Raw genomic sequence first — 144,179 nt, forward strand, 5'->3', positions numbered from 1 at the left:
TTTTATTTAAAATTAAAAATTCCGTATTTTTAAATATCGTTTTTAATGCGTACAAGTAATATTATTATATAAAATACGATGGATTGTGTATGTATATATAAAATAATTTCACAATGTATTATACATTGAATTAGGCAGATGGCAGAGTGAAGCAGCACAAAATGGGCAGAGAAAAATTTATAAACAATAGTGTTTGCTTGGGACAATGGAGAATCCAACATTCTCTGAGTTTGGCCATTCAGTAAAAGTCCCAAAACCCATCTTTTTAATTGGTTTTCCTTTTGAATGAATTGAGAATGTGAGGATCTCAAGAGAGAGTTGCAGATGGGGTGGCTCGAGATTGATGATGATACAGGATTTGGTCACCCACCATTTCTATATTCTTTGCATTATCGTAACGTGAAAATGGGAATAATTTATGCCAAAATCTACTCAATCTTGGATTGTAAATATAACGATAATTCAAAACATGATATAATAATTTAATATTATTTAAAATTTTAATATAAATTATATATAAATTTTTGTGTAAAATATAACATAATGTAAAATTTTTAATATTTATATAATATAAACATGCGAGTAATTAAATTTAATTATTAAAAAAAAAGTGAATTGTTAGGGTTTTTTGTATATATTATTATTATTATTTGCTTTATTGCTTTATTGAAGATTCCAACAAATCCAGCATCAGCTAACGATCACATACCCTTTCTTTCTTTTCCTTTTTACCTTGAGCAGACAGTCATTCCCTCATAACATTATTCAAAAAGAGCTAAGCTTTTAAAAGCAAAAGCTGCCACCCATTCCACCATAGAAAAGAAAGCTGCCACCCCCTCTTTACAATAATTTGATCATAAATTCGTGTCAATTTCAAACGCACTTCTCGCGCGTGCTTTTCATTGAATCATATTTCAAAAAATAAATGATAATTTTTATTTAAGGTTCTCAAAATTCAATGATAATCAATAAAATTTAAAATAGAGTATTTAAAAGATTTTGCTAAAGAATATAACTGAAAAAAAATTTAATCTCAGCTCAAAAAATTTCTTCAATATTCTTAAATTTGATCCAACAAAATTTTCAAATTAATACGAATAAAAAAATAATATAACACACAAGATTTTTTAAAATTAAATTGATTTCACTTTGAATTTTAAAAATTAAATTAAAAAATTTATAATTTGAATAATTTGAATCTCAAATCCCAAAGATCTAAATTTGATAGAATTTAAATTTTATTTAACCTAAATAATCCAATTCAAAATGATTTAATCTAAATTTAATAAAAAAAATTTCATAATCACTTCTACGTAAAAGTATTTTTAATGTTACTCAATTAAAAAAATATATTTTTAATGTGTTAAAACTATTATATAAATTATTACATTTAATATAAAAATATTATTATAAATAATAATGGAATCTTTAATGCTTTCACAAAATTTATTTTAAAACATAAAATAGTTGTTTCGTATTATTTATTTTTATTTAACTTTCAAAAAAAATTAAACTATTTTTTTTATTTACGATCATTTTATATGTATATGTTTAATTTTTTTAACATAAAGTTGATGTCTAGTAATTTTAATATAAAAAATTGTAAAAATAAAAGTATGAAGTGCTAAAAAGCAAGAGCTTTATGCTTTATTTAATAATCTCATTTAATAGTTTTAATTTATGTCGGTTTTGTGCTTTTCTTTCCGTGATAGACGGCGGCTTAACTGGCGCGTGGAGAAAAAATTTACTGAAAAAAGAAAAATGTGAAATGCTGGGATGACAATAATGGGAAGATTTTAAAATGGTCTTCGATAATTATAAATAAATATATTCAGATTATGGCTAGTAAAAATTATAGCAAAATCGTTTATACATATTCGATTTGGTGCGGGTATTTATTTAAAATTTAATTTAATTGGTTAATGTAATTATTTATAAAAGATAATATTTAATTATATATTATATATAATATTATATTATAATATATATGATAAAATTTATTTATATGAATATTAAGTGGACAATTTATATTATTGACACGAAAAATTATTTTAAATAATTTTATTCAATTAATTATTTAATTTTTAAATTTTTTTTCAAAATATATAAATTTTATCCTAATTTAAATCTGAAAAAATATATATTATACCTCACTCTTACTCATATATATATATATATAAAATTTTAAATTTAAATAATTTTTAAAAATTAAATCTTTAAATCTTAATAATCGTAAAAAATCATACATTATTTAAATCAATATTAATATAATTTTAAATAAATAAAATTTTATGTTAAATCACTGTTATTTACTAATTTTTTTTACTTTTATTTTTATGATTTAAAATAAAAAAAATATTTTTTATCTCAATTTAAAATTACACATATATCTAAATCTAAAATTGTACTTCTCTTTTATCATAATTTAAAATTAAATTTGGATAAATTTTATTTTTTAAAATTTAAAATTTTTTAAAATTAAATAATTATCAAATATATATTTATGATTTCTTCTCACAGTCAATATAAAATTAAAGTTTAGCATGATAAAATTTTAAATTCAAACATAAAAAAATCTTTTGTGGTATATCACATGTGTAGATCTTAGCTTTCATACTAAAAATAATATATACTTTTAAGAGTGCGTGTAATTATGAATAAGGAAGTGACTTTCTCATTGAGATTTATATATAATTTTATTTTCATAATTTAAAATTTTCATAATGCTTATTTAGATTCTTTCATAATAATCTATATATAAATGGCTATTGTAATTTTCAACTATAAATTACAGATGATTAGGAATATTTTTATTTATCTACATATAATATAAAAATTAATATAAATTAAAATTTTAAATTATGAAAAATATAATAAAAAATTTCATGCATGGCATGGGTAAAAAAGAAAAAAGTAAATTTATAATTTTTTGTTTTAATACTTATAATCTCATGACTTATTCTCTTGTAGCTTTTTTATGTAAAAAAATTTTTAAAATTAAAAATTTTTATATTCATTTTAGATTTTAACTATAAACTTATCAAACATTTAAACTTATCATTTCATAATTTTCTCTTTTTTTAATATTTTATAAATACTTTTATACAAAAAAAAAGTCATAATTTGAAGATAAAAAAATTATAAATATTACAATTTAAATTTCAAATCTATTAAATATAACATTTTATAATAATTTTATAAATCATTTTTCTGAATAAATATAAATTCGAATATGGGTTTTTAAATGGATATTCAAAAAATAAAAACTTTTGAATAATTAATTGATATCACTAAAAGATTTTAAATAAATTATAAATAATTAGAATATACTTTTAAACAATTTTGTATATGCTATAAATATCTTAATATTAGATAGTACTATTTAAAAAAAAAAATCCAAAACTCAACTATGCAAGAAAAACTATAACGTTATTCCGTCTCCAAATACAATACGCAAAATAACAAAAATTATATGCAAATCTTTTCTTTTTATTTTGTTTTTTTAAGCACAACAAATGCCGTTATTTGAAGCTGTGATTTTTTTTTTTTCTTTAGAACAAAAATTTAATGATATTGCTAAAAAATTTCGAGCATAACACCACAAAGGGAAATACATATAAGAAATAATAGAATTTTTCGAAGATTTCTTTCATACAATCATTTCAAGAAATAAATATATTAGTAACATTGTAGAACTTATATGATAAATAATCATTGAATTATAACATATATTAATAGTTAATAATGTAATATAGGCTCTATTTTCTTCGTAAAAAATAATTTTTGAAAAATGATTCACAAATACTTGATTAATAAATGACAAATAATTTATTAATTAATGAAAAATGAGATAATTTTTTCAAAAATTATCTTTTTATTTTCAAAAGGGAAGAACGATTTAAAAAAAAAAAACTATTTATTAGTAAAATTACTTATCAATGTGCTTGAATATAATTTTACTTAAGTTGGACTTTATACATAATTTTTTGAACTCAAACTTAATTGCCCGACTCAAAATATTATTATATTAATAAAAAGTAATTTATTTAATTTTACTTAAAAATTAAAATATTAATATTAAAAATATTTTAATATTTTAGTTTTAAATATTTTTATAATTTTACTAAAGTAAGGCTTTGAATATAATGTTTTAAATTTGAACTTGATTTGATTAGACTTAAAATATTAGCATTAAAAGTCTTTTGAAATTTCAATTTTAAATATTTTTATTTTATATATATTATTAAACATAAATATTTTTAATATTTTCATAATAAATAATTTTACATTTTATTTATAATGGTATTTATATTACTATTTTAATAATAAATATAAATAAAAAAGATTTTTGTTATGATTTAATAATAGATGCTTTCAATATAAAATATAAATATTTTATTAGTATAAATATTTTAATAATAAATATTACTATTTTAATATTAATAAAATAATATTTTAAGAATAGTGATACTATTTTAAATATTTTAAAATATTAATATAAAGAATAATAAATAATTTTATTTAAGTATTTTTATATTAATACAATATTTTAATATTAAATATTTTATTAAAATATAATTAGTCTTAAATATTAATAATTTTAATAATAAATAATTTTAATATATTTTAATAATAAATAATTTTTAATATTTTAATAGTTATATTAATATTATCTGATAAAAAACAAATTTTCTAAAATCTAACGAAATAACAAAAAATATTTTTTTATTAATTTATTCAAACAACAAAAAATTTTATTTTTATTTTAAAATATAAATATTTTTCAAAAAATATTTTTTAAAAATTAATTTCTGCAAAATAAACGAGGATCATAGTTTTGTCATATTAGTCATATGACCATATATAATGCTTCTGTTACAAGCTCCATACATGATTATATCATGCTTGATTCACAATCACCTAAAAAAATTCTTTGGACAAATTAAAAGCAAATAATTTATTTTATACACAAACCAGACTCCAAGGAAACCTAGGCCCGGGGGTAGGGACGCAAAGGACTCCAATCCTGCAAGATGTCCGATCATACATTTAGAAAAAAGAGATATAATAATTTATGTACTTATTTTATATTAAATATTTGTGAATCATAAAAACTTATATTGATACGTTTAATATGAATTTTTTTTTAAAAAAAAATTTATATATAAATTTTTTAAAATTTTAAATCATATTAAATTTTTTTTTTTTTGGTATTATGTTATTATATTTAAAATGATCATGTTTACAAAAATGCAAAAAAAAAAAAAAAAAAAACACAATAGTCCATCACAAGAAAAGAACATGAAACTTTTTTATTAGAAAATGACAAAATTATCCAGAGATTAAGGGCCAAAACCACAAGGAACATCAAGACATAATTGTCTCTTTCGTTTCATCACTTCTCTCTCAATCCCCACAAACAAAATCCATTCACCACGGTAGATGTTGAATCCATATAATATTAATCCTAAGATAAAGTTTTAACCTTTCATTTGTCTTCATTCCTTTGTCTTTTCTCCTATTTTTGTCTACGCCATTTATAAAGTTTTTGGGGGCATTGGATGCTTGTTCATAACACGTGGCATCTTTTGGTTGGATGGGATTTTGAGGAATATTGTCAGCTAAACTTTGCCTTATTGAAAAGGATTTTTAAGATCACAAGTTCACATCCAAAGCAAAGGATATAAATATACATAAATTAGGGCATGCAATGAGAATAATGGTACCAGGTTCTGATAACACTATCTATTGTTTATCTACCATTTCCCATTGCATGATAAGGAGCATTATATATCCATCACAATGAACATTTTTTTTGTAATTTTTTTTTCCTTTCTAGTTAAAAAAATAGACTAATCGAATTCGATTTTTTTTTTTAATAAACAATTACTTGCATCTATCTATCAACCAAATGATCATATGCACATCGTAATGGTATTAATAATTATTAAATTTTTTAAAATAATCGTATTAATATTTTATCTTCGTATTATATTTAAAAATATTAAATTTAAAATTTGATTATTAAAAGCAAAATTACGAGAAAATCGAATTAACTCTTGTAGCGTATGTACATAGCTTAAAATCATATATAACCTCACAAAAATAGCAAAAGCAAAGAGAAAGCAATAGAAAGCAAGAGAGTCAAGTACTAGTGGACCATGAGATTTATGAGCAAGATCACTAGTAAGGATGGCAAAATGAGTAGCAAATAATTACTCTTCACCTATTTTGAATAGTGGGAAGGGTTCAACTTCTACATTTACCTTTGAACAATTGAAGTACGAAACCACATGATATTTGCCTTGTCAAAGCTTTGTTAAGACACCGTCAAGACCCCATTTGTCTCCATTTGAACTTCCTTTCACTAAGATTAGACATTATAATAAGAATACGAAAATTATGGTTGATATAATAAAAATACATTTATTTTTATTTTTATTAAATTTATAATTTATATTAAAATTTTTTATCACTTTTATATATATTTTATATTATTATATTATATTTTAATATCGTATTTAAAAGTATCAAATTGATATTTAATATTTATATTTTGACAGCTAACTTTTGACATTTACCACCATTGTCATTCTATAAAAACTTTTTATTTCTTTTTCATTTTGAGAACTGAGCCACTACTTCATCATGAACCCTACTGTTTGTGCAATAATGTTGCACCAAGGGATCCAATGGCTGATGATCCCAAAGTCCATTAGATCATTAAAGGGATAATAAATTGTTTAATTGGTGAATTAATCAAAATGTTACAAAAACATCTTAATAATCTTTGGACATTCTTCATAATAATAGTAATAATAAAGGTTTTAGAAATGCTTTCAAGGGGACAATGGGCATCATTTGGGTTGGCTGCAAGTGGAGAGCTACTGGCCCTCCATTAAAGTTCAAATGACTTCAAACTTTATTGATCAAAAGAGATATTACTATATTTTTACCTATTCAAAAAGAGAAAAGAAAAGTGGGGAATGGGGGGATCGATCCAATGCTTTTTTTTAAGTAATTATAATAACAAAGTTAAATGTGTTATCACAACTGTTTTCACATGCACAATATCTGCAATTTACTGGTAACAACCGTTGTGAATGATCTTAATAAAGTACACTGAGAAATAATTGATTAAAAAACTGCCAAACTGAAGTAACTTAATTAGTTGGATATTCTTGATAATTCGTATTTGTATTGTATCTGTTTCATGTAAAATGCTTATAAAATATAAAAATTATCATATCATAATTTATGTACAATTCAAATCGACATGTGAAATACGAAATACATTTTTAAATTTGTGCAAATCATTTTTAGCAGTACATCTATAATTGCCAAGTTTACTTGAGATACGAAGAAAATTTTTTTTGAATCATAGCTTAATTATCCATGTGGCCTCTTGATTAATTTCTTACATCCCAATTTACAAATCCATCATCATGGAGCTGACCATGATCAATATATATTTGATGAAATTAACCTAACTTATAGAACAAAATTATTGACTAGATTTAAATCAATTTGATTAAAAAAATTTTGAAATCACATGTATGTTTATTAATACCTAGCTGCTTAAGATCTTAATTAGATCTAAGAAACCAAGATCATTGATCGTTATTTCTTCTCTAAATTATATAAATCAAAGGAAATAATTTTAGTGGCTTTAGATATTGACCCACATTCAAAATGACAAAGATTTGTGATAGACAGGAAAGTAAAAGTCGATTTCAAAGTGTTCATAAGATTAAAGACAGTGATTGTACCAAAATGGAGCTTTGTTTGAGGGAACATGAGGGACCCATGTTTCCAACTTTGTGATGGATCAGAAACAGCTAAGCCTAAGCCCCCCCAATGAACCATTACAAGAGCTTTAAATCTGCACTCTTTCAGTCTTCCTACAAAATTATTTGGCCTTTGGTCCATGCATTCCTCTTTTACATCCTTTTAACTGCTAAACTATCATATCTTTTGCCTTTTCTTTTTCTCCCCCCTTTTCTTCCTTTTTCATGGGTGGATAATTTGCCTCCCACCATAAGTTTTTTAATGAAGCACATTTTTTCTAAAGCTCTTGGGGTATTGGGTTGCTTAAACTTTGAGAAAAGCGACAGAAGATGATATAACAAATGAAATCTTATTCACCTATAAGGGTTAGTTAAGTTGATCAATGGATGAATTCTCTTTCTATGTTAACTAAAGAAATATTTTTTATAAATCTGAATCTTAACTAATTAATTCATGCAATCACTCTTAAAAAATGATATTTATCAAATTTGAGATTTATATTTTAATACTTGTAATCTCTTTTCTTGTTCGAGGCTATGGTCTCTTTTAATAAAAAAAATATTTTTGTGAGAAGGATATTAAAAAAAAAAATCCCAAATATACTTGATACTAGGAGTGAGAAAAAAATTAAGAAAATCAATTCGAAATTATAGTATTTAATTCGGTTCAAATCGATTTTTTTCTTATTTAATTAGATCAAATTCGTATATTAAATATATATATATTAAGTTTGTATTGAATTTTAGATCAGAATGTGAAAAATTAAAAAAAAATTGAAACAAATTATATATTTTATTAGTTTATATTTTTTTTTAATTTTTATAAAATAAAAGTAATTATTTTATATAAAAATCTATTTAAATATATTAAAATTCATATTAATATAAAAAAATAAATTTTAAAAATCAATAAATCGAACTAAATCGATAGAATTCAATTTGAATGAAATTGATTTCAAGAGAATATTAATTCGGATTTTGATCGGATTTTAAAAATTTATAATATTATACATTATCCCAAAAAATCAAATTAAATCTGATCTAATCTAAATCATTATTACTCCTATTTGATACCGAAAAATACGCTCTTAAAATATCTTACAATTGGATTAGGTCTTGGAGACATTTATGATAGTATTAACATAAAAAAGAAAAAAAGCTAATTCTAATTGTTATTAAAATTATAATAAATTCTTAAGGTTAAAGAAAATATTCAAAGCTTTAGATCGACAAAGTACATGATTAGCTATTTTTCCATGTTCCTAAAATGCTAAGAATACATGAGATATGAAGGGAGGGATTTCTTTTCGAATATAAGGCTTTTGGCCATCTCACATTATTTCATATAAAAACTGTATTCCATTAGGTTCCATTTTGATTTTCACAAAGAGTTTTAAATCAAATTATTATATGGTTTTCTAAAAGTAAACAAAAAAAAAAAAAAAAAACAATGTATTGGTGCGGAATTTTCATATCTTGGTTATTTATTATCAGTTATTATGTTAATTTGCTGTTTACATTTTGCATGACAGAGATATTATACCTTTCATATGGGACAATTATTGGTTTTCATATAATTAAGGAGCATTTTGACTTGAAGGTTAAGCATTCAGAAGCGGCTTAAATTTAACAAATAGTTGCAAGGAGTGAAGAATAGCACGTGGAGCAGTTTTCACTTATGATAGACAATGTGGAGGCAAAGAAGAAGATGATTCCAATAGATGGAATGATGACTCGGATAGGATAGGATCGAATTTGATTTAATTTGATTTTTTTTATAGTGTATAAAATTATAAATTTTTAAAATTTGATTTAAATTTAATCAAAATTTATAGGTTAGGTTCAATAGTTTTTTAAATTTAAATTTACTATTTTTATATATTATTTTAATATAATTTTTAATATATTTAAATGGATTTAGGTATAAAATAATTATTTTTATTTTATAAAAATTTAAAAAATTAATAAAAATTAATAAAAATATATAATTTTTTTAATTTTTTTACTTTTTAATTCAAAATTTGAATTTAACCTAATATATACATTTATTATTTGAACTTAATCCGAATCAAATAAAAAAAATCGATTCAAATCAAACTAAATACTATAATTTCAAATCAATTTTTATTTTTTTTTTTATTTTTTTCTCCCTTAAGTCGCGATTATAATTAGGAGATAGTTAAAATTTCAGTTTTCTTTTCTTCAATTTTGCTTGTATAAAATATGAGTTAGAACGATGTAAAATTAAAAAACTATACACAGAATTCAAGTACGTTTATCTTACAGTTTTACTGCAATTCGTCTTGTCTTTCAATGCATTTAGCTAACTTTTACAGCTTTACCTTTCATGCACATAAGAATAGTTTTAATTCTTTGTGTCGTTTATTTCCACTCTTACCGGAGGTATTTAAAGTGAGAATCAGATAATTATAGTGTCATGAATCGAAATTTAAATTTTTAAGTTTACGTGATTTTAAGATATGAAAATAGATCTTTTTGCATATCAGATCAACCTAACATAATAAATAACATACGAACACTCAAGACTGTCGAACTTGACAGCCTAAAATGCTACAGAACAAAATGATACAGTAAATGCTTGAAGAAAGACTAACAAAAAAAACATCATAAAGGTAAGGCAAGAGTAAAAATTTTAGTACTCAATGGTTCTGGTGTGCCCTTTTGTTCTACAATGTTCTAAGCAGCAAAGCCCTGCAACTTTGAGTATCCGTATACTGCAAGGCTAATCTGGGATGCAAAAGAATTCATTCGTTTATTTTAGAACCGCATAAGCCTAAGCTTAAGTTTCGCCCCTGATAATAATATTTTTTTTAAAAACCATCCATCATATGTATATACAATATTTGTTAAAATAAATGAAAAAAAAATCTCTTTTTTGAAAAAAAAATTTCATATTGCATAATAAATATTAGCATTTATTTTAAGCCGGTCCAAATTCATTTAAAAAGATAAACTAATTGCTAAATATTACTTGTCAAACATTTTGACTGAGTTGATATTGAATCCAAAGTTTACCAATATATTACTAATGAACTCTAGTTAATTTTATCTTATTTATTAATTTATTAACCCAAGTTATCTAAAAAACCATTATCCAAAAAATTATATTCTAATGACAAAATTCAATATAATTAAAACTCTTTTTCTATCTACAAAATTAATCTTATTATTTAAATTTAAAATTATGATAAAATAAAAATTAATTTAAAATGACAATTTAAAATTTTAATGAACAAAAATATATGTTTTGGTCAGTTCAAAAATTTCTCCACATCCATAATTTTTTATATAATTATATAGATTATTATTTATGTGTATAGCTCCATTATATCTAAATTGATTCAACACATATCCAATTAACATGAGCATAGAGGTCTGATCCTCTAAATATACAAAAAAAAAAAAAAAAATTAACATGTATAAGACACGAGTATAATGTCCGACACTAACCTTGCAATATTGTTGTCTAACATAGATTATTGTTAATATTTTTTATATTTGAAACTGTTAGATTTAATCTCTAATTACTTGAATTAAAAGTTCATTATTTTATTAATCGAATATATGAGCGTAGGCTATTATTAACATTTTAATTAATTGTCTTTACTCGATTTAAGATAAGGTTATCTAAACATGGAGACACACCAATTGTTAACCACATGTCTAGTTTTGTATATTATGTGGGCACACTAAGACCTACAATGGCAGAAATTTTCCATCCATGGTCCCCTCTCTCTTCTGTTGCTTGTTCATCATAGTGGCAGTGATAGTAGAAGTAATAGCTACTAATCATCACAACATGATGGCAATTTTGTCGTAATGTTTGTAAGAACATAACTTGTTCTTTGGTCCTCACCCTTCATTCATCAGAAAGACACACAATTCACTTCAATTTGAAGATATATACAGAAACACAAGGCTAAAAGGGAAGTTGCTGGTATTTGAGATTAAGAAATTTCGAGTGAACTATAGCAATAAAAACAGCCCCAGGATGGCAATAAACATATTCATATGTCATGTTCAGTCACACTCACCGCGTTTTGCTCATTCACAAGTCTTATTCACTTAATCTGTTTACCAGATTGGTGACCCCATTCTTGGCTGAAAAAGGCTGTTTTGCATTAAATTCAATTTCATGGAAATGCAGAGCCATTGTTGATTCAACGACCATTGCAACCTTGCACAAAGAAACTAAAGCAAGATAGTTTTCAGGTTATCCTGAATAAACCAAGTCTGAGATTCAAAATCAGACTACAAGATTGTTACCAATGGCAAATCCAGGATAAAACTGTTGACAGATTTATTAATTGTCTGAAAGGATGTCCATGGATACCCTACTTCAAAGGGAGGATCCGCCATTGTAACTAGTTTAGCAAAAATTTTAAGTTATGCGTGAGAAATAAGGGTTGGATTCATGTTTTTCCAGGAAATGATGCTCATTTGGTCCCTCGAGCATCTTGAAAAGAGAATTGGAGTAATGAAATCAGGGCATTGTTGGGCTGCATGGATAAGATAACTTCACATTGGCATGCGATCCTACAAACGTCTCTTTTTCACTCTTTTTCCTGATGGCATTCTGCTAAAAGCCTGCAGTTTTTTCAACCATTTCAGAAACATAGTGTGAAACCCAACTCAACTCCAATAGCAAATGTATGGGTAGAAACAAAAATTTCTAGCTCTGGTCCCCAAACTCAATTATTCAAAAACCAGTAGCTACTTTGGAACACCACGTGTCATTCTAAAATTTGTTGCTTCCATTGGCAAAATGTAAATCAAATCATGTTGATTTAAGCCTCACTTTTCCCATGACTAAATCTTATCACCTTAAATTCATATCAAACTAATTAACTTTTTGCAATCTGCTAAATATATCAGAAGCTTAAAGACCATTGAATTTGACAATCCAACAACTAACCGTCCTTCGCATGCAGCAAGTTGCCGTGGAAAAGTTTGAGCCTGACCTGAAACACAAGCAAAACAGCCACTCCAAGAGCATCTCCACAAATCAACAGCAGTGCTCTTGCTCCAACTCCCTTCCTTAAATATATATATATATATATATAGATATAGATATAGATATTTGCAAGCCCACCCAATTATGGGGCAAACTTTGCATGCTTGGGTATGTAACTCAGCCCTTGAACAATTATTTTTTATACTCACAATAATAAAAACAACATTAAGATGTTTAGAAGTCTACACGAATATTTATCATTTGATGTTGTATGTAATAGTAGTAATAATAGTTACATTAATACAGCTTTTAACTCAAAACCCCATTATAAGCACTAAAATTATATCAGCTTGTATATATATTCATACCCAAACCTTATTACATCCAAGAATTTGAAGCACCAAATCAGAAGAAAAAAAAAAGGAATTAGAAAAGCCACAACAGAATAAACTTAATATGTTCCAAAACTTTTCCCAAACTTAACAAATTTGTAAGTGTTATATTTGATGCACTATCAGTTAGATGTTATACATCCATTGGACATGTGGCAATTTGTAATTGGATAAAAAATTATCCCCTTCTACACATGCATCATCATAACTTGTTGAACAAAATGATAAGAACAATAAGAATGGAAGACATATAGGAAATGCATTAAAGAAATAAGTGGAAGAGCAACTCCTGACAACTACATTATAAGAGCTCTCCTCTTTGTTCATGGGAAAAACTAAAAGAGCATTTTATAAATGCTCCAACAAAACACTAAATATTAAACAAGAAAAGAAAGCATCTAAATGAAAATGGATAGACGACAAGACAGGTTCTTGATCACTTTCAGCTTCTGTCAGCTTCATTTGTTCATGCCAGTTGCATCCTTCACAGCTTCTTTAGCTCCCTGTGCCTTGTCCATCATCTGCTGCCTAGTCTGTCAATTAATTAATATATAACAACAGATTTTAATTAATTCATGTTACTTTCAAAACCAAAAGGAAACAAAAATCGATGATCTTGGATTTAGTTTTTTCTAACCTCTTGCATTGATTCCTTTGCAGATTGGGCAGCATTGGCAGCCCTGTCCATCATGCTGCTACCCTTTTCCTGAAATAAACATAAGAAAATGCACCCTTATACCTGTAAGTAGATAAGTCTACTTGGATCGGCCCGAAGAGGGATGTACCAGAAAAGCTCACGAACCCTTTCCTGCCAAATAAAAAAAAAAAATTATAATTCAATGAAAAACTTACCTGAGCGTGGCCCTTGGCCTCACCAGCCTGGTAGCTTATGCTCTGAGAAGAGTTATCAGACATATTTGGTGCTTGTATTTGGAATCTAAAAGCTGTAAAATTAGAGATTAGAGAGGTAGGTACTGTTATGATGTGCTGCACATTAATTGTGAAGATATGCTTCCAATTTATAGTTTGGAAAACCATTTAATTTATTGACATGTATAGAGGAAGGCAATTTCAGAGGAGATCTCTCGGCCTTTTGACCAGGCACTTTGAATCCAAATGCTGTTTTGGTGGTTGAGACCTTTGACACATTCTTGCCATTGGTGCTCATGAATTAGGGCTGATGACACTCACTATGGTTTTTCAAAAACAGTTTTTTGTTAATCAGCATTATTTCGTTTTTAGGTATCAAACCAAATAGACATAAGGCTTTGTTTGGTAGAATCGATAAAAAAATATAAAAATAAAAGGCTAGAATGAGTGAAAAATGAAAAGATAAAAAATATAGTAAACTTGGTTGAAAAGATGAAAAAAAAAATGAAAAGAAAATTACTTTTTCTTTAATATATTTATCCATTTAATACATTATTTTCACTTTCAAGAAAATACAATATATTAATTATATAATTTTTCTTGCAAATATCATCTTAATAAGGTCAATAGGTATTGATTAACATTTTCATTACTAATATGATTTATATTACATATTTTTTTAAAAAATAATTTAGAGTTATATTAATTTATATTATTATTATGTGGCAAAATTTTCATATTCAATAATTTTAATTAATATAATTTAAGATATATTTGATACATAAAATTATGATAAGATAGAATAAGATGATATTATTAATAGGATTAGAATAAATAATATTATCTTATCTTATATTTCATGTGCGTTAATATTATGATAAAATAATTTATTTATTGATCAAAATTATTTTTTCTCAAAATTTATACAATTTAAATTATTGATTTAATTTTTAAATGTATAAAAAAACATGTAAGTTCAATCTCATGAATTAAAAAATATATAAAGTCATATTTGATGCATAAGATAATAGATATGATAGAATAATAATCATTTTATATTATATTTAGTTTGTATCTAAAAAAATAAAATGATAATCGTCCTATATAATATTTTATATAATTATTACTCCTATTGTATTACTAACTATATATAATTTCAATATTATTTAAATGATATTATATTTTGCAATATGATTAAATTTTAATAAATAGTATTACAATTAAATAGTACTAAATAAAAGCATTTAACATTATGCAAACAATACTTAATCAAAATAATATTATCTAATACACTGAAAAATCAGCTGCAATGCATGCATTTTTTTTCAATGATTCCAAATATATATAGTATAATTCTCACCTTTTCTATTTATTTTTCATAAATTTGTATGAGTTAGCAACTCGTATTATACCATTTGTTTTTTTTTTTTTATATTTTAATTTTTTAATTAGATAAATTTTATAACAAAATAAGATAATTGATAAAAATAATAAAATAATTAGTATCTGATAAATTTCAATCTATCTCGATTTGATATGAATGTTTTTGTAAAAAAATGGACATCAAATCGAGTCAAATTGGGTTTTTAGAAAAGTAAAGAGGTGTAAAATGTGAATTTAGGGTGCTTTGTTTTGAGTTATCTCGTAAAGGTATATATTTTATTATTAATTTAATTTTATATTTATATTTATATACATGTATTATATTAATAAAATTATTATTATTAGATTTTTTTTTTTGTTTTTCCTTTTTTTTCTTTTTCATTTTACTTTTTATTAGATAAATTTAGTGAGAAAAAAAAGGCCAATTGAGATATTCAAGTGTCACTTTTATTTAATTTTTTTATTTTTTTAATTAGATAAATTTTATAAAAAATAATATAAAAATTATTTTGAATTCAACGTTGTTGGATTTTATTGGGGTTGGGCTGAGCCGAGCCCAATGGTCATTAATTGAGTTCCTAATCAAGCCTAGAATTTATTTACCAAAATTTATGGTTCTTAAAACTTATGTAAGCATGCTCATACGTTTATATTACAAAAATTATCACATTCACTTGTAGTAATGGAGTCTTTGAAATTTGTTATCAAGATGGTAACACTAATGTGAGCTGTTAATAGAATATTAAAATTTTAATTTTAATGATCAAAGTTTAAATTATGATAATTTTAAATATGAATTATTTATATTATCTTACATTATACATGCACATATAATAATACATATAAAGCAAGTAGTAAAAAGCTAAAAACTATATGATAAAATGTCGAAATTATTACAGTGAATTGAGGGTTAGATAATAGGAAGTCTTTATAATGATTAAAAAATATGACTTATTACCAAATTACAATAGCATCATCTCACTATAATAATTTTGTACGAAACATTTATGAAGTAAGAAAAGGTCAAATTTTATTATTAAAAAATGAATTAATTGATAGTAGAATAGAAAAATAACTTAAAAGATTAAAATAGGTTAAAATGAGTCATATATCCCTATATTTTTTTATTTTTAAAAATTTAATCTCTATAATATTATTTAAAAAATTTTGGTCATTGTAATATTATTTTTAAGAAATTTAGTCCAAATAGTATTATTTCTTAAAGAATTTAATTCTTGTGCATTGTCAACAATTGAACTGAAATCTTTAAAAAATAATATTATAAGGACAAATTTTTTTTACATAATATTAAAGGGATTAAATTCTTAAAAATTGAAGAAAATAAAGATGGATGGCATATTTTGACCATTAAAAGTAGTAATTTCATAACCAAATAAATTATTTTTTAAGTTAACGTAAAATTGTATTTTCCAAACCAAAGCAATGCACAAATGACATCACAAATTAATCCTTCATATATGCCTCACAGACATTTTAATAAAATTACTAAAAATTTTAACTACTTCCAAAAATATAATCTAGATATATATAATTTTTGTTAAACAAGATACTTCAACTTTTAATATTTGAAGTTACCTTCATAAATAAAATCTCACTTAAAATTCTACAACTAATTAACTCACTTTGATATTTTAATTTTCATCAGAGTATAATTTTCTTTTGCTTGTTGATATTGGCATCAATACATAAAATTTTTTGTCAAACAATATGCGTGTGCAAATACATGTGTAAGTGTGTGTAAAAATAAAAAAAGTTAAATATTTAAATTAAATTCATATATATATATATATATATATATAGATACGTATATTGTACACTGTCTGCTTTCCTCTCGAGTAAGTTTACTTTTAAGTTTTCTTGAATTTTTTACCTATATTTTAAATAATAAAAATATTAGTCTGTAATTTATCATATGAACAACACGTTATGGTACTTGATAGTTCATACATACAATCTAACTTGTAAGCATGTAAAATTACAGAGAGAATTACAAACTTTAAAAATAAAAACATGGGATTTTATTTTATTTTGGTTTTATCATATTTTTGAGATAGCATGAAGGAAAAAGACCCAAAGCTGTGTATTTATTTTTCAGCAGTCATAAACATCCCATAATTACGCTGAAAGTTGATCCATCGGTACTCAAATGGAACTGCTGAAACCTTTATTGTAAGCATATTCTACAAGGGAATCGAGCTCATCATTGGTGCAGTCGATCAAATTGTCCTTATTTTTATCAGCAACGTCCATGGCCTCTTCAACTTGCTTGTTTGGCATTAGTGCACCTAGATGTTCAAAAGCATCCTTGAGCTGGTTCCTGTTGAGGCTGCCTTGCTTCGAGTAAGCTCGAAAAACTTGTTCCAATTTGTTTTTCTGATCCTTGTTATCCTTTGTGGCTTGCATTGGGGTTTTTGAGGTTTATGACAGAGTGATAATAGAGAGCAGGCTTGCCTAGCTTGGTTGGTTTGTTTTTCTTTTGCAACGCAATTTGTTTATATAGACCCAAAACTCGAATACGATTCTGTTGAAGTGTAGGGGAATAAAACATTTTTTGGTGGTGGCTTTTAAAAATTGATTTCAATCAATAAATTTTTATAATGAATACTTCAAATATATATATATATATATATATATATGTATTCGAAGAGGATTGGTACGAATAAAAATATTAATGTTAATTTCTTCTTTTCTTCTGGCTTCAAATTAACCACAGATTGGAAAATGCTAAATAGCAGCCTCCACTATCTTGTGTCCATTTTCTATTGTTTCATTTGTTTTAGCCCTCAATTTGCAGTTTTTAGTTGCTTTTTTTTTCTGGTTGCCTGATTAAATGATGCATTTTGGTCCATTTGAGAATTTGACAGATCTCGTGAGTTGTAGGAAGTACTTTGCTTGTAAATTGTGATAATTATTGTGTATGAATGTTAAGTTATCCAAAAATAAATAAATTTAGTATTAGGACTTTCTTTCTTTAATTGTTTGCTATAAGTGATTCTGGAGCAAACTACTGTTAACTAATTATTTGCATTGTACCGCTTCCAGGAATGGTGGCTTTAGTGGGTTAAAACTGTGTACATGTTTCTCTCTCTGCTGTTCTTAATCTGGGTAGGATAGAACTAAGTTTGGGCTCTTTCAATTCCTTTGCACCTTTTTTCCCTTATACTGTAATATTTTCTCAACCACCCTTTTGCAAGGGGAAAGCTGTAGTGAAGATTATGTGCTGAAGTTAGTAGCTGTGAGTTGTAGTTTGAATTGTGCTACAATAAAGTCTTAACTGTCTGAAATCTAAAGATTTGTATTTACTTCATTTTGTCTTTTTACTTTATAATTTCTAGGAGATTATAGCAGGGGAAAAAACCACTAGATTTTCTGCATCATGCTGTTAAAAATGAAGAACTCAAAACCTTTGCCTAAACAAAGCTATCTTGATTGATACAGCTGTTGGTTAATATTTGTTATCTCTACTAAAAAGAATTTGTTACCATACTGTATAACTTCTTGTTGTGCGTTTGGAACTTCTTTTGTTAATGTTCCAGAAAAGTGAGACGTCTAAAGATACAGTTTGTTCAAGATTTAATTTTGCCATGGCTTACTTATAGAATATGCTGATCATTTTAATTATGCAAAATACTGAATCAGGATGTGCAGGGGACATCTAGAATTGGGGATGAACAATTTGTGGACTGTGATCTGAAAATTGTGAGTGTTTTTTGTCCAACGTTTTACTTATCTATATGCTTGAGCTTAGAAGAGCCTGCTTGTTAGCATGCAAGAAACAAGGATTAGCCATATGTTTTAGTAGAGTAGCAATTTTTACTCTAATAGCTTGTATCACCTTAACTTTTCTCTTCAGTTTATTGCTAAACTTTGCCATCTGGATTTTATTAACTGCTAACTGATTGTTTGTAATATTCATTCTTTTTTCAAACATAGAAGGTTTTAAAGAATGAAGCCAATAGCTCTAGAGGCATTTCAGGGTCCCAGCATTCTATTCAGTAAGCCAAGCTGATGTTTGTTACTTCTGGATTTGAGGTATTGTACTCTAATATGGCCTTAAATGCGTAACTTATTACTGTACATGGAATGCAGGACTGTGGATAAAGCCACTTCAGATTTGGAGATGAGATTAGTGGCTGCTAGGGCAGAATGCGAGACAATTATGAAAGTCCCTCTGATATCTGAGGACTTGAAGAATGTTGAATCAACTTTAAAAAGAAAATATTTTATGGCTATAGGAATCAATACTGCTTTTGGTAGTCGTAAGCAGAGAGATACAGTGCATGCAACTTGGATGCCTCAAGGTGAATTAACTGTTTTCATGGAATTATTTAGTTTAATGGTTCTTTTTTTTTTACTCTGATCTTCCTCTTGATATATGATAAATGGAATCTTACTATAAATGTCCCAGCCAAGAAGTGAAAAAAATTGGTGGAAGAGAAAGGTGTCATCATACACTTCGTTATAGGTTGCAGGTAATTTCCACCTTTTCTGCCCATACTGTCTAATCCTTCTAAAATACTTTGCTATTTGCTATACTTTCTCCAGCAACTGCATGTAAAAGCTTCTTGCTTAACGTTGCCAATTAACTTGAGTCTGATTGTTTTATCTTCACAAAAATTGCAAGTTCCAATGATTCTTTGGTGAAGAACTCTCATGTGTTGGTTAACTGTTTGAGCGCAAAGTAGGAAGTAGAAAACTGAATTATTTGGTTGGCCTTTTCTGCAGTTCAACATCAGGTGGAATTCTTGATAAAGCCATTGAAGCCAAGGAAAGGGTGCATGGAGATTTTCTGAGATTGGTAATACTTCTGTTCTGTCCCATTCTTTCTGTTGTTATTTGTGGTTACTTTTATCCAGTAATCTTAATGTATTTGTAAGTGTGAATAGACCATAGAAAAATATTTAACGGGCCTTGTTCATAATAAAAGCAGCAATACATTGAGGGCTACCTGGAGTAGTCAGCCAAGACAAAAACTTATTTTGTCACTGCTGTTTCCTTGTGGGATGTGGAATTTTATGTCAAAGTTGATGATGATGTTCATGTAAATCTAGGTAAACAAAACTTTGTTCTTTCATTTTGCATGTGTAGAAATCTTTGTACATAACGTAATTCCTTTGTGAATATGCCTTAATTTCCTTTTTAGAATGAGATGAATTTATTATCCGAGTTTTATTAGGAATATGATGATGATAATAGTTTTAAAAGAACTAAAAACCTTTTGCTTTTATCTGTTCATGAGAAAACTGAAAGTAATCATGTTAATATAAAAATGCTCAGAAAGTGAAGTTGAAAGAAGGAAATGTGGCTTCGAAGATGAATATGGGATAAAAATGTGGCAACTGGCAAGTGTACATTAACTACCTGGAACAGAAATAATGACTAATGTCATCAACTTGCTAAATTCCTGTAAACACTGTTGGTTGGTGCCATAAGGGAAATGCATTTACAATTTTTTAGTGATTCCATGTCACTGGATTTAGTTGATAAACATTTTAGTTATCACATTTCAATTTAAAGGCAAGAGCTTGCATGCTGTCTAGAAGGTTAAGACAACTTTTTTCAATCAAAGTTATTAGATCTATGATAAATTGCTTAGCTACTACCTTGAATAAAATTAATTCACTCCTTATTGAGTTTATATGCTTTAAATACACTGCAGCAACACTTGGCATGATTTTAGCTGGACAAAGAAAGAAACCTAGAGTTTATATCAGCTGCATGAAGTCTGGTAGTCTGGTCCTGTTCTTGCTCGAAAGCAAGCAGAGTGCTGTGCTTACTAAATTAGCTTATATTAAGATATTGGCAATATTTGGTTATTCTTATTTATATGCTCTTTATTTAATAGGGAAGTGAAATAACATGAACCTGAGTACTGGAAATTTGGTGAAGTTGGAAACAAATATTTTCAACATGCTGCAGGGCAGCTGAATGCTATAGCGAAGGAATTGGCCACTTACATATCAATAAATCAGTGAGTTCATACTTTTCTTTTCTCTTTGGTTTGATTTCAACCCAGTTATATTTGATATGTTGATGCGTGCACTTCAACTAAGAGGAAGCTAGTCTATCCCATTACTGAACTAGCAACTAAAACAAAGAAGCTTTAGTTCCAGTTGCATGTGTCAAGCTGTAGAATCATGGGCTTCCACATGTTCAATTCCAAAGTTCTAATCTCAGATGCTTCAAGAAGTGTCAAAACTTTGTTATTGCCTCTAGTGATAATAATTATGCTCTATCTGAGGAATGTACTGCATAAATATGCTAATGAAGATGTTTCATTGGGATCTTGGTTTATCAGTTTAGATGTGGAGCATGTGGATGATAGGCTTAAGCAAGTTGTAAAAAAATTTCATTAAGATTAATTTGTCCAAGTACAGAATCAGGCTTAAGCAAGTTGTAATGGAACAATTCTGCTTTCAGGTAACCACTGTATTTCCTGGCTATTGTTTTCTTTTCCTTTATATTTTCTTTTCAAAAAAAAGAATTATTTGTTTGAAATTTTCAGTCATTTTGTTGTATAGAAAGTACAAAAATTTTTACTTATATGTTTTTAATGGAAATAATGAAGGATTAACTTGGATCAGTAAATTTAGTAAAAGGAACTTCAAATCAGGGTAACATGGTAATGTTACTATCATGAGCAAGCTGCCTTTTTCTATGAAAAAAAAAGAACGAATAAGAAATCACGTTAAACTTATAACCTGTCAGTTGAATGAATGAACCGATAACCGAGCATGCTAGGCTGATATCTGTGGTATGGTTATGAATTATCAAAACTATATTCGGCCCTGACCAAGTTTGTTTGGTTGGTTTCTTGTTGGATCAGAACTGATGGTTCATCTATTCCTAAAAGGCTAAGTATATACTGCTTGAGTTTTTCTTGGATTGTCAATATCAACTTTTTTGATGAAGAAGTATATTTTACAGGTCTTTGGTCCTCCTTTCTTCTGTCTTTGTAGTTTGCTTCAGAAAAGCGGCTTTTCTCTTTGGTCTTTTAATTTTCAAGTAAGTCTTCATGGTGCAGGTAATGCTGTATCTTAAATTGATGGATCGGTAGGTTGAGTGGATTATGTTGTTTTTGTACCAGGTTCCTGAGTCAACACACTATAGTATGGTATTCTACCTTGTGACAAGGGAATTAGTACCCGGATCCCATTTGCCACGGTTTGTTGATGATGATGATGAATTCCGCAATAAAGGCTGAAGCGTATTCCATCAGTGCCAAAGGTGTCTATCTTTCTTTGCTGTGTTTTGTTTAATGCTTAAATCAGTACATTTGAGACTGTTGGAAGCACTCTTCATTGTAATTGTGCCTCCATAATTCTTGTCATCTGTTGTTTATTAGTCTACCAAGTCCATATCACACACTTGATGTCATGGTAGTAGAGAGGAGCTATGAATCCCACGTCGACTGTGTACTAGAGTTGATCTTGGGATATAAGAGTTCACACCCCTTCAACTTGTGAGGCGCCTTTTGTGGGATAAAACTATGAGCCAAACAGGACAAAACGGACAATACCTCACAAGTTAGTATGGACCGTTACATTTTGTATCAAAGTTGGCTCTGGGGGTACTAGCGATATGCCACCGAGGATGACGGGCCTCTGTTAGAGTGGGAGAGGATGTCATGGTCCTAGAGAGTCCTTACTTCAACAAATGAAGCACATCTGGAGGTACTAGCGATATGCCACCGAGGACGATGAGCCTCTGTTAGAGTGGGAGAGTAAGTCATGGTCCTAGAGAGTCCTTACTTCAACAAATGAAGCACAAACCTCTTCGGCGAGTCGGTTTGCCATTTCCATAAAGGATATAATTGACAACTCGAAGTTGCATATTATCCTTTTCCCGAAACGGATCATGGGGGAAGAGTGTTGCTAAATTTCTACCGTCAAATATTTATATGAGTCATATGAGGTTACAGGTCGAACCAAAACAAAATACTTTTTTGGTAGGTGTGATCCGTTGGACATAGATCCAATTTTTCAATTTTTTTGATTCCTTAGAGTTTGTTTTGCCCGTTCCTGGTGGTATCAAGATGCCACTGTGTCGAGATATCTTATCTGTTTCTCTGGGAAAATGGATATTCCCAGAAAAAAATTTCAGTTCTAAGTGCCATGAATCCCAAATTAACTGTGCTAGAGTTGATCTTGCGATATAAGAGTTCACACTCCTTCAACTTATGAAGTGCCTTTTGTGGGATAAAAAAATAAGGTCAGCGGGTTAAAGCGGACAATACCTCACAAATTAATGTAGACCGTGACACTTGTCACCGCATAAACAATCAGTAATGCATGAATTGGTAGGTAAATGAAATTTGTAGCTGAAAAATTGTCCATTTATCAATGATTGCTCTTTTTGAACTGACAAATATTCGGAAAAGCTCCTGTGCTTTAGGGAGACTAAATTAATGCTGTAAATCTTATTGATTATCTGTACAGCCCTCTTGAAATTGGGCAACATGCTATCTAGACTCTCATTAGCAATTGCTGAACAGGATAGTGGAAATTCTGCTCGAGCATTTTAAGAAGGATTGGTTTTCATTATACTACAAGAAGAATGGAGCGTTAGTTTTCACATATTAGATTCTCTGCAGGTTCACAGTTATGTTCTCGAAAATTTTCTCAAAGTCCTTTTGTTTGGGGCATGTGATGGTCAAAAAGAGTATAAGGGCATGTCAAGTCGGTCTGACATGTTCAGTGTCACATTAATTCGGTATTATTTTTATTGTCTCCCGATGATCTCCCATAACTTATCTATAAATATGAATGTCCAGGCATCATTAAGTCAAGTTGATTCTATTCTATTTCTCTCCTTTTTACTTTCTTTTTTATCTGAATTTTTTTGACTTGTGCGTCAAAATGCAATCGCAGAAAACACATCATGCCTTTGCCTCTAATCGCTCTTTTCTTCTCTTTTGCCTTTCCAAGAACACCCGAGATCGGGGCTTGGCACCAACACCTTTGATTTCCTTTTATGTACCCAAGCTTGAATATATGCATTTTAAGGCATAACAAGGTGAATTGGTCATATTACATTGGTTTTTGCTGTTTTAAAGTTAAAGACAGTTCCCAACCCAGCCACAGTGAATTTGCCTTTGATATGATCCTTTAAAGCATGTATAAGAAATCGGTCAGCCATGTTTCTACCATAGCTGCCTCAAATTACAGTTTTGCATATATTGTATTATGAAGTAGACCATTTCTTATACAGGTTCCTTTTATCTGCAAAAATTATCCTGCCAATACTTTGATTCAAGTAGAGATCCTTATGATTGATATGGGTTTACTCGTTCATTTCCCTCCATAGGTTGATATTGACATAAGTTCTACTGTTGCTAACGGAGATTTGGGGCTTGTCATTGGTGTAATTACGACATTGTGGTTGACATGGCTTTCCTTGTACAAGTAAACGTCAGTCTTCCCAAACTCGTTATCTGGGAAAATTACTTGCCTTGTTTCTATTTATATTTTAACTTTTTCTTTTATCTATTTTGTAACTATTTTTATTATTGTATATTGAAAGTACTTGTTTATTTAATTTGCGTGTATCATCAAATGTTTGTACAAAATTTGTAACATATATATATATATATATTTTTGTATTTTTTTAATAAAATTCATAAACAATTTTGTAAAATATTTTACATTTTTTTATAAATAAAATGGAGCATTTATAATCATTTCATCTTTTTTAGTAATTTCCTTTATTTAAAAAAAAAAAACACATACTACATGTATAATAGTAAGATAAAAGGTCAAAAACAAAAGATAATAAACACAATGAAAATTATTATAACACACATAGCACAATTTATTCTCCAGTTCCATCTGGCATTGGCACTTAATATCCCAAATATAGCAGCATACAAGAAACTTAAAAGCATGGCTATATATATTATATGCCTCTTCTCACCACATAACCCCACAACATTTATTCAAGAAAAACAACAGAAACAAATATAAAAACTAAACATAATTTCAGTTGAACATCCTCCTCCTTCTCCTCCTTACTTTCAACAATTGAATGTTGCACTCAGATTCACCTTCTAATGTCAAGTATCCAAATCTATAGAGCACTCAAATTGTATGGCACAGGCCAAAACCTTTCAACTTGCTCATCCTTCTCATCCTCACTCCAGCAGCATTGTAGAATCGACCTAGGAGACACACACACATCAGCACCAACAAAGCTGTAGTAAATCACTCTTTTTCCTGATGACATTCTGCTAAAAGCCTGTAGTTTTTTCAACCATTTCAGAAACATAGTGTGAAACCCAACTCAACTCCAATAGCAAATGTATAGGTAGAAACAAAAATTTCTAGCTCTGGTCCCCAAACTCAATTATTCAAAAATCAGTAGCTACTTTGGAACACCACGTGTCATTCTAAAATTTGTTGCTTCCATTGGCAAAATGTAAATCAAATCATGTTGATTTAAGCCTCACTTTTCCCATGACTAAATCTTATCACATTAAATTCATATCAAACTAATTAACTTTTTGCAATCTGCTAAATATATCAGAAGCTTAAAGACCATTGAATTCGACAATCTAACAACTAATCGTCCTTCGCATGCAGCAAGTTGCCCTGCAAAAGTTTGAGCCTGACCTGAAACACAAGCAAAACAGCCACTCCAAGAGCATCTCCACAAATTAACAGCAGTGCTCTTGCTCCAACTCCCTTCCTTAAATATATATATATATATATATATATATATATAGATAGATAGATAGATAGATATTTGCAAGCCCACCCAATTATGGGGCAAACTTTGCATGCTTGGGTATGTAACTCAGCCCTTGAACAATTATTTTTTATACTCACAATAATAAAAACAACATTAAGATGTTTAGAAGTCTACATGAATTTATATCATTTGATGTTGTATGTAATAGTGGTAATAATACTTACATTAATACAGCTTTTAACTCAAAACCCCATTATAAGCACTAAAATTATATCAGCTTGCATATATATTCATACCCAAACCTTATTATATCCAAGAATTTGAAGCACCAAATAAGAAGAAAAAAAAAAGGAATTAGAAAAGCCACGACAGAATTTCGTAATGGTTTTGGGACTGTCAGACATAAATAGAGTTTTAAAATCGAGAAAAATAAAAGGGGAGTCGTCACCAATCTTTGTTAGGGTGTGATTATCCACCAAAAAGTTTATCTTTTTAATAAAACTGTAAAAACAGATTTAAAGTTTATCAAAAAGATAAATTTCAGTCTACAAAAAATCAGGTTGGGTCTAAGAGTCGGTTATGTGAGGGGAAAGATTAGCACCCCACAACGCCCATAAATTGATATCATTTAATTACGTGCTATTTTAGGTGTTGGATAAAAATGATTTTAATTTGAAATTTAACACTAATTCCCTTTATTTGAAAAAATAAAATTTTGCTAAAAATTTTATTTTAGAACTATTGAGAAAATCTTTAAGTTAAAGAATTATCTTAAAATTCTCCAACATCTAGGTAGAATTTAAAATAACTTTTTTTTGCTTAAGATTTAACACAATAATCCTTAAAATGAAATAACACTCTTTATAAAAAATTATTGGTGACTCTCCAACATCTAGGCAGAGCTTAGGTGCGACTGTTTATATTTAAGATCCTAATTTTATTATACTTTTTATTTATTAATCTTATTATTAATGCGAATTAAGAAATCGTGTGAAAAGACTTAACGAAATAAAATTTTCTAAATAACCCATCATCTAGGCGACATTCGGGAACAAATTGCTTCAAATGAAATTTTCACACGTGTCCCTATGATTTTTAGGAGGTTTTGAGTAAGGGCTTGAGCAGAGGTTTTGAAGGTTTAGTTTTAAAGTTTAGAGGATTTTAAGGCTTGAATTTTAGGATATGGAAGGTTTAGGGTTTTGATTTTAGAGTTTGGAGATTTTAGGGTTTGGGTTTTGTGGTTTGGGATTTTGATTTAAGGTTTTGGATTTTAGGGATTTTGGATTTTGAGGTTTGGATTTTAGGGTTTCGGATTTTAAGGATTTGGATTCTGGGGTTTGGATTTTAGGGGTTTTGAATTTTAAGGGTTTGGATTTAGAGGATATTAGATTTTAGGGGTTTCAGATTTTAGGATTTTGCATTTTAAGGGGATTTTGGATTTTAGGGGTTTTGGATTTTAAGGGTTTTAGAAACCTAAGATTTTGAAAATTAAGAATTAGTGTTTAAGGTTTCGTTTTTAAGAAAATACGAACATCTCTAAAAATTTTTAACATCTAGACGAATTTTCGAAGCATGTTCGATTTTAATGATTTTTGAAAATTAATTAAAAATTTCTTATATTTCTTTTTATGAAAATTTATTAATAATAATTTTTCAATATCTAGGCGAAATTATTTTTTAAAAAAATATTTTTTAATTCCTTTCAACATCTAGGCAATGAAAATAATAATAAAAATAAATATTTTTTTAAACATTTTTAATATATATTTTTAATCGTTTGCATTTTTATTATTATTAAAACAATGAGACATTTATTCTAACAAATTTAAAAATTTATCATGTAAGAATAAATAAAACTAACTCAAAATAACATAAAAAAATTAAAAAAAAATTTTTTTTTACCTGAACCAAATCGGTCAACACTGGTCTAGGTCGATTTGATCGGTTCGACGGTTTGATCAGTGGTTCGAGTGATCCAACGGTTCAGATTGATTTACTGGCGGTTCGTCTGAACTGGTTCAAGATTGGCTGAAGCGGATTGTTGGGTCGAGTTACGTGGATCTCGGATCGGATCCGGGTCAATACGCGGATCCTCCTTAGCCTGAAACGACGTCGTTTTGGCCCTATGCTCAAAACGACGTCGTTTTGCTTTTAATGTTTTCTATAAAAGTCATTTTTTATCTCATTTTTATTTTAGAGGGGAAAAAAGGGGAGAGAGGGGCTTTGGGGAGAGGTCCGACCATCTCATCGTCCGGTCGTCGGAGCACCGCGTCGACCGTCGCTTGGTCCACCGTCACCGGTGGTCGAAAACTTAAAAGTGACCACGAAGCTGCTTTCGACGCGATCTTTCCAGATTCGATCTCCTCTTCGTCGAAAATAGCTCTGATCGATGTAGATCGGGGTTCAAAGTTTTCTGTTCTTCTCTTTTTTCTTTTTTTTTGTTTTATTTTGTTGAAACAAGACTGACGTGATTTTTTTTTTTTTGCTTTTGCAGGTAGCTTTGGCATTGGGTTCCTCCCTGTGGGGAGGACTGTGTGTGTCTTTTTGTTTCTATTTTTTTGTTCGTATTTTTTTGGTTGGTATGAATTCTGTTTGAGGTTGTTAAAGGGAGAGTTTGGCTTGGTGTTTGAGCTTGAAACGAGAAGGTGCTAAAGGTAGTATGTCTGGAGGTTTTTCAGAGGGGTTCCGAGAGCTTTTTGGAAAGAAAAGGTCCGAGAGTTGTTTTGAGAGGTGGTCCGAGAGTTGTTTTGAGAGGGGTCCGAGATTTTAAAGAACTCCAAGGTGGTTGTAGGGTGGCTATAGGTGGCTGTAAGCTGGTGAGCATGGGTAGACAAGGAGCTGGTCAGAGGGCTGTAGGGTGGTTGGTCGGGAGTGGCAGCAATGCCAGCCACCCTACTTTCTATTTTTATTTTTTTTTATTTTTTTATATTTTTATATAATTAATAATTATTTTTTTAAAATATTATTATTATTATTATTAAAATTAAAACAGTAGACCCGAATAAAATCGATGTCTACAATTGCCCCTCTTTGTACATTACTGAGAATCAAGAATATGACAAAGACAAAGACAAAGACAACGATTTTGTTCGAAAGTAAATCATGATTTTTTTTATTTTTTTTAAAACACAAAACGATTGGGATGATACCGCAAGTCAAAAAATAATGAATTGATCGAGATAACATCGCGAATTGAATTTATGCCTGGAGGTCTTACAAATCATTCTCGGAGGTCTTAAAGAATCGACTGGGATAACATCGTAAGTTAAAAAATATAAAATCGATCGGGATAATACTGCGAATCAAAATTATGCCCGGAGGTCTTAGAAATCATGTTCGAAGGTCTTACAGAATTGACTGAGATAACACCACAAGTCAAAAGATAAAGAATCGATCGGGATAACCCCGCGAATCGAATTTATGCTTGGAAGTCTTAAAAGTTGTGCCCGAAGATCTTAGAAATCATACCCGAAAGTCTTACAAAATCGACTGGGATAACATCGTAAGTTGAAAAATAAAGAATCGATCAAGATGACATTACGAATCAAATTTATACCCGGAGGTTTTAGACATCATGTTCGAAGGTCTTACAGAATCATGTCCGGAGGTCTTACAAAATCGACTAGGATAATACCACAATTCAAAAGATAAAAAATCGATTGGGATAACATCGCGAATAAAAATTATGCCCAGAGGTCTTAGAAATTTATGCTCGAAGGTCTTAAAAATCATGTTCGGAGATCTTATAGAATCAACTGGGATAACACCACAAGTCGAAAGATAAAGAATTGATCGGGATAACATCGCGAATCGAATTTATGCGCAGAGGTCTTAGAAATCATGCTCGGAGGTCTTACAGAATCATGCCCGGAGGTCTTACAGAATCGACTGGGATAACACCACAAGTTGAAAGATAAAGAATCGATCGGGATAACACCGTAAATCAAATTTATGTCCCAAGGTCTTGAAAGTTATACCCGGAGGTCTTAGAGATTATGCTCGAAGATCTTAAAAGTTGTACCCGAAGGTCTTAAAGATTATGCCCGGAGGTCTTACAAATCTCAAAATTTTTGAATGCTCCTCATGATCAGAGGCAATGAAACTTTAAAAATTTGAAAATTTTTTAATCTTGAAAGTCATGCGCAGAGGCTTTTGGAGATTATGCTCGAAGGTCTTATAAATCTCAAAATCTTTGAATGCTCCTCATAATTAGAAGTAATGAAACTTTAAAAATTTCAAAATCTTTTAAAACATGGCTTTCGCCTTATCAAAAATTTTTGAGACTCTAAAGATCTTTTCTGATAAAGGTTCCATCTAAACAGAGGCTTTGAAATCTTGATTAAAATTGGTTCCTCTTAAACAGAGACTTTGAAATCTTGATTGAGAACGGTTCTTCCTAAACAGAGACTTTAAAACTTTAAAAACATGCCCTTTTTCTTTCTTTTTCTTTGTTTTTAATACTTACAAAGTTGATAAATGCAAACATGATACAAATGTCTATTCTCATCAAATGATGCTAATGGAAATATCAATGCAAATGTAAATGCCAATGTAAGAATGCAAATGCTCAATACATTTGACTTTTTCATAATGCAAATGACAATATCCTTTTCATGTAGATGCCCCTACAAATACCTTTTCTTAGGATGCAGATATCATGATGTAGATGCAAATTCTTCTTATGGTGTGAATACAAATGTCTTATACAAATGCCAATGCAAGTGATGCAAATATGAATGCCTTTCTTGTGATACAGATGCAAGTGATGCAAATGCAAAGACTCTTCTTGCCCTCTTTTTTTTTTTTGAAAAGTTTCTGTTTAAATTTTCATTGTTTCATTTTTACCCAAAAAATGATCTTAGTATTATGTACAAAATACTCAAATAATCTCTGAAATATTTTTTTAAAAATGATCAAAAATTACCCCACATAAAATATCTTTGCAATTGAATGAAAAAAAAAACTAAAATTCAAGACTTTTGAATCCCTTAAAAATTGATGATTACTATTTGAAAGGCTCATGAGTGAGGTAATTGACAATTTAATTTTTTTTATTGGTGACATATCTTATGTAAAGCTCGACGAGGGTTGCAAGGATTTCTCTTAGGCTCTCAAAAGAGATAATTTTTTTTTAAAACACTTTTTTTATTGAAAATGTGATACTCCAATGTAAGTCAAAACTAGCCATTACTTTTCAAACAAGATTTGAAAAGAAGGTAGGGTTGGCCTTTTTTTTTTTTAAGGAAGGTCTTTAATAGGTACTGGTCCTTTAAAAGGTTTTGTATCGAGACCTTTTATTTTGGATAGAACCTTGAAACTTTGAAATTCATTATGAGGCCTCAAAAATTACTTTAGCTCTAAACTGCCCTTTTGGGGTTTTCACCTTAGAGCTATATTTTTTTTTATCGATGAAGAATTTAACAAGTATATATAAATTCAAGGATATTGCTCTTCAATCCAAGTATCTATATTTGATCAAAATGGGCTTTTCAGGGTGTGTAATGTAGGCCGAGGTTAAGGGTTCTGAAAGAATGGATAAATAGGCTCAAAATATGTTATTCAGGGTAATTAGGCCAATGATCTTGAGGAACATTCTCTGACTTTCTTCCTTTGCTTTTTCTTTTTGAAACATTTGGCTTTAATTTTAGCAACTTTATTCACCCCCTTTTTTTGGCCTTGAATTCTCATTTTCAAGGTACATATTTTTTTTTATTTGGTTTTTTTTCGAATTCTAATTAAAGCTTCAGATTCTTATCTCTAAGGTTTCTTTGTTTTGCTTTAGGAATACTTAACTTCATCTTTGGCTGTTCACTTTTTTGAATCTTGAAATTTTAATTGAAGCCTTGTTCACTTTTTACCCCAGACTTTTACCTTCGAAGGACAAGTTAGATGCTTTTAATATTGAATACTTTTCTTGAAGTTAATCTTGAATGTATCCTAATTTTACCCCCTAATGTAGAAAATGATCCTTGACTAGGGTTTATTTTGAAAAAAAAAATTTAATAGACTCAAATGGGTAGCAAATGGATAATTTTTATGTACGAAAAGGATAGAGAAAGATGGTCTTTCATCATTTCAAACATGATCATTTGGCTAGAAGAGCAAATCATTGAATATGTCCCTTTTGTTTATTTTTTTCTCTTTTTTTTTTACTTTTTTTTGTTTTATTTTTTTATGCCCCGTCCTTTTTTACTCAAGGTTCTAATGACAATCAAGTCGTATAGGATCGATCACATAGCTCAAAAAGGCTCTTTGAGCTTAAAAATTTTTTTGGTATTTTTTTGGTGAAAGGAAGAGAAAATGTATAAAGGTATGAAACAAATTGTCTTAGGCAAAAAGGAATTCTTTTTTTTTCTTTTTCTCAATGTGCCTTAAGACATTGAACAAAGGTTATTTAAGAAAAAGGCTCAAGCATTTTTGTATCTATAGTCATAGCAAAATTTTGACACACATTGACTTATCAATTGAAAAATTTGAAAGAGTATCTGATTTTTAAAATTCAAAATAAACTTTCAAAATTAATCTCTATTGTTCTTTGCCCAAGAAAATATTATCGACCCTTTAAGGTTTGAATTCAAACACACATTTCCTGAAATGTTATGGTTGATGAGTCTAATTATTTGAGTGATTAGGGTCGTGAAAGTATTTAAAAAGGTGTGAAAGTATTTGATGAGCTTTTTTCTAATAGTAATCACCATTTCTTTTAAGAATCTTTTTATCTTTACTGCAAAATAAAACTTTTTTTTTTTTTAAAGTTACTTATGTGAGACTTTTATTCAAACAAATGCATAAAGAGAAAATTTCATGAAAAAGATCCAAAGTATTCAATTCTTCCAAAATAAGTTAAATAACTCATTGAGACACAATGCACATGTCTTACATACATAGTAAAAAAAAAGAATCATCCTATCCTGATTTTCAAAACTTGACACCTCCCTCTTCATCTCAACTTCTCACATTTGACAATTGAATGGAGTCAACAACTTTTATTGTTCTATTACCTCTGGAGTCAAAATATCATTCTTGATAAGATCTTCAACTTTTTCTTTCAACTGCCTACGTTTTTCAGTTGAGTGGCCAATTATCCCCATGTGATAATCACACTTATCTTTAGGATTGTAACTCCTTGTTGATAGATTTAGTGTTATTTTCAGAGGCACAGGAGTGAGATATTGACCTTCTATTAGTAAAGGTAAAAGGTAAAAAATAGGGATGGATAATTTTTCTTGATCATTCCTTGGTCTCTTTCAATTTTTTATCGATCGGATAGTGGATTCAAATGTAGAAACAAGATCATGAATAACCATTTGAGGATGGAAATTTGCTTGAAAGCCCAAATGCTAGCTTGGTTGACAAAGATATGGGTTTTGAGAGATATGGCTTATGGCAGGGTGATGGGTTTGAAAAGTAGGGTAAGGATCGTATGGGATAAAGCTATTAGGTAGATGCCCCTCCATTATGACTGCTTGCACTTTTTTTTTATTCTGTTTTGATGTACTTTCCTCTTCAACATTTATCGCATCTTTTAACTTAATCCTACCACTCTTGATTGTATTTTTTATAATTTTATCAGAAATTACCATGTCCGAAAAGTTTTTAGAGATATTCCTAATCATTCTTTCATAATAAAGAGTGTCCAAAGAATTGACAAATAAAACAGTAATTTTTTTCTGACATGGATGTTGTACTTGAACTGCTATGTCTCTTCATCTATGTGCATATTCTTTGAATGTTTCAGTTGATCTTTTCTTTATGTTCTGTAAGGATAACCTATCTGGCACCACATCTTCAACATGCTTGTATTGTGCTAGGAAGGCCCTAGCTAATTCATTTCAAGAGTGAATCTTACTTCGGTCTAACTGAACATATCATCTTGCTGCAGGTCCAGTGAGACTATCTTGAAAGTAATGGATCAATAATTTATCATCATGAGTGTAGCCTGTCATCTTTCGACAATATATGATGATGTGTGTTAAAGGACATTTCGTTCTATCATACCTCTCGAAACTTGAGGCTTTGAATTTTAATGAGATAACAAGATCAGGTACTAGACTAAGTTCACTGACGCCAACATTCTTGTACACATCATGGCTTTCAATTACTTTTAATCTCTCTTTCAACAGATCATACTTATCTTTCATCACTATATATTCTGATGGATCTAGCACCCTTTTCAATTTCTTCAATTCTTTATGATTATCCACATTAGGCAGAGTAGTGAAATCGTGAGGAGTATGCCCAGGATTGACATTTGTCTAAATTGATGGTAACTTGGCAAAATGGCCAATATAAGGTTGATGAGTTATTGGAGGTGCTTGTGATACATGGGGATCTTGAACATATGTGAACCCAGATGGATAATAGTGTCTCAACAGCTGTTTCCTCTTTTGTCCTATGCGTCGTAACAACTCTTTTTTTTTTGTCAATTCCACTATCATCTATTTTAATTCTGTCAGTTGTCTGTTCATGTTTTGTTGCATTCTCGTAACTTTTCATTGATCTCTCTTTGGGCCTTTTCTACTCTGTCCATTTGACTGACATCTTTATTTTTCATGATTCTGGTACTAACTCAAGTGCTATAAGTGTGCAGACTCAACTAACCTCGTTTTCCAGGATAGCTATCCTTGAACCTTTTATTAATCATCAAAAGTTAAAAATGCACAACAAAAATTTTATTATTAAAAATCTTTTGGCTTTGAAGGTTTAACAAAAGCATATTCACAATCATCATCTTTTATCTTTAACTAGCATGAAAAATAATAAATTTAAACACATGATGTATGATGTGCAAGCCAAATTTTATTATTATTAAGAATGGAGAAACTCGAGTTCCATCATATATTCTGACTGAATTATCTAAAGACATTCTTTCCTCTTCGAGTTCAATGAAAGTATATTCATAACCGTCACTCTTTTTTACTGGCTCTAATTATTAAAGGTGGACAGAGGTATCAATTCATAACAATTCAAGCTAAAAGAAGTTTTCATTCCTTCCAAAAGTATCAAGTTTACACATCATAAACCATTCTAGGGTTGGGGCCAAAAAGTGCCAAACCTGGTCCCACTTCTCTTTGTCTTACCTAAAAAAATAGTTGACTATGATTACTAGAGAGGATAACTCTTTGCTTAAAAAACTTTTTATTCATCATCCTGATCAACTTTACTGATACCTGCAGCACTGCCTACCATTTTAATATGGATCAAAGAAGGGTTTTCATGAATAACTAGCTTCATCTTGGCATCAAAACTCAGATATCTGACTTTCATCAATCTCTACACCCTATGTTTCAAAGCTGTGTAATCTTTCAGAGAATGACCCATAACATCAAAATGGTATTCATATTAGGCATCAAGGTTATACTATTTAGGAAAAAGTGGTTTGCGAGGTTCAGCAGGGATAGGGGCAATGAGGTAGTTCCTTAGGAGCAGCGGGTATAACTCTGTGTGGGATATATGTATTGGATCAATAGGGGCTTTTCCTTTAGTGTTACTAGAGTTTTTTTATCCTATGATTGGTTTGCTTTACTGAGAAGGTGTTGGTGTAGTTGGTCTCGAGGTGAATTAAAAAACTCTGGCTTGAAGATTGGGCTGATAAAGTGGTAATTGGATAGCATGCTGAACAAGCGATTGTGAAATGTGAGGTGAGGGACGTGAATTCAAGTATGAAATTTTTGAAGGTTGTATAACACTTGGGGGCTTAATTCTAGGTGTTTGGAAAGGAGGTTGGAAGTAGTCATAAGAAGGATTTAAGTATGGGTTAGGACTTGAAATGGTTGGTGATGGTTGTTTGAAGCCAGGTGACTCCGTATTAGCAATCAAACTCTTGAGCTCAGTCATTTGAATGGCTAGTTCACCCATTCCTCTCTTGAGTTCGCTCAAACTTCGATCACTGTTCAAATTATCCAATGCCTTAATATGCTCTTAAAGAGTGCTAGAATTAAAAGAAGCCGATTGATCTTGACTTGATGGGATCGAAAGTGACAACGATCCTTAAGGAGGAACAAACTCAACTCAACAACTACTTTTAACTATTTCTATCAATTGAGGCATTTGTTGTTTCATTTTTCGAAGTTCGAGCCATAACTCCTCTTGATTTAACTTCAAAGCATTAATCCTTACTTCCAATTGATCCCTTATTTCTATCACTCTAGTTTCCACCAAGACAAACATTTTATTTTGGGACTTAGACTAAAAATTTTAGACTTTACCCTTATTGAATGAATATCACAAAAACAAAGACACACAAAGTATGTTTATGAATACATGAATATGAGAATGTCACGAAATGCATATATATTTATGACAATGGATTTTTATATGTATAAAGACCCAAATAAAAATTTTCGTCAACCATGAATGTGTATGCAAAAAATACAATGTTATGTTGTAAGAATGTGGGATATGAAATGCAATGTATGTTTCATACGACCCTATTATTCATGAATCTATATGCATGAAATGCAATGACATATTTACGTAAATGATGAGATGTATTCCTTTGACTAATGCAGCATACTTGTATGGAATGCATGAACCTATCAAGTGCTTATTATATTTTTATATGAAATGTAATACTTGTGTTATGTCATCCTAATGAACTGACACTACCTTTAAACATGTAATGAGATGAAATGTGCGCACTACTTATTAAGACACGTATGGTAGGCATGTATCATTTATCAACAAGTGTATAACATGGGATGCATGCATTGTCCATTGATGTGGATGGGATGGAATGCTCATATTATCCTACCATGATGCGCATGGGATGGGATGCATGTATCATTTCATCATGATGCAAGAAATGCGAAAGATGAAGTAAAATATAAAATTTTTTATTTTGAAAAGGAAAAATGAAATAAATAAGGCTTGAAAATTAGCTTTATTCGGCCAATAAACAAAGAATTCAAAAAAAATCTTTAATCTTTGAAAATGTTCTTTTACCTTTTTTTTCAATGATTGACCTAAAATAAATACCACATATTCAAATATAATACACATAATCAAAGAAAAAAATAATAAAATAAAATAAGACTTAAGAATTCAAAACAAACAAGTAAGAGAAATAACCATACGACAAAATAATATAACGTACAATGTCTTAATTTTTGGTAATTTTTTAAAAAGATGGCATGGCTCTATCCTAGGTAGGCTTCCTATGGCTCACGATATGCTAGGTTAGGATTTATATGTCTAAAGGTTCCCAGACTATTCCTCACATCATTGCCTATTATAGACTAGTAAGGTTCCCCGATCCTCGCCTATTATGGGTTATTAACGAAAAATGTTCAATCTGAGTGGAAGTATTTTGCTAGTAAATACGGAGGTTATCACCTCACGAAAGCGTAGCTACTTTACTTCCTCCTAAAAAGGATAGAGCCCGGGTATAGAGCTCATGCATGCGAGTGAATATGCAAAGTGTGTGCAAGGTAATGTATTAATCAAAATAACATGAATAAATCATAACCAAAAACAAAATCAAATTGAAGTAATAACTAACCCATAATTTATTTTATTTATTAACATGGATGTTTTCAAAAAATAAAATTAAAGAAATTAAATTAAATATCAAATAAAATCAATTAAATCCAACAATTATCGATAGCGCATAATTAAAATTTTGGCCTGTCTCTCAAACAAATCCCCAGTGGAGTCGCCAAGCTGTCGTAACGGTTTTGGGACCGTCAAACATAAAGAGAGTTTTAAAATCGAGAAAAATAAAAGGAAAGTTGCCACCAATCTTTGTTAGGGTGTGATTGGCCACCAAAAAGTTTATCTTTTTAATAAAACTATAAAAATAAGTTTAAAGTTTATCAAAAAGATAAATTTCAGTCTACGAAAAACTAGGTTAAGTTCGAGAGTCGATTACGTGAGGGGAAGGATTAGCACCCCTACAATGCCCATAAATTGGTGCCATTTAGTTACGCGCTATTTTCGATGTTGGATAAAAATGATTTTAATTTGAAATTTAACACTAATTCCCTTCATTTGAAAAAATAAAATTTTGCTAAAAATTTTATTTTAGAACTATTGAGAAAATCTTTAAGTTAAAGAATTATCTTAAAATTCTCCAACATCTAGGTAGAATTTAAAATAACTTTTTTTTGCTTAAGATTTAACACAATAATCCTTAAAATGAAATAACACTCTTTATAAAAAATTATTGGTGACTCTCCAACATCTAGGCAGAGCTTAGGTGCGACTGTTTATATTTAAGATCTCAATTTTATTATACTTTTTATTTATTAATCTTATTATTAATGCTAATTAAGAAATCGTGTGAAAAGACTTAACGAAATAAAATTTTCTAAATACCCCATCATCTAGGCGGGCATTCGGGAACAAATTGCTTCAAATGAAATTTTCACACGTGTCCTTAAGATTTTTAAGAGGTTTTGAGTAATGGCTTGAGTAGAGGTTTTGAAGGTTTGGTTTTAAGGTTTAGAGGCTTTTAAGGCTTGAATTTTAGGATATGAAAGGTTTAGGGTTTTGATTTTAGAGTTTGGAGATTTTAGGGTATGAGTTTTGTGGTTTGGGGTTTTGATTTAAGGTTTTGGATTTTAGGGATTTTGGATTTTGAGGTTTGGATTTTAGGGGTTTCGAATTTTTTGGGATTTGAATTTTGGGGTTTGGATTTTAGGAGTTTCGAAATTTAGGGGTTTGGATTTAGAGGATTTTAGATTTTAGGGGTTTCGAATTTTATGATTTTGGATTTTAAAGGGATTTTGGATTTTAAGGGTTTTAGAAACCTAGGATTTTGAAAATTAAGAATTAGTGTTTAAGGTTTCGTTTTTAAGAAAATACGAACATTTCTAAAAATCTCTAACATCTAGGTAAATTTTCGAAGCAAGTTCGATTTTAATGATTTTTTAAAATTAATTAAAATTTTCTTATGTTTCTTTTTATGAAAATTTATTAATAATAATTCCTCAACATCTAAGCGAAATTATTTTTTAAAAAAATATTTTTTTATTCCCTTCAACATCTAGGCAGGAAAAATAATAATAAAAATAAATATTTTTTTTGAACATTTTTAATATATATTTTTAATTGTTTTCATTTTTATTATTATTAAAACAATGAGACATTTATTCTAACAAATTTAAAAATTTATCATGCAAGAATAAATAAAACAAACTCAAAATAACATAAACAATAACATAAATAAATTAAAAAAAAAATTTTTTTACTTAAATCGGATCGGTCAACGGTCTGGGCAACGCTGGTATGGGCTGATCTGACAGGTTCGGTGATTCGATCAGTGGTTCGGATGATCTAGCGATTCAAATCGATTCACTGACGATTCGTCTAAACCGGTTCAAGGCTGGCTGAAGCGGGTCGTCGGGTCGGGTTGCACGGATCTCAGGTCAGATCCGGATCAACGCACGGATCCTCCTTGGCCTGAAACGGTGTCGTTTTGGCCCTATGCTCAAAACGACGTCGTTTTGCTTTTAATGTTTTCTACAAACGTCAAATTTTTTTAGCTCATTTCTGTTTCAGAGGGGGAAAAAAAGGGGGAGAGAGGGGCTTTGGGGAAAGGTCCGGTCGTCTTGCCGTCTGGCAGTCGAAGCACCGCGTCGGTCGCCGTCAGTGGCCGAAAACTTCAAAAGTGACTAGGAAGCTACTTTCGAAGCAATCTTTCTAGATCTAGTCTCCTCTTCATCTGAAATGGCCTTAATCGATATAGATCAAGGTTCAAAGTTTTCTATTCTTCTTTTTTTTCTTTTTTTTTTTGTTTTGTTTTGTTGAAACAAGACTGACGTGGTTGTTTTTTTTTTGCTTTTGCAGGTAGCTTTGGCGTTGGGTTCCTCCCTGTGGGGAGGACTCTGTGTGTCTTTTTGTTTCTATTTTTCTGTTCGTATTTTTTTGGTTGGTATGAGTTCTATTGAAGTTGCTAAAGAGAAAGTTTGGCTTGGTGTTTAAGCTCGAAACAAGAGGGTGTTGAGGGTAGTATATCTGAAGGTTTTCCAGAGGGGTTTCGAGAGCTTTTAGGAAAGGAGTGGTGTTTTGAGAGGGGGTCCGAGATTTTAAAGAACTCCAAGGTAGCTGTAGGGTGGTTGTAGGTGGCTATAGGCTGGTGAGCGTAGATAGACAGGGGGCTGATCAGAGGGCTGTAAGGTGGTTGATCGGGGGCAGTAGCAGCGCCAATTACCCTATTTTTTGTTTTTTTATTTTTTATATTTTTTTTGTTTTTTTATATTTTTATATAATTAATAATTATTTTTTAAAAATATTATTAAATTAATATTATTATTATTATTAAAATTAAAATAGTAGACCCGAAGAAAATCGATGTTTATACAGAACAAACTTAATATGTTCCAAAACTTTTCCCAAACTTAACAAATTTGGAAGTGTTATATTTGATGCACTACCAGTTAGATGTTCTACATCCATTGGACATGTGGCAATTTGTAATTGGATAAAAAATTATCTCCTTCTACACATGCATCATCATAACTTGTTGAACAAAATGATAAGAACAATAAGAATGAAAGACATATAGGAAATGCATTAAAGAAATAAGTGGAAGAGCAACTCCTGACAACTACATTATAAGAGCTCTCCTCTTTGTTCATGGGCAAAACTAAAAGAGCATTTTATAAATGCTCCAACAAAACACTAAATATTAAACAAGAAAAGAAAGCATCTAAATGAAAATGGATAGACGACAAGACAGGTTCTTGATCACTTTCAACTTCTGTCAGCTTCATTTGTTCATGCCAGTTGCATCCTTCACAGCTTCTTTAGCTCCCTGTGCCTTGTCCATCATCTGCTGCCTAGTCTGCCAATTAATTAATATATAACAACAGATTTTAATTAATTCATGTTACTTTCAAAACCAAAAGGAAACAAAAATCGATGATCTTGGATTTAGTTTTTTCTAACCTCTTGCATTGATTCCTTTGCAGATTGGGCAGCATTGGCAGCCCTGTCCATCATGCTGCTACCCTTTTCCTGAAATAAACATAAGAAAATGCACCCTTATACCTGTAAGTAGATAAGTCTACTTGGATCCGCCCGAAGAGGGATGTACCAGAAAAGCTCACGAACCCTTTCCTGCCAAATAAAAAAAAAAAATTATAATTCAATGAAAAACTTACCTGAGCGTGGCCCTTGGCCTCACCAGCCTGGTAGCTTATGCTCTGAGAAGAGTTATCAGACATATTTGGTGCTTGTATTTGGAATCTAAAAGCTGTAAAATTAGAGATTAGAGAGGTAGGTACTGTTATGATGTGCTGCACATTAATTGTGAAGATATGCTTCCAATTTATAGTTTGGAAAACCATTTAATTTATTGACATGTATAGAGGAAGGCAATTTCAGAGGAGATCTCTCGGCCTTTTGACCAGGCACTTTGAATCCAAATGCTGTTTTGGTGGTTGAGACCTTTGACACATTCTTGCCATTGGTGCTCATGAATTAGGGCTGATGACACTCACTATGGTTTTTCAAAAACAGCTTTTTGTTAATCAGCATTATTTCTTTTTTAGTTATCAAACCAAATAGACATAAGGCTTTGTTTCGTAGAATCGATAAAAAAAATATAAAAATAAAAGGCTAGAATGAGTGAAAAATGAAAAGATAAAAAATATAGTAAACTTGGTTGAAAAGATGAGAAAAAAAATGAAAAGAAAATTACTTTTTCTTTAATATATTTATCCATTTAATACATTATTTTCACTTTCAAGAAAATACAATATATTAATTATATAATTTTCTTGCAAATATCATCTTAATAAGGTCAATAGGTATTGATTAACATTTTCATTACTAATATGATTTATATTACATATTTTTTTAAAAAAATAATATAGAGTTATATTAATTTATATTATTGTTATATGGCAAATTTTTCATATTAAATAATTTTAATTAATATCATTTAAGATATATTTGATACATAAAATTATGATATGATAGAATAAGATGATATTATGAATAGGATTAGAATAAATAATATTATCTTATCTTATATTTCATGTGCATTAATATTATGATAAAATAATTTATTTATTGATCAAAATTATTTTTTCTCAAAGTTTATACAATTTAAATTATTGATTTAATTTTTAAATGTATAAAAAAACATGTAAGTTCAATCTCATGAATTAAAAAATATGTAAAGTCATATTTGATACATAAGATGATAGATAGGATAGAATGATAATCATTTTATATTATATTTAGTTTGTATCTAAAAAAAATAAAATGATAATCATCTTATATAATATTTTATATAATTATTACTCCTATTGTATTACTAACTATATATAATTTCAATATTATTTAAATGATATTATATTTTGCAATATGATTAAATTGTAATAAATAGTATTACAATTAAATAGTACTAAATAAAAGCATTTAACATTATGCAAACAATACTTAATCAAAATAATATTATCTAATACACTGAAAAATCAGCTGCAATGCATGTATTTGTGTTCAATGATTCCAAATATATATAGTATAATTCTCACCTTTTCTATTTATTTTTCATAATTTGTATGGGTTAGCAACTCGTATTATACCATTTGTTTTTTTTTCTTTTATATTTTTTTATTTTAATTTTTTAATTAGATAAATTTTATAACAAAATAAGACAATTGATAAAGATAGTAAAATAATTAGTATCTGATGAATTTCAATCTATCTCGATTTGATATGAATATTTTTGTAAAAAAATCGATATCAAATCGAGTCAAATTAGGTTTTTAGAAAAGTAAAGAGAGGTAAAACGTTAATTTACGGTATTTTGTTTTGAGTTATCTCATAGTATATATGTAAATGTATATATTTTATTATTAATTTAATTTTATGTTTATATTTATATACATGTATTATATTAAAAAAATTATTATTATTAGATTTTTGTTTTTGTTTTTGTTTTTCTATTGTTTTTGTTTTTATATTTTTTTAGATAAATTTAGTGAGAAAAAAAAGCCAATTGAGATATTCACGTGTCACCTTTATTTAGTTTTTTAATTAAATAAATTTTATAAAAATAATATAAAATTATTTTGAATTCAGCGCTGTTGGATTTTATTGGGGTTGGGCTGAGCCCACCCAAATAATTTAACTCACTTTGTTATTTTAATTTTCATCAGAGTATAATTTTCTTTTGCTTGTTGATATTGGCATCAATACATAAAATTTTTTGTCAAACAATATGCGTGTGCAAATGCATGTGTAAGTGTGTGTAAAAATAAAAAAAGTTAAATATTTAAATTAAATTCATATATATATATATATATATATATAGATACGTATATTGTACACTGTCTGCTTTCCTCTCGAGTAAGTTTACTTTTAAGTTTTCTTGAATTTTTTACCTATATTTTAAATAATAAAAATATTAGTCCGTAATTTATCATATGAACAACACGTTATGGTACTTGATAGTTCATACATACAATCTAACTTGTAAGCATGTAAAATTACAGAGAGAATTACAAACTTTAAAAATAAAAACATGGGATTTTATTTTATTTTGGTTTTATCATATTTTTGAGATAGCATGAAGGAAAAAGACCCAAAGCTGTGTATTTATTTTTCAGCAGTCATAAACATCCCATAATTACGCTGAAAGTTGATCCATCGGTACTCAAATGGAACTGCTGAAACCTTTATTGTAAGCATATTCTACAAGGGAATCGAGCTCATCATTGGTGCAGTCGATCAAATTGTCCTTATTTTTATCAGCAACGTCCATGGCCTCTTCAACTTGCTTGTTTGGCATTAGTGCACCTAGATGTTCAAAAGCATCCTTGAGCTGGTTCCTGTTGAGGCTGCCTTGCTTCGAGTAAGCTCGAAAAACTTGTTCCAATTTGTTTTTCTGATCCTTGTTATCCTTTGTGGCTTGCATTGGGGTTTTTGAGGTTTATGACAGAGTGATAATAGAGAGCAGGCTTGCCTAGCTTGGTTGGTTTGTTTTTCTTTTGCAACACAATTTGTTTATATAGACCCAAAACTCGAATACGATTCTGTTGAAGTGTAGGGGAATAAAACATTTTTTGGTGGTGGCTTTTAAAAATTGATTTCAATCAATAAATTTTTATAATGAATACTTCAAATATATATATATATATATATATATATATATTTATTCGAAGAGGATTGGTACGAATAAAAATATTAATGTTAATTTCTTCTTTTCTTCTGGCTTCAAATTAACCACAGATTGGAAAATGCTATATAGCAGCCTCCACTATCTTGTGTCCATTTTCTATTGTTTCATTTGTTTTAGCCCTCAATTTGCAGTTTTTAGTTGCTTTTTTTTCTCTTTTTTTTTCTGGTTGCCCGATTAAATGATGCATTTTGGTCCATTTGAGAATTTGGCAGATCTCGTGAGTTGTAGGAAGTACTTTGCTTGTAAATTGTGATAATTATTGTGTATGAATGTTAAGTTATCCAAAAATAAATAAATTTAGTATTAGGACTTTCTTTCTTTAATTGTTTGCTATAAGTGATTCTGGAGCAAACTACTGTTAACTAATTATTTGCATTGTACCGCTTCCAGGAATGGTGGCTTTAGTGGGTTAAAACTATGTACATGTTTCTCTCTCTGCTGTTCTTAATCTGGGTAGGATAGAACTAAGTTTGGTCTCTTTCAATTCCTTTGCACCTTTTTCCCTTGTACTGTAATATTTTCTCAACCTCCCTTTTGCAACGGGAAAGCTGTAGTGAAGATTAAGTGCTGAAGTTAGTAGCTGTGAGTTATAGTTTGAATTGTGCTACAATAAAGTCTTAACTGTCTGAAATCTAAAGATTTGTATTTACTTCATTTTGTCTTTTTACTTGGTAATTTCTAGGAGATTATAGCAGGGGAAAAAACCACTAGATTTTCTGCATCATATTGTTAAAAATGAAGAACTCAAAACCTTTGCCTAAACAAAGCTATCTAGATTGATACAGGTGTTGGTTAATATTTGTTATCTCTACTAAAAAGAATTTGTTACCATACTGTATAACTTCTTGTTGTGCGTTTGGAACTTCTTTTGTTAATGTTCCAGAAAAGTGAGACGTCTAAAGATACAGTTTGTTCAAGATTTAATTTTGCCATGGCTTACTTATAGAATATGCTGATCATTTTAATTATGCAAAATACTGTTTCAGGATGTGCACGGGACATCTAGAATTGGGGATGAACAATTTGTGGACTGTGATCTGAAAATTGTGAGTGTTTTTTGTCCCAGGTTTTACTTATCTATATGCGTGAGCTTTGAAGAGCCTGCTTGTTGGCATGAAAGAAACAAGGGTTAGCCATATGTTTTACTAGAGTAGCAATTTTTACTCTAATAGCTTGTATCGCCTTAACTTTTCTCTTCAGTTTATTGCTAAACTTTGCTATCTGGATTTTATTAACTGCTAACTGATTGTTTGTAATATTCATTCTTTTTTCAAACATAGAAGGTTTTAAAGAATGAAGCCAATAGCTCTAGAGGCATTTCAGGGTCCCAGCATTCTTTCCAGTAAGCCAAGCTGATGTTTGTTACTTCTGGATTTGAGGTATTGTACTCTAATGTGGCCTTAAATGCCCAACTTATTACCGTACATGGAATGCAGGACTGTGGATAAAGCCATTTCAGAGTTGGAGATGAGATTAGTGGCTGCTAGGGCAGAATGCGAGACAATTTTGAAAGTCCTTCTGATATCTGAGGACTTGAAGAATGTTGAATCAACTTTAAAAAGAAAATATTTTATGGCTATAGGAATCAATACTGCTTTTGGTAGTCGTAAGCAGAGAGATACAGTGCGTGCAACTTGGATGCCTCAAGGTGAATTAACTCTTTTCATGGAATTATTTAGTTTAATGGTTCTTTTTTTTTCCTCTGATCTTCCTCTTGATATATGATAAATGGAATCTTACTATAAATGTCCCAGCCAAGAAGTGAAAAAAATTGGTGGAAGAGAAAGGTGTCATCATACACTTCGTTATAGGTTGCAGGTAATTTCCTCCTTTTCTGCCCATACTGTCTAATCCTTCTAAAATACTTTGCTCTTTGCTATACTTTCTCCAGCAACTGCATGTAAAAGCTTCTTGCTTAATGTTGCCAACTAACTTGAGTCTGATTGTTTTATCTTCACAAAAATTGCAAGTTCCAATGATTCTTTAGTGAAGAACTCTCATGTGTTGGTTAACTGTTTGAGCGTAAAGTAAGAAGTAGAAAACTGAATTATTTGGTTGGCCTTTTCTGCAGTTCAACATCAGGTGGAATTCTTGATAAAGCCATTGAAGCCCAGGAAAGGGTGCATGGAGATTTTCTGAGATTGGTAATACTTCTGTTCTGTCCCATTCTTTCTGTTGTTATTAGTGGTTACTTTTATCCAGTAATCTTAATGTATTTGTAAGTGTGAATAGACCATAGAAAAATATTTAACGGGCCTTGTTCATAATAAAAGCAGCAATACATTGAGGGCTACCTGGAGTAGTCAGCCAAGACAAAAACTTATTTTGCCACTGCTGTTTCCTTGTGGGATGTGGAATTTTATGTCAAAGTTGATGATGATGTTCATGTAAATCTAGGTAAACAAAACTTTGTTCTTTCATTTTGCATGTGTAGAAATCTTTGTACATAACGTAATTCCTTTGTGAATATGCCTTAATTTCCTTTTTAGAATGAGATGAATTTATTATCCGAGTTTTATTAGGAATATGATGATGATAATAGTTTTAAAAGAACTAAAAGCCTTTTGCTTTTATCTGTTCATGAGAAAACTGAAAGTAATCATGTTAATATAAAAATGCTCAGAAAGTGAAGTTGAAAGAAGGAAATGTGGCTTCGAAGATGAATATGGGATAAAAATGTGGCAACTGGCAAGTGTACATTAACTACCTGGAACAGAAATAATGACTAATGTCATCAACTTGCTAAATTCCTGTAAACACTGTTGGTTGGTGCCATAAGGGAAATGCATTTACAATGTTTTAGTGATTCAGTGTCACTGGATTTAGTTGATAAACATTTTAGTTATCGCCTTTCAATTTAAAGGCAAGAGCTTGCATGCTGTCTAGAAGGTTAAGACAATTTTTTTCAATCAAAGTTATTAGATCTATGATAAATTGCTTAGCTACTACCTTGAATAAAATTAATTCACTCCTTATTGAGTTTATATGCTTTAAATACACTGCAGCAACACTTGGCATGACTTTAGCTGGACAAAGAAAGAAACCTAGAGTTTATATCAGCTGCATGAAGTCTGGTAGTCTGGTCCTGTTCTTGCTCGAAAGTAAGCAGAGTGCTGTGCTTACTAAATTAGCTTATATTAAGATATTGGCAATATTTGGTTATTCTTATTTATATGCTCTTTATTTAATAGGAAAGTGAAATAACATGAATCTGAGTACTGGAAATTTGGTGAAGTTGGAAACAAATATTTTCAACATGCTGCAGGGCAGCTGTATGCTATAGCGAAGGAATAGGCCACTTACATATCAATAAATCAGTGAGTTCATACTTTTCTTTTCTCTTTGGTTTGATTTCAACCCTGTTATATTTGATATGTTGATGTGTGCACTTCAACTAAGAGGAAGCTAGTCTATCCCATTACTGAACTAGCAACTAAAACAAAGAAGCTTTAGTTCCAGTTGCATGTGTCAAGCTGTAGAATCATGGGCTTCCACATGTTCAATTCCAAAGTTCTAATCTCAGATGCTTCAAGAAGTGTCGAAACTTTTTTATTGCCTCTAGTGATAATAATTATGCTCTATCTCAGGAATGTACTACATAAATATGCTAATGAAGATGTTTCATTGGGATCTTGGTTTATCAGTTTAGATGTGGAGCATGTGGATGATAGGCTTAAGCTTCATTGGGATCTTGGTTTATTGGTTTAGATGTGGAGCATGTGGATGATAGGCTTAAGCAAGTTGTAAAAAAATTTCATTAAGATTAATTTGGCCAAGTACAGAATCAGGCTTAAGCAAGTTGTAATGGAACAATTCTGCTTTCAGGTAAACACTATATTTCCTGGCTATTGTTTTCTTTTCCTTTCTATTTTCTTTTCAAAAAAAAAAATTATTTATTTGAAATTTTCAGTCATTTCATTGTCTAGAAAGTACAAAAATTTTTACTTATATGTTTTTAATGGAAATAATGAAGGATTAACTTGGATCAGTAAATTTAGTAAAAGGAACTTCAAATCAGGGTAACATGGTAATGTTACTATCATGAGCAAGCTGCCTTTTTCTATGAAAAAAAAAAAAAAAAAAAAGAACGAATAAGAAGTCACTTTAAACTTATAACCTGTCAGTTGAATGAATGAACTGATAACCGAGCATGCTAGGCTGATATCTGTGGTATGGTTATGAATTATCAAAACTATATTCGACCCTGACCAAGTTTGTTTGGTTGGTTTCTTGTTGGATCAGAACTGATGGTTCATCTATTCCTAAAAGGCTAAGTATGTACTGCTTGAGTTTTTCTTGGATTGTCAATATCAACTTTTTTTATGAAGTATATTTTACAGGTCTTTGGTCCTCCTTTCTTCTGTCTTTGTAGTTTGCTTCAGAAAAGCGGCTTTTCTCTTTGGTCCTTTAATTTTCAAGTAAGTCTTCATGATGCAGGTAATGTTGTATCTTAAATTGATGGATCAGTAGGTTGAGTGGATTATGTTGTTTTTGTACCAGGTTCCTGAGTCAACACACTATAGTATGGTATTCTATTTTGTGACAAGGGAATTAGTACCCGGATCCCATTTGCATCGGTTTGTTGATGATGATGATGAATTCCGCAATAGAGGCTGAAGCGTATTCCATCAGTGCCAAAGGTGTCTATCTTTCTTTGCTGTGTTTTGTTTAATGCTTAAATCAGGACATTTGAGACAGTTGGAAGCACTCTTCATTGTAATTGTGCCTCCATAATTCTTGTCATCTGTTGTTTATTAGTCTACCAAGTCCATATCACACACTTGATGTCATGGTACTAGAGAAGAGCCATGAATCCCACATCAATTGTGTACTAGAGTTGATTTTGGGATATAAGGATTCACACCCGTTCATCTTGTTAGCTGCTTTTTATGGGATAAAACTGTGAGGCAGCAAATCAAAGCGGACAATACCTCACGAATTAGTGTAGACCCTGACATTTGATATCAAAGCTGACTCTTGAGGTACTAGCGATATGTCATCGAGAACGGTGGTGTGTATTAGAGTTTGTGAGACAAAACTAGGTAAATGAAATCTGTAGCTGAAAAATTGTCCATTTATCAATGATTACTCTTTTTGAACTGACAAATATTCGGAAAAGCTCCTGTGTTTTAGGGACAATAAATTAATGCTGTAAATCTTATTGATTATCTGTACAGCCCTCTTGAATTTGGGCAACATGCTATCTAGACTCTCATTAGCAATTGCTGAACAGGATAGTGGAAATTCTGCTCGAGCATTTTAAGGATTGGTTTTCATTATACTACAAGAAAATGTAGCGTTAGTTTCACATATTAGATTCTCTGCAGGTTCACAGTTATGTTCTCGAAAATTTTCTCAAATCCTTTTGTTTGAGGCATGTGATGGTCAAAAAGAGTATAAGGGTATGTCAAGTCAATCTGATATGTTCAGTGCCACATTAATACGACATTATTTTTTTTGTCTCCCAATGATCTCTCATAATTTATATATAAATATGGAGGTCCAAGCATCATTAAGGTAAATTGATTCTATTCCATTTCTCTTTTTTACCCTTTTTTTTATCTGAATTTTTTTAACTTGCGTCAAAGTGCAATAGCAGAAAACACATTCTGCTTTTACCTCTAACCGCTCTTTTCTTCTCTTTTGCCTTTCCAAGAACACCCCGAGGTAGGGGCTCGGCACCAACACCTTTGATTTCCTTTTATGTACCCAAGCTTGAATATATGCATTTTAAGGCATAAAAAGGTGAATTGGTCATATTACATTGGATTTTGCTGTTTTAAAGTTAAAGACCGTTCCCAACCCAGCCACAGTGAATTTGCCTTTGATATGATCCTTTAAAGCATGTATAAGAAATCTGTCAGCCATGTTTCTACCATAGCTGCCTCAAATTACAGTTTTGCATATATTGTATTATGAAGTAGACCATTTCTTATACAGGTTCCTTTTATCTGCAAAAATTATCCTGCCAATACTTTGATTCAAGTAGCGATCCTTATGATTGATATGGGTTTACTTGTTCATTTCCCTCCATAGGTTGATATTGACATAGGTTCTACTGTTGATAATGGAGATTTGGGGCTTGTCATTGGTGTAATTACGACATTGTGGTTGACATGGCTTTCCTTGTACAAGTAAACGTCAGTCTTCCCAAACTCGTTATCTGGGAAAATTACTTGCCTTGTTTCTATTTATATTTTAATTTTTTTTTACCTATTTTGTAACTATTTTTATTATTGTATATTGAAAGTACTTGTTTATTTAATTTACGTGTATCATCAAATGTTTGTACAAAATTTGTAACATATATGTATTTTTTGTATTTTTATTTAATAAAATTCATAAATAATTTTGTAAAATATTTTATATTTTTTTATAAATAAAATGGAGCATTTTGTTTATTTATTTATTTTATTTATATATATTTAATATTTATATAATTATTTAAAAATAAATTAAAAAATTAAAATAAAATGAAAAAAATTATAAATAAAATATATTAAATATAATTAAAAAATAAATATTACTGATGAAAAACGTTATTTAGTGATTATTTATGAATCAATTATCTATAAATTATCAAAAAAATTTATCAACAAATTACTGATCAAATTTCTGACAACAATTGTCGATAGATTTTTTATATCATTGATGAAATAATATTATTAAATTTTTTTATAATCGATGAAAAATTATATCAATAAATTTCATCAATGAAAATGATGCTAATATAAATAAAAAATTCCTTCTATAAAAGTGAAGTATCTAGTAATGCGTGCTAATGCTAACTTTTAGGAAGGTCTCAATATATCGTCTACTCAATTAATTCATAGTCAAAACAAAAGATAATAAACACAATGAAAAGTATTATAACACATAGCACAATTTATTCTCCAGTTCCATCTGGCATTGGCACTTAATAGCCCAAATACAGGAGCATAAAAGAAACTTAAAAGCATGGCTATATATATTATATGCCTCTTCTCACCACATAACCCCACAACATTTATTCAAGAAAAACAACAGAAACAAATATAAAAACTAAACATAATTTCAGTTGCACATCCTCCTCCTTCTCCTCCTTACTTTCAACAATTGAATGTTGCACTCAGATTCACCTTCTAATGTCAAGTATCCAAAGCTATAGAGCACTCAAATGGTATGGCACAGGCCAAAACCTTTCAACTTGCTCATCCTTCTCATCCTCACTCCAGCAGCATTTTAGAATCGACCTAGGAGACACACACACATCAGCACCAACAAAGCTGTAGTAAATGACTGAACCGCCATTCCCAAGCAGTTCAAAGCTCCTTTCTTCACAACAGTATCCACTCACATGAAGTGGGATCCTTTGCCCTAGGTCATCTCCATTTATGTCAGAATGTAAACATACAGAGAACTCAGTCGGCTTGAAACAACTCAAAACCCTCTCAATCAGTTGATTCAAATTCACAGTTTCAAAATCATAACCAGCTGCCTCAAAACTTGCATAACTGAAACCATCTTCTGGAGTGACATGAATTGTTGAAATTGCATCCTTTTCAATTGAATTCATGGAGTAACCACAAGGGTCAAACTGAAAATCACAAATCTGGGACTTTGGAAGAATCTTCCTAATACCTGAATGCTCGGTCATCAAAGCTGCCGAACTTGCATGTGTTTTGTAGAAGACAGATGCCTTCTTCCTATCCAAACCAGTCATGCACATTTCTAAAGTATACACTGGATGTGAATGATGACTCATTGGTACAGAAGCTGAATACACATGCCATTTCTTTGTTTTATCAGAACCACCCATAATATAAGCCTTTCTACGAGAACCAAGCTTAAGAAAATAGCGATCAAGGATCGCCACTTCCTCAGAGAAGTTATGATATGGAAATGGTTGAGCCCCAGGAAATATGAAGCTCCCACGAGTGTACCTCACAGACCGTACAGAAAGTGAAATGTTGTTGGCCAACTTCAGAATGGCAGGTATTGAAAGGAGCAATTTTGTAGTCCCACAAGTTTTGATGATGATTTTGTAAGGATACACAAAAAGGCTCGATTCAGAAAGAACATAAGAATCGACATGATTGTTTGACAGTGAAGAAACAATTGTGCATTCAGCCGGTTTGAGGATTTCATCCAATTGTAATTTGGATAAGGAGCGTAGGCCCATCCTTTGAGGATCAATAAAGAAACCAGGGTCAAAAAATGACATCTCAAGTCTTTTTTCATAGCCTTCAAATCCAATTGCAGAGACAGGGAAGGCCATCTTGGTTTAAAAGAAACAAATGCTGTTGAAAGAGGGAAGAACGAGAGAAAAAGGAAGTATGTAAACAAACTAGATATAATTGCAGTGTGATTGAGGCTTTGGGGGCTACGTTGGAACTTAACAAAACTCAGGATGGTTTTCGGACACACTGCACAAAAAAAAGTATCAGAAAATGTCAATTAAAAGATTCTATCAGTATTTATATGATGAAATATTAACCAAGAAAATTTCAAGAACAAAAACTCACATTGGAGTAAGCAGCAGATCTGAATTTCTTGATTCCACCGTGAGGTCGAACGTCTTCAATGCTGTAACCGAAAGGAGCTTCGTAGTACAATGATTTACTACTACTACTAGACTTCTTTTTCCCACCCTTGGACTCCATTAGATCATTCAGTCTTTCCTGATAGAACCACCCAAATAAAAATTAAGCACTACAACAACGTCAAATAATTAAGATGTAACCAAATATAAATTAACCAAATGATGTATCAATCATTTAAGATACTCTGAAAAATGCAAATAATTCAGATGCACCAACCAACGGTCCACAAGGCAGTGAAACAAGCAAAGAAATAATAATTGATATTATTCCTCTTTTTATTGGCAATTCTCAAAAATAGAAAGAAAAAGACATAGACATCAGCTCAATTTCCAAACCTTTACAACAATAATAATTGTGCATTTCCAAACACTGTCATTTTCATTGAACAAGATAACTAACACAATAATACTCCTAGTAGATTGTTTAATCTGTTGTTTACATTAAATACACGGACAAAACTCCAATGCTTTTGGTCATACAAGTGCAGAACTAATCCAAACTTCTCCATCTCATTTTAAACTACAAAGTCAATTGAATGGCATCATGATTGCAAAGCTCACTCCTTGCAAAGTTGAGAAGTTTTAGTCTCTCTCACAGGTCTGTTTGAAAGCATTATCTACTTCATGATTTTAGGACTCCTTCATTAATTTGTACTAGTACGTGTGTGTGCACGCATGTATGATTTCATAATTTCAAATCACGAAAATTAAATGAAACTACCAATTTCTCTTTTCTTTTTCTCTTAATTTCCTGTTTCATGATATTGCTGATAACAAGTATATATTCAGTATTAACTAGGGGTGTAAATGATACATCAATGCTAGCAAGCTAATCAGGTTTGGCTGGATCACTGTTGAGTCGTGCTCGAGCTTGAGCAACTCGACTTGTCATGCGAACCAAGTTTAAGTATCACAAACCTAATCAAGCGTTTAAATTTTAATATATTTTTTATTTTAATTAAAAAATTAATATTTTACCCTTATATATCAATTCAAGCTCGAACTCGAGTTCAAACATATAATCAAGCTTGAAATTGAGCATAAAAATCGAGTTCATTTTTATCAAACGAGCCTAATCAAACGAACTCGAGTAGCTCGATTTTTATTTCGAGTCAAGCCTGAACTTGAAATTTAAAACTTGATCAAGCTTTAGTTGAGTTTCAAGCAGCAAAGTTCAAGTCGAGCTTGAACATCTTACCGTATCAACTCAGATTAGATCGATTACAACCCTAGTATTAACAAGCTTTAGAAATGACTTTCTCGAACGCCTGTATATATAGATGAATTATAATACATATATATATATATATGTCTTCTGAGTAATTTTTATTATTCAAGGAATTTTCAAACTTTTATTGTAAAAAAGTCCAGGCTCTTCCTTTCATTAAAACAATAGATAAACAAATCTTATCAACAACGAATAATCAATCAAAAAATTAAAAGAAAAATTAACACAAGGAAAAGAATACAAAATTAAAGGCTTAAAAGAACATAGCAATCTCAATTGACAAATAAATAAATAAATATATAAGTAACAATGAAGAAAAGTTAATACTCACGATGAAAAAAAAAAATCTTGAAACGATTGACTCTCCAAGAAAAAACCCTTTTGTCTGAACCTTTCGATCGAAACCTGAAACTCAGACACAAAAAAAAAAAAAAAAAAATCAAAACCAAAATCAATTAATCTACCAAAACAAATACAGAAAAAAAAAACTGACAAATAAAAATAAAAAAATTTAAACAAGAATTCTCATTAAACTACCAATTCAAAAACTATGGGAAAATTGTAAGAAAACCAAAAAGAATCTAAGAAAAACCAGCTAAGAATCAAAGGGGCCTTTTTTTTTTTTTTTTTCTTTTCTTTCTTTTGAGGTTTGCGGGGAGGTCGTGGGAGACAATTTATAGTGGTTTTTTGGGAAGTTTTAGATATTTACCCGTAAGTCTTGCAAATAATTACGGTCCTACCCTTCATTTTGGTACATGAATAATTTCCTCGAAGGACCGTTTGCCATTTGGTTGGTTTAGAATGCTCTTTTCTTTTTTCTTCGTTTCCATAAAAATATTTATCATTATTATCCTAAATTACTTCTAAGATTATATTTTTTAGAAGGTATTTGATTGGAAAAATTAAATTCTTTCCAATAAAATTATTCTCTTTTTAACCATTTTATTTGATTAAATAATTACACATGGGCAATCACATAAGCTAGTTATGTGCATAGATTATTAGCCTCAAGCCCAATTTCATTTTGTCCATAAATAAATAATATATTTTTTATTTTTAATTTTAATGTAACATAAAATAACATTTTGTTATTTTAATAATAACATATTACTTCCTCCATCACATATCTTTAGCCTACGTTGATTTTTACGAAATTTAATACAAAATTTTTTATTTTAGTGTATATAATACATTTTAATTTAGTTTATAAATTTGATGTTCTATAATTTTTAATAACAAAAAGTAAAAAAATCATAAAAAATAAGAAATAAGAACATAAGTTTAAAACAGGATATTTTAAATAAATCCCCAATAATACTTTTAATACTTCATTTTTATTCGCTATATCTCACACATTAAATTCAATTTTTCATAAACATCCTCACATCTTGTATTTTTTCAGTTCGCTCTTAACTCAAATCTTAAATTTAAGAATCAACCTAAAATTTAACTTAAATTCGAGAGAAATCAAATTATAAAACTTTTAATTAAAGGCAGTTCATTTGTTTTTTATTTTGATCTTTTAATTTCAAAAAAATTGGATGAAATTAGTATCATAATTCATAACTTCCGAAAATATATTTTTAAAAGCTCTTCTAAATTGTTGGAAATCATTTTGAAAAATTAAAAGAACTTTTGAAAATGTATTAACTTTTAAAAGTTTCAAAGATATATATTTTGAAACTTTTAAAAGTTTTCGAAAATATATATTCAGATTCCTTTAAATTTTTTTTAAGAATGCATCTCCATAAATTTTTAAAATTTTTTTAAAAATACATTTATGAAAACCCTTAAAATTTTTTGGAACCTTTTATCCGAAAACTTAGAAATCTCACAATAAATTCCATATTAAATACCAATAAATCTCACAATAAATTTCATATTAAATATCAATATATTTACCTTATTTTTTTATTACATATATTTTTCATTATGTTCACATGCGAAATTTTGATCCTAAGTTTCTTGTCTGAACCCCACAAATCAGAGCTTTTAATTACAACCACAAAACTAATATCTTTTCAACCTATCTTGTCTAAAAAATTAATGCTTTTCTATTATAAAATACTTACAAATAATTTGAATTATCAAATCCCACATCTACATAAACTAACAATAAAAACATAATCTTTATGCCTCCAAAGTTAATTTCAAAAACATAACTTACCCCTTTAATAGTAAATGAAGAATTACAATCATATTTAGTATTAAAATTTTATAGTGATTCATTACACTCTATTAGCATAATTCTCAGATTGTTTATATTACAAAAAATTAAAAAAATTATTATCGATATGATTTTTGAAATTTATGTCCATTAAATTCTAAAAGTTTTTAAATACGCATTTTTAAAACTTTATACTTTTTTTTCGAAAATGCATTTATGATATATTGTATAAATTTTCAAAAATGTATATCCAATAATTTTCAATTATTTTCATAAATAATTTTTTGAAAATAAAATTTCAAAAATTACTTAATAATATTGGATATGTATATCTAATAACATAAAAAATTTTAAAAAATTTATTTATAAAAATATAAAAAGATTTTCGACAATTCATATCCGGTTACTTATAGAGATTTTTAAAAATGAAATTTTGGATACTACATTTATATTCCGAAAAAGTGTTTTCAAAATATACAAATTTAGGATTAAAATCAGTTTACCTAATTGTTTAATCTAAAATTTTTAATGCTACATTTGGTTTTCTCAAATTCACCTTCATTTTAACATTATATGGGATACTACAAATTTTAAGTTGAGTTTTGGGTTTGGCAAGGACGGATGCAAGTAAAAAGAAAGAAAAAAAAAAAAAGACAAGACAAGATGATAAAGAAGGTTGTAGGGACGAGAAAAAGATAATTTAATAATGGATATTTAAATAATTTAATTTAAAGTTATATTTAAAATATAATTAGACATGTATAAAATAAAATTTAGGTTTTTAACAGAACCGAAACATCAGAAGGGCAGTTGAGTCTCCTTAAGAAAACAATAATAAATGAAAAAAGAAAAATAAAAAGGGGGACAAGTTCCCTCCATTAGACAGAAAAAGTAGGAGACGAAATGGTGAGGTTCAAGGGATTGGGATTTGGATTTGCAAGTGGGAGGATTTTGTGGCAGGGACAGGGAGTCGTGATAAGAATTAAGATCTACGCAATGACAAGGGAGATCTGACCCGGTTGTCCTTGTCTTTATCTGTTGCTTTTTTGTCCTTTATGCAAATTTTTAGGACCCACGGCATCTGCCTATCCTTCAATTATTTCTCGCCCTCGCTTTCTTTTCGTCTTCCAAAATTAGTAACCCTTAGGATTACCTTTTTTTATTTTTTATTTTTTAACTTTTAGGATCACTTGAACTTGTTAATTTATGAATATTGTGTTTGTATTAGGGGTAATAATTTATTGAATCGAATTTAATTTAATTTTTTAAATATTATATAATATTATAAAATTTTAAAATTTAAATTAAATTTAAATTGATTTTTAATTTTATTTAATTTAAATAGAATAAAATTTTATTAATTTGATTTGTTTTGATTTATTGATTTTTAAATTTTTAAATTTGATTTTTATATATTATTTTAATATATTTAAATAAATTTTGATATAAAATTGTTATTTTTATTTTATAAAAATTTAAAAAAGATAAAAACTAATAAAAATATATAATTTAATTTGATTTAATTTTTTTAAATTTTTTATCTTTTAATTCGAAATTCAATCTAAATCTATATATATATATATAATATCTAAACTTAATATAAACTAAAAAAAATCTATTTAAATCGAATTAAATATTATAATTTTAAATAGATTTTTAATTCTTTTCATTGTTTTTCTTACTCCTAGTTTGTATTGTATTAAATAAATATAAAATATAAAATATTATTATCTTAAAATTTTATTAATATATTAAATATAAAATATATTTTTTTATTAAATTTATATATTATTTTTATTAAAATTTTAAATCATATTATTTTAATATTTTTTATATTTTTTTCAAAACTTCTCTACCCAAAAAAAAAAAAAAGTAAACTCTGGCCGAAAGGAAAAGACACAAATAAACAGTTGGCCCAAGAAAAACCACACCGATATACAAATTAAATAAAAAAAATGTTGATAAACGTGGCCAAAAGAACAACACTAATAAATAAATTTTCATTCACAAAGCACAGTTACAGCCAATCGAAAGAGACGAGAGATCTAAACGTCATCGATAAATAAATTAAACAAAAATAACATTGATAAACAAATCTTCATTTTCAGTTACAATCAAGAGAGATGAGAGATCAAATACACTTTGTTAAAAAATGAAAAACAGGCCAAATAGATGTGAGTAGGATGAGGAATGAATAATGCTAAAAAAACTCTTATAGCTTTGTATTATACAGGTTATTACATACCAGTAATATTATAATTACTTTAAAAGCTTTTTCCTTTAAGAATTTCTTTTATTAAAAAATAAATTTTATTTTATAATTATTTTTATATTTTTTAAAAATTATAACACGTGATATAATAAAAAATATAAATTATTTTATAATAAATAAATCTCGACAACTACATCTTTATTAGAAAGAATCATAAATCAAATCAGATTGAGTTCAAATTAGACACGTATTTAGTATTAATAACTTATATGATAATTTAGATCCGAATCAATCGAATATTTTGAATTTCAAAATATTTTTAAACCCGACTCAAATTAAAAAAATAAATCTCAAAATCTATCAATTAAATCTAATTTATATAATAAAAATTAAAATAAAATTTTAAAAATAAAATATAAAAATATAAATTTACATATATATACTTATATAATTATAATATTTTAATTACATATATTTAATTTAAATTAGGCCAAATTAAACTTGAATTTTAATTCTTTTGTCCACAACTCGACTCAAAATTTAAATAAATCTAAAATTTGTCCCCAAATCTATTTAATGAACTTCAATTTTGTACTCAAACCCCTTTAAAATTTAGGTGGACCTTTATATCTAGATGAATAAACCGACCCTTAAAACAATTCTAATCATCATCTTCTCTTAATGGTATTAGCTCCAAATATTAGATTATAAAAAAAAATTATAATTCAATTATCCCATGACACATTTTATAAATACAAGTAAAGAACATTTTTTAAGTATAAGGGCCAAAAAAGTGATATTAACACTTTATTATGTTTCCTTTGAATGGAGACATACAAATTTCATTTATCCAAAAGGAAGAAAAGATCTAACAAATGAGATATGAATGTATGAAAATGTGGTTATTTTTATGCAAATCAACTCATGAAAGAAAATAACAATTGTGGATGATTGGTACACATCAATTAAAAAAAAAAAAGTTGGTAATTTGGCTTACACTTTTATTAACACAATGAAAAAGAAAAAAAAAAAAAAAAAGTGAGAATAAGAATGTACAGGTAGCCTGCCCTGCCATGGAGACCTTCAATGCAGTTGTTTATGGTCCTCCATCAATTCTGTAGATTTCATTAGCTTTCCATTTTGCTTCTCATACTCATTTTTTGATTCTGCTAAGCTCCTGGATACCTGATAATGAATCCAAACATAACTAATAATTGAAATTCATCATTAACTTCACAAATACACTAGAAAACATTCAAGTCACAATGTATACCATACAAGTACACAAATATATTCACTAGTTCAATAAATAAATAAAATCTTGTTCATCCATAGATGCATGTAAAATAATATTACAAAGTTAAATCTTGACATAATTCAAATAAATGTTCATCACCAAGGTTGAGAGAGAGAGAGAGACAGATCATCGTGCCACAAGAAAGGTGCATGCAGATCTTTGAAAGGAATAATTAAAAGAATTAATGCCATAAACAATCATGAGTGTGCGTGTGAGAGAGATAACCTTGATCGAAAAAGCCATGGGCAGCAATGTATCTGGATCCATTGCATCCTCTGGGAAGTTACGTAAAGCATGAACGAGCTTCTCAAACGATAATTTAATCTGATGAACAACGTAACTACTGTACTTGAGAAGTAAGAAAAAGGTTAATCAGATCTCAAGCAGATAAGAGTTCCCGAACTACTCACCAAATCATTATGGCAGTACTTTAAAAGGGCCAAACCAACTTTAAAGACAATCTTGACACCCTGGAAAATGCAAATAAAAAATTGATTTCTCTTTTCTTTTTCTCTTTTGGCTGAAAGAATCATTTTTACTCAAAACCAATTTTCAGGTCATAATATTCTACGGCTGGAATCCATATCATATTTCCAATCACTGACCTCATAGAGAAATACATCCCAAATTCGAAGAGCCAAAGGGAACGGCAAAGAGTATGAGAAAACAGTTATGAACCATTGGCTAGCATACATGCTTGGATTTATCATCTCATGGCTAAAATGTGCACCCAGCTTTGGCAAGTGCTCCCTCACCAATTGTTCAAATTGAAACAGGTATTGTTGTACAAGAGGCAGCCCCACCTACCAAGTGCATACAAATTTACAGAGAACTGAAAGAGTGATAATTGATTGGATACTATTCAAAAATGGCTCTCACCTCAATACCAAAATGAACCAAAAGCCAGTGGAAAAATAGACAGACACGCAACCAGAAGAATTAAAGCTCCTAAAGAGATAACATATAATAAACTCCAACGAAGTTGTGTTACAGTTATTACATCAAAAAGCAGCTGAGAATACCAATTAACTTATATCCTAAGAGTAGAATGCGAAATGTGCCACATTACCAACCAAACAAAATTATGCCATCATAAGAGGACATAACTTTGGAAGAAGCAGAAAAGCAAAGCCTAGTTCTCAAAATTTGGACCAATATAACTTCTAAAAAGAAAAGGCTGGAAAGAGTGGTTGAGTACAAAACTAATTCAAAGTACTGGTTCATTTCAACAGAATGCTCCACTGTCCAACAAGAATGCCTAGATATCTGCTCTATAAGCGTACTAAAAGATCTAATAAGGACACAAAGCTAAATAGATCCAGTTTTATAATCTAAAATATAAAATTCTCCTTAGAAAAATAATTTAGGTACAGTTCATGAATTCAATCAGAGAACTCATAATAAAACCAACACGAGAGAATTTAAAGCCTGGCATGAGAAACAGGTATAACCTACTATGAAGCCGTACGTCAATTCCTGAGTAAGAGACAGTTGGCAATCACAATCTTTCCTAAGGCCTTATAATCCATTAACAACCTAAAATGATGCTTCCCAGATAGCAAATAGGTTTCTAGAATACAAGAAATACCTGATATAATCCTTCCATAGGAGCATGAATAGCCCCTTTTAGTAATGCAACCAACAACCAAAATGCATCCTCTTCGCTCATATAAAGAAGCAAAAGGCCTGCTAAAAAACCCATTCCCTGCATTTTCAACAACAAAAAAAAAAAGAAGGCATTATTACCTTGGACAAATAAATGAGGGCCAAAACACGAGACAAACCTGGACATAGCCGACATCTCTATCGAACACAGAATATGCCTTCAAAACATTGTAAAGGGACCTTTGACCAGGGCCATGTCTCTGCTGAAAGAAAACATGTGAGGGGAAGGTGCGAGATATATCCCGAATTATATCTAGTTCCGAAGCAGATGTCTCATAAATTACAAGTTGCTGCAACAGATATAAAGTTTCATCAGCAAAGAACATGTGCAACAAAAGAAGAAGATTTTTATTATAAAAGAAAAAAAGAAAACCCTTTAAGCTCTGAATACAGTTTGAGTTCAAATAAAAAAAAATCCCCCCCCCCCCCTAAAAAGTCAAATGAGCAAATAACTTTTCCAGCAATCCAACTCAATATCATCAACCCAACATCATATTATATTAATCCGCTCCATTAACCAATGAGCAAGGATAGATAGCAGGACAAAAACCAGATCCAATAAACCCAAAAGTTACATCAAGTGACAAAATAATTTTGACACTATTATATCCTGAAATGCCAATTCATAAGCATTTTACAATGATGTTTGAATTTTAAATACTGATTTTTACATTTACTCAATGGCCTTATAAAAAATTAACACTATGTTTGGATTAATGTTCGTAAAGGAAAGGAAAGGAGAGGAAAGAGTATATTAAATTTATTGTTGCAATTATATACCCTTTCTAAATTAAATGTTTAAACTAATATGAGAACAATCTTGAAATAAATTGTTATAATTTGAAGGTTAAAAAAGAAAAAAAGAATTTTATGATATTCTTTGAAAATTAAAAAAAAAAAAAAAAAAAAACTAAAGGTATGAAAGTAATTTCATAATTAAAAAATTTAATCCTTTCCTTTCCCCTCTATTTCCTCCAATTTGGGGTAATTGAAAATGAAGCATTTGAGGGAAAGGGAAGGTTGCCCAACCCCTTTCCCTTTCCTTTATCTTGTTTTAAATTTTATCAAACAAAGGATAGGTTTCCATATTTTCCCTCCTTTCCCCTCTTTTCCCTCCCCCTCCCCTCAATCAAATAATAGTGTATGGTCAAAGCTGGCAACCATAAAGATATGAAACAAACCAGAATTAAAGTTAAAGTACTTAAAACAACAGAGAAACTGAGAACCCTTCTCAGATCTCAAAAGCCCATGCTCTAGTAGTCATCCCAGCAGGAAAATTACACCCTTGTTCCCCAATATTCTCAACCAGATTGTTGTTTTAAACCTCAACAGTTTTATAACCCAAAATGACCACTTGAAACCTGTTTTTGATTTCACAACCTAGGCACCATAAGATGTCTAAAAGGGTTAGGTCCAGACATTACTAAACTTGGCTCTGCCACTGAAATCCAAATTGGATTCAACCAGAATATTTCTCAAACAAAATGGCACGTTCCGAGTCACTAAACTTGGGATTGAGCTCCAACCATAACGAAACCACTCATGGTATTTTTCAAAAAAGGATATTTGGTGGACTAGATAGTACCACTATTTAAATATTCAAACCATCCTCACCAAACAATTTACATAAACCTGCTTAAAGACTATAAGATGAAACTGATCAACTGGTTTCCCTATCCACCCTTATATAGGCTTGAGGTTAAAGTCCAGGAAAACAAGACTGCCATGATAATAGCAAGCAGCAGCAATCATGATTGATCAGCTGGTTTCCCAGCTCACCTTTATATAGGCTTTAAATTCCATGAAAACGAGAATGTCATGGTAATAGCAAGCAGCGGCAATTATGAATTATCCTGGCACATAAAGAGAGTTTGGAATTCTGTGATATTTTCACATTCATCTATGGCAACTTACAAATAATATTCAATGCAATCATATCAAAAGCTTTGTTAGAAATTTTCCTTCTAATTTATATTCTACAAAATTCAGCTGCCATCACTCCCAATAAGTTCAAGATCTAGCATTAAAACCAGTTTTGTTACAAGAAGCAGTGTTACATAATTTGTTACAAGAACCAGTTTTGGAACTTGGTGCAAATCATCGAACACAATCTTCTTTTTTATCTTTTCTTTCTTTTTCTTTTTATGACTCAATCATAATTTGATGTAAGAAACATAAAAACTTAAAAGAGTAGGTTTGACAAATGTCCATACATACAATAACATGAATTACCAGATGGGGATTAAGTAAAAAGAATATAATATCGATGAGGTTAGGATTAAACACCCTAAGGTTGCATTGAGGGTAGAAAACTGAGCGAGAAACATAGCATAAACAAAAATTGATAATAAGGCAGGAAGGAGACCAACTTTTTCACATGACTGTTGGAAAACTTAGCAGAAATAACATTCCAAGTTAAGACAGAAAGGAAAGTCAAGCAAAGGCCATAACATTCAGAAATAATACAATGTTAGTTAAAACAGAATGAGTAAACCGTCAAGTAATTAAAAGAAGTACCTCATAAACTCCCGGGTTCAGCAGCAAAAGGTCTCGACTGCCAGAGATCAACTGCCAAACAAGACCCCTTAAACAATCAGGAATTCCTTTCCGTATACGCCTTTTGACGACATGAGGCTTTCTCCTTGCATAATGTTTCCAATCATTCCCACCAACCCCAATCATTTTCCTCCATTTTCTAACTCTTATAGCTTCCCTGAAAAATTTTAACCACCATAGAACACAACCAAAATTAATATTTGTTAGCATGAAGTATAAAATCATAAAGAGAGACTACTACACTCACATCAAACAGAGTCTAAAACAAAAAAATTAAAGAAAAAACTTACCTCTCGTATTCAACAATTAATCTACTCTTGGCTAAACCTTCTGGAGTGCTACTAGCATCCTGCTTTATAAAACCAAATCTGTCCAAGGGTTTTTGTGGAGGAACTGGTCCTGGTTCATAGTCATCTATGACTCTTCTCTTTTCCATTTCACTATTTCAAAGAAGCAATGACATGCCAAGAGGCCAACCATCTAACTTCCTATCCCTTGACATGGTAAAGCATTGGTAACATGTTTGATCACATATATGGGCAGAATCTGAAAGCAGTAAATGAAATTAACGACGACTCTTACAGACACTATAACAAAGACAAAAGTAACTCAATTCTTAAAAGGTAACTCTATTGATCACAAAGAATCTGGCTAAAATGATGAAAGTAAGGAAACGACAGACCTTGCTGCAGGCTGCAGGCTGCAGCTATTAAAAATTATATTTAAAGCATAATATCCATCCAAGCATAGAGATACCAACTTTGATGATTGAAAGAATATGAGCATATACCACATGCCATAGTTATTATAAAAAATTGTAATCACAATCTATAATCAATATAGAAAAAACTTAACTAATAAGAACCATGTGTCAAATTCATTATAGTAATAGTTATAGACAACAAGGGAAGTATAATCCAAGACAGGAAAAGGCTAAACAAACAAAGATGATATAATGTTATAAACTACAAGACAAAAAAATTGAACATTTTTCATTAAAACAATTACCGTTAGACTTTGAATTAAAAAAAATTTTCAAAAAATAAAAGGAAAAAAAAAGGCTAAATTATGCAAATTATACGTTAAAAACGTAAACAAGTAGATGATGAGGAGAAACTTAAAACCCACCGATATTTTGCAATAAATTGAAATGGGTATCCTAAAAAATTCCAATTAATTAATGAATCAGAGATTAAAAAGGAAAAAACCCATGAAAGAACCTACGAAAAAGAAAAAGAAAAAAAAAAAAAAACCTGGGTGCTTAATGGGGAATTTGAAGGTGGATCAAAGAAGAGCTTATCGATTGTGCAAAATTGGTGGTTTATTAAATGAAATTAAGAAAAAAAAAAAAAAGACGCTAAGAATGGTGGTTTCGATTATGAGATTATTTCTGTTAAACTTTTTTCCAAACTAATCGGGGCAACGGATAGAGTTTAGCCGCAATTTTTGAGGTAACCGTACCCGAACCTTATTTTCAACCATATATGCCCGACTGAATTTTGCCATTTAGGATCCGAATTATATCCAAACCCGTTTATTTAGACCAAAATTTGAACGGCTCCGATTAAAAGACACAATCCAAAAAAAAAAAAAAAGACCGAATAATCAAGGAAATAAAGTGGTAGATTCAAAAATATAAGCTGGGAAATTATCAAATACATTTATAGTAAATTTTTAAAATTTATAAATGAAATTTGTAAAAAAAATACATATTTTTAAAAATTTATAAAAAAATAAAAAATATAGAATATGTGTCAATTTTTTAAATTTTTATGTGAAGTTAAAAAATTACACAATAATATATTAAATAATTTTTTTATAAGATTTACTTAAATCGATATGAAACTGAATTAAAATGAGAGACCTAAAATATGCTTGAGTTTAAAGAAAATAATATATTAACACATTACAATCGTATAAATCCATATTAATCGAAATTAAATTCTTATTTCCACTCAATTAATGGAGTTTTAGTATGACATTTAATTTGTCTAACAAAATAATCAAAATTTAAATTTTGATCGCTGTTCATTTTTATAAAAAAGAAAAAAATTTCAAAAAAAAAAAATTGCGGGCATGATTTTACATTAATTAGCTTAATTTGTAACGTGAACTCTTAAGATATTATGCTTCTCCATTGGGAATTAATTTTTTTTGTTATCGAACAAATTTACCTTGAACTCTCACTTAATGAGGAATTTTGGGCATTTTTCTTGTAAAAAATGAGTTTGGAATATGCAAGTCATCATGCAGAATTTCAACAATGATGCATGTGTAATAATATTGCAAAGATAAATTTTTACATAATTCAAATAAATTGAATTATTTTAACCATTGTACAAAACTCAGCTCAAAGCTGGCATCCTCCAAAGATACAAAACAAACCAGAATGAAAATCCAATAACATAAAACATCAGAAAAACTGAAATTGTTCACAAACTCATGCTCTAGTAGTCATCCCTGCATGAAGTTAACACCCTTGTTCCCCAATCTTCTTAACCAGCCTTTTGTTTTAAACCTCAACAGACAGCTGAACTTGGCTCTGCCATCGAAATCCAAATTTGATTAACCAGCATATTCTCAACAATCCAACCATAATGAAACCATTCATGGTATTGTTTAGAAAGAGGATATTTAAATGGTCAGACCACAAATGGTTGACAGAAACCTGCAGATTATAAGATGAAACTGATCGACGGTTTTTCCAGCTCACCCTAATATAGGCTCGAGGTTAAAGTCCATGGAAACAATAATGTCATTGTAATAGCAAGCAAGCAAGAGCAATCATGAATGAGTTTGGAATTCTGTGATATCATCCAAGTCATCTACAGCAACTTCCTAATAATGCTCAATGTGACTTTATCAAAAGCTTTGTCACAAATTTTCTTTCTAATTTATGTACTAAAAGTTCATCTGTCATCACTACCAATAAGTGAGGTCAGGTATTAAAACCAAATTTGGTACAAAGTGGAAGTAGTATTATTGTTACCTCAGTTACCTAATTGTGCTGAATCAGTAATAATGGTACAAGCCAATGGATATTGCTTTATCAATGTGCATACCTCTTCCGTAGTTGTATTCAGTCCCAGGCAGATTGAGTAGAATCGACACTCCTGTCTACCATTTACTGCATCTCCTGAAGCAAACACAGGAAAATGGTCTACAGTGTATATTGCAAAATATAATCATACTCATAACTGTTAAGTAAAAACAGAAAAGAAAAGCTAAGCTTACCTGAACTTTGATCTTGGCCTCACTAGCTTGGTCTTTGGTCGTTTTGTCAGTCAAAACAAAATTACTTTCATGCTGTAGAAACTGAAGTTCAGTGCTTTAAATTTCTAAGTTTTAAAGAAATTTATACTGTCTAAAACTAGTTTATATCTTAACATCAGTAGTGCCACATGAAAGGCTAATAGAGATGTGTCTCGTTGTGAACAAGACGCTCTATAGCATTACAAATTCAAATATGAAAATGATCAGGTAGCTGAAAGGCGAATTCATGAATGTAACTTCCCCTGCTCGATATCCTTCAAAATACTCTTAGACATTAATCCCCTCTCAACCACATGGTTCCAAAAGAAACCTAAAATGCTATTATCATCAGCATATGACGCACTGAAAGATCGATAGATTTTGAGAGTTATCATCAACCTTCTCTTATACATTTCATTTAACACATCTGAAGCTGCATTCACCTTCCCCATTTTCCAGTAAGCATATGCTAGGCTAGTGCATATTACACTGTCTCCAGATATACCTTTTCCTTGCATAAGAGTGAATATTGTTTGTGCACAATCAGCCCTTTCTCGCTTACAAAACCTCCTTATGAGTGCCCTATACATTGAAACATCAACACAAAGGCCTCTTTTCAAAAATTCATCTGGGAGTTTCATAAGTACTTCTTCATTTCCTTGGTTGCAGTACCCATCAACAAGCCAGGAGTAGGTGCAATAACTTGGAGGAAACCCTGCATCAAGCATGTTGAACAAGTAGTCTTTAGCACTATCCATTTCACGCACCTTGCAAAACCCATGGATCAAAGCCTTGAATGTTAATTGATCCAACTTCAATCCAGCCTCCACCATCTTGTTCTTCACCTTCATAGCAGACACCATATCTCCTATCTTGCAATAAGCATTGATCAATGTGTTACAAGTGACATTATCAGGTTCAACTTTCTTTTCACTCATCTCATTCAAAACCCGATTAGCTTCCCTTATTTTACCTTCTTCACACAACTTACGAATAATTGAATTATAAGTAACAACTCCAAGATAAATCCCCTTAGCCTCCATCATGTCACGCAATTTTAAAGCCTCTCCCAGATCATTCACTCTACAATAACCATCAATCAAAGTAGTATAAGTCACATGGTTAGGAGTAACACCTTTAATTTCCTTGAAAAGCCTTAGGGCCTCTCGCATTCTACCTTCTCTACAAAACCCATAAATAAGTGAATTATAAGTTACAATATCCAGACTAATCCCAGCTCTTTTCATCCTATCTTGCACACCCAAAGCTTCATAATGCATACCCTTCTTACAATACAATGCAATGATCGTATTGTATGTGAAACGATCCGGAAAAACATTCTTCAATTCCATCTCACTTAACAATTTTTCTGCCTTCTCAACATCACCATCCTTGCAACAAGCATGAACCAACACATTATAAACATGTAAATTCCCAAAAACCCCAAGTCTAACCATTTTCTTATAAACTTTCCAGACATTATGAATCAATTTTTCTTTAACTAAACAATTTAAAAGCACAGTGCAAGCATGTAAATGAGGCTTTAAACCATGAACTCTCATTATCTCAAAAACCTGTAAAGCATCTTGGGTCATTCTCAATTTCCCATAAGATATCACCAACCAACTTAAAACATGAGAATTCACTTCAACGTCTGAATGGGCACTCACCAAAGCATTCAAAACAGAATTTGATGACAAGAAATCTTTGTTTGAGATTTTGTCGAGCAAGTCGTGAGCTGTCTTGAAATGTTTGTGTTTCGTAAGAATGTGAACCATTGTCCACGTGGATTGCAGAGAGTGGTTGTAATTTGGAACAGAATTTTTTACCCATTTAAAGAAAGACCAAGAAAGTGAAGGACTGCAACTGCTAAGAGAGAGCTGGAGAAGGAGTTGGTTAACGGTGGTCGAGGTTATTTGGAGGCAAATTTTGGGTTTCAAAAGATTATTCCAATGACCCTTTATGATAATGGTGAAAATGGTTTGAGTGAATTGGGCTGAGTTAGCCATCAGTTGCTAAATTAGCTTCATTTCTCGGCATAAGGATCAAACTCCCGTTACAATTGTTTCACATTAGCAGGTCAATGCCCAATGGCATGCTTTAGAAACTAGAAGTTTAAACAGAGTGGTTTCACAGGCGGATGATGCCATGGCTGAAACAAATTTTTTACTAAATTTCAGGAATTTTTTAAAGAAGATGAAATTCAAAAAAGAAAACTCACACTGGAATAAGCAACAGATCTAAATTTCTTGATTCCACCATGAGGTCAAAGGCCCTCAATGTTGTAACTGAGGGGAACGTCTAGAACAAGGATTTACTACTACTAAGACTTCTTTTCCCCACCATGGACTCCATTGGATCATTCAATCTTTCCTGATAGAGCCATCCAAATAAAAATTAAGCAAATGATGAATCAAATGATTAACATACTCCACATGCAAATAATGATGAAAGTATCAAACCAGCAGACCTTGCTGCAGGCTGCAGCTATTAAAAATGATATTTACAGCATAGTATTCATACAAGCAAAAAGATGTCAACTTTGATTATCAAAAGATTATGAGCATATACCACATGCTATAGTAATCAATATAGAAAATCACAATCAATAAGAACAATGTGCCAAACTCATCACAACAATTATTTTAGACAACAAGGGAAGTATAATCCAAGACAGGAAAAGGCTAAACAAACAAAAATGATATAATTTTATAAACTACAAGACAAAAAATTTAAAAAAATTTCAATAAATCAATCACCATTAGACTTTGAATTAAAAAAACACATTCAAAAAATAAAAGAAAAACGGCCAAATTATAAAAATTGTAAAAAAAAATGTCAACAAGATCATGAGGAGAAACTTAAAACCCACCAATATTTTGCAATAAATTGAAAAGGGTATCCTAAAAAAATTTCCAATTAATCAATGAATCGTGAGATTAAATCATTTTGAGGGTGGCTGAAACAAAAGAAGCATGATTGAAAGAAATAAAGAGAAGATAGTTTGCATACCTTATTTCTTTATCATATAAAGTTGAGCTTATGAATTCTTGAGTTGTGAGTTCTGACTTTATTCTTGCTTTTGCATTAGAACAAAACATGGGTATCGCAAAGGAATTTGATAGGGTTTGGAATTGCCTGGTGTTGGAGTTGAAGCTTGAAGGAAAATAAAAAATGCTTTCATTTGTTGCAAAAACAAGTTAAAATAATAATGAGCGCTAGTAGGTAAATTTCTAGGCTGACTGGGCTGCCCATCAGGCCCAAGAGCCTAGCTTGAACCAGGTGATATTGGTTTCTCACGTAAAGAAGTTTGAGTGCGTGCATTGTAATAAATATGAATATTGTATGAATTCAAATAAATTTATTTAAAATTACTAACGTTTTTTATTTTGAATTAAATATAAAATAAATATTTCCTTCGTCTCCAGAGCAACTAGCAATGAGCCCATCAAAAATGATATTTGAGCGACCTAGGTAAGTGGGACTCATGCCTCGAATGTCCCATGTCTCGCATTGGGCTGACTTCTCACAACAAGAAGCATTGTTGTTTATATAAATTTTCGTTTTAACTCAAATCAATTGATTTTAAATTTAATGACATGTTTTGTCTCTGAAAAATAAAAAGTTAGAAATTAAAAATTATTTGCTTTCAATATGTGGAGAAGGGCTTTTAAAGCTTTGTTTTGCAATGATTCTGTTGAATATTTGAAAATTTTTTTTTTATAAAAAATGATATTGAAATATAAATTTTAATTTATTTGAGTCAAGTAATTATTTTTAGAAAATATTATTCAATAAATTTAAAATGTAGACTCAATATCTGTGACTCATTAATTTTGATTTTTTTTGTAAAAAATAAAAATTATTTTATGAATGTTTAATTACTTTGGAAAATAATGGTATCAAAAAGATTTCAATCAAGTTTAGCCTTTGTTTCATAAATTTTCATTCATAGGTTATTATAAGTTTTAGCATATCTTAAGGTATATTTACAGCGTTTCTCCGCATATTTTGTTTTGAATTTGTCTTATGAGTTATTAAAAACAACAAATGAACAGGAGACTTTGTAGCAACTGGATCGTTTGCATTATTCTTTTCTGGACAGAAATAGAAAAATGGAAACTTTTTCTACAATCTCTAGCCACTTCCGAGTAGCTGTCACCATTAGCACAACCCAAATTTATTAATGTAAATATGGCTCAACAACTTATTAAAATGATTGAAGCCGAAAATTCTAGAGCAAAATGAAGAAAATGTTGCCAAAAGAAACAGCAAAAATCAAAAGCTCAAAAGAAAATAGTTGCCCTGCCCAAGAGGTGGTGTGGTTGGATCAACTAGCAGTTTCATTTGTTCATCCCCATTGAATCCTTGACGGAATCAGCAGCTCCTTGTGCTTTAGCCTTCATCTGCTGACCAGCCTGCAAAACAATTCCAAGTTCAACTCACCAAGAGATAATTTTCTTGCATCTAAAAGATGTTTCTGAAAAATAAAGAATTGTCGGACCAGGACCTGTTGGGATGATTCCATAGCAGATTGTGCGGTATCTCTAACCTTGTCCGTCATCTGGCTGGTCTTCTCCTGAGAAGAAAATAAAAACAATTAACATAATGACAATGCACTATATATGATCATATGACATAAAAAATATATGAAAAAATATATATAATAATTTAAAATTTTATAAAAATTTATATATAAATTTTAATACAAATTATAATACATAATTTTTATATAAAATATAATAAAAATATATAAATTATTAATATTATAAATGATATAAATATACAAGTTATCATATTCAATTAAACTCACCTCAGCTTGGCCCTTAACCTGACCAGCTTGGAAGCCTGAATTCTGGGATTGGTTCATTTTCTTGGAAGACAAAAATACCACTTGACAAGTAAATCTTAAATAAATGCTGAACTTTGGTGATGCAAACCTGATTATTACGAGGGGATATTTATACTAATCAGTAACAGTCCATTGCTCGACAAGTGTGATGATAGATGGAGTGTTTTCCAACGACTGTTACCAAATTGGTTGAAGTTGGATTGTTTCATCCCTTAGACCAGGGATGCTATTCGATTAACTCACCATTCAATTCAAAGTCAGTTGCGGTTTTTGAGATTGATTTTTGGATAAATTTTTTGTAATATTTAATTTGAATGAAATAATCAACAAGAGATAATTTTAATTGATAAGAATAGTAAAAATTTTAGATTTGAATTTATTTTAGAATTTTTTATTAAACTTATCTCAACTGCACAATATATATTTATTATTTTTAAATTATCAGATACGATATATATCGGATGATGTTTCATAAAAATGCTCCAAAAATGGTTGATTAATCATTATAGCAAATATTACAATTTCTATCATATTTTATTATTATGAACTTTTCTCAATTAAAATTGTGACAAATTGATATAAGAGCTATATTGTAAAGCTTCTCCCCATTAACTACAGTTATTGCTAAAGGGTTTGTGTGCTGTAACTCCACTCTTTTATCAATTATAGTTTGGCTAGGAGTTTCATTCTATTGATTTAATTAATTTTATATTAAATTATTTAAAATTGAATTAACCAAATAAATTTATTTTATTTTCATTAATCAAATCAAATTAATTAGTTTTGAAAATGAACTGACCAAATTTAATTATTTTTTAGATAACTAAATATAAAATTGTGTTTTTATATAATCATAATGTAAGAACATATTTTTTTTTTAGTTAAAATAAGGGGTGAAGCTATATGAGGTCCAATGGAGCCCCCACTAAAAAATTTATGAAATGTTATGTATTTTAGATAAAACTCAAAATGCTGTCAATGATTCAATTTATTTGTTGTTTAGACTAGTATTGATTCTACTAGTTATTATTGCCATACTAGAGAGAATATTTTCAATAATAACTATTTTAAAGATTTGTTTGCATAATCAAATCAAAAATCAATAGTTGAATGATAACTTAATTGTATACATTGAAAAAGTGTGTAAAAAGTATTGAGAAGTTATTTCACAACATAAAATTTACTTTGTTTGATTTTTTATAATTTAATATATTAAAAAAATCCCTAGTAAGGGTTTATTTAGATGGATGGTGCAATAGATTTGATAAGATTGAAAACAATAGTGATAATGAGATTAGTTGTTATAATGGTAAAACTAATAATTAGAGCTGTGAGATTAAAATTAATGATGGAATATGTGTTTGGATTTAAACTATCAATGGTAGTGAAGTGAATTGTAATAAAAAAATGATTATTAAAAACATTAGATTAAAAATTATTTATAATAAACTTTATACTGTATTCGATATTTATAAATTTAATAAATAATTGAAATTAATAAAATTATTTTTATTTCAAATTATAATTTTGCTAAAAATTAGTAATAGCATATTTATTCTTATTAAATTTAACAAATTATATTTTTATTTAATTATTCATAATCTCACTTTTTTGGTTTTATATATAATTAATTATGTATCTATTTTCTATTAATGTACTTCTTTTATTTAATAAATCAATTGATTATATATTTTATTATATATATTTTCTTTTATATGATTATTTTTATTTCTAAATAATAATTATTTTTAAAAAATATTAGTATATTTATACATCTCAAAACAAAATAATAAATATTTATTTATTTAATGATTTATATAATTATCTATTTTTTATTCACTGATAATTTATTTGATTATAAAAATAGTGATAATGAAATAAAACAGACAACAATCATTAAAGACATCACTTTAAAATTAAATTAATAAATTATTTTCATATATCTTTTACTTTTATTTAACACTAGATGAAAGCTCGCACTTTGCCTCGAAAGTAAAATAAAGTTATGTAATAAAATTTAAGGTTTTTTAGGTTTAAGATTTAAAGTTTATATTAGGATTGACACCTAACAAGTAAGTACAAAAATAGTTGTATTTGTAACTCAACACCAAATTAGGACCTACTATTTAGACACAAAAAGAAGATCTATTACTTTAAAAACACCAAATATTGAGGAAAAATAATGGCATAACAAATATTAGAGGCAATTCTCGATTAATAATTTCAGGTATGATGATATATATAGTCATAAAAGGTAAAGAGTAACTTAGAAAACACGATAACTTGTACATCAATAATACATTATACTATTTTTGTGGTGACAGAATACTCATCTTATTTATTGAGTGATGGAAAAGGTATTTAATTAGAGTATCTTGATTTCTGTTGGGTCAAAATTAAGGAAGTTTGCAACAAAGGCTTGTTTAATTCCTAGTTTAGAAATAATTGCAACTGGTGATCTTGGTATCTGCAACAATAAGAATTGAAAAGCACCATAGTGAATTATATGACCTACATAACAATAACTCTCATCAAAGAAAATAAATAATTTAATTTAAAGGCCTGTTGTAGATGCAAAAAGGAAAATATTGCTCACAAATTCAGAACTATAGCTAATTATTTATATGAATAGTAATAACATGCATTAACTAAAAATGATTATTTATATGTAAGCCTTCCACCAAATCCACTAGATCTAATATACATCAACCAAAACCATATAATACGTAAAACAAAATATTCTTCATCCATAGAAAAAAAAAAAAAAACATGCAAAATCAAAGAAAATAGAAAAATGGAAATGGAAATTCAATATTGAAAATTAAAATTGTTAAATATTCCTAACACACCACATGATAAAGGAAAATGTATATAAATGATTAGCATAAGAAAACAAAAACAATATAATCATTTAACTTTTAACTTATGTTCTTGAAAAGTTATTTAAATAGTTCAATTAACAACTCCAATAAATATAAATGGTTTAAAAACACAATCATCTAAACAAAGATTCATTTTTGGATACTTAGCAATCCAATTTGCAACTTTGTTAATAATTATAAAATTTGCAAACCTATGTTTTTATAATATCAATAAAGATAGAGAATAAAGTATAATAAATGGGACTTACTTTGTTGTTTCATAATGCATCAAACCGTTTTTTTTCTTGCAAATGTGTAATTCAAAAGAGTAAAGACTCAGTGGATGCTAAAAAATATTTTGCTAAAAATACTTTAAAGCTTCTAACATTAAAACAAATGACATAAAAAAAAATTTTAATTTCTTTGTAAAAATGATATATACTTGTGTCATTATTGAACTTTATTTTATGTCATTATTAAAGCTTATTATTATGTTTCTTTATGATAAATAGAATAATAAGGTTTTTTACCATTTTTTAGTTGGGTCCCTTAAGGGATAATATCTTTTTGTATTTGTATCATGTAAAATATTGAAATTTATATATTCATATTGTGTTTTACATGAAAATTATATGTCAAAATTCGTTTTAATATGAAAATATAAAATGTATTTTTTTTATTTTGTTAAATATATATAATTATTACTAAAATTTTAAATCGTATTATCTTCATGTCTATTTTTTATGTTGCATTCATGTCATTGCATTGTGTTTGAGATTGTAGAGTCTAAATACCTTTAGAGAATTTGGTAGGAGCTCCACCTCTTAGAGGAATGATGTTGACAACTTGCACCAATAATATTCTCTAATTAAGTTAATATGGGGCATTAATTTAATATGACTGAAGCTTTATATTTAATGCTGACATAAGTTTCATTTTTAGAAGACGAAGGCCAATAGTTGACTGTAATGCAGAAAAAATAAAATTAGCCATCAAAGTATAAACAACAAATACATACCAAGAATAAATAGCATTATATTTTAAACCCATTGGTCAATAACACCATTGACTATTTGCACTTTTCATTCTCCACTTCAAAAAACCAACACTAACCGCATCCCCAATTGGACTAATAGGGTAAGGCCTACTAGGGTCCTTCAACCCTAACACTTTCTTAATGGAAAACAATTCCTTGTTCATGTTAATACGTATTTTGAAGTAAATTCTAGAATTGCCCCCAGTTTCAATTTGAAAATAATAAATGAAAAATGGTAAATTCAATGCTATAGAGGCATTAGGAGAAAGGTATATTGCATTTTAACGACAACATTATTACTATTATGTGATTGATTGAAATATGAGGAGAAATTAGCATGATTATCAAACTATTACCTAAACTTGGATGATTGCATCTTCTTGGCTAAGAATTTGAAGTGACAAAGTCCTTTAAATATCAAAGCTATTGATTCCACCATCGCTTTTAATGTGATGTTGAGTTTCTCCTCAGAAGTCAAAGTAAAGGGATCAGTATATGGAGCTTTGGCCACTTTGGATTGGCTTACCTTTGATTGCACATCTTCAATTATCAATTCACCTTTTACTTTTAAGGATTCCAGAAACTTGTTTATTTTTTGTGATTTACCAAGCTACATGCCAAAACCTTTAGAAGAAGCAGTTACAAATGATGGTTGGCGGCCTAACAATATGAGAATGTGGTAAAAAAATGTTCTAAAACACATTTGATATATGTGTATAAAAAGAAAAAATAAAAAGACCAATTACATTTTTTTTTGTATAAAGAATATCAATTAGAGATAAATCAAGGGTTCAGACTACTCCAGACCAAATATATTGGGTGCTTTTGTCTCATCATTTTTTGTTGCTTTAGGACAAGTCTTTAATAGAAAGAGGAAAAGGCATATCCAGTTAGTAATATCAAATTTGCTTTAAAATATCATAACCCCCAAGCCTAAGATAGAAAAACTTAATGTTGTATTCAATCCTCTCCTTTATAAAATTACATCCAATACAGATAAACAATTTTACTTAAAAAGTTCAAATTAAAATGCAACCTTAAAATGAAATGCTCAATTGTTATTGCATTTAGCATGTGTCTTCCCACAACTATTGTAGCTTGAGGCAGCCATAAACATAGACAAAACTTTAGTCTTGAATTGTCCAAAAGCTAATGTCAACAATAATTCAAATATAGCAACTATTGTTTAATATAGTGAACGGTGTACATGTGCAAACAGACCAATAGCTAACAAATTCAAAACTAAGTATTAATTAGCACTTAACAGCTTTAATAACTTCAAAGATTTGTGATGAACATATAACAAAATAACACCAATAATAGTATCCTTGGCAAATCATTAAATGCTATTATTGGTAAATCAAACCTTGGTAATAGTCTAATAGCTAAAACCAATAAATCAAAATAGACCAAACAACTTTTGTCTAATGGCTAACTTGAACACCACTCCACAAAAATAAAATATAACATAGAAGGATACACAACGCAGTTATGTTTAATGCATAAATATTTTGCATAATTAAAAAAGAGTTTTAAAACAAATTATATACATCACATACTTTCTTCACAGTGACGAAAATCTAGACACATAATAGTTTATCCAAATTATTGGTATTTCTTAAGAATGAAACTTATTAAGTAATTATTTAACAACTCATTTGATCCATGCCAACTATCCCACAAAGAAAAACATAGTATAACACAGATACCAACCTTAGATAATTAACATAAACACTAAAAATGAAATTATCGCTAGCCAATGGGCTAAGAGGTTCAAAAGGCTAGTTCAAATCATATTCAAAACCAAAGATTGAGCATTTATAATAGACATCATGTATTTGAGTAACAACTTAAGTATTGGAGAATTAAACTTCTCAAAGTCACATAGCAAAAGCAATTATACTATCAAAATAGATATTAAATTATTCACTCTTGCCCCGGCGAATAACAAATAAGGTTCTTATATTGTTGATTAGACTTAAATCTAAACATTTGTCAAGTAAATCATTCTCAAAATACTATAAGCAAATATGGGAATAGTCTAGGTTTATCATGGAGGAAGAAAAAAATATACCAAAGTGAAAGTACGAATCAAAGTAATAATCAACATTGGTTTTATCATCATCACCATCACAATCAACAAAAGAAATGTAAGGTTCTCCTATGGAGATATCTTTGGTAGCTTTATTAACAATGACATTTGAATCGTCAAGATTGGAGCTATCGGTGTCGGTATTCTCGTTGTCGGTGTCTTAGAAACAAATCTTAGTTCTTTCAAATTTATTCAAAGAGCTCATCGAGGTTTGTACTTTCCAAGTTTTAGTGCATGCAAGTTCAAAAACATCTTGATGAACAAAGCAAAAAATTTTTAAAAATAGAATAATTTAATTATGGATTAAAAGCTCAAATAAGTGATCTCACAATAGAAAAAAGCATAAAAAATTTTTAAAAAATTCAAAATAATATTAAAAAATATATATTCACCTCTCTTGAATGACAACTCACCAAATCTTCATCTTTCTTGTCTTTTTTCTTGGGGTCTTTGGCTAGGCCTTTGTCTAGGAGGCTTCGATGCTCTTTGTGAATCTAACATTAAGATTGAGACATTTGATTATTTGACTTTACTCGAGAGTAAAAGGGATTTGAAAAAATAAATGGAAAAGGGAATAAACTTATAGAAAAAAAGAAAGACAAAAATTACCCTCCAATCGTGTTACTTTACATATGTTATAGATTTATCATATTAAAATTTATTCAAAATAATATTAATAATATTATTTTATATTTAAAATTTTAAGTTAAGATATCATATATCTTATATAAATATATAAAAACCAAAACCTCTAACAAAAATATGTTATGGATAGTCTACATTTTGACATGTGGACAACCTAAAAAATTGACATGTGTTCAAAATTAATTATGCATTTAAAATTTAAAATTTAAAATTTAATGATAAAAATAAATTTAATTTAATTTAATTTTAATTTAAATTTAAATTTAAAAAAATGACCAAGCAAATCAATTAGCATAATTCTCGTTACATATAGTAATATTTAAGAAATCAATACATTTATAATTTAGATAATGAATTTAAATTTTGTTTTCATTTATATGTATAAGATAATTGAATTTCATTTGGTATTGGAATAATTGAAATTTAGAAATTGTTAATCCCATCCAAGACTCATTTTTGTAAGTCATCCATATTTGTTTAGACATTCCTTTGCATACCATATCCTATTTTCTTCATGATAGTAACCATTCACTATGGTATTTGAGATCATTTCAAATTTAAAATTTAGAATTTAATGATAAAAATAAATTTAATTTAAAATATCTTATTTCCATTGTCATAACGCCTAGATCCGAGGATCTATCACTAGACATTGATTTTTAGGAATCGCCACCAATCTTTTTTTATCTAGGTGCGATTGGCCACCTAAAGAATCTGTCCTTTTAAGGAATACTTAAGTTTAAGGGTCCTTAAAAGAATAGATTCAGGTCTACTAACCAGAACAGGGTTCGGGAGTTCGGTTACGTGTGAGGAAGGTTATAGCACCCTCACAACGCCCATCAAAAGATGGTACCAACATAATTTTGTGTTATCCAATAAGCCTTAAAATTTTACCAAGTAATTAATTGTTTAAAATTATTCTCGATTGACTCTAATACTTTTAGCAAAAAATTGAGAAAATCTCGTCACCTCAAGAATATGCAAGAAAAACTACTGTTTCACTTGCAGAGGCTCCATCGTCGGATTATTTAAAGAAAAATCAAAATAGAAAGGAAGGAAAGGATGATTGTTCTTGTGTAGGAAAAATTGATACTTTCAACTTCTCCCAAAAAATATTTTTTTGAAATTTATTTTTAAGAAAAATTGATATTTTCAACTTTTCCCCAAAAATATTTTTTTGAAACTTTGATTTTCAAGGAAAATTGATACTTTCAACTTTTCCTCAAAATTTTTTTTTTTTTAAACTCTGATTTCCAAGAAAAATTGATACTTTCAACTTTTCCCTAAAAATATTTTTCGAAAATTTTGATTTTCAAGGAAAATTAATACTTTCAACTTTTCTCCAAAAATATTTTTTAAAAATTTATTTTTAAGGAAAATTGATACTTTCAACTTTTTCCAAAAAATATTTTTTGATCTTTATTTAAAGGAAATAGAACAAAATAAAAGTGAAAATAAATAAAGATAAAAAAATAAAGAAAAGTAAAACAAAAATAAAAATAAGATAAAGTAAAAAATATTAAATAAATCTAATCTAATAAATAAAAAAATATATAAACAAATAAATAAAAAAATTCTAAAAAAAATAAAAAAAAAATCTGGAGTTGCTCGGCTCGGCTCAAGGAAGAAAAAAATGGCTCGGAGAAGCGGCTTTGGAGCTCGGCTCAGCTCGAAGGGGGGCAGACACGCGTGGGTCAGATAGCGGGTCGATGCTCGGGTCGGGTCGAATCTCGACAAAACACGCGGATCCTCTGGGTCACTTAAAGCCAAAACGACGTCGTTTTATGGGGGGTATAAAAGGCTCTTCCCTCTGTTTTTTGGCAGAACGCTCCTCCCTTCTCTCTCTCTTCTTCCTTTTTCCTCTCCTTTCTCTCTAAAAGGTCGAAGAACTCCGGTTGAAGATTCACCGGATTCTGAGATTTGTCATCGAAATCTGGGTTTTTTCGTCGAAAGTTGGTCGGTTTCTGGGATTCCTGGCTGAAAACTGGGCAGCTCACCGAAAACTTCAAATTTGGCCGAAATCTTCACCGAAAAATTCAACCGAAATCTGAAATTTTTCAGAAATTCCCAAAAAAAAAAATTTCAAAAAATTCTCAAAAAATTTTTGATGATTCCTAAAACTTTTCTAAACCTTTTCTTAGCCTTCTATACTCTTCTCTACGCTTTTTCCTCTCAAATCAGTAGCTCTGGCTCACTGTTTTCTTCTGTGTGTCTTTGCATCTGTTCTAGGGGTCCTTTATATAGGGATTGATCATGAGTTTTTGATCAATCCCAATTCCTCTTTGGACGGAAATTCAATCTTTGAATCTAATCTGAACTCTTCTGATTGAATTCCCATTTACAGTGAGATTCTTCAACTTTCAATCACAGCCATCAAAAAAAGAGAAAAAAATAATCAGATAATCGAAAAATCAGATAAATGAATAAAATAAAATTAACATATAATTAAAATCAGATAATACATAAATATTAACATGAAAAAAAATAATAATAAAGATATATACATATTAATAAATACATAGATCTAAGGTAAAATAATAATAATAAAATATATATATACATATATAAACTAATAATAATAAAAATGTAAAATACAAAATAAAAATAAATTAAAAAAATAAAAATAAAATGAAGAGAAAAAAAAAGAAAAAAAATACAAACTTACCCATTTGGACCAGGCCCAATTGATCCGGGCCTGGACCAAATTGAGTATCTACAGCTGCCCCTCTTTACACATTTTCTATAAAACAGAAATTACGCAAAGACGTAGACACCCAATCAAATCCCAATTCGACCCTTTTTACTTTTTTTTTTTTTTGTTTTTTTGTTTTTTTTTGTTTTTACCAAAGCTCCTCTAAGCAGAGGCTCAACGACTTTGAGAAAGTAAATTGTTCCTCTAAACAGAGGCACCACGACTTTTGAAAAGTAAATTGCTCCTCTAAATAGAGGCACCACGACTTTGAAAAAGTAAATTGCTCCTCTAAACAGAGGCAACGAAACTTTGAAAAAGTAAATTGCTCCTTGACAATCATGTCCAAAGGAGTTGAAAGTTGTGTTTGAAGGAATTTCAGGAGATTATGCCCAAAGGTCTTATAAATCAACCCTGATACCAAAAGACATCCTATTTCAAGGATTAGGAACTTACCTGACAAGTTTTTTCTTAAACTTGCAAAATATCTTCATATCTGTCTTCTCTATGTGGGATGTTGGAACACCCCTGCTTCTTGAATTTATACACTATACTTTCTTGAAAGTAATGTATGCTATGCAAATGCATATGAATTTCAATGCATGCTATGCAAATATTGGCCAATTAATTCCTGTTCAATGTATGGTACTCAAGTTTCTCAAGCTCTTTTTCTAGGCATCAAGCCCTCTGATTCTTCAGAGATCCAATTACACTGCTCTTCTAAGATCGAACCAGTGTAGCTCTTAATTATCTTTTTCACTCACATTCTTCCTTGTTCAATTTCTCAATACTTTGGAATAAGCTTCATCAATCGATCATCACTTGACCATCATTCAATGAATTTCTCAGCATTAACAAATTTCAAAATAAGTTCCATCCACTATCACTGGGTCATTACTCATAGGTGTCTCAGCATTAGCCATTCCAAAACAAACTTTGTCCACTGATTATTCTCATCATTCAATCATAACTTGCAAGTCATATCGACCAATTCATCCTTATACTCATCACTTGGTTATATCACTTTTCAAGATTTACCCCATCATGTTCTTCATTTTATCACATCATATATCTTTTCGAATCATCTCTTTTAGGTTTCTGCCATCATCTTAAATTTCTTTTCAAATGAATGTAAGATTCTTTTAAACACATATTCATTCATTCATTATCATTTTAAATCTTGACAAATACAATGCAATCAAGCATTTTCTCAATTCATTCTAAGGGTGTAACAATAAGAGAACACAAAGTGAATTATGGTAAAGATAATCAATGAAGATCTATTTTGGTACAAAACAAATGGGAAAGGAGATAAATTAGATACATGTCATTAAGTTGGTATTCCAAATGATGAATATTCAGATAATTCTCAACATTAATCTAGGATTCTTTTTCAAAAACTCATTCCATTTACTGTTGAAGTCATCTTGAGCTTGGCGAACTTTGTCCCAATCTTTGAAAGATCTTCAGATGTCTTTGATCTCCATTCATGTGAGCCATTTGACCTGGATCTTTTTTTTTTTTTACCAAAATCACCCTTTCAGGTTTTCAATTTGAATATCTTTTTTCATTTTCTCATTTTTTCTTCTTTTTTTTTCTTTTTTTTTTGTATTTTTCTCATTTTTCATCCATTGTTGATATCTTTCATACATCAAACTTTAAAGCAATGTAGCATGATTTCATTGCTTCATCATGAGCATACCTTTGCTCAACATATGACCATTCAAGTTGAGTATTCACACTTGATCTAAATGGATTTTTCAAGGTTGTAACGTAGGCCAAAGTGAAGGGTCATAAAAAAAATAGATATAATAGGCTCAAAACATGTATTAAAAAGGTTCAAAACCAAATGATCATTTGATACAACTTGGCATTTTTCCCTACTACTTTTTTCTTTCCTTACACAAAAGATTTTCATTACTTTACCCCAAGTCATGTGTGGCATTTTTTTTATTTTCTTTTTTTTTTAGACCTTTTATGAAATTTTTTTCAAAAATTACCCTCCAGTGTAGAAGGTGATCCTTGATTAGGATTTTTCAAAAAAAAAAAATCATAACAGGCTCAAAAGGGGTAGCAATAAATGGTTTTTTGAATGGTAAAAAAAATATGGCCATTTTTCATCTCAATTGTGAATACCTTTCTTGAACATCATCTATTGAACAAAGCTCATGAATCTGTATAAAAGATTACACATCTTTAAAACATATATATTTCACCTCCGGTAACAACCTATTTTTGCTCAAATCATCTTCTCATATTAATATGGATGAGTTCTCAAAATTAAATCCCAAAATTATTGTTATCATTGTCTAAATATTCATCATCTGAAATTTAAAAATGGGAATGTAAAGTTATGAAAGGTAACAGAGCACGGAGTAATGGTCAAGAGAAAGAGAAAAATGTAATGAAATGCATTAACTTGGCTTTATTAAGATGATAACAAGTGAAATCATATTGCAAAAAGAAATCTAACAATCACTCGAAAAGAAATCCTACAATGACAAAAGAAACCTTCAACCAGCCTTATCTCCATTCTTTAAAATTATCCCCCTATGCGATCAGATGAAGAATCTCTATTGACATCTTGCCCCTTAATTCATTGTGACTCTCTGGACCCTTTCTGTTCTTGACTTTCACTCAGAACGCTAACATTAGGTGTTGTTGCTTTCTCTTGATCAAAACTTACCATTCTATCATTGATCAACCGTTACACCTTATACTTTAAAGCAGTATAATTTTCAGTAGAATGGCCAGTAATTCCATAGTGATAGTCGCAGTGGGCTGTAGGATCATACCACTTTGGATAGGGTGGTTTAAGCGGCTCTACATGGCTGGGGGTAATCAAATGGCTATTATAAAGCTCTCGATATAACTCTGTATAAGTCATAGGGATTGGATCAAATACAGGTTTTTCTCGAGTAGTTTGTTGTTCTCGTGAACCACTTGATGGGTTAATAGGGCGAATTTGGGTTCTTACAGGAGCTTGAATGTTAAGGCTATATGTAAGATCTTGAGGACTAAAAATTGATCGGTATGTGGATGAATAAGGTGATTGTGGAACTAACTGGTATGGGTAGGATGAGGCATTATTCACAGCAGGATAGTATGGAGAGTAACCTTAGGATGGATAGGGTTGATAACCCCTGAATTGTTGTCTATCAAAGCTCACAGCTTGAGCTTCAGCTTCTTTCTTTTCTGATGTCTTCTTGGTTTCTCCTCCTCTCAACTTGCCATTTTTTATGACACTTTCAATAATTTCTCCAAAGATTACCATGTCAGTGAAATTTTTTATTGCATTCCCTATCATCTTTTCATAATAAGGAGATTTTAAAGTGCTAACAAACAGTACTGTGGTCTCTTTCTCCGTCAGTGGAGGTTGTACCTGTGAAGCTATATCTCTCCATCTCTGGGCATACTCTTTAAAAGACTCATTTGCCTTTTTCTCCAGATTCTGTAAAGATAAACGATCAGGGGCCAAATCGATGATATGTCGATACTGATCGATGAAATCATATGTCATATCGCTCCAAGAGCGAATGCGGGTTCTGTCTAGTTGAACATACCACTTAGTCGCTGAGCCTGTAAGGCTATCTTGAAATACATGCATCAAAAGTTTTTCATCATGAGCATGAGCTGCCATTTTTCGACAATACATTATGATGTGAGTTTTGGGGTATTTTGTATCATCATATTTTTCAAACTTTGGTATTGAACTTCTGGGGAATAACCACATTTGAAACTAGGCAGAGCCCAACAGCATCAACTGACCCATAAAAGCTAAATCCTTCCACAGCCCGTAACCTTTGCTCTAGCATACTAATCTTGGAGCTTTTCTGAACTTCTACTCTTATCTTTTCTTTCTCCTTCTCTTTTAAATCATTTAAATCAGGAATTGGTTCTGTTGTCTTTTCAGTAAAGACAAGATTTATATAACTATTATACTACCCTGGGTTAGAAGTTGATGGCATTCCAGGATATGTTGGATATACGAAGTGTGGTGGCAAGATCTCTTGAGCAGACTGGGCTTGAGGTGGGCCAAAACTTTTAGGGTACAAAGGGTCAGCCACTTCTTGTAAATGAGGAACTTGTTGGCTTGTATTTTTTGTAACTCTTTTTCCTTTATTCATATTATTAAGAGCCTCCAGAATCTTGCTTAGCTCACTTTCAATCTTCTCTTGTGCTTTTTCTATCTTTTCAAATCTATGAGAACTTTCTTCCTCCATTTACCTTGCTCTGAATCTTGTATTGTATCGATGGGCAGGGTTTTCACTAGATGGAGCTATCCTTGGACATTGAGTACCATATTTATGATTAGAAGTGTTATGCTATGCTTTATGTATGATGCTTTGATGCACAAATGAAATGCACATTTTCCTGAATGAAATCTAGTATGAAATAGATGCAAATGATTGTGTTAAAACATGATCATGAAAATAATGCAGATGCATAAAATCAGACAAACAATATAGTTAGTTTCATGGATGAAATTAAAATGATGCTGATGCATAATATTACATATGATAATGAAAATGATGCACAAAGTTAAACAATCAAAATGATTAGATAAACACCCTTTTTGTGTCTTAATTTCAGGGTATATCTATCATTAGGTAGAAAGGGCTCTATCCTAGGTTTAGGCATTCTTAAGGTTCACTAAATGTGGTTTTAAAGTCAAAGTCTAAAGGTCCTCAAATTGTTCCTTATATCCTTGTCCATCACATACTAGTAAGGCACCCTAATCCTCACCCATTACAGGCTACAAGCGAAAAAGGTGCAATTTGAGTGGGAGTATTTCGCTAGCCACTACGGAGGCATTAGACCTCACGAAAGCAATAGGTACTTTACTCCCTTCTAGAGGGACGGAGCTAGGGTGTAGAGCTCATGTTATGCACATGTACATGAATGACATAGTTAACAAAGCAAATAAACATGAATGAATAATAACACATATATACAAAAAGGTTCAATTTTATTAAGCTTTTGGATAACACAAATTATTTGCTGGCCTGACTCTCAAGGTCCCCAGCGGAGTCGTCAAGCTGTCATAACGCCTAGATCCGGAGATCTATCGCTAGACATTGACTTTTAGGAGTCGCCACCAATCTTTTTTTATCTAGGTGCAATTGACCACCTAAAGAATCTGTCCTTTTAAGGAACACTTAAGTTTAAGGGTCCTTAAAAGAATAGATTCAGGTCTACTAACCAGAACAGGGTTCGGGAGTTTGGTTATGTGTGAGGAAGGTTATAGCACCCTCACAACGCCCATCAAAAGATGGTACCAGCATAATTTTGTGTTATCCAATAAGCCTTAAAATTTTATCAAGTAATTAATTATTTGAAAATATTCTCGATTGACTCTAATACTTTTAGCAGAAAATTGAGAAAATTCCCTCACCTCAAGAGTATGCAAGAAAAACTACTGTTTCACTTGCAGAGGCTCCATCGTCGGATTATTTAAAGAAAAATCAAAATAAAAATCAAAATAGAAAGGAAGGAAAAGATGATTGTTCTTGTGTAGGAAAAAATGATACTTTCAACTTTTCCCCAAAAATATTTTTTTGAAATTTATTTAAAAAAAAAAATTGATATTTTCAACTTTCCCCCAAAAATATTTTTTTGAAACTTTGATTTTCAAGGAAAATTGATACTTTCAATTTTTCCTCAAAATTTTTTTTTTGAAACTTTGATTTCCAAGGAAAATTGATATTTTCAACTTTTTCCTAAAAATATTTTTCGAAAATTTTGATTTTCAAGGAAAATTGATACTTTCAACTTTTTCCAAAAAATATTTTTTGATCTTTATTTAAAGGAAATAGAACAAAATAAAAGTGAAAATAAATAAGGATAAAAAAATAAAGAAAAGTAAAACAAAAATAAAAATAAGATAAAGTAAAAAATATTAAATAAATCTAATCTAATAAATAAACAAATAAATAAAAAAATTCTAAAAAAAACAAAAAAAAACCTGGAGCGGCTCGGCTATCGGCTCGGCTCGGCTCAAGAAAGAAAAAAATGGCTCAAAGAAGCGGCTTTAGAGCTCGGCTCGGCTCGAAAGAGGGCAGACACGCATGGGTCAAATAGCGGGTCGACGCTCGGGTCAGGTCGGATATCGGTAAAACGCGTGGATCCTCTAGGTCACTTAAGGCCAAAACGACATCGTTTTGGGGAGTATAAAAGGCTCTTCCCTCTATTTTTTGGCAGAACGCTCTTCCCTTCTCTCTCTCTTCTTCTTTTTTCCTCTCCCTTCTCTCTAAAAGGCCGAAGAACTCCGGTTGAAGATTCACCGGATTCTGAGATTTGTCACCAGAATCTGGGTTTTTTCACCGAAAGTTGGCCGAAAGTTGGTCGATTTCTGGGATTCCTCGTCGAAAACTGGGCAGCTCACCGAAAACTTCAAATTTGGCCGGAATCTTCATCGAAAAATTCAAACTTCGCCAAAAAATTCAACCGAAATCTGGAATTTTTCAAAAATTCCCAGAAAAAAAAATTTCAAAAAATTCTCAAAAATTTTTTAATGATTCCTAGAACTTTCCTAAACCTTTTCTTAGCCTTCTATACTCTTCTCTATGCCTTTTCCTCTCAAATCAGTAGCTTTGGCTTACTGTTTTCTTCTGTGTGTCTTTGCATCTGTTCCAAGGGTCCTTTATATAGTGATTGATTAAGAGTTTCTGATCAATCCCAATTCCTCTTTGGATGGGAATTCAATCTTTGAATCCAATCTGGACTCTTCTTATTGAATTTCCATTCACAGTGGGATTCTTCAACTTTCAATCATAGCCATCAAAAAAAGAGAAAAAATAATAATAATAAGATAATCAAAAAATCAGATAAATGAATAAAATAAAATTAACATATAATTAAAATCAGATAATACATAAATATTAACATGAAAAAAAAAATAATAATAAAGATATATACATATTAATAAATACATAGATCTAAGGTAAAAAATAATAATAATAATAAAAAATATATATACATATATAAACTAATAATAATAAAAATAAAAATAAATTAAAAATGTAAAATAAAAATAAAAATAAATTAAAAAAATAAAAAAAATGAAGAGAAAAAAAAGAAAAAGAAAAAAAAATACAAACTTACCCATTTGGACCAGGCCCAATTGATCTGGGCCTGGACTAAATTGAGTGTCTACATCCATTATTATAAAAACATTCAATGATTCTTATTAATATTTTTTAAATGATTAAATGACTAAAATAAATTAAGCACCAAATCAAGAATAATAGTACATTAAATTGAGAGTAATTTATGCTTGATAATTAGAATAGTCAAGTATAATGTGTATTCAATATACTTGAGAGAAATGAAAAAAAAAGATTGTAAAATTAATGTAATAATGATAAAAAATTAAATTTTTATTAAATGATAATTTTTATACATTCCATAAATTACTCTCATTACTTCCATTTTTTGTTTTTAGTTAACTTATTATAATAAATATTAAATACCTTGAATACCTTATTAATTTTATACCTGATATAATACAAATATATAAAAATCAAAGCATTCAACAAAAAAGAAAATATTCAATGTCGATGTTCTATTTTTTACACGTGTACAATCATGAATAAACGTTATAATAAACACCTATTTTTATTTCAAAATGTGATTTCTTTTTATTGTTTTTTAATATTACAATTTGCTTTTTAGCAAAAATAAAACCTAATTTGCTTTTAGTTTTTGGAATAATATTAGTATAATATACAAATATGTTGATATGCCTTAAAAATTAATCTAAACATTTCATACACGATATAAAATTTTTAGTTTAACTAATCTAAATATGTTTATTTTATCTTTATATTTAATTTTTAGTTTATTTTTTAATGAAGTAATTTATAATTTTTATGTGCTAATATATATACGTGTGCTATATGATTAATATTGACTACAAAATTTTACTAACTTTTCTAATTGTTAATAAGTTGTTATCAGGAACATATTTGATTTCAAATACCATAGTGAATGATTACTATCATGAAGAAAATTGGACATGGTATGTAAGGGAATGTCCAAACAAATATGGATGGCTTACACAAATGAGTCTTGCATGGGATTAACAATTTCTAAATTTCAATTATTCCAATACCAAATGAAATTCAATTATCTTATGCATATAAATGAAAACAAAATTTTAATTCATTATCTAAATATAAATGTATTGATTTCTTAAATATTATTATAAGTAACGAGAATCATGCTAATTGATTTGCTTGGTCATTTCTTTTGAAAATTCAAAACAAAATTGAAGTTCATATTAATCACTTAACATACAATCTCTATCAATTACCTTTAACTAAATTAATTGGTATCTTTTAAGTTTGAGAAATGCAATAAAAATGTGTTGGCATTCAATGGAGTAAATTGAACAATAAAGATAGTAAATTATTGTATTACTCGAGATTTGTTATTTACCCATCAATAGGCTTTGATAGTTTGAAAAAATGGATCCAATAATAATAGATTATGTTAATAGGCCCAAAGTTTTTAAGAGTAAATTTGTTTTTTAAAAATTAAAGTAAAAATCAAGTTTTCATATAGTGTTAGTATTGATCAAATCGAGTGTTTTTAATAAAGCAAAATTAAATAAATATTAAAATCTTTCAAGAGTTTAAAAGTTAAAAATTGATTTATCTGAATGATTTATGTAGTAAATATAATATTATAATCATTTTCTTATAAATAGCCAATGTTTTTTATTGTTATGAATAAATTACAATTTAAGTTACAATTAAAATTTAATTTTTCATTATTGTTTATGCTAAATTTATCAAAATTAAATTCCATTCTTAACTTTTTAACATTCAACATTGACACTACATGAGAATAGGAGTTTGCTTTGATGTATTACTATTTAATAATTAATACTAACAAAATTTTAAATTTAAATTATTATCGAAAGACTAAATTTAATTTTATATATTGTCTTTTTAATATTATAATACTACATTAAATGAAAGATTTCTTTTTTATCTCATGAGAAAAGCATTTGTGTTACTTCCAATTAATTAATTCATATAAAAAATATTTTAAAAAGTTATTATCTATCAACTATTTGACATTTGAACAAAAACTTATAAAATTTGAAAATTATTTAGTTATTAAATTAATAACTATATGCTTTTTATAAAAAAATTTATTAATTTCATTATCTTATTTATTTAATTTTTTTCCTACATTAAATCAGTACTATGTACTCTTGATTTAATTTTTCTATTATCTAGTATTTTATATTTATAATCTAGCCTTAAATATAATCTTAAAATATATGTTAAAATATATGTACATATCATCAACAAGAAAAAGTGTTATGTAATAAATGTGTTTGCTAATAAAATCTTTTAATTTTATTATTTAATAATTAATTGACAAAGATAAACATAAGTGATTTCACTACAATTAAATTATTAGATTTTTTTTAACATATAAAAATAAAATTTTAAAAATTAATTTTAACATATGTTTTCTAGATTATAAATTCTTTTAGCGTTTTTGTTTGATTGATGGATTCATAAAAATTAAAATAATTTATTTTAAAATGAGTGATTGTCCAATCATGAATTAATGTTATATTTTTATGTTCTTTATCACACATTTTACACTAAAATCCAAGTCTCTTCTTTTAATTTTATGTTACCAAACCTAATAAATAGGTTGTTAGAAAAATAAAAATAAAATATTCTTTTCAATTTTAAATGAAATTTTGTATGGAAAATTTTTTATATTTTGATTTCAGATTGAAATAAATACAAAATAGCATATAAATTTAATTTAAAAAATATAATATTATCATATTAAATTTAATTAATTAAAATAATTTTATAAAAAGATAAAAATCTCGTGCATCACAAGGATCACAAACTGATTTATATAATATATGAAAATAAATCTAATTTACTTATATATTTATATACAATAAATATGTATTTTATTTTTACTTAAATCAAAACTACGTAATTCTGATTTATTGCTTTACAAAAAAAAGCCATAGAACAGAGGTAGAAATGAAATTAGGACAGGGTTTTGTGTCTCACGAAATGAAATGGTGTGTTTCATTTCATTTCCAAAAGTTAGTTCCAAAAGTTATGTAGTAGCATGAAAGTTTCGTGTAAGCTAAACTATTTCCATCCTCAAATATGAGATGACAGCTGATGCTAGACTGATGTGGAAGGCACACTCATTCATTTATTATTAGTCAAAAGGAACAAGATACCAAAGCTGATTGTGAAAGGCATGTATTTGAAGAGTTGAACCAGCATTCCCATTCGCCAAATGAAAATAATAATGGTAATATAAGGGCTTGAAACTAATGAAATGTGGCTAAATTTCATGGATCACAAAAACAGGAATAAATTCGTTAAGAACTGACTGAAGATAAAAGAAGTTATATATATTGAAATTTGAATCATCACTCATGAACTACGCTATCACCAATTGCGTAACCTACTTTGTCAATCAAATCAGAAGCATAAAACTTGGGAACGATTGGTTGAGAATGATAGTACTTTCTTAAATAGTGCCAAGCATAACTTTCTCTTCTAAATGTATTTTATGCATATCGCATTCGTGAAGGCAAAGAGTACAAGGAGAGAATCCAAAAAAATTAAGATCAAAATAAAATATATATACTTGAGAAAGCCTAAACATTCGTTCGGATGGTCTATCCTACCAATCAAAATCTTCATTTTTGTCAAAAAAGTGAAAAATCAAATAATTCACAACACAGGCACAAAAAATATTATAAAAAATATATTTTTTATTTTTTATTAACATAAATTATAACTCATAATTTTTATATAAAATATAATATTAATATATAAATTTTCATTAATTTATGTGACGTAAGTATTTAAATTATCAAATTTACTTATAATAACGAACAAACACTTTTCTAAAATATATAATTTTTACTTGTGAGGGAGTATTCAAATCTTTATTTTTATTGGTAAGGGAAAGTATCAACATCAAAGAAATGGAAACTTGGAATCTCGTGATTTCATTTTGATTCCTTAGAGAACCCAAACGATCATCTTCCCAAATATTGCATTTCTTTCCTTTTTTTTTTTTTTTCATCCATCATTAATTTACAAATAAAAATAATAAACAACTCTTTTAAAATTAGAAGAAAATTTAACTTATACAGTATAATTTATTTTGAATTTTATATATTTTATATATTTGATTTTAATAAATTTAAAAAATGATGGAGACAAATAAAAATAAAATAATAATTTATTTTTATTTTTTAAATTTATTAAAATTAATAATTAAAAATATGTAAAATTAAAAAAATTACAATATACAAATTAATCCTTTCTCTCAAAATTATATTATTTTTAGTAATAAAAATTAATAGATCCATACCATATTTTCCATATAATTATCAATAAATTTAAATAAAATTAGAGTTTTAAAACGTCACATCTCAAATTTCAGACAACATAGAAGAATAGTTATGAAAGTCTATTGTCTCATCTCTTCAAAGTGGTCAAATATTAAATAATTTTTTTTTAATTTAATTAATTTATATAATTATTTTTGAAATATAATATTTACTCGTTTTAAATTTTAAATCTTATAAATATTTTTTTATTTGCAAACCGTATGGAATCTTTTATTTTAAAAAAAAAGGTTCGAACATTGTCAGCTTAAATGGATAGATTTTGCATTCTTAGTCATCAGCATGTCAAGCTGTCTGTCCTTTTTAATAGCCTACTTGTCCTATTAATCTTCCTTAAATTAAACTAAAGGTTTAATTTGAGTTTTACTGCACCAAAATTACCAAGTTACAGCGTTTAAATAATTTAAATTTACATCTTTTTTTGCCTATATATTCCCATCTTGCTCCGACATTTTTTCATAAATTTTTCTTACAGACAAAACTAATTAAAATCTCGAGTGTCCGTCCTGTCCCTCCCTTCTATGGCAACAAGGCTTCTCTCACCAAAGCTCCTCAACAACCTCCGCTCCTTCACCAGGCCTCTTAACTCTACCTCCTCCGCCTCCATCACCGCCGTCTCACCCCTAAATTTCGACGAAAAACCTGAACCCGCCATCGCCCTCGAGAAGCAGCCAACCCATAATCAACCTTTTACCACAAATCTTGACCTTGATGATCACCAAAAGCTTTTCGCTTCAGTTTCTACCTTCAAGCTTTTACGTTCAGCAGCCAACCTTGGGTTGGCCGCTAATGAGCCTTTTGTCGATTTTGGCATGTGGGTTATGAATTCCAGGTTCATGGAAACAAGTTTGATACGTGATATTATATTGAAAACCGTAAAACATACGTTCTTTGAACATTTTTGTGCCGGTGAAACTATGGAGGAGGCTGGGGATTGTATAAGGAAAATCCACCAGGCTGGTTTGAGAGGGATGCTTGTTTATGCCGTTGAGCATACAAGCGATAACAGAGGTTGTGATCGGAATTTGGAAGGTTTTCTTAGGAGTGTTGAATTCGCCAAGTCGCTTCCGCCTTCTTCTGTAAGTTCTAGTTTCATTGGCCATAACCAACTTTCTTGACCTGGTCAAGTTTTCATTTTCTTTTTTTCGTTTTTCAACATAATAATTTCCAGAAAATACAAAAAAAAAAAAAACCTTGAATTCAATGGTCAAGCCTATAATTTGAGTTTTGAGCTATTTAAATGGAGATTAATACTCTCCCAACACGTAAACCTCAAATTCTAATATCTTCCCCCTTAAAATTCTCTGTTTTGTTGATGTATCCTCACGTGATCTTTATTTGGTGGAGGTGGTCTGGCACAAATACTGGTAATGGAAGGTTGTAGTCAAGGATAGGATAGTCATGAATTCGATTTAACTCGATAAGTTCATATAATTATTTTTAAAAAATAATATTTAATAAATTTTATATTTAAATTTATTGTTTGTTAACGTATTTACAATTCATTATTTTATGTTCAAGTTGCGACTTCATCCGTAAATATATATATATATATATATATAAAAGGATAGTCATTATAATTTTTCAGCATTTTATAAGAAGTATATATGTTGAAGCAATCTAATTGAATGTTCTTTTTTTGTGGCACGCCGGGGAAAAGATTCCAACGATTAAGGAATGGGAATGTTCAATGATTCTCTAGGAATCCATCTTGAGTTTAAAATTTAGGAATTGAACTTTCATTGTAATGTCTCTGTCACCGTTAGCTTTCCAGCTAGATTCCAGCTGGGAAAAGTTCGGAGATTTGTAAACCGTGTTGAAGGAAAACTGTAGACAAATTTCAGCAGCCGCCATATCCTTGTTGAAGAGTTGCAAGGATTAGAAGGAATGGCTTAAATAAGTTTCTGTTGTTCTTATCCTGCTGGAAACATAGGATTGATTATAATTCTCTTCCTTAATCTCCACAAGAAAGTTCCAAGAAAGCCACTTGAAAATGAATGTCTTTGTTCACTTGTATGATATAATTGGTTAGACAAGTAAAACACCCTTGGTCTAAAGAACTGAATACAACTTCTGGTAAACTTTAGTAAAGTTTTGTACTGAACAAGATCTTCCTTTTGTTTTTCTCTTTTTCCTGATTCTACAGGTGAGCTTTGTCATAGCAAAGATTACAGCAATATGCCCCATCCGACTGCTCAGGAGAGTTAGTGACTTGCTGAGGTGGCAATACAAGGACCCTTTTTTCAATCTTCCATGGAAACTCAACACTTTTCCAATTTTCTCAGACTCCAGTGCTCTATATCACACACTCGAAAAGCCTGAACCACTAACTCCACAAGAAGAGTTAGATCTTCAATTGGCCCACCAGAGACTTCTAAAACTCTGCCAAAAGTGTGTAGAAGATAATGTGCCTTTAACAATTGATGCTGAGGACACATCACTACAACCTGCCATTGATTACTTTACATACTCTTCAGCAATCATGTACAACCGAGATGATAATCCCATTGTTTACGGGACAATTCAAGCATACTTGAAAGACGCAAAAGAGAGGTTGTTTATTGTAGCAAAAACTGCAAGAAATCTGGGAATTCCAATGGGTTTCAAACTAGTAAGGGGTGCTTATATGTCTAGTGAAACGAAATTAGCTTCTTCCTTAGGCTACGATTCCCCAATTCACAACAGCATTCAGGAGACACATGCATGCTACAATGCTTGTGCTTCTTTTCTGCTTGAGAGAATTGCTGATGGCTATGGTGCAGTTGTTCTTGCAACTCATAATGTTGAGTCAGGTACGGTATTAACTCTAAACTTTCATTCCCGATAATGTCTAATGCTATTGCTAGACAAGATTTCGCAAGACAGGTTTGATGACTAAAATGCCAATGATCAACAGGGCAACTAGCAGCATCGAAAGCACGCGATCTAGGGATCCAGAAGGGAAATCAAAAGCTTGAATTTGCACAGCTATATGGAATGTCAGAAGCACTTTCTTTTGGTTTGAGAAATGCAGGGTTTCAAGTTAGCAAGTATTTACCATATGGACCTGTAGATGTGGTAATGCCATACCTTCTAAGGAGGGCTGAAGAGAATAGAGGACTACTATCCACTTCAAGGCTTGATAGAGCACTCATGGGGTAAAATCTTTTTAAGTTTTTAGGAGCAAAGGTTCAATGTAACAGTAAAGTGAAATGAGACTGATCACTCTTTTCCTTTTCCCTATCTTTGTTTTGTGCAGGAAGGAGTTGAAGAGAAGACTAAAGAACTTGCAATTTGCCAAGTCAGAGATGGCATCTGCATCTCCGAGTAGCATGAAGGTAGAAATAGGCACACAGTGAAAGCTTTAACCTGGTGGCTCAACAATGGCTGTTGGGGATGCTATATTGATCTTATCAGAAGGCAATTTCTGCCAAGAATGTAGAAAAATAAACCAGAAATATTTGTAACCTTGGCGGACCGCCCATATAAATGAAATTTCATATCTCTAATCTCATATCAATGCCATTCCACGAGTTTGTTGACAAATTTTTATAGGAATTAATTCTCAAATATCATATGAAAATGTCATCATTCTTGTCAGTGGCTTTCAGCTTAACAGTCAACGTAATTCAAAGTCCATCAACCCCATCAAACTGAAACAAAAATGCCATCACTTTCAACCTTCAAGAAATCACAAGTTCTATTATAAATCCTTTTTTCCAATGCTATCTGAATCGGTCGGTAGGCTCAAATCCATATAATAATGTTAGTTCCAAAAGTTATGTAGTAGCATGAAAGTTTCGTGTAAGCTAAACTATTTCCATCTTCAAATAAGAGATGACAGCTGATGCTAGACTGATGTGGAAGGCACACCCATTCATTTATTATTAGTCAAAAGGAACAAGATACCAAAGCTGATTATGAAGGGCATGTATTTGAAGAGTTGAACCAGCATTCTCATTCACCAAATGAAAATAATGATGGTAATATAAGGGCTTGAAACTAAATGAAATGTGGCTAAATTTCATGGATCACAAAAACAGGAATAAATTCGTTAAGAACTGACTGAAGATAAAAGAAGTTACATATATTGAAATTTGAATCATCACTTATGAACTACGCTATCACCAATTGCGTAACCTACTTTGTCAATCAAATCAGAAGCATAAAACTTGGGAAAGATTGGTTGAGAATAATAATACTTTCTTAAATAGTGCCAAGCATAACTTTCTCTTCTAAATGTATTTTATGCATATCGCATTCGTGAAGGCAAAGAGTACGAGGAGAGAATCCAAAAAAATTAAGATCAAAATTGCAAGTGCATATCAAAGTCAAAGCCAAGTGGGAGTCCTAATCAATTGGGAAACTACTAGTGTGGTTATGACTAGTAGTGTACGGCAATTCCTCACAGGAAAATGACACTGCACTATGGCAATCAACCACTCGCTAATGGATGGACTGAACAAAAAGGCTGTTAAAGATTCTACTTTAGTTGATTCAGATTCCCTTTTGTGAAAGAGATTGCTAAAAATAATATAAAAGGGAGATGAATGAGACCTTGAGAAAGGTGTTTCACATGGAAAACGAATTCAAGCTCCTTGTAAGTGGAATCTTAAAGTGAATATAGAATACTTGACATATGTATGGTAACTAAAGATGATAATAAAACCAAACTCTAAAACTCGCCAAAATAACTCAAATCAAATTGAAACCCAAATTAAATAAAAAGTTAAAGACCCAAACCTGAGTAAATCCCAACCCACCTAAACCTAAAATGATCCTAACTTGAAATGAGTTGAATCTAAAATTATCTGAGATCAATGCAGTCAAAAACCGTAATAATTTGAACTTAATACTAAAAATGAAATTTTATTTATCAATTTATTCTAACTTGAACCTAAAGCAGACCCAAACTCAAACAATCAAACCAAATATTGTGTGAAATTGAAATGACCCAAACCAAAGATGACTCAAACCAAAGCAATTGGACCAGGCCCTACCTGTTGCCACCTATAAACACATCACATGTGATAGCAACAAGCAGATGGGAGTATAAATTTAATTTCTGTATAGAAATTAAAAAAAAAAAAAAGATGCCTGCTTCACAGGTATGCATCTGCTGTGCTTGTCGTCTAGCTAGACAAGGCAATTCTTCCAAGGCCACCCCTTAATTTGTTCAAAAACCCGCCCCATGGTTGGAACCTGTTGCTTTCCTAGCATTCTTTCTCTTTCCCATGTGAGCTTAGGGGGGTTGATACAAGAAATATCCTGGATGAGAACCAATAGAAGCTAAATGTTGGAACTGACAGTATAAAGGCAATCCAGTAACTAACCATTTTTATGAACATGGTGACAACATAGACATAGGCACATTAAAACGACTTTATGCTATTCAATGCAAAATTAAACCTAAGGCCTCCAATTCATATCACCAACTAGGAAAAGAGAGCAAAAAGAAGAGGAAGGAAAGCATTCTTCTTTTTGAAGGAGGAAAGAAGAAAATTCAGTAACATCACAGACAGTGAACAGGAAATGTGAAAAAAAAGAAAGGAAGAAAGAAAGAAAGAAAGAAAGGAAGAAGAGACAATACATTTAAAAAGAAAGGAAACATTAAAAAGTCACATCTATGTTGCCTTGGGGTATTAGTCTTTAAACATTGCAACATGTTCCAAAATCCAGATGCATTAACAAGCACAGAAACATACTTACATGGTATTTTGGCTCACTCTGAAAGGCATAATTATAGATGTAGAACTGTACAAGGTTAAAGACAAATTTCTATTGAGGCTATAAAATTGGTTCAGCTTACCAAATAACTCAGCCCTGCGAGACCAGAAAAACCATGATTAACTCCCCCATTACCTAACCTAAGTCCAATGCAGATCACTTATAGAAAACAAACTGAGAAACCCTAAGTCCAGGTTGATATGCTTCTCAGGATGCAGCAAAAAGTTGCATCATCCTCTGCTAAGTTAAGCTCGCTTGCAGAACCAGACCATTTTCCTTTTCATTTCTCAACAAATGAAAGCAAATACAAAATTTATTAGTCAAAATTTCCAATTGAACAACAAAATCAAGTAAAACATTAATATGTTCTTTAGCTTCAGATCCTGAAAAATGGGAAAAAAGAAAACCTGAGCTGCAGATCTTTGCTTTGCACTCCATGTCTCGTGCAAAATAATAAGCAATCTCCTCTATTTGATGAGCCAATGCAGAACCTTGAAAGGGAGATGCACAAGCATAACAAGATCTTCACATATACAGTTGTTCATTTATTTGGAAAATCTATTATTTCTGAAGAGGTACATATAATTTCTGGAACTTTATATTGAACTTACCAATTTATCCTAATTTTAAGAAATGTATAACAAGAACAGAAAGCAAAAAAGAGACAAGAAAAAAAAAAAAGGTTGTAACAATCAATGATAAGTTTCAATCCACAAATTCAAAAAGCAATAATGCAACGAAAGATAACATGCTGATTGATAACGACATACTTTTTTATTTTATATATTAATATTGTCAAATTAGCAGAATAACCAAGCTTATAAGTTTAAGCATAGAAATACATTGGAAGAATTAGCCAGGCATTTATGGCTTTATATTTTGCAAGTCTATTTCATAACTTGGCCTTGTTTGAAATCATTGTAAATAGCTATTACATATTTCAGACTAGGATGTTTCAAGTGTTAAACAACAACTGGGTAGCAGAAAATTACACGACATACTTGCTAAGTGGTCAAATAATTCCAGTAGCCCTCAACAATCAGTGGTCAACATTCTTTTGCATCTCAAGGCTTAGTTCTATTTTATGATTCTAACCAAGGTTTTCAATGTTGAATTTATCAGTTGTTGCAGAAGGGCTCGAGAATGGATATAAACATGATGTTAATTTACACCCTCTGTTTCATATATAAAAATTTGGGACTTAAACATTACTTGTTAGACAGTAGTAATGTACCAGGTCAATGAACGAAAAAAACCACTGCCAACTATCATTTTTGGTAAAGTGACCAACAGCTTAATGACCAAACTTTTGGGTCTTCTCCACAGGCTAAATATCAGTGTGAGCATAGCCATTTATATAATAAACATTAATGAGACTGATTGTTGATGAGTTATTTGACCATGGTTTGAGGATATCTGGATATTAATATCTGAATCATAAGAAGCAAAGCAGAATCTAATCCATCATTTCCAATAGACATCTCTTCCACAAAAATTTTAAATAAAACAAAATTGTTTTCAGATTCATATATTAAAAGTATCTGAAGAATCATATAACCAACAAATTACAGTATAAGCACTAAGAAAGTAGCACTTATCAGCTCAAAGTTTGATAGCCCAAGGGCCCTTGCAAACCATCCTGTCTTATATCACTCCTTCCCATTAAGGAAGGCATCCATGGGAAAAGTTTCCCAAGCTCCTTGCCTATTGTACTAGGCTGCCTATCATTAATCCCAAATTTAGCTCTCTCAACAGCTTCCATTATATCTTCCCTTGTAACAGTTTCACCACCTAGAGAAAAAAGCATAGTGAGGCAAAATGTTCATCTCAGTCGTCTGCAAAGTATAAGTTTATGGCACAATCATAATTATTATCCGCCCCCCTCAAAAAAAAGGTAAAAGAAGAAAAGGCCTGTGCACGCTGGGAGGGGGGGGGGAATGTTGTCAAACTGGACTGGACTGGATCAACCGGGAACTGGTCATTTTTCCGGTCTGAGACACCTTAGAGTTGGAAGAGAATTGGAAGGAGTAGTTGAACCAGTCAACTTTTCAGTTAAACTGGTTTTTAGGTAATTAAATCAGTTGAACTGAAGACCTCTGCCACTAACATTTAAGCCATAACCACTGAGCCAATTACTTGTTTAGTTACATTATCACCTTATTTAATACTTATAACGTAAAGTCAACAACAATAAATGTTTTAATCAGACAGGCTGGCTGAATCAGTTGGACCGGGAAGCGGGCCCCTTACCAGTTCAACGACCAGCCTGGTTATTAAAACATTGGGGGAGGGGGGAGGTCTGCTTTTATAATGCTCAAAAAAAAAAAAAAAGGAGCAATGGTCAAATGTGAAAGTAAAACTAGTGGTAGAGACAATGCAATCTGAAATCAGATGGAGCTATATATCAGCTTCTCACCTCTACGAGCAGCAAGTAATGCGGCTTCATTGACAATGTTTGCAAGATCAGCACCTACAAAACCTGGGGTCAGTGAAGCAACTAACATAGAAATAAGTTGTGTGTCTTCTTCTAGAGGAACTCCTCTCAAATGTACAGCCAAAATCTTTCTCCGTCCTTCCTCATTTGGTTCCCCCACTAATACTTTTCTTGAGAAGCGACCAGGGCGACAGAGGGCTGGATCCAATGCTTCTGGCCTATTAGTTGCCCCAATAACAACCACTTTCATGTCCGACTCAAATCCATCCATTTCAGTCAGTAACTGCAGCAGCAAAAGAGATTTTAAAAGCCCATTAATAGCAGGAGAGAATCCAAATTTTCAGGATTTTATGTAAAATTGTATTAAAAGTTTAAAAAAGAAACAAGAAAGAAATTTAAAAAACATGCAGGAATTATTCCTTTGGATTAAATAAGATTGATAGAACAAAATTAAAAAAAGATAGTTTGTTTCTAAAGGGCAATATTTACACAAAAGTGATAAAAATGTTTATTAAAGTCCCAATCGATTAGAATATTAATGAATTTAATAATAGAAGTGGAAAGAACATAAGCAATGCAACTAGGGTTGAATGTTAAATTGCCTGGTTCAATGTTTGGTCTCGTTCATCATTGAAACTTCTACCACGCTTCCCTCCAACTGCGTCAAGCTCATCAATAAATATTATCGATGGTGCAGATTTCCTTGCCACATTGAAAAGATCTCTGATTCGAGCTGCTCCTCTACCAACAAATAATTCCACAAATTCACTTGCTGATACACTGAAGAAAGGAACTCCTGCTTCTCCAGCAACTGCGCGAGCCAGCAATGTCTTCCCTGTTCCTGGGGGACCCACTAGCAACACACCTCTAGGTAATTTTGCTCCCAGTTTTTGGTAGTTTACAGATCCCTGAAGGCATGAAACTATCTACAAAAAGAATTTGTGTCAACAGAGATAGCCAGCAGAAAATTACTTAATTACTCATGAGAGATTCAGTAAACCTAGTTTGCAATAATAACTATAACAAGCACCATCTCTACTAAGGCAACAAACAAAAGCCTCCGACCAAATAGTACTTGCACTACAAAAAGCTAAATGATCCAAAGATATCTGCATAAGTTTTTTTTTTATCACTCTGTTTCCACACAGATCTAGAAGCTTCCATGATAATATACTACTACAAACAAGAGCGAGCCACAGAAGGACACCCTGTCAGCAAAAGCCTGCTACACGACCTATGGAACTTGTTAAACCAAATAATTTGATTTTATGCTACCCAAAAGCAACACGTTTAGGGCCTCAATATTATTATCAATATCATCAAAGAATTCTCAAATACCTTCTATAGAGTCATGTTAGATATAATACAAAGAGAGTAATCAATCACCGACATCATTGACAGTCCTAAAAGAAATCACGAATGAGAAACACCATTGCAGCCTAGCAGCTTTTCTACCTTCTGTATACTATATTATACTCAGAACCAATTTGAACGAATTCTAGAAAAGAAGCAAAATTACCTCCTCATCATTAATTCCATAATGTGGCCAGCACAAGAATGCCTTGACATTAACTATTAAAAAAAATATATTCATTTTACGCAACTTTAAGAGAAGTGCTTAGTGCTTACCTCCATAAGCTCTGCCTTAGCAGTATCAACTCCCTCCACATCGTCAAACCCAACAACCTGGTTATTTTGACGCCGCTTCCTTGCAGGGCTATTAGCAGCAGAGAGTTGACGATACAGCAGCCACATCAAAGGCATTAAAGGAACCCACAAGGATATTATCGTTATTAAAGTACTCCTCATTGACATTAGAACTGATTGAGGAGCTGAGCTATAAGTTGTTCCCTTTTCTCTCATCAAACTAAGAAGAAACTTTTCATCATGATCAATTTTTCTTGTCAAATACTGCCACTCAGAAGTAGAAGTTTGAGGTCTCGAAAATTTCTTGAATAGACCTTGTTTTTGCAATTGTGTACCATCCACACCATCCTCTCTTACAGCCGTACCAGCTTGGATTTCAGTTGAATCGGTCCCTGCCAATGATTCTTCTTCTGATTGAGTATTTTCAGCACTTTTAGAATCCATATTGAAATATATACGACGAGAACCCTCTTCAAGCAAAACCTTTGTCACAGAACTACTGTGAAGGCTTGTTATGAACTCTGAATATGGAACAATCTTAGGAGATGGCAATGCAGTGAATTTCAAGAACAAATAGCACATTCCCAATGCTAGAGATATTGTACTGTAAAGAGTAACTCTTCTTATATTCTTTCGTAGAAACACAGCAATATCATATAACATCGATCTAACTGAAATCCTCTTCATTCTTATTGTTAATAACCGCAGCCTGGGACACAATCTTAACGAAAATCTCTTTCTCACATCACTACTTTCTCTTTTTCCTACTTGGGTTTTGTTATCACCACTATTTGCCCTCACCAATAACCCATTATGTGTCTTGCAACAAGCTTGAAAACCAAATAAAGGAACCTCATTTCTTCTTCCATTACTAACCAACCTAAAGCTATTATCACCAGAAGCAAACAAATTCTGGGTTTTGCAATGGTTATAGCTACATATTCCAAGTGAAGGAAAGTAGAATGAAGCATATGAAAAGCTAGTATATCCCCTAATAGACTTGGGTTTTGCCCTATCAGTTACCAAGTTTTCATTACTAACAAAAAACCCACTATTGCAAACAACACTAAAACTAGCCATGTCTCTTGTACATCAACAACAACAAATTGGGAAGAGAGAAAACCAACTAAAGCTACATAGAAACCAGAAATTTGGTACCTTTAAGCCAACAGAGGGTTTTTTATTTCTTACCTGAGCAATGGAATGAATGGAGAGAGCTTTCTCTCTTTTTTTTTTCTTAAAATTTATTTTATATATTTTCTATGCTGGGATTAAATTCTTTTGCAAAAGATCTAACGGCCTTAAAGCAATGGACGAATTGATCAGGTACTTGTGTTGCACGAATGTGTGGCCTCAAAACTTGCGGCGGACCGAGGGGCTAAGGCTTTTGTTTTTAATTTTGGATTGCATACCAAATATGTTTTATGGCAGGGTTCAAATAAATATTTTAAATTATTCAAAATAATTATAGTCTATTTTAGTTTTTTTTTTAATTTTAATAAAATTAAATTAAAAATTATTTTTTCATCATCAATTTTTAATTGTAAAATTTATTTAATTAAAAAAATAAAACTAAAAAACTAAACAAGGAAAAAAATTTTAAAACAAAAAAAAAGTTAGGATACCAACACCCCCATTGAATTTAAAATATTAATTTTTTTAAATTAAAATATTAAAAAATAATTTATTAATATAAAATATGTAAAATTAATTTAATAATAAAATATATACTTTTATATATAATACGAGAAGACTTTGAGCAATGTATCCAAAATTCACACTCACTTATATTTCGTTTTCCTAAAAAACCAATTGGATTCATTTCAATATCAATTTTTACAAAAACACGCATATCAAATTAGGATAAATCAAAATTCATCGAATATTAATTATTTTATCTTTTTTATCAATTGTCTTATTCTGTTATAAATTTTATATAATTAAAAAAAAATGCTACATGAATATCTTCATTGACATTATTTTTTAAAAAAATTTTATCTAATTAAAAAAACAAAGAAAGAAAAAAAACCAAAAAAAAGAACAAAGAAAAAAATATTTTTAATCAATAATATCGAATAAGTCTAATGATAACTTTTTAAAAAAATTATTTATTAAATATGAAGAGAAAAAAAAAAGAACAAAAAATAAGAAAAAAAATAAAAAGAAATGAAAGTTAAAAAAAAAAAGAAAAAAAAAAGAATGAGTTAAGGGAGTGATATGTGAATACCAAAATATGCAAATTTTATATTATAGATAGTATAATATCTACTTTTATATATATATCACGAGGTGGATTGGGTCAAAACTCTTGACCTTATTGTCAATCCAACTTTACTTATTTAAAAAAAAAAAAAACTCATTTTACCCTAATTCTATTTCAATAAAAAAAATACATCTTTATTGAATCAATCGGATTGAAATCCATTGAATATGGATTTTTTTTATCTTTATCCATCAACTTTTTTTGTAGAAAAATTTACGTAATTAAAAAAACCAAAATGGCAAAAGAAAAAAGGAAAAATAAAATTTTAATATAATACATATATAATTAATTAATTAATAAAAAAATATATTTATATATACCTAAGCAAGTGAAATACCCTAAACTCACATTCAATTGAATTTCAATTTTTTTTTAAAAAAAAACTTGATCTAGTCTCAAATTAAAAAAAAAAAAAAGGGAAAACTATTGAATTAAAATGATTTGAAATGTATCAAATACAAATTGTTTTGTCACTCATAGCTCAACTAACTTTTATTGTAAAAAAATTTATATCGATTTCTTTTGTTGTAATATTTATTTAATTTAAAAACAAAAAAAAGACAAAAGAAAAAAAATGAAATAAGATGACACATGGACACTTTTGTTACTTTTTGTTGAATAACTTGATATAATTAAAAAAAATGAAAGGAAGAAAAACAAAAAAAAAAAAAAAACAAAACAAAAGATGGAAACTAAAATTAAAAAAAAAAATTGAATTGTCACATGATATTAGTAATGATGTGATGTTCTTACATATTTTATATCATTCATTTTTTTTAAAAATAAAAACTTAAAAAAAAGAAAAGGTTGAAAAAAATAAATCTAAATCACGCAGATACCTTTGTTAATATCATTTTATTACAAAATTATCTAATTTAAAAAAAGAAAAAATGTAAAAAAATATATTTTTAATCAATAATATCAAATGAATTTCAAATTTTTTTTAAATATTTATTAAATATAAAAAGGAGAAGCAAAGAGAAAAAAATTAAGAAAGAAAAACAAAAACATAAAAAAAAAACAAAAGACTTGACATATAATATCAAATGGACCTTACAAAAGAAAATTTTTTAAATACAAAAAATATTAAATATAAAAAAGATAAATTAAGAAAATAAAGAAAAAGGAAAAAAAACAAATAAAAAAGAGGGTTGACATGGAACACCTAAAGAATTTTACATAAAAAAAATTTTAAATGAGTTTTTCAAGCAATTCCTCTACTTTTGTCCTTATTTTTACTTTTGAATCCATGATTTTGCTATTTATCTTCTCATTTCTTATTTGTTTCTTTGTCTCCTTAAATTTGGAATCTCATATTTCGATTTTTATTGTGAATCAAAATCCATATTTTTCTCAAAATCTGTAAGTTTGTAATCGAGTTATTATTGGATTTTCATTTTTTTTATTAGCTTTCGTTCCTTGGCTCTTTTGAAGTTTTTCTTATTGGCTATTGATAATCTTAGCTCACTTTAATCTCAATCTCATCCTCTATTAATTATTGGCTATTGTTTCTTTACATGTTACTTGTTTTTTTGTTATTTCTTTAATATATTTTTTGGGTGTTTGGAGGCTAAGAAAATGTGAGAAAATGAAAGAAAAATGATTGATTGATTTTGGAAAGAAAGATAATATTTTTGGTTTCTTTAGTTGTTATTTTTATGGGTTTGGCTTTGGTCTTTAAAGATTGAATTTTTAGTAGGATTGATTATGTAATAAAATTTCATTTTTGGATTTAGAGTTTTTGATATTATTTTTTAGTGTTTGGATGTTGAAAAAATATGATGTGTTAAGTTTGGAAGAAAGATAATATCTTAGGTTTTTTATTTGGTTATTTTTTAGGGGGACTGAATGCTAAGAGACTGTGAAAAAAATGAAAGAAAATTGATGGGTTAAGTTTGTAAAGGAAAATAATATTTTGATTTTTTAAGTGGTTTTTTTTTTTAGGTTTGAGTTGTTGGTTATTACTATGGGGGTATTTAGTTTATGAAATTTTAAATTTAAAAAAAAAGTGTGAATTTTTGACAAAGGATAATTTTTTATGGCATGATATTCTTAGATTCATGAGTTTGGTTAGAAGAAAATTAAATTATTTAATCATGTATTTTTATTATAATGTCATTTACTACGTAATATACACAACAATTTCTTAAAATAAATGATAATTAATGCATTTCAAATCTTAAAAATGCAATATTCGAGTGGCCAATTAAAAAAATTAGTAATCAATTATTGCATTAAGTTCATTTAAGAAAAAAAATCCACAATTATTGCATTTTAACCTTTCAAAATGCAACATTTGAGTGAGATATCAAAAAATTTTAAAACCAATTACTACATTTCTATTGTAAAAAAGGTAGTTAAATACATTGACCCACCATTTCTACATCATTTACCAAACTGTCTTTATTCATTTCCATTGGTCGACCACTTTTTTCAATCTCTTCAACTCAGATTTTTCTTCACTATCATCATTATCGAAAAAAGAATCTGACCAAATTTAAGTCAATCTCAAACCATCTATTTTTCAAAAGGGTTTAGGTCTTTTATTTTTTATGATAAATAAACTAGTGGGTGCATTTTGGTTCCTCTAAAATTCAATTCCTGGGTATTTTTCTTCCCTTAATTTTCTTAGCAAAAATTTGATCTTCTTTTAAAGGTGGATCACTAGGCTAAAAAGTTGATGGAAGATATAAGGCTGTTTAAGCAAGGTTGGAAATGGTTACAATCTCATAAATATGTTTATTCAAAGGTAAAAATAACTGTTGGCTATTGTAGAGATAAAATAGAGTCGTTAGTGGATAGGCATTGGCCCATGATTTATAATGGATGTGTTAATTTTTGAAACTTTTCAAAGTTGTTTTTGGTTTATTGGAAAGATTGTCTTGTGAGAGGGTTTCAATCATCTATCAGATTGGGTTCAGCTTCGTTGCTTGTTATAATATGGATCTATTTCCTTAGCTTAACTTCCATGTCTTGCTTGCTTTATGTACTTCTAAGTATGGAACATGATCTTCCATAGTGTACGTTACTAAAGCAAGAATCTCTTATCTAATTATTGTAGTACAAAGAAGCCATTTTTAGAGTCAAACGAAATAACCAGACTGCTCTTTCATTTCATAATAGTAGACAATTACTGTGTTTTGAGTGGAAAATTAAAAAAAAAAAGTAAACTTAAATACTACATTTTACAACTTAGAAACGTAGTATTCGAATGTGAAATTAAAAAAAAAAAAAACTCAAAAGTTACATTTCTATTAAAAAAATCTCAACAAATAATCATAATTACTATGAATCAAAGCTTATAAATACAATATTCATTGGTTAAAATATAAAAAAAAGTCAAATAAAATACATTTTTATTCAAACAAATAAAATAGAATGAAAATATTTTTATTCAAGTTAAAAGTGGGGCAAAAATAACTTTCCTCTTGAAATCTTAAAAAAAAATTATAGGAAGAGGTGAGTTTTTAATTTCAATACTTTAAGTACTATTAGAAATCTAAGATTATCCATAGAAATAAAATATCTTAAAACATGATAATCATATATTCAACAGCAACATTTTGAGAAAAAAATTTAGATTTTTCTGAACCAAATGCTTTCTGTATTTTATTGAGGAATAAATTAAGAAAAAGACCTTGTCTTTTAATTTTAGTTGAATGTCAAAAAATAGGATTTTTCTTAGAATTTTAGTTGAACATTGAAAAATTAAAAAATGAGTGATGCAAAAAAATTCAAACTATAACCTAACTTAATTATCTTATTTGATTTTTTATATAGCTAACTTTATAGTATATGACATAAGACTTAATGCGTTATTATTGTTGTTGAAAAATAAAATTTTATTCTTTTATATCTATTTGAGCTTCACATTTTTATCTTTTTAATAAGTTTTATTCTTAAAAGGCATGTGCAACTTATCATTGTTAAAAAGTCATATTTTAAATTAATTTAAATATGTTTAAACTTAAATTAAGTCAAATTAAATATAATATCTGTAATAAAAAAATTCAAACATTAAATTTTAAATTAAACATTTAACCTTATTATATAATCATTTATTTAAAATCCTATGAAAATATATTTCATATTGTTCCTTGGAGCACATATTAACTAATTATAGAAGGTTTTATGTTTTAAATTATATGCAATTGTCATTTGTAAAAAAATAAAATAATAATAATAATAATAATAAACATACATTTAATCAAAATAATATGTACAATTAGTTCACTTTCTTACATTTACATCCATAACCATAAAAGTATAAAAACCAAAAATAAATAAATTCATTAATCACTAGGGTGTCATAGTAAAAGTAATTTCCTTTTAATGAATTTTAAAATTTGTCATTTCCTTAAAAATAAATATTTTTTTCAATGTTGAAATCATTAAATATTTATATTTTATTGTCTCAATTTGTAATTCTCCTCAACCTATCACAAAAATTTGGTTTGGGTGTGCCCAACCAATCACCCCCTGGTTGTGTGCCCTCACCCTTTGCTGTAGAAGAGTGTTTCATCAAAAACGACATCGTCTTCAGGAATTTTTCACCTTCGATACGACTGGTATTTCACCATTCTACTACATCCTTCATCTTCTTCAACCTTCAAGAATTCAACAAATTAACAGGTGAGTGATACTGATTCTTGAATCTAAATATAGAATTCAACATCCTTACTTCTTTGTTGTTTAGTTTTGTTATATGATTGTGGCTGCCAACTGAGCATTTTCTTAATTGTGGAGGGATTTGGTTGATTTTTGTGTTGGTTTTATGATTATCTGATTTGGAAAAAAATTTAGGCAAAAAATCCGTGTGCAGTGTTTTTGACTGTGTCCAATTTGGGTTTTTCTTTTTTTGCTCTCGTGTCCGTGTCACGGTGTCGGACACTGATACAACACCGGTACGAATGGGGGCGTTTCCATATTTAGGGGTGTAAATGATATATATATCAATTCAAGTTCAAGCTCGAGTTCGAACACACAATCTAGCTTGAAATCAAGCATGAGAATCGGGCTTATTTTTCTTAAATGACTCTAATCCAGCAAGCTCAAGTAGTTCGATTTTTATTTCGGATTGAGCTTGAAAATTAAAACTTAATTAAGTTCGAGCTGAGTTTGGAGTAACAAACTTCAAGTTAAGCTTGAGCTTCTTACTGTATCGATCTGGCTCAGCTCGATTACACCCCTATCCATGCTTTATAGGTTGTAGTGGTAGAGCGAGAACAAAGTAGAAATAAGAGATGGAATTTCCATGACTTGGCTTATGGAAATAATTGATAATATACTGCTAAGTTACTTTCCTAATACCTAATTAGCTACGGAGGACATGTTTACTTGGACCAAATGACTTCTTCTTATGAACAACTTGTTAATTGTGATATTATCCCTTTGTTTCTGAAAAAGATGGACTTTATCTAGCCAAGCTATTGATGTCAGGGCTAATTAGATTTGAATCTTTTTGCTAGGCTCTTTTGAATCTGCTTGTGCTGATTATCACCTTTTTTTGCTGCATGCAACTCCCAGACTTTGTATGACTGCAATAACTTTGATTTGTGCCGAGGAACCTACCCCATCTTCTATAGTTTAGCTTGTGGAATATAAAGTTTGGAAGATAGCTGGATTTAGTGGTAAATATAAAGGACTTATTTAAATTGCACAAGAGGTTGACTGCTAGACTATTGAGGTGCAGTGACTTTGACATGGAAACCAGCAAGTAGAAAAGCAATTCCTATTGCTGTTAACCATGTTAGCCACTTATGTTGTAGATAAGGGTCCTTTCATTGTCAGTTAGCGAGCTTGATGTTCCCTTTATGGTCATTCATATGATTATTTATATGATTGAGTTGTTTGGTGAATGACTGCTGTGGATAAACTTTATGTCTAATTGTGATGAGATAATGCACTTTCAACTTGAAGTTGCATGCAAAGGACTAGCATATTATAAAGGAGAAGTCACTTTGATAATAAGTATCGATATGCTTTGAGGTGTTCTGCATATTCCTTAATCTTTTTGTTTCAACTTGGAGTTGCATGCAAAGGACTAACATATTATAAAGGAGAAATCATTTTGATAATAAGTGTCGATATGCTTTGAAATGTTCTACATATTCCGTAATCTTTTTGTCATTGAGTTCAAATTCAACTGCAGGTTCTGTTGTATTTATTGTTCCCTGACTATGTTGTGTTGGATGTATGGAAAAAAGTCCCAAAGTGGTGCATCAATATCCAATTGTTACACACATCACATGATGCATGTGTAGTTTTTAAGTTGCTTTTTTAAAATTAAATCACAGTGGAGAATCTGCAGTGCTCTTATAAGTTGTTTTTTGTTGCAGAAGTCATACAGTAGCCACTGAAAATGGGAAGCAAGGGTCGAATTCCACCTCCTCATTTGAGGCGCCCTCTCCCTGGTCCTGGCATGGTACATCCTGAACCATTTGGTCCAGGAATTTTACCCCACCCAGGTCCTTTTCCACCTTATGATATGTTGCCCCCTCCAGAAATCATGGAACAAAAGCTTGCTGCGCAGCATGTGGAGATGCAGAGACTTGGTACAGAAAACCAGAGGCTTGCTGCTACCCATGGGATATTGAGACAGGAACTTGCTGCTGCACAGCATGAGTTGCAGATATTGCACGCTCAGATTGGAGTCATAACATCTGAAAGAGAACAACAAATGAGGAGCCTTACGGATAAAATAGCTAAGATTGAAGCTGAACTGCAAGCATCTGAGCCTGTTAAAGTAGAGTTGCAGCAGGCACATGCTGAAGCTCAGAATTTGGTTTTAACAAGGGAAGAACTTATGTCCAAAGTGAATCAATTAAATGAAGATCTTCGGAGAGCCCATGTAGATGTGCAACAGATACCTGCTTTGATGTCTGAACTTGAGAGCCTCAGACAGGAATATCAGCATTGCAGGTTTTCGCTGTGCTCTTGTCTATGGGTGTTTTGGGAGCAAAGTTGAGAAAGATTAAAATAAAGCGGCTGGTATTGAACAGGAAATTAATATTAAAACTCGTTTTTCTGTTGTTTGGAAGTCCACTGTAGAGTTTTGTTCTCCGAAAAGTTTTTTCATTCTTCATCTTTTTCCTCTCTGAGCATGCTGGTCATTCAGCTAAAGTTCTCTAAGGTCTTTCTTTTTAGATTTGTTTCAAAAAGTTCCATGCTACACGATCATGTGATGGCGTATTCTTGATCATGCAGGGCTACATTTGACTATGAAAAGAAATTTTACAATGATCACCTTGAATCACTTCAGGTGATGGAGAAAAATTATATGACTATGGCTAGGGAAGTGGAAAAGCTTAGAGCGGAGCTGATGAATGCTGCTAATGTTGACAGAAGAAATGGTATCCTCTCTTCTGATCGTTTCTTTTCTGAGCTCTTTGATTTTGGTTTTTGGTTTTTGCCTTTTTTCTTCATTAACTGTTTAGATGGCTAACATGTGGCAACCTAATGCAGTTGGGCAATATGGTGGTGCCACCGGAAACAATGAGAATGACCCGTCTGGATATCCTGTGGGACAAAATGCATATGAAGATGGTTATGGTATTAACCAGGTGTGTAAGTTTCCATGATGGTTATAGTTCCATGTCATACATTATCCACAGATAGGGTTTGAGAAACATATAGAAAGAGTAAATGGAAGTCATGTTAAACCTTTTTCTAAGAAATATAAATCATATAATATTCTGCAAGACTCAGGATAATTTGCATATGATTACAGTTAATTGAAAATTAGCCATGTTAAAGATAACATGCTTTCCTTATATGTTGCATATGGTAAGTGTTATTGAAAAGTCATAGTCATGTTAAAGACATTATGCATTTTGAATATGGTTATCATTAACCAAGATCAAGTTAAAGTTTGAGGTTTTGTTTTTTTATTATATTTCTATCCAAACCAATCCTGGAAGTGTTTATATGGTTGCTGCGTAAATGTCTGCTGAAACATGAATAGGTTGTGGGTATGTAATCAATTGCTATTATGAGTTTCTGCACATGGAAAAAAAGCCAGAAAATTTTGCTATTTAACTACAAAAATTACCATTTTTTTAGGATAAATTACATTCTTTCAAAGTTAATGCTTATTGTTAGATAAACGTGGATTAAGTAGCTGTTTGAAGTATGAAATGGTATATAGACAAACTGCAGTGGAGTTCTTCTCACTCCTCTGCCTCCTTTGTAATATGTGGTTGCTAATTTCAATGCATCGGTGATTCAATGTAATGATGGCTGTATTTTGTCTGCTAATTTTATGTCGTAGATTAATGACATTCTGCTCATTTCACGTCACAGAGATATGGTCCTCTACCATCTGCTGTTACTGGCACAAATGCAGGTGTGAGTGCTGCCGTTTATGGTGGAGCTCAGTCTGGACCTGCCCCTACAAGGACTGGCTATGAGGCATCCAGGGGACCTGCTTATGACATATCAAAAGGACCTGGTTATGATGTGTCAAGAGGGACTGGTTACGAATCACAAAGGGTGCCCAGTTATGATGCACAGAGAGGGTCTAGTTATGATGGTCAAAGAGCCCACGCCTATGATGCACAAAGAGGAGCTGGTTATGACACTCAAAGAGGATCTGTAAACGACGCATCCAGGGGTGCAACCTATGATGCACCAGCTAGAAGTCTTGCACATGGACCAGCTGCACCTTTGAACAATGGACCTTATGGATCTGCAACACCACCTGCTCGTGCTGGAAGCACATACGAGGCAACCCCTCGAGGTAGAAATCCTGTTAGGAGATGAGCATTACACCAGACTGCTATGCATAGAGATGGTATCAACTCATGAATCTCATGAAACAATTTTCTTTGCTCCCAAATCATCCGTTATTGTGTTGAGCAAAGATGCTACTAGATTTTTTTTTCTCTGTTGAATCTGAATGGTAGAGGCTGCTGACCGTCTACCAAGCTTAACAGAGTCTTGTGAGACTTGGAACTAGTTTTATTTGGGAGCTATCACATTCATGAAAAATTTATGTTGAGTGGCGGATTTTTATATAATTTTTTATTATAATTGGTTAATTGCAGGATTATGATAAAGAGAATTTTAAGTTAAATGCTCTCGTTTTATCCGGTTTCAAATTAGGTTATAGCTTTTTTCCATTCTCAAATAAAATTTATAGAATTAAAAATGTGAAAATTTTTTTTCTCAACATATCACTTACTATTAAAATAAAATCTCTCCAAATAGTAATTCGGAGATTAATTTTGCTACAAAAAATCTAACCATATTTTAAAGTTAAAACCTATATATATATATATATATATATATATAATTCCTCCATTCTACTGCATCAATTTTGTTAAGGGCTAAGGAGTAATAGGATTGTCAATTGCTTGCTTATTTCTTGAATAATTCTCGAAATTGATTTAATAATTATTCTCGGTTTTATATTGCGAATAATCAATTTAATAAAATGAAGAAATTTGATTACATAACGTTAAATAACCATAGAAGCAAATATTCCAACAAATAATTTATTAGATATAAAATAATTTCATATATAAAAAAAATCAAAAGAAGCCGAAATTTGATTGACTGGTTGGGGCCCTACCACGTATCTGCTGGGCCTACCTCAGACCCATAATTTTTGTTCTGCTTGGAATTTGTCTTGTACATGAAACCTCCTTGGAAAGATGTTGGGTTCTTATACCGTCATTTGTTTAAGCTTTGGTCCGTTGATGAGATTTATTTTGATAAAATTAAAAATAATAATAAAGATAAAATTAATTATTATTAATAATGTGATTAAAAAAAGTAGAATATATGTTTGAATATAAAAATAATGATGGTAATGAAGTAAATTATAATGAAAAGAAAAAATGATTATTAAAAATATTAGATTAAAATAAATATAATAAAATTTTAAATTAAAACTTATAAATTTTATTTATTATATAAAATTTGTTAATAAATAGCAAATGTTATTTAAATTATTTATTAATGTATGATATGATAAAATTTATTTATATAGTATTAAATTAATAAAATTATTTCATAACTTTTAAATAAAAAATCAATATGAAAAAAATTATAGAAATATTTTTTGTATAATAATATAATTTACAAAATAAAAGTAAAATAATAAAAACATTGGCCCATCACCAACTTGACAAGAAATGACCGATTAATAGTTGATCTTTTATTCATTTGCACTAGAGAATCATTTAAGTGCAATATCTACGATTGACGCATCTGATTCTTCATTTTCTAAATGCTAAAACTGGATCAGGAAATAAAAAAATTAATCTGATACATTATTATTAAAAGTTTTAGACTTCATGAACGAGGATAGGGGTAGGGATGCAAATAATATATTAGTTTTCATAAATTATTTGAGTTTGATTTGAATAAAATTTGAATTCGATTTAATTATTATCGAATTGAGTTTGAGTAACTTGATTTATTAATCGAGTCAAATTTAAATATTTTTATATCCAATTCGAATAGTTCACTAACCTAATCGAGCTTTTATATTTTAATATATTTTAATTATTTTAATTTATAAAAATATCTCAAACTCAAGTTCGAGTTCGATTATAAATAATTGAGTTTTTGTTGAATATAAGAATCGAATTTATTTTTACATGTTAATCAAATTTCATTAAGTGAATTCGAATAGCTCAATTTTTATCTCGAGTTGAACTTGAATTAAAAAAATAAAACTCGATTGAATTTAAATCGAATTTCGAGTCTTAATTTTAAAATTAAGTTTAAATATTGTATCGATTCGAACTCGATCTACTACACCTCTAATTAAGGATTCGACATACCTCTTTAAATTAATTAAAAATAATCAATAAACTAATATAATAAAGAAAAAGATACGTGTGTAACAATTTTTTAACAATGTTTGTGTAGATTCAAATTGTATCATCTGCGTATGAAATAATATTTTTGAATAGAATAATATTAAGTTTCTTTCACCTTATTACAAAATATATGTAACGTTGAAAATAAAATGAACAAACTCTGCATGACCTTTGTGTAATAATTTATTTTCATCAATGACTTAAAATTTAAATTTTTTTATTTACGTTTTAAAAATATTTTAAATTTATCTATTTTATCAATTGTTAATAAATATTTAAGGAAATATATCAAATAAATATTCATATGACATAAATTTTAACTCAAAAAAATTAAAGGGATTTATTTATTTATTAATTAATAAATCATTATTGCCTAAAAAAAAGGATGACTTAAATAACTAAATTATAATATCAATCATTGTAGACACCGATTTTATCTGGGTCTATTGTCTTCATTTTAATTTTTTAAGAATAATAATAATAATAATAATAATAATTTTAAAAAATATAATAATAAAAAAAAGAGAAAAAAAAGACAGAAACCAGAGGGCTGGTATGGCACCGTTGCCGCCCCCGACCAACCCCTATCCAGCCCTTGACCAGCCCCTAGTTCAGCCCAACTACAGCCACCCTACAGCCACCAAAATCCCCATATTTGAAGCTCTTTAAAACCTCCAGCCCCTTTCCCCTTCAGAGGCGCTCCGAAAAAAAAAAGGCCTATTCAATCCACCCCTACGACAAACCCTCGAGCTCAATGAACTACCCCCCTCAAAACACTTTCAAGAGCCCTAGACAGAACCTTCATTCCCATGCATAAAAGACCCAAATTTTAAACTTACACCCAAAATACCCAAACCAAAGAAAATAGAAACAAAAAATAGACAAACACAGTTCTCCCTATAGGGAAGAACCTAAACGTCGAGCTCCCTGCAAAAACAAAAAAAAAAAACAGATCAATTTTAGTCCAAAATAAAAAAAAAGAAAAAAGAAGAAACCGAAACTTTAAACCCCGATCTATGATGATCAGGGTTAATTCTTGCGAAAGTGACATTGAATCTGGAAAGGGAACGAAGAAAGAAAGTTTTCGGATGTTTTTGAAGGTTTTTCGGCATCGATGATCGACGGCCGACGATGACCCATGGCGACTGGCGCGACCGCCGGTGATCGACTTCTGGCAGTCGATGGGCCTTCTGTTTTTTGGGTTAAAAGAAAAAAAAGTTTTTTTTTCTAAAGTAGGTGAAGAATGAACAATATTTTTTTTTTTGAGTTATATATAAAAGACTAAAGAGCAAAACGATATCGTTTTAGGCTAAGGAAGATCAACGCGTTTACTCGGATTTGACCCCAGGATCTGCGCAACCTGACTCGTGAACCCATTCTTTTAATAGCTGCTGACCAGTCCAATTAAACCGATTTGAACCAGATCGAACCGTAGATTGCTAGCTCGAACCGTTGATTGAATCGCAGAACCGATCAGACCGGTCCAGACCAACGTTGATCGGACCGTTGACCGGTCCGGTTTAGGTAAAAAATTTTTTTTTTTTGAATTTTTTATATATTATTATTATTTTTTATTTTAAGTATTTTTTTTATTGATGCATGATAAATTCTTAAATTTGTTAGAATAAATATTTAATTATTTTAATAATAATAAAATTGAAAACAAGTAATAATTAAAAATATATATTAAAATTGCTCAAAATAATAATAATAATTTTTATTATTTTTTCTGCCTAGATGTTGGAAGGAATAAAAAAATATTTTCCTAAAGAAATAATTTCGCCTAGATGTTGGAGAATTATTATTAATAAATTTTCATAAAAATAAATATATAAGAAATTTTTAATTAGTTTTAAAAAATCATTAAAATCGAACTTACTTTGAAAATCCACCTAGATGTTGGAGATTTTTAGATATATTCATATTTTCTTAAAAACGAAACCTTAAACACTAATTCTCAATTTTTAAAATCTTAGGTTTCTAAAACCCCTAAAATCCAAAACCCCATAAAATCCAAAATCCTAAAATTCAAAATCCTAAAATTCGAAATCCCTAAAAATTCAAAATCCCTTAAATCCAAACCCTTAAAATCCGAAACCCCCAAAAATCTGAAATTCCAAACCTTTAAACTCTTAAATCCAAATCCATAAAATCCAAACCCTAAACCTTAAATTTTAAAACTGAAACCATAAAATCTTCAAACTCTAAAATCAAAACCCTAAACCTTTCATATCCTAAAATTCAAGCCTTAAAACCTTTTAAACCTTAAAACCAAACCTTCAAAACCTATACTCAAGCCCTTACTCAAAACCTTTTGAAAATCTTAAGGACACGTGTGAAAATCTCAGTAATTCGTTCTCGAATGTCGCCTAGATGATGGGGTATTTAAGAAATTTTACTCCGTTAAGTCTTTGCACACGATTTCTTAATTCGCATTAATAATAAGATTAATAAATAAAAAGTATAACAGTAAATTGGGATCTTAAATATAAACAGTCGCACCTAAGCTCTGCCTAAATCTTGGAGAGTCGGGGTGACCTCATTATGCTTAAGAATCCAACTTTTAAATTGCATCTCATCCTACATAACATTCATTGGCATACATACGTTAGCATGTTATTATCAATATTTATTTGCACTATTCTATCTTTAATTTTTATTTACTACTTGGTGATAAAAAAATTTATAATAAAAAAAATAATACTTTTTTTAAAAAAATTATGATATTACAAAATAAAATAAAAATAACATTCCGAAAGAAATAATTCTTAGTACTCTGCCTAGATGTTAGAGAGTCACCAATAATTTTTTATAAAGAGTGTTATTTCATTTTAATGATTGTTGTGTTAAATCTTAAGCGAAAAGAGTTATTTTAAATTTTACTTAAATGTTAGAGAATTTTAAAATAATTCTTTAACTTTAAAATTTTCTCAATATTCCTAAATAAAGAGCTTTAGCAAAATTTTATTTTTGCAAATGAAGGGAATTAGTATTAAATTTCAAATTAAAACTATTTTTATCCAATACTGAAAATAGCGCGTAATTAAATGGTACCAATTTATTGGCGTTGTGGGTGTTAATCCTTCCCCACACATAACCAACTCTCGGATCCAACCTGATTTTTGTAGACTAAAATTTATCTTTTTAATAAACTTTAAACCCGTTTTTATAGTTTTATTTAAAAAATAAACTTTTTGGTGACCAATCACACCCTAAAAAAGATTGGTGGCGACTTTCTCATTTATTTCGATTTTAAAACTCTTTTACGTCTGGTGGTCCCAAAATCGTTACGACAGCTTGGCGACTCCACTGGGGACTTGTTTGAGAGTCAGACCAAAATTTTAATTATGCGCTATTGACAATGGTTGGATTTAATTGATTTTATTTTATATTTAATTTCTTTTATTTTATTTTTCAAAAACATTCATGTTACTAAATAAAATAAATTATGTGTTAGTTATTACTTTATTTTGATTTTGTTTTTGGTTATGATTTATTCATGTTATTTTGATTAATACATTACTTTGCACACACTTTGCATATTCACTTGCATGCATGAGCTCTATACCCGGGCTCCATCCTTTTTAGAAGGAAGTGAAGTAGCTACGCTCTCGTGAGGTGATAACCTCCATATTTGCTAGCAAAACACTTTCACTCAGATTGAACCCTTTCCGTTAATAACCCATAATGGGCGAGGATTGGGAAACCTTACTAGTCTATAATGGACGATGGTGTAAGGAATAGTCTGGGAACCTTTAGACATATAAATCCTAATCCAGCATATTGTGAAACCTAGGAAGCCTGTTTAGGATAGAGCCATGCCATCTTTTTAAAAAATTATAAAAAATTAAGACATTATACGTTATATTATTTTGTTGTATGGTTGTTATATTATTTCTCTTACTTGTTTGTTTTAAATTCTTGAGTCTTTTTATTTTTTTATTTTTTTTATATTCTTTGATTGTGTGCATTATATTTGAATATGTGGTATTTATTTTAGGTCAATCATTGGAAAAAAAGAAAAAAAAAGGCAAAAAAGATATTTTCAAAAATTAAGGATTTTTCTTAAATTCCTTGTTATTGGCCGAATAAAAACTAATTTTCAAGCCTTAATTTTTTTGTTTTTCCTTCTCAAAATAAAAAATTTCATATTTTATTTCATCTTTCACATTTCATACATCGTAATAAATAATATATGTATCTCATCCCATGCGCATCATAATAGGATAATACGTGCATTTCATCCCATCCATATCAATAGGTAGCACATGTATTTTACTCCATGCACATGCATCCCATGTACTTCTTGATAAGTAGTGCATGCATTCTATCTCGTTATGTATCTTAAGGCAGTGTTTACCTTATTAGGCCAGCACAACACATGCATTGCATTTCATACATACATATCTCATACATACAATAGCTTCATGTATTTCATACAAGTATGTTGCATTAGTCATAAGAATACATCTCACCATTCATGTAAATATGTCATTGCATTTCATGCATATAGATTCATGAATAATAAGGTCGTATGGAACACACATTGCATTTCATATCCCACTATCCTTGCAATATAATACTATATTCCTTGCATACATATTCATGGTTGACGAAAATTTTTATTTGGGTCCTTGTACATATAAAAATGCATTGTCATAGGCATATATGCATTTCATGACATTCTTTAGCCATCATATTCATGTATTCATACTTCGTGTGTCATTATTTTTGTGATATTCATTCAATAAGGGTAGTAATCTAAAATTTTTTATCTAAGTCCTGAAATAAAATGTCTGTCTTGGTGGGAATCAAAGTGACTAAAATGAGAGATCAATTGAAAGTAAGGATTAGTGCTTTGGAGTTGAATCAAGAGGAATAATGGCTTGAGCTTTGAGAAATGAAACAACGATAGCTCAATTGATAGAAATGTTTAGAGGTAATGATAGAGTTGAGTTTGTTCCTCCTCAAGTCAAGGTCAATTGGCTCCCATTAGTTTTAGCCCTCTGTCAGAGCATGCTAAAGCATTGGGTGATTTGAACAATGACCAAGGTTTGGGCGAACTCAAGAGAAGAATGGGTGAACTAGCCATGCAAATGACTGAGCTCAAAAATTTGATTTCCAAGAATAAGCCAGCTGGCTTCAAACAACCTTCACAAACTATCTCAAGTCCAAACTCGCACCCAAATCCTTCTTATGACCACTTCTAAACTCCTTTCCAAGCACCTAGGATTGGGCTCCCAAATTTCATCCAACCTTAAAAAATTTCACACTTGAATCCATTTTCATGACCTCACATTTCATAATTGCTTGTTCAGCATGTTATCCAATCATCACTTTATCAGCCCAATCTCTAACCCAGAGTTTTTCAATTCACCTCGAGACTAACTATACTAGCATCTTTTCAGTAAAGCAAACTAACCATAGGATAGAAAAACCCTGGCAACACCAAAGAAAAAACCCCTATTGATCTAATACCCATGTCTTACATGAAGTTATACCCTTTGCTCTTAGAAAATTACCTTATCGCCCCTATCCTTGTTGAACCTTGCAAACCACCTTTCCCTAAATGGTATAACCCTAATGCCCAATGTGAATACCATTTTGGTGTTATGGGCCATTCTCTGAAAGACTGCATAGCTTTGAAACATAGGGTGCCGGGATTGATGAAAGTCGAATATCTGAGTTTTAATGCTAAGATGAAGTCAGTTATTCACGAAAACCCTTCTTTGATCCATGTTGAGATGGTAGGCAATGTTGCAGGCAACAGTAAGGTTAGTCAGAATGATGAATAAAAGCTTTTTAAGCAAAGAGTTGTCTTCCCTAGTAATCATAGTTAACTATTCTTTAGGTGAGACAAAGGGAAGTGGGAGCAGGTCTGGCACTTTTTAGCCTCAACCCTAGAATGGTTTGTGATGTGTAAACTTGGTACTTTTAAGAATGAATGAAAACTTTTTTTGACTTGAATTTTTATGAATTGATACCTCTGTCCATTTTTAATAATTGGATGTCTAAAGGAGCCTATAAAAAAAGAATAATGATTGTGAATATGCTTTCATCAAACTTTTATGAAAGAATGAGTGGAAATCTCTCCAAAAACTTTTCGGACATGGTGATTTCTAGTGAAATTATAGAAAATACAATCAAGAGTGGCAGGATTAAATTAAAAGATGCGATAGATGTTAAAGAGAAAAGTACATCAAAACAAAATAAAAAAAAGTACAAGTAGTCACAATGGAGTAGCATCTACCTAATAGCTTTATCCCGTACAATCCTTATCTTGCTTATCAACCCCATCACCCTGTCATAAGCCATATATATCAAAACCCATATCTTTGCCAACCAAGCCAGCATTTGAGCTTTCCAGCAAACTCTCATCCTCAAATGGTCATTCATGATCTTGTTCTTACATTTGAATCCATCACTCGACCAATAAAAAATCGAAAGAGACCAATGAATGATCAAGAGAAATTGCCCATCCCCATTTCTTACTTTTTGCCTTTGCTAATAAAAGGTCGATATCTCACTCCTGTGCCTCTAAAAATGACACCAAATCCATCAACAAGAAGTTATGATCCCAATGACAAGTGTGATTATCATATGAGGGCAATTGGCCACTCAACTAAAAATACAGATAGTTGAAAGAAAAGGTTGAAAATCTTATCAAGAATGGTATTCTGACTCCAGAGGTAATAGAACAATGAAAGTTGTTGACTCCATCCAATTGTCAAATGTGAGAAGTTGAGATGAAGAAGGATGTGTCAAGTTTTAAAAATCAAGATAGGATGATTTCTTTTTTATTTTGTTTACTATGTATGTATGACATATGCATTGTGTCTCTAGAGTTATCTAACTTATTTTGGAAGAATTGAATATTTGGATCTTTTTCATGAAAATTTCTGTTTATGCATTTGTTTGAATAAAAGTCTCACATAAGTAAATTTCAAGGTTTCAAAAAAAAAAATCAAAAAAATAAAAAAGAGAAAAAAAGTTTTGCAATAAAGATGGAAGGATTCTTAAGGGAAATGGTGATTACTATTAGGAAAAAGCTCATCAAATACTTCCACACCTTTTTAAATACTTTCATGATCCTAATCACTCAAATAATTGGACTCATCAACCACAACCTTTCATGGAATGTGAGTTTGAGTTTAGACTTTAAAGGGCCGATAATCTTTTTCTGGGCAAAGAACAAAAGAGATTATTTTTAAAAGTTTGTTTTAAATTTCAAAAATTAGATACTCTTTCAAAATTTTCAATTGATAATTCAATGTGTGTCAAAATTTTGCTATGATCATAGAAACAAAAATGCTTGAGCTTTTTTCTTAAATAACCTTTGTTCCATGTCTTAAGGCACATTGAGAAAAAAAAAATTCATTTTTGCCTAAGACAATTTATTTCATACCTTTATACATTTTCTCTTCCTTTCACCAAGAAAATGTCAAAAAAATTTTAGAGCCCAAAGAGCTTTTTTGAACTATGTGATCGATCCTATACGACTTGATCATCATTAGAACCTTGAGTAAAAAAGGATGGGGCATAAAAAAACAAAAAAAGAGTAAAAAAAAAAAGAGAAAAAAACAAACAAAAGGGACATTTTCAATGATTTGCTCTTCTAGCCAAGTGATCATATTTGAAATGATGAATGGTCATCTTTCTTTATCCTTCTCATACATAAAAATTATCCATTTAGAACCTATTTGAGCCTATTAAATTTTTTTTGTTCCAAAATAAACCCTAGCCAAGGATCATTTTCTACATTATGAGGTAAAATTAGGATACATTCAAGATTAACTTCAAGAAAAGTATCCAATATTGAAAGTGTCTAACCTGTCCCTCAAAGGTGAAAGTCTGAGATAAAAAGTGAACAAGGCTTCAATTGAAATCTCAAGATTCAGGAAAGTGAACAACCAAAGATGGAGTTAGGCCTTTCTAAGGTGAAGCAAAGAAACCTTAGAGATAAGAATCTAAAGCTTCAATTAGAATTAAAAAAAATAAGAAAAAAATATGTACCTTAAAAATGAGAATTCAAGGCAAAAAAAAAAGGTGAGTAAAGTTGCTAAAATTAAAGTCAAATGTTTAAAAAAAAAAAAAGAAAGAAAGTCAGAGAATGCTCCTCAAGATCCTTGGCCTAATTACCCTAAATAATATATTTTAAGCCTATTTATCCATTCTTTCAGAACCCTTAACCTCAGCCTACATTACACACCTTGAAAAGCCCATTTTGATCAAATGTGGATACTTGGATTGAAGAGCAATATCCTTGAATTTGTATATACTTATTGAATTCTTCATTGATAAAAAAAATATATATAGTTCTAAAGTGAAAACCCCAAAATGGCAGTTTAGAGCTAAAGTCCTTTTTGAGGCATCATAATGAATTTCAGAGTTCCAAAGTTCTATCTGAAATAAAAGGTCTCGATACAAAGCCTTTTGAAAGACCAATACCCATTAAAGACTTTTTTTTATAAAAAAAAGCCTTACCTTCTTCTCAAATCTTGTTTGAAAAGTAATGGCTAGTTTTAACTTACATTGGAGTATCACGTTTTCAATAAAAGAAGTGTTTTAAAAAATTATTTCTTTCATGAGCCCAAGAGAAATCCTTACAACCCTCGCTAAGCTTTACATGAGATATGCCACTAGTGAAAAAAATTGAATTGTCAATTACCTCACCCATGAGCCTTTTAAATAGTAGTCATCAACTTTCAAGAGATTCAAAAGTCTTGAGTTTTAAATTTTTCATTAATTGTGAAGATACTTTATGTGTGGTAATTTTTGACCACTTTTGAAAATTTTCAAGATTATTTAAGTATTTTGTACATAATACTGAGATCATATTTTTTGGGTGAAAATAAAACAGTGAATTTTAAACAAAGATTATTAAAAAAAAAAAGAGGGGCAAGAAGAGTCTATGCATTTGCATCGCTTGCATATACATCACAAGAAATACATTCATGTTTGCATCACTTGCATTGGCATTTGCATAAGACATTTGCATTCACACCTTGAGAAGAATTTGTATTCGCATCATGGCATTTGCATCTTAAAAAAGGTATTGGTAGGGTACTTACATGAAAAGAGCATTATCATTGTGAAAAAGTCAAATGTATTTGCATCAAGCATTCACATTCGTGCGTTGGCATTAACATTTGCATCAATATTTCCATTAACATCATTTGATGAGAATAGACATTTGCATCATGATTGTATTTATCAACTTTGTAAGTATTAATAATAAATAAAAAAAGGAAAAATACGAGGGGACAAGTTTTTTTTCAAGATTTCAAAGCCTTTGTTTAGGATGAACCTTCTTCAAACAAGACCTTTAAAGTCTAAAAAAATCTCTGATCAAGTAAAAGCCACGTTTAAAAAGATTTTTAAAATTTTAAAGTTTCATTGCCTCTGATTAGGAGGAACATTCAAAGATTTTGAGATTTGTAAGATTTTCGAGCATAATCTCTAAGATCTTCAGGCACAACTTTCAAGACCTCCGAGTAAAAGATTTTAAAAATTTTAAAGTTTCATTACCTCTGATTAGGAGGAGCATTCAAAGATTTTGAGATTCTATAAGACCTTCGGGCATGATTTCTAAGACCTTCGGGCATAATTTTGATTTGCGATGTTATCTCGATCAATCTTTATTTTTTGACTTACAGTGTTATCCTAGTCGATTCGTTAAGACCTCCGAACATAGTTTTGAATTACGATGTTATCCCGATCGATTCTTTATTTCTCGACTTGTGATGTTGTCTCAATCGATTCTGTAAGACTTTCGAGCATGATTTTTAAGACCTCCGGACATAATTTTGATTTACGGTATTATCCTAATCGATTATTTATCTTTCAACTTGCGATGTTTAAAGTTTCATTACCTCTGATTAGGAGAAACATTCAAAGATTTTAAGATTTGTAAGATCTCCGGGCATAATCTCTAAGATCTTCGAGCACAACTTTCAAGACCTTCGAGCAAAAGATTTTTAAATTTTTAAAGTTTCATTACCTCTGATTAGGAGGAGCATTCAAAGATTTTGAGATTCTATAAGACCTTCGAGCATGATTTCTAAGACCTTCGGGCATAATTTTGATTCGCGGTGTTGTCCCGATCAATCTTTATTTTTTGACTTACAGTGTTATCCCAGTCGATTTGTTAAGACCTCCGAACATAGTTTTGAATTACGGTGTTATTCCGATCGATTCTTTATTTCTTGACTTGTGATGCTGTCTCAATCGATTCTGTAAGACTTTCGAGCATGATTTTTAAGACCTCCGGATATAATTTCGATTTGCGGTATTATCCCAATCGATTCTTTATCTTTCAACTTGCGATGTTATCCCAATCGATTCTGTAAGACCTCCGGGATGATTTCTAAAACCTCTGGGCATAATTTTGATTTGTAGTGTTATCCCGATCGATTCTTTATTTCTTGACTTGCAGTGTTGTCTCAGTCGACTCTATAAGACCTCCGAGCATAAATTCGATTCGTGGTGTTATTCCGATCGATTCTTTATTTTTTGACTGACGGTGTTATCCTAGTCGATTCTATAAGACCTTCGAGCATAAATTCGATTCGCAGTGTTATCCCGATTGATTTCTTATTTTTTGACTTGTGGTGTTATCGCAATCGATTCTGTATGTCCTTTAGGTATGATTTCTAATACTTCCAGACATAAATTTGATTCACGATGTTATCTCGATCGATTTCTTATTTTTTGACTTACGGTGTTGTCCCAGTCATTTTTATAAGATCTTCGAGCATGATTTTTAAGACCTTTGGATATAATTTTGATTTGCTATGTTCTCTTAATCGATTCTTAATTTTTTGACTCACGGTTTAGTCTTAGTCATCGTATTTCTTTGACTCGTAGTTCAGTCCCGATCACTTCTTATTTTTGGCTTGTGGTTTAGTCCCAGTCATCGTTAATATCTGACTCGTAGTTCAATCCTGATTTCTTTAATTCAAAATCACAATTTAATCTTGATTGTTGTTATTTTTTGACTCATGGTTTAATCTTGATCTCTTTATTCTCTAATTTATAGTTCAATCCCGATCTCTTTAATTCAAAATCACAGTTTAATCTCGATTGTTGTTATTTTTTAACTTCTTCAATTCACAATTTAATCTCAATATCTTTAATTCAAAATCGTAGTTTAATTTTGATTGTTGTTATTTTCTGACTCGCGATTTAATTCTGATCTCTTTATTCTTCGATTTACGGTTCAATCTCGATCTCTTTAATTCAAAATCGTAGTTTAATCTTGATTGTTGTTATTTTTTGACTCGTGATTTAATTCTGGTCTCTTTATTCTCTGATTCGTGATTAAACCTCGATCTCTTTAATTTAAAATCGAAGTTTATTCTCGATTGTTGTTAATCTCTGACTCGTGATTTATTCCCTGTCATAACGTCTAGATCCGGAAATCTATCGCTAGACATTAACTTGAAGGAATTGCCACCAATCTTTTTTATCTAGGTGCGATTGGTCACCTAAGGAATCTGTCCTTTCAAGAAACACCTAAGTTTAAGGGTCCCTAAAATAATAGGTTCAGGTCTACTAATCAGAACAGGGTTCGGGAGTTCGGTTACGTGTGAGGAAGGTTATAGCACCCTCACAACGCCCATCAAAAGATGGTACCAGCTTAATTTTGTGTTATCTAAATAAGCCTTAAAAATTTACCAAGTAATTAGTTATCAAAAATTATTCTCAATTGACTCTAATACTTTTAGTAAAAAATTGAGAAAATCCCCTTACCTCAAGAGTATACAAGAAAACTACTGTTTCACTTGTAGATGCTCTATCGTCGGATTATTTAACATTAAAGAGAATCCAAAGAAATAAAAAGGAAAAAGAAAAATGATCGCTTTTGTATAGAAAAAATTGATACTTTCAACTTCTCCCTAAAATATTTTTTAGAAACTTTAATTTCAAGAGAAATTGATACTTTCAACTTTTCCTAAAAAAAAATCTTTTTTTTTTGAAAATTTATTCTTAAAGAAAATTGATACTTTCAACTTTTCCTCAAAACATTTTTTTAAAAATTTATTTTTAAGAAAAATTGATACTTTCAACTTTTTCCTAAAAATATTTTTTGAAAACTTTAGTTTCGAGGAAAATTGATACTTTCAACTTTTCCTAAAAAAAAACCTTTTTTGAAAATTTATTTTTAAGAAAAATTGATACTTGCAACTTATCTCTAAAAATATAACTTATCTCTAAAAATATTTTTTGAAAACTTTACTTTCGAAGAAAATTGATACTTTCTACTTTTCCTCAAAAATATTTTTTTTGAATTTTATTTAAAGAAAATAAAATAATAAAATAAAAATAAAGAAAAGTAAAATAAAGATAAAAATAAAAGAATATTAAACAATTCTAATATAATAATAATAATAATAAAAATAAATAAATAAATAAATAAATAATCTAAAAAAACCTGGGAACAGCTCGACTTAGCGGCTTAGCTCGGCTCGACTTGAGGAAGAAAAATAGCTCGGAGACTTGGCTCGGGATTCTAACACACCAACCTTTTTTTAGCTTCTGTTTCTTCTTTGTGTCTATGTTTCTCTGTGTGTTTTCTTCTGTTTTTCCAGCACCTATTTATAGGAATTGATCAAAAGAGTTTCTGATTTATCCCAACTCTTTCTGGGATTTGAATTCAATCTTTGAATCCAATCCCAACTCTGCCAATTTCCAAATCACAGCCAAATTCATTCCAATTTTTTTATCCTAATCTTAACCAAAAATTAATCAAAATAAAAGATAAATATATTAATAGATAACAAAAAAATAGATAAATAAAAGAAATAGATAAATACTAATAAAAAATAAAAATAGATAAATAATAAAAATATTAATAGATAAAAAAATAAAAAAATAAAAAATATATTAAATAATGAAAATAAAAATAAAAGCCCATTGGGGCCAGCTAATTGGATCCTAAACGGGGTCCAATAGACTTAGACCCAAATCTTATTAGACCAGGCCTAATGGGCTTGGGTCTGAACTAAATAGGGTGTCTACAGCTGCCCCTATTTGTACATTTTCTGCGAAGCAGGAATTGTACAAAGACGTAGACACCCATTTAAGACTCGACACTTTTTTTATTTTTTTATTTTATTTTGTTTTGTTTTTTTTTTGCTTGTTAAAATTTTGATCAAAGCTCATTTAAGCAGAGGCTTAACGACTTTGAGAAACATAAACAAAGCTCCTCTAATCAGAGGCTCAATGACTTTTGAAAAATAAACAAGGCTCATCTAATCAGAGGCTCAACGATTTTGGAAAAATTAATGGCTTCTCTAATCAGAGGCTCAACGACTTTTGAAAAATAAATAAGGCTCCTCTAATCAGAGGCTCAACGATTTTGGAAAAATAAATGACTCCTCTAATCAGAGGCTCAACAACTTTGAAAAAATAAATGGCTCCTCTAATCAAAGGCTCAACAACTTTGAAAAGTAAATGGCTCCTCTAATCAGAGGTTCAAATATTTTGAAAAAATAAATGGCTCCTCTAATAAGAGGCTCAACAACTTTGAAAATAACTAAAGCTCCTCTAATCAGAGGCTCAACGACTTTTGAAAAGTAAATAGCTCCTCTAATCAGAGGCTCAAAGACTTTGAAAATAACTAAAGCTCCTCTAATAAGAGGCTCAACGACTTTGAAAAGTAAATTGCTCCTTGATAATCATGTCCAAAGGAATTATAGATCGTGATTGAAGAAATTTTGTAATGGGAACTCAAAGATTCACAATTTGAGTTCAACATTCATAGGTTCAGATTCACAAGAACCTTTCAACTTTGTAAGAATTTATTGAAATTTGATTCTCAAAATTTCAGTTTCGTTCAAATTTGCAAGATCTCAAGATTTGCATTTACAACTTGCAAGACTCGCATCAAAGATCATCATTTGAATTTTGAAGGCTCACATCTAAAAGTTCAAGGCTTTTTAAAGGTTCGTATTTGGTAAGCTTGGGATTCACATCCAAAAATTCAAAGCTTCTTATTTGAGTTCAAAGGCTTAGTAATAAAACTTAGAGTTTCACATCTAAGTTCAAAGGTTTTCGTTTAAAAAATTTAGATATTCATATCCAAAAAGTTGAAGCTTTGTATTTTGGAGATTCACTTCCAAAAGTTTAAAACTTTTCATTCTAGTTCGAAGATTCATATTCGATGAACTTTAGGGTTTCACTCCTCCAAGATTCTTATTTTGAAACTCAAAGATTCTCATTTGAGTTCTAAAAAATTCTCATCAAAATATTCATAATTTTTTCAAGTGACTTAAAAATTTGCATGAATGAATGTTATGACCAAAGATGCAAATGCCTTTTTAATGATGCAAATGCGGTAACCTATATTCTCATAGTGCCATGCATGTCCAAACAAAGTTTAATTCATCGAAATATGTGCATGTATTATTCAAGCAATGATGCCCTCATGATGCATATAATGCAGACGTCTATGTCATAAAATTCTAAATAATTGTGGTAATATGGCTCTTAAAACTTCACCATTTCGCATGTTTTCCTTGTTCAGGTTCTCAATACTTTGAAATAAGTTTTATCAATCGATCATCACTTGACCATCATTCATGGACTTCTCAACACTAACAAATTTCAGAACAAGTTTCATCTACCATCACTGGGTCATTACTCATAGGTGTCTCAGCATTAACCATTCCAAAACAAACTTTGTCTACTGATTATTTTCATCATTCAATCATAACTACAAGTCATATCGATCAATTCATCCTTGTACTCATAACTTGGTTATACCACTTTTCAAGATTTTTCCTATCTTCATTTTATTGTCTAATCCATCATCATATTCTCCATTTGGTCACATTATATATCCTTTCAAATCATCTCTTTTAAGTTTCTACCATTTCTTCATTTTGTTATCACCATCATCTTATATTTCTCTTTAAAGGAATGCAAGACTTTTTTATGTACATTGTCATTCATTCATCATCATTTCAATTCTTGACAATTATAATGCACTCATACATTTTCTTGATTTATTCTAGAGATGTAACAATAAGAGAACATAAGGTGAATTATGGTAAAGATAATCAATGAAGATCTATTTTGGTACAAAACAAATGAGGGAGAAAATAAATTGGATACATGTCATTGGGATGAATGGTATGTCCAAACGATGAATATTCAAACAACTCTCAACGTTAATCTAGGATTCTTTTTCAAAAACTCATTCCATTTACTGTTGAAATCATTTTAATCTTGGCAAACTTTGTCCCAGTCTTTGAAGGATCTTCAGTCGTCTTTGATCTTTCATTTATGTGAACCATTTGACCTAGAGCTTTTTCTACCCAAATCACTTTTTCAGGTTTTCAATTTGAATCTTTTTTTTTTATTTTCTCATTTTTTCTTTTATTTTTTTTTCATTTTTCATCATCATTTTTTTTCTTTTTGCTCCTTTTTCATCCATTGTTGATATCTTTCGACACATAAAACTTTAGAGCAATGTAGAATGATTTTGTTGTTTCATCATGAGCATACCTTCGCCTAACATATGATCATTGAAGTTGAGCATTCACACTTAATCCAAATGGACTTTTCAAGATTGTAATGTTGGTCAAAGTGAGGGGTCATAAAAGAAATGGATATAATAGGCTCAAAACATGTGTTAAAAGGTTCAAGACCAAAGGATCATTTGATGCAACTTGACATTTTACCCCCACATCATTTCATTACTTTTCTTTTCTCACACAAAAGATTCTCGTTATTTTACCCAAAATCATGTATGGCATTTATTTTTTTTCTTTTATTTTTCTTTCTCTTTTCATATTTGAGACCTTTTGTGATATTTTTTTCAAAAATTACCCCCCAGTGTAGAGGGTGATCCTTGGTTAGGGTTCTTTAGAAAAAAAATCATAATAGGCTCAAAAGTGTAGCAATGAATGATTTTTCGAATGGTATAAGAAAGATGGCCATTTTCATTTCAATTGTGAATACTTTTCTTGAACATCATATATTGAACAAAGCTCACGAACCTGTATAAAAGATTGCACATCTTCAAGATATATCTATTTCACCTCTAGTAACAACTTACTTTTTTGCTCAAATCATCTCCTCATATTAATATAGATGAGTTCTCAAAATTAAATCCCAGAATTTGATGCAACTTGGCATTTTACCCCCACATCATTTCATTACTTTTCTTTTCTCACACAAAAGATTCTCGTTATTTTACCCCAAATCATGTATGGCATTTATTTTTTTTCTTTTATTTTTCTTTCTCTTTCTATCTTTAAGACCTTTTGTGATATTTTTTTCAAAAATTACCCCCAGTGTAGAGGGTGATCCTTGGTTAGGGTTCTTTAGAAAAAAAAATCATAATAGGCTCAAAAGGGTAGCAATGAATGATTTTTCGAATCGTAAAAGAAAGATGGCCATTTTCATTTCAATTTTGAATACTTTTCTTAAACATCATATATTGAACAAAGCTCACGAACCTGTATAAAAGATTGCACATCTTCAAGACATATCTATTTCACCTCTGGTAACAACTTACTTTTTTGCTCAAATCATCTCCTCATATTAATATAGATGAGTTCTCAAAATTAAATCTCAGAATTATTGTTATCATTTTTTAAATACTTATCATCTGAAATTTAAGAATAGGAATATAAATTTATGAAAGGTAATAAAGCATGGAGTAATGGTCGAGTGAAAGAGAAAATGTAATGAAATGCATTAACTTGTCTTTATTAAAATGATAACAAGTGAAGTCATATTGCAAAAAAAAATCTAATATTACTCGAAAAAAAATCTCAAAATAACAAAAAAAACCTTCAACCAGCCTTATCTTCATTCTTCAAAATTATCCTCCTATGCGATCAGGTAAAGAATCTCTATTGACATCTTGCCCCTCAATTCATTGTGACTCTCTGGACCTTTTTTGACCAATGTATTCTTGATTATCACTCAAAGCACTAATATCAGGTGTTGTTGTTTTTCCTTGATTAAAACTTACCATTCTATCATTGATCAACCGTTGCCCCTTATGCTTTAAAGTAATGTAATTTTTAGTAGAATGATCAGTAATTTCATAGTGGTAGTCACAGTGAGCTGTAGGATCATACCATTTAGGATAGGGTGGCTTAAGTGGCTCCACATAGCTGGGGGCAATCAAATGGCTATTATAAAGTTTTTGATATAACTCTGTATAAGTCATGGGGATTGGATCAAATATAGATTTTTCTCGAGTAATCCATTGTTCTCGTGAACCACTTGCTAGGTTAGTAGGGTAAATTTGGGTTCTTGCAGGAGCTTGAATGTTAAGGCTATATGTAAGATCTTAAGGGCTAAAAATTGATCGGTGTGTGGATGAACAAGGTGGTTGTGAAACTAGCTGGTATGGGTAAGATAAGGCATTATTCACAGCAGGATAGTATGGAGAGTAACCTTGGGGTGGATAGGATTGATAACCTTTGAATTGTTACCTATCAAAGCTCAAAGCTTGAGTTTCAATTTTTTTTCTGATGCCTTCTTGGTTTTTCCTCCTTTCAACTTGTCATTCTTGATGGCACTTTTAATAATTTCTTCAGAGATCACCATATCGACGAAATTCTTTGTTGCATTCCCTATCATCCTTTCATAATAGGGAGATTTCAAAGTGCTGATAAACAACACTATAATTTTTTTCTCAATCAGAGGAGGTTGTACACAAGAAGCAATATCCTTCCACCTCTGGGCATACTCTTTAAAAGTCTCATTGGCCTTTTTCTTCAGGTTTTGTAAAGACAAATGATCAGGAGCTAAATTCATGATATGTCGATATTGACTAATAAAATCATGGGCCATGTCACTCTAGGAACGGATACGAGCTCTGTCTAACTGGATGTACCACCTAACAATAAAACCGGTAAGATTATCTTGGAAAATATGCATTAGTAGCTTTTTGTCATGAGCATGGGCTGTCATCTTTCGACAATACATGGTAATATGAGTTTTTGGACACTTTGTGCCATCATATTTTTCAAATTCTAGTACTTTAAACTTAGGAGGAATAACCACATCAGGGACTAAGCAAAGCCCAGCAGCATCAACTGAATCATAAAAACCAATTCCTTCCACAGCCCATAGCCTTTGTTCTAGCATACTAATTTTGGAGTTTTCTTGAGCTTCCATTTTTATCTTTTCCTTGTTTTTTCCTTTCAGTCATTCAGATCAGGGATTTAAATTGGTTCAACTTTCTTTTCAGTAAAGACAGGATTCACATAGCTATGGTAATGTCTTAGATTAGAAACTGATGGCATTTCAGGATATGTAAGATATGTGAAATGTTGTGATGGAACCTTTTGTGTAGACTGGGCTTGAGGTGGACCAAAATCAGGTGGATATAGGGGGTCAGTCACTTCTTGCGATACAAGGCTTTGTTGGCTTGTGTTCTCTTTTACTCCTTTTCTCTTATTTAATTTGTTGAGAACATTCAAAATTTTACTTAACTTATTCTCAACTTTTCCTGTGCTTTTTCTAGCTTTTCAAATCTATGAGAGTTTTTCTACTCCATTTGTCTAGCTCTGGCTCTTGTATTGTATCGATGGATAGGGTTCTCGCTAGATAGAGCTATCCTTGAACCTTTAGCACTATAATTATGTATGATACGTTGATGCACGAATGAAATGTACATTTTCATGAATGAAATCTAATATGAAATGGATGCAAATGATAATGTTAAAACATGATCATGAAAATAACACAGACGCACAAAATTAGACAAACAACATGGTTAGTTTCACAGATGAACTGAAAGTGATGTCGATGCATAATGTTACATATGATAATGAAAATGATGCACAAAGCCAGATAATCAAAATGATTAGATAAATATTCTTATTGTGTCCTAGTTTCAGGGTATACCTATCATTGGGTAGAAAGGGCTCTATCTAGGTTTAGATACTTCTAAGGTTCACTATATGTGGTTCAAGGTTAAGTCTAAAAGTTTTCAAACTGCTCCTTACATCATTGTCCATCACAGACTAGTAAGGCACCCTAATCCTCACCCATTACATGCTATAAGCGAAAAAGGTTCAATTTGAATGAGAGTATTTCGTTAGCCACTGCAGAGGCATTAAACCTCACAAAAGCAATAGGTACTTTACTCCCTCTTAGAGGGACGGAGCTTGGGTATAGAGCTCATGTTATGCATATGCATATGAATGACATAATTAATAAAGTAAATAGATATGAATGAATAAATAAAATATATACAAAAATGTTTAATTTTATTAGGCTTTTGGATAACACAAGTTTATTTGCTGGCATGACTCTTAGAGTTTCCCAGTGAAGTCACCAAGCTATCATAACGTCTAGATCCAGAGATCTATTACTAGACATTGACTTGAAGGAGTCGCCACCAATCTTTTTTATCTAGGTGTGTTGGTCACATAAGGAATCTTTTCTTTCAAGGAACACCTAAGTTTAAGGGTCCCTAAAAGAATAGATTCAGGTCTACTAACCAGAATAGGGTTCGAGAGTTCAGTTACATGTGAAGAAGGTTATAGCACCCTCACAACGCCCATCAAAAGATGGTACCAGTTTAATTTTGTGTTATCCAAATAAGCTTTAAAAATTTACCAAGTAATTAGTTATTGAAAATTATTCTCAATTGACTATAATACTTTTAGCAGAAAATTAGATAATTCTTTTACATCAAGAGTATGCAAGAAAACTACTGTTTCACTTGCAGAGGCTCTATTGTCGGATTATTTAACATTAAAAAAATCCAAAAAAATAAAAAAGGGAAAAGAAAAACGATCACTTTTGTACAGGAAAAATTGATACTTTCAACTTTTCCTTTAAAAAAAAACCTTTTTTTTTTGAAAATTTATTCTTAAAGAAAATTGATACTTTCAACTTTTACCCAAAAATATATTTTAGAAACTTTAGTTTTGATAAATATTGATACTTTCAACTTTTCCCTAAAAATATTTTTTGAAAAATTTAATTTCGAGGAAAATTGATACTTTCAACTTTTCCCTAAAAATATTTTTTGAAAACTTTAATTTCGAAGAAAATTGATACTTTTAACTTTTCTTCAAAACCTTTTTAGAAAATTTATTTTTAAAGAAAATTGATACTTTCAACTTTTCCCCAAAAATATTTTTTGAAAACTTTAGTTTCGAAAAAAATTGATACTTTTAACTTTTCCTAAAAAAAAACTTTTTTTGAAAATTTATTTTTAAGAAAAATTGATACTTGCAACTTTTCTCTAAAAATATTTTTTGGAAACTTTAATTTCGAAGAAAATTGATACTTTCAACTTTTCCTCAAAAATATTTTTTTTTGAATTTTATTTAAAGAAAATAAAATAATAAAATAAAAATAAAAATAAAAATAAAAATAAAAATAAAGAAAAGTAAAATAAAGATAAAATAAAAGAATATTAAACAATTCTAATATAATAATAATAAATAAATAAATAAATAATGAAAAAAAAAACCTAAGAATAGCTCGACTTAGCGGCTTGGCTCGGCTTGGCTTGAGGAAAAAAAATAACTCAGAGACTCGACTCTAAATTCTAACACGTCGAAACCTCTTTTTTAGCTTCTGTTTCTTCTCTGTGCCGTGTTTCTCTGTATATTTTCTTCTGTTCTTCCAGCACCTATTTATAAGGATTGATCAGAAAAGTTTCTGATCAATTCCAACTCTTTCTAGGATTTGACTTCAATCTTTGAATCCAATCTCAACTCTGTCAATTCTCAAATCACAGCCAAATTCATTCCAATTTTTTCATCCTAATCTTAATAAAAAATTAATCAAAATAAAAAGATAAATATATTAATAGATAACAAAAAAATAGATAAATAAAAGAAACAAATAAATACTAATAAAAAATAAAAGCAGATAAATAATAAAAATATTGATAGATAAAAAATAAAAATAAAAATAAAAAATATATTAAATAATAAAAATAAAAATAAAAGCCCATTGGGGCCAGCTAATTGGATCATAAACTAGGTCCAATGGGGTTAGACCAAAATTCTATTGGACCAGGCCCAATGGGCTTGGGTCCGGACTAAATAGGGTGTTTACATTCTCGGTCTTTTTATTTTCTGACATGTGATTCAATCAAGTTAACGTCATTTTCTGACTCGCGATTTAATCTTGATGTCTTTATTCTTCGATTCGTTGTTCAATCCCGATCTCTTTATTCAAAATCATAGTTTAATCTCGATTGTTGTTATTTTCTAACTCCCGATTTAATCTCAATCTCTTTATTCTCCAAATCATGGTTCAATCTTGATCTCTTTAATTCAAAATCGCAGTTTAATCTTGATTGTTGTTATTTTTTGACTCGCGATTTAATCTCGATCTCTTTATTCTTCGATTCGTGGTTCAATCTCAATCTCTTTAATTTAAAATCACAATTTAATCTCGATTGTTGTTGTTAACCCCTGACTCGTGGTTTATTTTCGGTCTTCTTATTTTTTGACTTGTGATTCAATCTAAGTTAACGTCATTTTTTGATTCACAGGTTAATCCCAGTCTCTTTATTCTCCAATTTATGGTTCAATCTCGATCTCTTTAATTTAAAATCATAGTTCAATCTCGATTGTTGTTGTTAACCTCTGACTCGTAGTTTATTCCCGATCTTTTTGTTTTTTAACTTGTGATTCAATCTAAGTTAACGCCCTTTTTTTATTTACGATTTAATCCTGATATCTTTATTCTTTAATTTGTGATTTAATCCTGATATCTTTATTCTCTGATTCACGGTTTAATCTTGATCCTTAATATTTCTCTTACTCGTGGTTTAATCCCGGTCTCCTTATTTTTGACTTGTGATTCAATCCAAGTTCAATCCGGATCTTGTTATTCATTGACTCGCAGTGTCATTCCGATCACTTTCTTTATTATTCGACTTTCAGTGTTGCCTTAATCGATTCTTTATTTTTCAACTCACGATGTCGTTTTCTTTATCACTTGACTTGACCTGTAAAAAAAAAATCCATGATTTGCTTTCGGATAAAATCATTGTCTTTGTCTTTGTCCTATTTCTGATTTTCAGTAATCTACAAAAAGAGACAATTGTAGACATCGATTTTGTTCGGGTCTACTATTTTTATTTTAATTTTTTAATAATAATAATAATTTAAAAAATATAATAATAATAAAAAAGACAGAAACTAGAGGGCTGGTACAGCACCACTACAGCCCCCGATTAGCCCCCTATTCAGCCCACCTATAGCCACCCTACAGTCACCCTACAGCCACCAAAATCCTCATATTTGAAGCTCTTTAAAACCCCCAGCCCCTTTCCCCTTTAGAGGTGTTCCGAAAAAAAAAAAGTAATCCACCTCTACGACAAACTTTCGAGCTCAGACGAACTACCCGCCTCAAAACACTTTCAACAGCCCCAAACAGAACTCCCATCCCCACGTATAAAAATACCCACACCCAAAATACCAAAACCAAAGAAAACATAAACAAAAAATAGACAAACACAGTCCTCATCGTAGGGAGGAACCTCAGTGCTGAGCTCTCTGTAAAAACAAAGAAAACATATCAGTTTTAGTCTAAAATAAAAAAAAAAAGAAAAAGTGAAGAAACTGAAACTTTAAACCCTGATCTACGATGATCGGGGTTGATTCTTACGAAAGTGACACCGGATCTGGAAAGGGGACGAAAAAAGAAAGCTTCCGGCTATTTTAAAAGGTTTTTTGGCACCGATGATCGACGACCGACGGTGACCTATGACGGTCGAAGCGATCGTCGGTGACCGACTTTTGGCAGTCAACATGCCTTCTGTTTTTTAGGTTAAGAGAAAAAAAGTTTTTTTTTCTAAAGCAGGTGAAGAATGAACATACAAATTTTTTCAGTTACATATAAAAGACTAAAGAGCAAAACGACGTCGTTTTAGGCTAAGAAGGATCTGCGCAACCTGACTCGTGGACCCATTCTTCCAACAGCTATTGACCGGTCCAATTGAACCGGATCAAATCATAGATCGCTAGCCCGAACTGTTGATTGAACCGCAGAATTGGTTAGATTGGTCCAAACCAACGTTGACCGGATCGTTGATCGATCCGATTCAGGTAAAAATTTTTTTTTTTGAATTTTCTAATTTTTATTTATTTATTATTTTTGTTATTTTAAGTATTTTTTTTATATTGATGCGTGATAAATTCTTAAATTTGTTAGAATATATAGTTAATTGTTTTGATAATAATAGAATTGAAAATAAGTAATAATTAAAAATATATATTAAAAATGCTAAAAATATAATAATAATTTTTATTATTTTTCTGCCTAGATGTTGGAGGGAATAAAAAAATATTTTCTTAAAGAAATAATTTCGCCTAGATGTTGAGGAATTATTATTAATAAATTTTCATAAAAATAAATATATAAGAAATTTTTAATTGGTTTTAAAAAATTATTAACATCGAACTTGCTTCGAAAATCCGCCTAGATGCTGGGGATTTTTAGAGATGTTCGTATTTTCTTAAAAACAAAACCTTAAACACTAATTCTCAATTTTCAAAATCCTAGGTTTCTAAAACCCCTAAAATCCAAAACCCTCTAAAATCCAAAATCTTAAAATCCAAAATCCTAAAATCTGAAACCCCTAAAAATCCAAAATCCCTTAAATCCAAACCCTTAAAATCCAAAACCCCTAAAATCCAAAACCTCTCAAAATTCGAAATCCCAAACCTTTAAACTTTTACATCCAAATCCATAAAATCCAAACCCTTAAATTAAATCCCAAAATCTCAAATTTTAAAACCGAAACCCTAAACTCTTCAAACTCTAAAATCAAAACCCTAAACCTTACATATCCTAAAATTCAAGTTTTAAAATCCTCTAAACCTTAAAACCAAACCTTCAAAACCTCTACTCAAGCCCTTACTCAAAACCTTCTGAAATCTTAATGACACGTGTGAAAATCTCAGTAATTCATTCCCGAATGCCACCTAGATGATGGGGTATTTAGGAAATTTTACTTCGTTAAGTTTTTCCACATGATTTTTTAATTCGCATTAATAATAAGATTAATAAATAAAAAGTATAACAGTAAATTAGGATCTTAAATATAAACAATCGCACCTAAGCTCTGCCTAGATGTTGGAGAGTCTGAGTGGCCTCATTATACTTAAGAATCCAACTTTTAAATTGCATCTCATCTTACATAACATTCATTGGCATATATACGTTAGCATGTTATTATCAGTATTTATTGGTACTATTCTGTCTTTAATTTTTTTTACTACTTGGTGATAAAAAATTTTATAATAAAAAAAAGAATAATACTTTTTTTAAAAAAATTGTGATATTACAAAATAAAATAAAAATAACATTTTGAAAGAAATAATTCTTGGTACTCTGCCTAAATGTTGGAGAGTCAACAACAATTTTCTATAAAGAGTGTTATTTCATTTTAATAATTGTTGTGTTAAATCTTAAGCGAAAAGAGTTATTGTAAATTCTACCTAGATGTTAGATAATTTTAAAATAATTCTTTAACTTTAAGATTTTTTCAATATTCCTAAATAACAAGCTTTAGCAAAATTTAATTTTTGCAAATGAAGGGAATTAGTATTAAATTTCAAATCAAAACCATTTTTATTCAATACTGAAAATAGCGCGTAATTAAATGGTATCAATTTGTGAGCGTTGTAGGGGTGCTAATCTTTCCACACACGTAACTGACTCCCGAACCCAACTTGATTTTTGTATATTAAAATTTATCTTTTTAGTAAACTTTAAACCCGTTTTTATAGTTTTATTAAAAAGATAAACTTTTGGATGACTAATCACACCCTAAAAAAGATTGGTAACGACTCCCTCATTTATTTCGATTTTAAAACTCTTTTACGTCTGATGGTCTCAAAACCGTTACGACAATCATATACAACATAATTTGTCTATACTATGATTCATTATCTTATAACATTAAAATTATGAAAATAGAATCACACATTTCATTATTAGAAAAATCAGGTATATTTTATCTATAATTCTTCAAAAAAATAATTTTTTTATATTTAATTATTTTTTAATTTTACTTGTAAATGCCAAAATATTAAGTATTGTTTGATAAATTGAATGGATTAAATACCGAAAAAGTAAGTACTGTAATTTTTAGTTTTTAACAATTTAAATTCTAAAAATTTATTATATAAAAATTATTTGATATGTTACTAAAAATTAATTGTTTGATGAATTTTCTATTAATCTTTTACTAAAGAGAGATATGATTTTATAATTTTTTTCTTGATAAAAGTTAAATTGGAAATAATAAATAGTTAAAAGGAAAAAAGAAGATTGATGTAATGTATAACTTTTTTGTTAGATAATTTTTCATTAAGAAATTTCAATTAAGTTGTTTGCAAAAGTAATTTATCAAATGCATTAAAAAATAAAATTATTAAAAAATTTAACTCTTTTCAATAATTTATCTGACAACTAAAAACATTAAAGGACAAAGCCAAGAGGCTAGAGATCATGGCCCCAACTTGGCTTTCTCAAAATTTTGCTTTTGCCCTTAAGATTTTTAGGCTTTCTCACTTTAATCTTTACCTTTTTTTTTTTTTTTGCCTAACACTTTAATCTTTACTTCGCCTCCTAATTCTTTAAGCAAAATTGAGTATTATCCCTAAAGTTTCTATATATATATATATATATATATTTCATTTTTATCTTTATTTGGCCCTCCTATTTTTTTTTAATTCCAATTTTATCTAAAGAATTTTTATATATTTCTTTTTTATCTATACTCTTGGCACCTCACTTCCGCAACTTTGTATTAATTTTAACTTTTTCAAACAAGTTAATACTTTCCAAATTTTATTCAAAACTTATTAGTTATAAGAAAATTCATTTTTAAGTTATTTCCATTTTAAAATAATTTCTCTGTATGAGATAATACTAATTTTCAACTTATATGATACACAAGATATACAAAATATTCTAACATTCAATGTAAATGAAATTTTAATTGTGTATATAATATCCTGTCAGCGGGAAAATGTGTTTAAATAGGCAACAAGATAAATTTCATTCTCGATTAATATTATAAAAGATATTATAAAATTTAATTAATATGTAAAAATTAAAATTACAAAAAATTTTCACAAAAAAATGATGAAAAGTTTTAAGAATATGAGTAGCATCTGTATAAAAAATTGAAATTCAAAAAATTTATTTTTGAAATACTAGAAACAATTTAATAATATTGCACATTCTCTATTAACTTAAACAAAATTAATCCCACTCTAATTCAGTTCTGATTCAGTCCCTATTAATAATCAAATAAAATCTAGATTATATGGGAAGTAGTTTTACATATAAGTATTGGAGGTTGAAATCCAGAGATTTTAATTAATCTATTCTTTTCTCGGACCTGTATATAACGAAAGTTTATGCATCGAATTATCTTTTTTTTATTTGAATGTGAATATATATATATATATATATATATATATAAACTATTACATCAAATATTAAGCGACTGATTCGATAGAACAACTTTGCAGTAACATAATTGTTTGTGGACATCTTTCGACAATCAAATCTGTAATGGGCATGTATGTGGACAAACTATTTTTTTGGAAGAATATGTAAATAATGTAAGCTTTTTGAGAGCATGATGTCCACCATTTCATATTCATGTGCCAGCATTTGCCACATCATGGCCAACCCTTTATTTTTGTCTTTCCATACAATTATTCTACAGCCTCATATCTATACTTTTGCATTGAAAGAGCAATATGTCATGTGTGCTTTTTCTCTAATTCTTTTGTCCTTTGGCTGCTATGTCTTAAATATTATTTTCCATCACGTATAGCTTCTGGTCAGAAGTGGTCCAAAGGTTTATTGGCAATGTCATCATCCCATGACTCAATTACTCAAGCTTTTGTCTCCCCATTACGTGTATAATGGAAGGATTTTGCTTTTAAAATATAAGATCCTTCGGAAGACCTACAGATTTCATGAGTTTGAATGTTTGCTTTTAATTTTTAATTGTTAGTTTCCTATACTTAATTATTAAATATTAATTATTTATTGTTATTTTAAAAAGTAAACTTTTTTTTATATAAAAAGTGAAATATATATGAGATGAAGAGTTAATTTAGGTTAGATTGGATTTTTGCTTTTAAAATGACAGATTTAATGTTGCTTTTCGTATTTTGACTTCGAAAAAATATAAATAAAGCAAAAAAAAAAAAAATACTATATACATTCATCTAATGTACTTGTTTCATACTCATATAATATATAAGTTTTTAAAATAATATCCACAAAAATTTAGTGTATTCACCTTAATTACGTATTTTCAAATTATTATAGTTATATTATTGTGTATAATTTAGGCTCAATTTTTACTAATTAACAAATCAATCATGGAATACTCAAAAAAAAAAAAAAAAAAAGAAATCAATCATGGAAGCTTTTTAATTTAATTCAGATTAGTTTCTGAATTTTCAAACTCAAGATAATTCATAGATTAGCAAGTTAGAAATTAAGCACATAATTTACATAAAAAAGAAAAGAAAAAAAATATTATAAGTGCCATAGCCAAATTCCTTGGAGAAAATATACACCAAGAGTTTTTGATTTGACAAGCATGCAATTAAGTACCTTGTTTATATGTGAGTGAGAGGAAGAGAGACACAAGGAACAAAACAACATAGAGACAAAGAAAGAGAAGGAAAGGGTTGATCGTTATCATCATCATCATCTTCCAATTCCATAGAAAATGCTTGGTTTTTGTGGATCATTAAGTTATTTCATATACAAAACTCAAAAACTTAAGCAAAAGTCTTGGTCCTTGGTGAATCTGCAATCTTCATCGTCTCTTCGATGAGCTTCCGGGCTTTTCTGCTCCTTATTTCAACCCTGATGCTCTCACTCTTTTCAATCTTATCGTAATAACCAGGTTTTTTCATAATCTTCAGAGACCTTATGAGTTTTGATTTCAAGCTCACTACCATCCTTCCTATGCCCATCATCACCATACTCGAACTCAAACCTGTTGATCAAACGACATAGAAAAAAAAATTAAGTCATAATCTGCTCGTTTGGAGAGTAACCCAAAAGAAGGCACAAGAAAAGAAGAGAAACCTCCAGACTTGAGAGTGGGAAATGAAAGGAGAAGAGAAAATGAGAGAATTTAAGAGAGAGGAAGGGTGTGAAAGAAACAAGTGAGAATGACAATACGAATGAATCAGCAGTTGAGGTTAGGATTTGCTTTAAGAGATTGGAAGGCAAACCACGCAATATATTTAAGGGTTTTGTGGAACAAAAGGGCTATATAATATTGCAGTTTTGGATTTTTTTTCGCCTTTTAATGTTTATTCCATAATTGCCCACATTTTCTTATTTTGGTTTTTGCTATATTTTAAAAAAACCAAGTCTTATTCATGCATGAGACCTTAGTATTTGACTTTATATATATTGAGTATTTTTCATCAAGAGAATTATAAATAGAAAGAGTGGATTTTTTTTTTTAATAAAGAAAGTTACAGCTTAAGGA

At 29.9% G+C, this 144,179-nt stretch overlaps 9 protein-coding genes and 2 pseudogenes across 18 annotated transcripts; 4 read left to right on the forward strand and 7 right to left on the reverse strand.

Annotated features, from left to right (window-relative positions):
• Window positions 1-13,315: 13,315 nt before the first annotated feature.
• LOC111306330 (uncharacterized) lies at window positions 13,316-14,375 on the reverse strand. The gene is made up of 3 exons (XM_022904228.2): window positions 14,007-14,375; window positions 13,792-13,860; window positions 13,316-13,687 (listed from the first exon to the last, which is right to left on the reverse strand). Exons 1-3 carry the CDS (start codon window positions 14,190-14,192, stop codon window positions 13,613-13,615), a joined length of 330 nt encoding a protein of 109 aa, XP_022759963.1. The 5' UTR covers window positions 14,193-14,375; the 3' UTR covers window positions 13,316-13,612.
• A 2,863-nt stretch (window positions 14,376-17,238) lies between these two features.
• On the forward strand, window positions 17,239-24,988 carry LOC111306331 (putative beta-1,3-galactosyltransferase 4; annotated as a pseudogene). The gene is made up of 12 exons (XR_016331405.1): window positions 17,239-17,768; window positions 19,068-19,127; window positions 19,362-19,423; window positions 19,518-19,729; window positions 19,837-19,900; window positions 20,154-20,226; window positions 20,359-20,479; window positions 21,088-21,183; window positions 21,274-21,399; window positions 21,670-22,433; window positions 22,516-22,655; window positions 24,735-24,988. The product of XR_016331405.1 is annotated as a putative beta-1,3-galactosyltransferase 4 (transcript).
• Window positions 24,989-39,662: 14,674 nt separating this feature from the next.
• On the reverse strand, window positions 39,663-41,551 carry LOC149512991 (uncharacterized). The gene is made up of 3 exons (XM_089750554.1): window positions 41,219-41,551; window positions 41,004-41,072; window positions 39,663-40,899 (listed from the first exon to the last, which is right to left on the reverse strand). The coding sequence occupies exons 1-3, from the start codon at window positions 41,402-41,404 to the stop codon at window positions 40,825-40,827; spliced, it is 330 nt and encodes a 109-aa protein (XP_089606680.1). The 5' UTR covers window positions 41,405-41,551; the 3' UTR covers window positions 39,663-40,824.
• Window positions 41,552-43,499: 1,948 nt separating this feature from the next.
• Window positions 43,500-49,341, forward strand: LOC111306599 (putative beta-1,3-galactosyltransferase 4; annotated as a pseudogene). Its single transcript, XR_016331313.1, has 11 exons — window positions 43,500-43,920; window positions 45,234-45,293; window positions 45,528-45,589; window positions 45,684-45,895; window positions 46,002-46,065; window positions 46,319-46,391; window positions 46,524-46,644; window positions 47,253-47,348; window positions 47,439-47,564; window positions 47,835-48,665; window positions 48,748-49,341. The product of XR_016331313.1 is annotated as a putative beta-1,3-galactosyltransferase 4 (transcript).
• A 1,755-nt stretch (window positions 49,342-51,096) lies between these two features.
• Window positions 51,097-54,700, reverse strand: LOC111305790 (S-adenosylmethionine decarboxylase proenzyme-like). The gene is made up of 4 exons (XM_089751027.1): window positions 54,594-54,700; window positions 54,388-54,461; window positions 52,741-52,907; window positions 51,097-52,550 (listed from the first exon to the last, which is right to left on the reverse strand). The coding sequence occupies exon 4, from the start codon at window positions 52,502-52,504 to the stop codon at window positions 51,389-51,391; it is 1,116 nt and encodes a 371-aa protein (XP_089607153.1). The 5' UTR covers window positions 52,505-52,550; window positions 52,741-52,907; window positions 54,388-54,461; window positions 54,594-54,700; the 3' UTR covers window positions 51,097-51,388.
• A 4,624-nt stretch (window positions 54,701-59,324) lies between these two features.
• On the reverse strand, window positions 59,325-65,406 carry LOC111305791 (Ypt/Rab-GAP domain of gyp1p superfamily protein). Of its 6 annotated transcripts, XM_022903592.2 has the most exons (10): window positions 65,207-65,310; window positions 65,082-65,112; window positions 64,244-64,499; window positions 63,915-64,110; window positions 61,517-61,687; window positions 61,321-61,437; window positions 60,338-60,535; window positions 60,143-60,202; window positions 59,958-60,056; window positions 59,325-59,620 (listed from the first exon to the last, which is right to left on the reverse strand). In XM_022903592.2, the coding sequence occupies exons 3-10, from the start codon at window positions 64,387-64,389 to the stop codon at window positions 59,519-59,521; spliced, it is 1,089 nt and encodes a 362-aa protein (XP_022759327.2). In that variant the 5' UTR covers window positions 64,390-64,499; window positions 65,082-65,112; window positions 65,207-65,310; the 3' UTR covers window positions 59,325-59,518. The 6 variants fall into 6 exon arrangements, 4 of the variants coding, with proteins under 4 accessions (XP_022759327.2, XP_022759326.2, XP_022759329.2 ...); XR_016331686.1 differs by lacking the exon at window positions 65,082-65,112 and having other exon boundaries at window positions 59,958-60,072; window positions 65,207-65,353; XM_022903591.2 differs by lacking the exon at window positions 65,082-65,112 and having other exon boundaries at window positions 65,207-65,406.
• Window positions 65,407-66,249: 843 nt separating this feature from the next.
• LOC111305793 (Tetratricopeptide repeat (TPR)-like superfamily protein) lies at window positions 66,250-70,402 on the reverse strand. 2 transcript variants are annotated; one of them, XM_022903600.2, is made up of 4 exons: window positions 70,218-70,402; window positions 67,188-69,578; window positions 67,016-67,089; window positions 66,250-66,495 (listed from the first exon to the last, which is right to left on the reverse strand). In XM_022903600.2, exon 2 carries the CDS (start codon window positions 69,212-69,214, stop codon window positions 67,451-67,453), a length of 1,764 nt encoding a protein of 587 aa, XP_022759335.2. In that variant the 5' UTR covers window positions 69,215-69,578; window positions 70,218-70,402; the 3' UTR covers window positions 66,250-66,495; window positions 67,016-67,089; window positions 67,188-67,450. The 2 variants fall into 2 exon arrangements, with proteins under 2 accessions (XP_022759335.2, XP_022759334.2); XM_022903599.2 differs by having other exon boundaries at window positions 66,250-66,621.
• An 855-nt stretch (window positions 70,403-71,257) lies between these two features.
• On the reverse strand, window positions 71,258-72,208 carry LOC111306600 (uncharacterized). Its single transcript, XM_089750800.1, has 3 exons — window positions 72,019-72,208; window positions 71,716-71,784; window positions 71,258-71,623 (listed from the first exon to the last, which is right to left on the reverse strand). The coding sequence occupies exons 1-3, from the start codon at window positions 72,073-72,075 to the stop codon at window positions 71,549-71,551; spliced, it is 201 nt and encodes a 66-aa protein (XP_089606926.1). The 5' UTR covers window positions 72,076-72,208; the 3' UTR covers window positions 71,258-71,548.
• Window positions 72,209-93,264: 21,056 nt separating this feature from the next.
• LOC111305795 (proline dehydrogenase 2, mitochondrial-like) lies at window positions 93,265-96,298 on the forward strand. The gene is made up of 4 exons (XM_022903605.2): window positions 93,265-93,884; window positions 94,952-95,597; window positions 95,702-95,942; window positions 96,044-96,298. Exons 1-4 carry the CDS (start codon window positions 93,327-93,329, stop codon window positions 96,141-96,143), a joined length of 1,545 nt encoding a protein of 514 aa, XP_022759340.2. The 5' UTR covers window positions 93,265-93,326; the 3' UTR covers window positions 96,144-96,298.
• Window positions 96,299-99,968: 3,670 nt separating this feature from the next.
• Window positions 99,969-103,831, reverse strand: LOC111305794 (cell division protein ftsH). Its single transcript, XM_022903604.2, has 4 exons — window positions 102,575-103,831; window positions 101,548-101,871; window positions 100,928-101,228; window positions 99,969-100,302 (listed from the first exon to the last, which is right to left on the reverse strand). The coding sequence occupies exons 1-4, from the start codon at window positions 103,670-103,672 to the stop codon at window positions 100,109-100,111; spliced, it is 1,917 nt and encodes a 638-aa protein (XP_022759339.2). The 5' UTR covers window positions 103,673-103,831; the 3' UTR covers window positions 99,969-100,108.
• A 5,468-nt stretch (window positions 103,832-109,299) lies between these two features.
• Window positions 109,300-113,893, forward strand: LOC111305797 (protein FLX-like 2). Of its 2 annotated transcripts, none has more exons than XM_022903607.2 (5): window positions 109,300-109,487; window positions 111,197-111,776; window positions 112,062-112,207; window positions 112,320-112,417; window positions 113,157-113,893. In XM_022903607.2, the coding sequence occupies exons 2-5, from the start codon at window positions 111,217-111,219 to the stop codon at window positions 113,613-113,615; spliced, it is 1,263 nt and encodes a 420-aa protein (XP_022759342.2). In that variant the 5' UTR covers window positions 109,300-109,487; window positions 111,197-111,216; the 3' UTR covers window positions 113,616-113,893. The 2 variants fall into 2 exon arrangements, with proteins under 2 accessions (XP_022759342.2, XP_022759341.2); XM_022903606.2 differs by having other exon boundaries at window positions 109,301-109,487; window positions 111,194-111,776.
• The last annotated feature ends 30,286 nt before the right edge of the window (window positions 113,894-144,179 follow it).

This window comes from Durio zibethinus, chromosome 21 (genome assembly GCF_047325235.1).
Source record: "Durio zibethinus cultivar Kanyao isolate XHJ-2024 chromosome 21, ASM4732523v1, whole genome shotgun sequence".
NCBI classification, from domain to species: Eukaryota; Viridiplantae; Streptophyta; class Magnoliopsida; order Malvales; family Malvaceae; genus Durio; species Durio zibethinus.

Coding starts and splice junctions, on each gene's coding strand:
- LOC111305791 (XM_022903591.2), bottom strand. CDS start 64,389: ATGGAAAAGAGAAGAGTCATAGATGACTATGAACCAGGACCAGTTCCT. Junction 61,688..63,914: donor TGAACCCGGGAGTTTATGAG/GTACTTCTTTTA, acceptor TATCTGTTGCAG/CAACTTGTAATTTATGAGAC. Junction 59,621..59,957: donor CCATGGCTTTTTCGATCAAG/GTTATCTCTCTC, acceptor ATTCATTATCAG/GTATCCAGGAGCTTAGCAGA.
- LOC111306600 (XM_089750800.1), bottom strand. CDS start 72,075: ATGAACCAATCCCAGAATTCAGGCTTCCAAGCTGGTCAGGTTAAGGGC. Junction 71,785..72,018: donor AGGTTAAGGGCCAAGCTGAG/GTGAGTTTAATT, acceptor TTTTCTTCTCAG/GAGAAGACCAGCCAGATGAC. Junction 71,624..71,715: donor CTATGGAATCATCCCAACAG/GTCCTGGTCCGA, acceptor ATTGTTTTGCAG/GCTGGTCAGCAGATGAAGGC.
- LOC111305790 (XM_089751027.1), bottom strand. CDS start 52,504: ATGGCCTTCCCTGTCTCTGCAATTGGATTTGAAGGCTATGAAAAAAGA.
- LOC111305795 (XM_022903605.2), top strand. CDS start 93,327: ATGGCAACAAGGCTTCTCTCACCAAAGCTCCTCAACAACCTCCGCTCC. Junction 93,885..94,951: donor AGTCGCTTCCGCCTTCTTCT/GTAAGTTCTAGT, acceptor CTGATTCTACAG/GTGAGCTTTGTCATAGCAAA. Junction 95,598..95,701: donor AACTCATAATGTTGAGTCAG/GTACGGTATTAA, acceptor AATGATCAACAG/GGCAACTAGCAGCATCGAAA.
- LOC111305797 (XM_022903607.2), top strand. CDS start 111,217: ATGGGAAGCAAGGGTCGAATTCCACCTCCTCATTTGAGGCGCCCTCTC. Junction 112,208..112,319: donor TAATGTTGACAGAAGAAATG/GTATCCTCTCTT, acceptor AACCTAATGCAG/TTGGGCAATATGGTGGTGCC. Junction 112,418..113,156: donor ATGGTTATGGTATTAACCAG/GTGTGTAAGTTT, acceptor TTCACGTCACAG/AGATATGGTCCTCTACCATC.
- LOC149512991 (XM_089750554.1), bottom strand. CDS start 41,404: ATGGTTTTCCAAACTATAAATTGGAAGCATATCTTCACAATTAATGTG. Junction 41,073..41,218: donor AGGCCAAGGGCCACGCTCAG/GTAAGTTTTTCA, acceptor TGTTTATTTCAG/GAAAAGGGTAGCAGCATGAT. Junction 40,900..41,003: donor CAAAGGAATCAATGCAAGAG/GTTAGAAAAAAC, acceptor ATTAATTGGCAG/ACTAGGCAGCAGATGATGGA.
- LOC111305794 (XM_022903604.2), bottom strand. CDS start 103,672: ATGGCTAGTTTTAGTGTTGTTTGCAATAGTGGGTTTTTTGTTAGTAAT. Junction 101,872..102,574: donor CTAAGGCAGAGCTTATGGAG/GTAAGCACTAAG, acceptor TTCTTTTTGTAG/ATAGTTTCATGCCTTCAGGG. Junction 101,229..101,547: donor GAGACCAAACATTGAACCAG/GCAATTTAACAT, acceptor TTGCTGCTGCAG/TTACTGACTGAAATGGATGG.
- LOC111305793 (XM_022903600.2), bottom strand. CDS start 69,214: ATGGCTAACTCAGCCCAATTCACTCAAACCATTTTCACCATTATCATA.
- LOC111306330 (XM_022904228.2), bottom strand. CDS start 14,192: ATGGTTTTCCAAACTATAAATTGGAAGCATATCTTCACAATTAATGTG. Junction 13,861..14,006: donor AGGCCAAGGGCCACGCTCAG/GTAAGTTTTTCA, acceptor TGTTTATTTCAG/GAAAAGGGTAGCAGCATGAT. Junction 13,688..13,791: donor CAAAGGAATCAATGCAAGAG/GTTAGAAAAAAC, acceptor ATTAATTGACAG/ACTAGGCAGCAGATGATGGA.